The 144,179-nt window shown below is 39.5% G+C and overlaps 1 protein-coding gene and 3 long non-coding RNA genes across 6 annotated transcripts; 1 reads left to right on the top strand and 3 right to left on the bottom strand.

Annotated features, from left to right (window-relative positions):
• Positions 1–55,605: 55,605 nt before the first annotated feature.
• Positions 55,606–124,208, top strand: SESN3 (sestrin 3). 3 transcript variants are annotated; one of them, XM_036899904.2, is made up of 11 exons: positions 55,869–56,278; positions 96,552–96,617; positions 99,135–99,332; positions 100,764–100,946; positions 105,280–105,516; positions 106,047–106,221; positions 111,298–111,416; positions 112,221–112,411; positions 114,458–114,602; positions 116,395–116,507; positions 116,871–124,208. In XM_036899904.2, the coding sequence occupies exons 1-10, from the start codon at positions 56,129–56,131 to the stop codon at positions 116,479–116,481; spliced, it is 1,551 nt and encodes a 516-aa protein (XP_036755799.1). In that variant the 5' UTR covers positions 55,869–56,128; the 3' UTR covers positions 116,482–116,507; positions 116,871–124,208. The 3 variants fall into 3 exon arrangements, with proteins under 3 accessions (XP_036755806.1, XP_057346885.1, XP_036755799.1); XM_036899911.2 differs by lacking the exon at positions 55,869–56,278 and adding an exon at positions 55,606–55,851 and having other exon boundaries at positions 116,395–124,208; XM_057490902.1 differs by having other exon boundaries at positions 55,867–56,278; positions 111,349–111,416; positions 116,395–124,208.
• LOC118919744 (uncharacterized) lies at positions 56,390–90,928 on the bottom strand. The gene is made up of 3 exons (XR_005027643.2): positions 90,796–90,928; positions 80,666–80,748; positions 56,390–56,522 (listed from the first exon to the last, which is right to left on the bottom strand). It is a non-coding gene; the product is annotated as an uncharacterized LOC118919744 (long non-coding RNA).
• Positions 123,871–129,007, bottom strand: LOC118919754 (uncharacterized). Its single transcript, XR_005027647.2, has 2 exons — positions 125,924–129,007; positions 123,871–124,585 (listed from the first exon to the last, which is right to left on the bottom strand). It is a non-coding gene; the product is annotated as an uncharacterized LOC118919754 (long non-coding RNA).
• Positions 129,008–137,462: 8,455 nt separating this feature from the next.
• On the bottom strand, positions 137,463–141,889 carry LOC118919729 (uncharacterized). The gene is made up of 3 exons (XR_005027623.2): positions 141,788–141,889; positions 139,848–140,403; positions 137,463–139,240 (listed from the first exon to the last, which is right to left on the bottom strand). It is a non-coding gene; the product is annotated as an uncharacterized LOC118919729 (long non-coding RNA).
• Positions 141,890–144,179: the final 2,290 nt, after the last annotated feature.

Genomic DNA, 144,179 nt, shown 5'->3' with positions numbered 1-144,179 from the left:
CAGTTGATGGCCTTTTTCTAATCATACACAGTCAATGACAATCATTACAAATCATAAGAGCAAAATCTGTAATTTAATACAAACCAGCAAGTGTTCAATCTGTGTTGGGTATTTGAGATAAAAAATTTAAATGATGAATAAGACTGGAATGGGATGAGAGAGAATGTAGAGAACTGTCATACAACATGGTAATTGATATGCTAGAGGGATGGACTGAGTGTTCAGGGAATGACGGAGATGGAGCAGTTAATTCTGTCTCAGACCTTAGAGGAAAACTTGACAGAGAAATTGATCCCTGAAGCAGTTCTTCAAGATGGCAGGATTTTGCAAGTAGAAGTGAGGTAAGCATTCCAAGTATGGAGAAGAGATGAAGGCGTGGAGCACTCTCATGTTCCAGCTGATTAAGGCAGTTTAGTGAAGATGGGTGCACCATAATTTTAACACTGAAGAACTTAATTCACCTCTAACAAAAGTAGTTGTAGCTTTAGCATTCATTGATTGAGAAAGCACTTCACAGCAAAATCTACTACCCATTTAGTAAAGCTCTTGAAAGAATGTATGTTCTATCAATCACTAGAGCATTGGCATGTAGTAAAAAAAAAAAATAGCAGCACATGAAAACTCACATATACCTTCCCTCCCTCTAAATGTCCCATGGAAACTAAGATGGAGAATTGTTGTCTAAGGAAAATATGTGATCTTCCTAGAAAATCCTCCTGGTGGTGAGAATATCAAAGCTGGAGAGGAAAGACCAGGTAGGGCTTTAACCCCACACAGATAAGCAATAATGAGTCAGGGGGGAGGCATGGGCAGGGAAGGAATGGGACCACAGAGAAGGAATGGCCGCTCTGCCCACAAGTGAAATACTATCTTCCCAAATCCTCTATCACCAAAGTAAAGCCATCCTCCTTTGCAAAAGTGTAGGGGTCCCCAAGCAGACTTCTGGAGGAAATCCTACTTACAAAGGGCCCACAGGCAGCTCTTTAATCAAGTGGTCTCTACAGCTACCAAAAAGAAAACATATCCAATGGCCTAACCCTCACTCACAGATAACTTGTGAATTATCAACATACACTGGAAGAAAACCCCTCAACAACAGAGAAAACAGATAATCCAGAGAACATAAAAGAGGTTTGAAGTTTTTTTTAAAGTACAGTCATTAAAGATTCAAGATTTTGCATCAGTTAAATAAGAACAGGGTGTTATATGAAAAAGAGCAATCAGCTAAAATCAGAAAACTGTTCTTAGAAATTAAAAATGACAAGATATTCAATAAGTGGGCTGAACAACTTAACTAAATACAGAGGCAATCAAATTAGATACTCAGAAAATAAAGTCAAGGACAGCTCCTAAAATTTACATCAATAAAGTAAAAAAATGTGCAAACTATGAGAGGAAAAAATAGGAGACAAAGAGAAAGGAGAGTGTGAATAGGCAGTAATGTGGTGTTCACTTCCTGATCTGTCAGAGCAAAGAGTCAGTCTCTCCAGCTGATAATAACAAGAAATAGAGGCTTACATATATGATTTAAGGTGTATGGTTACCAGCTAAAACTAAAACTAAAAACACAGCCTGTTAACAGTGATTGCCTCTAGGACATGAAACTGCTTTGAAGAAACTGTTTCTGAGATGGAAGAGTTCTTTTGTGGACAGTTTTCTTTGAAACAGTATTACGATAAAGGGATACATTTTTTTCTAAGAGCTTTTGTAAAGTTATCCTTAGAAATTGTAACCCATTGCCAGGATTGAGATACCATCCCCATTTCTCCAAATCTATTCTCTGCCAAAGTGGGGGTCCTTTGTAACAACAAGAAGCGCCAGAAAGAAGAGCATCTTCCATGTATTCACCCATTCAATCACCGAGCAATCACGAATCAAATGCCTCCATGTGTCAGGGTCTGTTCTGGGGCTCCAGATGAAGCAGTTAATAAACAGCAAATAGTCCGTGCCCTCGCAGAGCTTACCTTCTTCACTAAGCATGGTAATGGCAGGGTTATTTCTTGACAACTAGTAGACTCAATGTCATTTTAGCGGAGGAATGTATTTCTCAGGTGAGAATAGACCATATTAGCTTCAAAAGGAAAAAAAACTAAACATTTCACAATGATGAGGTGTTTACTGTTAGGTAAATTCAGGGGTAACCCACTGGTCCCCTACTCCATCCCGAGAAGAGACTTTTCCAAGGGAGTGTGGGAAGGGTCACCAGATGTGAAGCATTTAAAGGGCAGCTTCAGATAGAGGACAAGATCAAGGAGGTGAGCGCAGACAATGAGGGGGCTACCAGGAGGGACTAGAAAGTGAGGTGCTTTTGTACAGCACATGGGAACGAGTTACCGAAAGAGCCCCAGCTCCCAGTCATCAGGCTGTATGGTATTTGGGGATGTTTAAACACACCCTTGAGTCAACGAAATGCTTGCCCTTCCCTCAGAATTCACTTAGGCTTGGTTCTGGGGAAGACGGGCACAGGTGTCCTCAGGAGCAAGTGTGCTCAGGCGAACAGAAGGGGAGCCCAGCACCCCACACAGGAGAGCATGGGATGGCAGCACAGTTCTCTGCTCTGCCCCTAGGTAGGCCCCCTGGACTGGTCCCCACCCCCAAACCTGACCACAGAGAAGGGCACCTCCGACATGAGCTAATATCTATGCTGCTACCAATAGAGTGGAAAGGGAGTAGAGGGGATGATCATAAGAGAAACTACATTGGATCCAGACAAAATTAAGAAAATCCATTTCCTCTGAAGATCCAGGGAAAAGCGTGAGTTAAGTTTTGTGAACCTACAGCATATGTTTAAGTCACATTACTTATTCGGGCTACAGATTTCTTGGTGTACATATGGTTTTTCTGATCTTTTGAAATAATTCCATAGGACCCCCTGAGTACATAATTTGGAAACATCAGAGCTAGTATGAAGGGTGTTGCTTGAAGGAAGCAAGAAATGAGGCCAGAGAGGCAGATTTTGAAAATTGCCTCTTGTGCCATACCAAAAATTCAGAGGACAGCCAAGAAATATACAAAAGTATGAAATGTACAAAGAAGAAAGGAGTTAAAGAAGAGAAGGTTTTTAAGAAGGGAGCGATATAATCAGATCTGGGTTTTGGAAAGATAATTCTGGCAGTATCTGAATAGTGAATTTGAAGAGAAAGAGATCTGCACACAGGCAGTAGTTAGGAAACTACTGTATTATTCAGACAAGAGACGCCCTTGAGTAGGGCAGTGACAGTGGGAAGAAGTTCCCTCTTGTGCACTACTTCACATCTCTCCGACCTCCCCTTTACTCCAGTCACTGCTGTGGACACCATTTCTGCAGAGACTTCAACTACCTCTGGGCAGGGGCAAACCGAGAGTGCATTCCCCCAGCCACAGGCACATACTCCATGCTTGCCAACGCCTTCTCTGACGGTGTGGGCTGGGAGGTGCCAAGAACCCACTCTGCAATCTTACATGCACAACGCAGAAGTATGAAGCGGGTAATGTTCATGGCACCCTGCTTGAATGACAGCAGACAGGAATCTCTTGAGTAGACAGTTCTGAGATACATTTCCTGAGTCTCCTCAAAAAGTCCTGCAGGATTGAGGATCTGCTGCAGTGGCCAGTTCAGCAGCACGATCTTGACTCAGCTCCAGTTCCTGCCCCCTTTGCCCCCCATCCTTCCCACCGCTCCCTGGGTCACCCCCAGATGATCCACTGTACTGTACACGGGCCTTAGTTCAGGTCCTTGGAGGAGCCCAGGCTAAGGCAAGTAGACACAGAACCTGTAACTCACACGAAGCCTGCCTCAAGGAGAGGAGAAGATTCTAAGGCGGCGAGAGCTCCCGCTGAGGGGGGGGTGGAATCGGCACGGGTTGGGGCCATCCGACGTGACTGGGTCCCTCCCCAACACATGCACATACGGTTCTCCTTTCATTTTTGCGTGGCTGGAATCTGCTCCTGGTTTGTGTGTAGCTGCTCTCCGTCCCTTCAGACCAATGTCTTCTTCCATTTCCATGTGGTTCCTGCCTCTCGCCTCCTCCACACTCTATTCTCTTTCCTCCTCTCACATCTTTCTATTTCACTCATATAACACAATCCTTTTGTATATTCTGAGGTAAGATTATGAGCCAAATTTACATAGAGAACAAATAAGCACATTTTTATTAAAGATAGGAAGGCAAGAGCAAAGGTTATCCGTCACTTTCAGGGTGATTTGCCAGCACCTTCTGGTTATTTGGGGGTTTCCTACCTACATTCTTGTGGAATGTGACGCTGACTTGCTTTGCCCTGCACCCCCTGGGTGTGGAGGAGGTCTCCGTACAGGTGAGGAGGCAGTGTGGCCCCTCCTTCCTCAGAGACCTTGTGCAGCATTGTCCTGAGCGCAGAAGGGGGCTGCAGCAGTGTGTGATTCTGTCAGCGAGTCACGTGGCAGGAAGGCTGTATTTCATGTTTTAAAGCCACAGTGACAAAAAAAGGAACATGGAAACATGACCATTCAACAAATATTCAATGAACCATGCTTCCTCTCTCTGCCTGATGAGACATGTTGGGAAAATACCAGGCATTTTTGGTTATGCAGAGAAGCCGCTGCTTTGTAATTCATACCCCAGAATGTGGAGTAAGACACATGGAAATGGAGGCCAGTGTCCTCCGTGCAGTCTCCATGCCCGTGCAAATGGCCAGAAAGCTCCACCTCCATCCATCCTGGCCCCTGCCGCCACTCACCACTTTCTCTTGTCCAGGTTACAGATAATCCAGTTCCTTTCCTATCATCTACAGGGTACACACCAAAAGAAATTGCCATGTGAAGAACCGTACTTCAAAAAAAAATGTCCTATGTAACAAGCTCTCATTTTTCATTTCCTTCCATGTCAGACAGCACCTCTGAGATCTGCCCCTTTTCACTGATGTCAACAGTAACTGACCTCTGGTCCAGCTGTCCTGAATCCCTACTGTCAGTTTGTCTTTGGCCAGAAATATCCATAGAAGCAGAGAGGGAATGAGCATTTATCTCTTTTTAAAAATTTGTGTTCTGTGTTCAAGGTCAGTTTCCCAAAAATCCACCTTGGGGAGTGAGGGTTGGGGCTTTGGGGCAACCTGCCAATGGAGCTGGGCAGAAAGCAGCTGGATGAGATGCCATTTTTTCACATGCGAACAGTGGTAAAGAGATCTGTTTATGCCCTGTCACGACTGGCCAGCCAAATACCATCACGCCTGCATCACAGGCGGGCCTGGGGTCTGCCACTGCCAGTCCCTCTGGCATTCAGAGGAGATGCTGGCTCAGGAGGGCCAGCAGAATTTAATTTCCAAATGCATCTGAAATCCTTTAAGCCCTTTGTTGGAGCCATTGCAAAATCATCGTGGCTATAAGCTCTTTTTCCCTGCAGTGGTTGCCTCACAGTCAGCAAGGCAAGCACAAGCGACTCTTTCTCCAGAGAAACGTTGGCATCCGTGGTCCAAAGGTTAAGCATGCTGGGGCCTGGCTGACTGAATTGCATTTCATTTGCGAGCCTGAGTGCAGGCTGAGCTCAGCGCCCGCTGGGGAATGGGAAACAATTGCTGGCTGCTCTTTCTCCAGGGAAGCGAGCAGCATACGGTGTCCTGCCTGTGACACAAACGGTTAATTTCTACCAGCTTTTCTGTGCTTTCAGCAACTCTGGGATTAGAAGGGACAGGTTCTTTACAATTCCCTCCACATCTCTCAAAGTTACTTTCCAAGTCTCTGCTTTTGTTCTGCTGATTCTCTTTCAGTGGCTTTGTTTGGTTGGGGAGGTAAACACTCGGTTTGGGATTGAGGGGGAGTAGCTGCTTTGATTATTTCCTCTCCTACCCAGGCTCTCTGTAACAGTTATGTCAAATTTGGAGATAATCTGAAATGTTTCTACCTTACGTGCGTAAGCATACACTACACTGCACACACATACACGCACATTCACCTGCTCCCGTGTAATGTTTATTGATGATTGTGGAACTGTATGTAAACTTTTTTTTTTTATCTGCTATTTCCCCTCAGTGATCAGACCCAACCAGAGATACTCATTCCATATGGAATAAGGACCAGCTAGAGCAAAGACAAAATATTTGATTGATGTGGTGGTGGGCAGAATGGGAGAGAGAGACTAATAATAACAACAGCCATAATAATAGCTTCTACTTAGGGAGAATTATCTATGCTTAGGGTGCTTCACCTGTATTGTTTTATTTAATTCTCTCCAAACCTTATTGACAGAGGGCTTATTACAATTTCCATTTTACAAACAAGAAAACTGAAGTCTAACTTGTTCAAGACAAGATCCCAGATCCAAGCCAGGTTTTTCTGACCCAAAAGCTATGCCTAATCACGATGCTATAATGCCTACAAAAAGCACCTCATTTTCTCAGAATTCTGTTTTATAGAAGATAATTGTATCATTGCTTTTTCATGGTAACATGAAAAAGTCTTGAGAACAACAGTGATTACTATAATAGGTATAATCATTGCTATGTTTATGTATCAGACACAATGCTTGGAGATTTATATACAGTATCACTCCTAATGTTCACACAAACTTGAATATATGTAAATGACAATACATATTGTTCCCACTTTACCAATGAGAGAACAGAAGGTAAGATTTTTTAAGTAAGTAGCTTGCTCCAGGTCACACAACTAGTAAACAGCAAATTGAAATTCAAACCCAGATTAGTTGATTACAAAGTCCTAAAACTTCCCAGGAATTGTTCCACTTTGTTGCTTGTTTTCTTGGGAAACAAACTAACAAGAGCATGTTGTATGACGATTTTCCAATTTATTGGTGTATGAGTGACAATACCTCATTTTTAATATATGTACAGATTCATGCATGCCATACACTGGACAAGTAAATTTGGAAAGCTAAATGATTTAGAAAATAAGAAATAAATTAACTGTACGTCTATGATACATCACTTCAATTTATTGAACTACTGTAATATGTGTTGGGCTCTAAGAATACAGACATTCAAAGAAACTCACAGTATCACAGAAAAAAAGAGACTCTTAGACAAATAGTTTCAAGAAAACAAAGTGAGTACTGTGAGGATTACAGATACCCTGCCAGATGAGGGGCATTTGGTGTAACTGAGGCTCTGGGAGGCCCACTATCATACACTCATTGTTTTCAGATGCTCAAGTCTGCACAATGAACACACCTTTAGAGGGTAACAATGTTATTAGCAGTTCATGAAACTGAGGAACAAAACAACCATAGCAACAAAAAAAATAAGTGAACTGGAACTTCCCACTCAGAAAGTTTCCAAGGTTCCCTCCTGCCTCCTGAAGAATGGAGCTCCCCAGCCAGGCCAGCGCATTACAAGTCCCAGGCCTCTCTGCCCCTCTGAGACCCCGTTCCACGCGCACACTGGCACAGAGCTTGCCGAGCAGGCAGCAGTGCTCTCATGCCTTCCTTCCCGTTGCTGGGACTTGACTGGGGTGAGCGAGTTGCCTAAAGAAAGCCGGTAACAGTCTCTCCCTCCAAACTTTGTACCATGAGACCTAGAGATGATTGTCTTTGCTCAAAACTGGATTTGAGAGACAAGCATCTATACAGCACTGGGCCATGAGCAAAATAAGTAAATAGAAGAAACCAGCAAGGCAAAGAGCAGAGTAAAGAAGACAATAATAGGAAGAGTCAAGACCTCACAGGCCCTGGGAGATGCAAAGAGAGCCCTTGAAACTTCCTAATTTCCTACAAGGTTCACTGGGCCCCGTTGTACCTCCCTTCTTGAATTCTGTACAATTTCCCTATTTTATTTTAATAAATCTTTTTATGTGTTTTAGCTGGAATGGCTTTGGTTTCTTCCTACCAAAAATCCTGGACAAGAACACCTTCAAATCTTTCTCTAATGAGTCGTAAACTTTTTTTTTTTTGATTCACTATTTCCCCTCAGCAATCAGACCCAGCCAGAGATACTCATTATCCGACAGATGCATTTAGTCTTTTGATGATCTTGATTGATAAATTCTCTCCGCTTGGAACACCCATCATGTACATGTCCAAATGTCCACATCCCAGCCCGCCTTTGAGCCCCAGCTGGAAATTTCCTCCATTTGGCTTCTTGGAGCCTTCCTGGTTACAAGACACTTCTCCCTCCTTCACAGGGCCTTGTTTGCAGGTTTCCTGAAACTGAAGCTTCGCGCCTTCCAGGAGAGCTTTAGCATATACAGCTTATTTCTCCCAGCACACTGTAAACTTCTGGGCAGATTCTGTGGTCTCATTCTCGCAAACTTCATCAGTGCTTAGCACACAGGACACATTCAAATGCTGTTTATAGAATTAGTGAAAAATGAACAAATTTAAATGACCAGAAAGCATAATTAACTGAAAAGTACCAACACTCCAATTCTGGAAGAAAAAAGAGACAAATAGAGAACTTACAGCATATCAAACAGATAGTCAAAATACAAACTACAGTATGTCAGAGATTAGAACAAATTCAATCAAATTTTGAATCTGATCTCTAAGGTTTCTTCCACTGCAAAAAAGAAAAAAAAATCTATGCCTATGTGATTCTATACTACATATATATGTTCAATACTCCATAGGGAAACCAGATATTAGGAATCAAGCCCTAAGTACTGTACATTTTTGGTGACTAAAGGACAATCCAGTTAAGGAATATTGGAGCTGAAGAATTAAATTTTGCTTGACCAAAAAAAAAAGAGGACAATTCTATTATTCATCTAGCATAGCACTTACCACTCTATAACATTCTATGTAATTATCTCTCATAACTGTTTGCTTATTATCTCTCCTCAGATATGAGCTCCATAAGGGAATGATCTTTATTTCACTCACAGGTATTTCTCACAGGCCTGTAATAGTGCTTGGTATAGAGATGGCACACAATAAATAATTGCTAATTGCATGATGGAATGATGAATGAATTGGAAATATAAAAATAGATAATACGGCCCTCAATAAGCATCCAGTTATCTTTGGTGTAGAAGACATTTTCACAGTGCTGCCCAAATCCCCTTTACCAACCAATTCTCCTATTCCCCAGCTGTTCTAAATGGCTGCAGACAGCTGGAAGTTGCCTTCTTCTCCTGAGAATTGTGCTTAGTGGATGGGAACATCTCTCCCAGAAAGGCCTGGAAGATTGCACACTAATTCCAGAATTGCCTGTAGCCAATGACTGATAAAGGGGTCCAAGTAATATCCCCTCTTGCCTCAGTGTGGGAAAGTTCTGTGGTGTCAGTGACTGTCTAGAGTTCCTCACGGGATCAAACTAAAGCTAGCCTTTGTCTGAATACACATCTTAATCTGGTTCTTCCTCATCCTGCTTCTCTCACTCACTCCCTTACACATCTTACCTGAGAGCACTCACTAAATAAATCACTGCCATAAAAATCCTTGTCTCAGACTGTGTCTCAAAAACTGCAGAGCCTGAGGCAAGGATTATTTATTATCTATTATTTGCCATGGACTATTTTTGAGACTTTATAACCATTTTTAAATTTAACTTAATTTAACCTTACCTTCACAACAATTTTCAAGACAGTTGTTATCATTCATAAATAATTCAAATTGATAAAAGCTAAAAATTTTGGTTAGTACATTCTATGTGATTAATAGAGAATTTGAAGCCTGATCTACCTACTTCTAGAATCTCTGTGCCTCACATTATACTACATTAGTTCAGGAGTGCATTCATATGTTTCAGAATCATTTTTAATGACAAAAAGAGAGAAAATGAGATTTTGTGACTGATTCTCAGTTAACCAGAATATGCAAGTAATCATAACGGCCTGATTCCTAAAATTCAAGATAATCAAGTAGTGTTCCCTTTCCCAAACTGGCTCTCCGTTCACATTCTGATGAGAATCTGACTTAGAAGTGGACATATTAAGGAGTTTTCAGTACTTTCACTACATCACACCTTTAAGTAAATTCTCATCACCATGGGAAAGCAGATACCTGTTGACCTATTCTGTTGATTGTTGTAAGCCACACAACACATCTTCATCAGAACAAAGCATTTCAGATTCCTTACCCATGACTTTCATATTGTTATCTTGCGCAGATCCACAGCTTTCACCATTACTGAGAAAGATGAGTCCCTGATAGAAACCTGTTCTAACTTGTTTGTTTCTGCTGGTCAAGAATGTGGCAAAAATATGCATACATGAGGAGTGATCATCTTTCCAGGACAGATTTACAACCTCATAGATAGATTAAAATGGAATTTTAATATGTAGAATTAAAATCTTTGAAGTATCTACAATTAAGAGAAATGGACAGTTTGGACATTTCTTTTCCACTAGAGATACTTGGGCTGCTTTATTTCTGGAGCCATTTCTTTTGGAAGTGTATTATATTTTTATAAAGGAAATTTTGAACTTATAAACACTTTTAAAAATTGTTTGCTGATATGAAAAAGAAGGGACAAATAATAGATGTATTACAGGCTGAAAGTGGGTAAGAATGATAGAAGATAAACATAATACTCATACAAAGGGGAATTCTATTGAAATTATGGCTCATAGATGATTGCAGTCCTTACAATGAAATTAATAAAAAGGAGTATAAATTAGATATGTAATTCTGTATTCTTTCTATCACTGTTACTTTTTGTTTCTCTCAAGGCAATGCTCTAGATTTTCAGAACCTATCTAGATTTGATTTGCACTTGGCAACAATAGACTTTATGTCAAAAAATACAATACAAAAAGGTGATTTCAAATTGGTCTTTAGCAAAAAGGGGAATTGCAATATGATCCCCAGTATATAAAAAACAAAATTTGTAACTACATCTTACTAATGGGTATGGCTTTTTTTCTTTATTTATACAACTCCATTCTCTAAAGCTGAGTCTCTCAAAACACAGATCCTCAAACACATATTTTCATTATAACAATTCATTATAATAATGAATACTTGGGTATCAACATCTCAAATAATAATTACAATGTGAAACTCAAAGATAGTGCCATGGAATGGAGAGGTCAGTGCTTTCAGTCTGGGGGACCTGAATTCTAGCCCAGCACAAACTACCTTCATGATAGTGACCACTTCTGTCTTGGCTTCAGTTTCTTCAGTTGCATATTGAGGATTAAACTAGATAATTCCTAGGTTTCTTCAGGCTCTATCTATGTGAATTCACATGTAAGAAACTAGTTGAAGTATATTGGAGAAAGATCTCAGAACTTCTATAATGTTTCCAGAATAAGTGAATTTTATTTCTCAGAGCATTTCATTGGGCTATGGTGATATGATAAAACCCACAGAAACATATGCTGAGTAGAGACCTGTTCACGTGAGATACATTGGTATTATGTTGAAAGCATGTTGGGGGCAGATGTGTGAACAAGGAAAATATGGTGGACATAGCGAAAAGAAATTATACAAGAGCAAAGATCTGGTTAGTGACTCGGGAGAACTGCTGAAGACTAAAAAGTTTAGACAAAAAATATCAATAGAGGTGAGTCCAAATTTAGGTCCAAACAGATCAGCCAAAGCAAGCAGGGTAGACAAGTGCCACAGGATGAGGCAGACAGAGCCCAGGGCATGCAATCAGAGAATGGATACGAATGGCACTGAAAACGAAAAACAGCAAGGAGAGATCAGATTTTCGGACTTATTTATTTAGAGTTTATTTCTTTTCTGTGATGTTTCTATTTATGCCTAGCTGTGCCTTAGGTGCTCATTGTAGTCAGAATAATGTTAGGGGTAATACTGATGAAGTAAGATACTGCTTCAAGTAAGGTACTGATAAAGATTTTGAAGGACTGCTTTTCAACAGAAAACATCAGAAGACGCAGATGATTTAGAGATACTGGAGCCAGGAGAGGAGATGAGATAAGAAAGGGGAAAGCAATATGTCTTTCTTAGACACCTATTTTGTTCTGGTGCTGTGTGGAGAGGAAACAAGCCACGTCCTACTTCCCTTTCATTCTCATACTGAGCTGAACCAGTAGAGCCGGCACCAGGGAACATGATCTGGCTAATGAAGTCAGGGCCACAGTCCCCACCCTTGCAGAGGAGTCTGCACAATAGCTGACATAACCTTTCCCTCTTTCACAGAAACCCCTCTTGGGCTGCCCATAAGACTAGAGTATAAGGTCACTCTACTTCTTCACACAATGACTTCTTACCCTTCTCCAGCCAGCTCTGGGTGAAAATGCTGTGACCCTGTCCTCTTTCAAAAAGAAACAGGTGAGAGAGTGGTTGTTATAGAAACACGTGGCAACGTCGAAGTTGCTGTGGACACAATGGAAGTCCCTTTGCAAAGGAGACTTCTTCTGTACCAACTGACTAGTTGGAGAGGGATACACTGATTTAGATTTTAAACAAATCTTCTAGTTGACATATGGAGAATGTGCTTCAGGCAGGCAAGAATGGAAGCAGAGAAACTAGTTAGGATGCTTTTTAGGAATCCAGGTGAGAGATGGTAGTGACTTAGAATTCTGAAGTTCCTCTGGAATATGAACTTTCCATGCATTTTCTTCACCTCCCACGCACATGGGGGAATAACACTTTCTGGTCCTCTTTGCAATGGGGCGGCACCATCTGACTACCTCTGGCCAATGGATTTGGGGCAGAAATGGTGTGTCTCACTCCAGGCAGAAGTACTTGGTTGCTGGGTGAGACCTTCCTATGCTCTCATCCTCTGCAGCTGTTGCTGGTAACATTCCAAATTGTTGATCCTGTTCAAGGAGGGGCCTGGAGTGAGGAAAAAGGGGAGCAGGTCTCCCTCTGATGTGCATGTACCCAAGTGAGAAGTAGACATTTGTTGTTTAAACCACAGAGATGGGGGGTTATTTGTTACAACAGCATAACTTAGCATATTCTAACTAATGTAGATACTAATACCAGAAATGGTGAAAAGTTACCAGATTTGGGATACAGTTCAGAGATTTGGCTAACAGGGCTTTCTGAGGGATTAGAGATAAATGAGAAAAGAAAGAAAAATCAGGGATAACCAAAGCACTATAATAAGTCCATATCTGAAATTTCTAATCAGTTATAGCTTTTGTTCCCACCAAGGTCAACAAAGCCTCACCATCCTTGTTAACATGAGGCTGACGCAGCGCAGTCAAGCAAGCAGGAGAGGGGAACAGTGTGATTTGCCACCCCTCGGACTGTACTGCCTCTGGCATCTTCTGGTTCTACGTCTTTGACACTGAAGGGCTTAGAGACAGATGGTTGGAGTTGTTTATCATTGGGTTAGGATGAAGCAAACACAACCAAATTCACTTTAATCTCCCCAAAAGGTAAAACTGAGGACATTTCTATACTAGTGACAGAGAAAGTCATGAAATAACCAAAACATTAGAAAAGAATCTATCTCAGTGAGTATTTATGATAGCCAGAAGTCAGAAAGAGAGAGCTAACTCTTCTTGGCTAATAGCTGTGGGTAGGTTTAGGTATTCAAAATACCCTGAAACTAGTATTTGATTGGAGTAAATTTAAAAGGGAATTTCAAAAGGCTTTTGTTGAAAAATCTTGCTTTCACACAGAACTGTAGCTCTGACACTAATTGTGTGGCTTTGAAAGAGTTACTCCAATGTTGCTGAGTTTTAACTTAATAATTTATAAATCAGGAGCAATCATGAGGGTTGTTCTGAGAATTAAATTAAGTAATGTGCATAAAATTCTTTGTAAGCTTCACAGTGCTAGTCTAAAATGCAAAATTATTAATATTTTTAAAAAGCGGACTACAAGTGTTTCTCTTTCCCTTATTTTTGAGCCCACGTATAATCCAGATGAAGCCATAGAGGAAACATGAGTTTAAATCAGTATAAATTCAAGCCATGACACAATGGCATTTTCAATATATCACTGGCCCTCTGATCCCACATACAAACTCATGTGGGAGAAATTAAATCACTATTCACTGTGCACATTATTAGAACTAATGAAATCAGCAGAGCACGCTCTCATTAATTCAAGTATTTGTTAAGCAGTCTATGGTCATAATTACATAGACTCATCCTAGCTGCGTTCTCCCCACCCGAACAAACCCTACTTCAAGAGACTGAGAGAAAAAAATGCAACTGAACCTAGCTCCCAACTCATTCCAACAGCAATTTCTCAATTCCCTAGATATTAACAATGGGATTAAAGTATGGCAGCTGAACACGTAGGATATAAAGGTACTGAGAGAAGAGGGGCCCCACAGAAGGAATCTAAGTGATCTTTTAATTTAACACAAATACACAATAGAAATTTAATCATAAGGTTAGCAGACACGCTGTATCTCTTACATAGGGCTCTCATGAAAAATAGAGTAAACCAGCTAACCATTTCAAACAATAAGGCTTCTCTCTTACTTACCAACTTTACATTTCCCTGTATGGCCCCGGAAGATGACTGGTTAGCCAGAGACGGGTAAGATTCCTCAAGGGAGGAACAACCTAAGCAGGCACAGTCACAGGGGGGCCATCAGGTGAGAAATTGGGAATCAACAGAGGTGAGGCTTAGGACCTCACCCCCCCTGTTCTGAGAGAAATCTTCTGCATACGTGGATGTTTTATTGCCCTTGTCTAGCTTGGATTAACACATAGTCTACAGGCACACACCTGATCATCTACATTTGCTCTCTTACAACACTAAACTATGTTTTCTACCTTTATCTTGTATCTATCTACCACTTCAGCATTTTATTTAAAATAATAATAATAAAGAGAGAAATGTGGTATTCACATACAAATCAAGTATAAAAATCAAATGAGTATTCATATTTGAACTGACTGTTTATAGTTCATAATGCATGAGCAAAACTGAAAGTTTCTGTGATGACTGCCCTTGTACTGTTCACCATGTAACTTATTCACTATGTAAGAATTTGTTCTCCATCTAAGAACTTGTTTGTTATGCCTCAGAAGATTGGAGACTGACGAAAATTAGGCTTGGGGTGGATTAATGATTGTGCATTGAGCATTGACTCCCCTATACAGAATTTTATTGTTGTTAACAACCATTTGATCAATAAATATGAGAGATGCCCTCACAAACAAACAAAAAAAGTACACACTTCCAATTGTAAAATAAATAAGTAACCGGGATGTAATGTATAGCATAAGGAATATAGTCAAAATATTGTAACAACTTGGTATGGTGATAGCTGGTATGTAGAATTATCATGTATATAAATGTTGAATCACTATGTTGTACACCTGAAACTAATGTAATGTAATACTGTGTGTCAACTACCCTTCAATAAAAAATAATTATCTACAAAAAAAAAAGAAAAATAGAGTAAACTTGTCTTGGTAGTGACTTAGGAATGTGATTACAACCAATAATGAGTCTGATATAATTTTTCTAAGTTTTTTTAATTAGGTTCTGAACAAATTCAACTACATCTTGACTTCCTTTTGTCATAATCAATAACTTAGATAAGACGTGTAACGTCTATTCTCTAAGTCATTAGCTTTTGTTAACAGCTGAGTCCTCATTTTTTTATACCAAATTTCCTTGTTGCATCTATCTCCCAGCCTACACAGCACAAAGCAATTTAAAAAGCAGAATATTTTTATATTAAATCTGGGAAAGCTAACCAGTAGGGCATACAGGACTCTGGATCTGCCTAGAGTAGACTGTTTCATTCAAAATTACCTGAGAGCCTCTTTGTGAAATGAATTAACATGATTGCTTCCAGTTCTCCACTGTGACAAGAGTTTTAAGAAATAGTTATTGAGTACTTATAATGTGCCAGACACTTGTGCTAAGTATTAAGATTGCAAAAATTATTTAAATTTCCCTGCCCTTAAGGTACTTAGACTCTAATGAGAAAGACAGACATGCAAACCGTACTGACACCATGTGATAAATGTTCAGAGAAATGCGTATGTGACCCAGAACCTTCGGCACACCTAGGCTTCCTCCAAGAGATGGCGACTCTTGAGACGCATGAGACTTAGCCATGTTAATAAGGCAGGGAAGGGCACTTCAGTCACAGGGAACAGCCCGATCAAAAGAAAACTAGGAAGTATAGACTCAGAGGCAATGATGAACTGGGCTCAGGATGTGTTGTGGGAGAATAAAGTAAACCTAGCAGGCATCTTGATATAAAAAAACAAACATCAGAGGAGAATTACAGGCTGGGCATATAGATTTGGGAGTCATCAACTGACAGCAAGGAAAGGAAAGTAGGCAGACATGTGGAGGGAAAAGGTCAGAAGGTGGATTGGGACCCTGAGGAATACCTGGGGGAAGGAAGAAGAAGAAGAATTCTAGAAGGGGCAGCAGAGAAATGATCAGAACAGCAGAAGAAGAATCAGGGAAAAAATCCAGAATGTTGAAAGTTTCAAACAGATGGTCAACAATGACAAATAAATACACAAAAATATGCAACTACATCAGCCTAAAATAATATGCATCCCCTTAGCAATATGAAGAGCCTTTGCAATCTCTTGAAAAACTAAGTGGTGTTGGGGTTTGTAAGTAAGGAAAATGAAGTAGAGTTTAGACTGTGTTTCTTGACTAAGAAGAGGAGCATGTTAAAGGAAATCTAGGTCAAGAGGGGAGGGCTGTAAACTAGAGAAATTAGAGGGCATTATAAGATAAAGGGAAAGACCCACTAGAAAGTAAGAGATTGAACATGAAGAGATATAAGATAGAGGGAGGAGTGGGAATGATGTGAAAGGGTGGGGAGACGACCCTTGAGTAGGATGTGCCCTAATAACCATGCCCACCAAGGGAAATGCGTCTCGCTCAAGACCCAGTTCACAGACGTGATTGTAGACGTAAAAGAAAGTTTAGGAGACAATAGTTCCCTCACTACATATTGTGCACCCTGAAGGTTTCTTTTCTACTCTATTTTATTTCATTACAGAATGCTGGCCACACCCCACTAAATTGATTTCATGCCCTACTCACCAATCTGGGCCTAAAGTTTTAAAGAATACTGGAATGAAAGGCTCTTCGACCTCTAAAACTTCAATCTTTAAGCCTCTAAATCTTCCAAAATTGGGAAAAAATTAAGTTGGGCAGAAATTAAGACAAATACAGGGTGATATGGAGGAAGCTGAGGCATTTCAGGCTTCCCGGCTTCACATTTCTCCAAGCAGGAGAGGGGAGAGGTCGTGTGTTGAGTCCAGGAGAATGGAGTCAGGGTAGACGGCATAGTGAGAATGCTGAAGATTCGGAACGTATCAGGGAAAAATGATGAGGGTCCAGCAAAGGGAAGGACAAAGCTGTCCAGCAGCGCTGGAGCTCATTCAGGGCAGAAAACAGGTGTTCACTGTAGCACCAAAGTCAATGGTTCTGCACATGGGCCTCTTGTTGCCACCGGACTTGTCAGTTTTATGCATTACTCACTCAGCAGAGAATCTAGTGAATTTTCATAAATTCTCTGTGAGTAGTTACTGAAAGGATGTTGAATCAAAGACACTCTAGATGAGCTGGTTCACTATCTGAGTTGAAAATGTCACACTGACCACTTCAGTTCCTTTCTTGTGTGCAGAAAAGACACAGGGCCCTCTCCTTAGATTCTCCTCCCTACCACCAAGACTTGCCTTGGAAGCTTTTGTGATCAGAGAACCATTCACCTGTCAGGTTGACAGCACTAAGCATGGCCCTTGGCACCCTGTAGGTGCAAGTTGTTTATTAGTGGGCATCTGGTTTGCAATATATTGTGGAATTATGCCGTATAACCCACCTTTGTGTCTATACTGTTTCTTCTAACAGAACAATACTATGTGATGAAACTATGTGACTGTTGGAAACAATCTGGCTCCATTCATTCATTCAACAAATATTTATTGAGTACTGACTGTATGCCAGGCACTATTCTAGGCATGGGGATAGAGTACGAACAAGGGTGAACTGTCTCTGTACCCAGGGACATTCTCCTTTGAAGAGGAAGAGAGATGATTTTGTGCTGTTTTTGGGTGGGGTGGGGGTGGGCAAGGCAGCACATGCATAGGAAGCAAGAAGAGCATGTGCAGGCTGAAGGCTGGGTATGACACGAAGCTGGCATATTCCAGGAACTGAGGTAAAGCCAACGTGGCTACAGCCCATGGTGAGAGGCAGGGCCCAGACTGTGGGCCTGGTAGGCCTCTTAAAGTTATTCATCTCTCTCCTAAGAGCAAAGGTAGGCCATTTTAGACAGGGAATGATGAATAGATTGCCACTCCTGGACGTACCTCCGTGTCTGCATACTTACCCAATTGTTTATCCTAGTGAGGCAGCTCTCAGCTGGCAGATTAGTCGAAGATCTGTTTCCATTTTGCTGTGTTTTGTTCTTTCCCCAAAGGCAAGTATTGCTGAGCAGGGTCTGTGATTTGAGCCACTTCCTTCCCATCCTCACATTTCACTTTTAATTGTCTGGGGCCACTTCTGCATCTATCCACTCCAGCTTTCAGGCCCAATGATGACAGGAGTCTTTGGGGGAAATGTATGTGACTAAGAGCCTGGGGTTTGCACAGCAGCTACCACTGAGCACTCAGAAAGCATTGTTAGAGAACAAGCTTCAATTTCAACACCACAGTGTAAAGCAGCACGTGGACAGTTCTCTCTGTCCAAGCGGAGGGTTTCCTTGACTCTACTCCGCAATGCTGACTTCATGGCTAAGGGGAAATCTCGAACTGCTAATTCCATTTTGCCTTCTCTCAGTTCTTCTAGATTTCCTATTGCCTGGGAGCCTCAGAATCCACATGAGCAGCTCCCTTTCCTTCCCTCAGCTCCACAGGTGTCTGCAGATCTGGGCTGGTATGCAGAGCTGACTGGGAAGCGCACCAGGCCGGGTGTGGCAAAGGAAACATAAGCTTCTGTGTCAAACACAGGACTTCTGTCTGGTAACTGCAAATCCCCAGGCTTAAAGATTAATTAGAACGATAACAGAGCCCTGCTCAAGTTGGGTGCCCAGGATCCAAGCACTACAGTGCCTCAGGGAGGCCTGGCAGCCCTGCCCCTGCAGCCACAGGTTGGAACTGAAGCACTACGTGGATTTTATTTAAAATAGCTGCAGCCAGTCTGAAGCCACCACCTCCACCTTACTGTGGGGGAAGGAAGCTATTGTCACCTTAGGAGAAAAAGCAGGAGCTGTTAGTTTTGTCATTATCTCCACTCCATTTGCTGACCTTTGACCTCTGCCCCTTATCCATTCTGAGACTCTCCCTCCGCTCCACTGAATTCCAGGGTGTTTTGCATTTCCCTCTCAGTTCTTTGTACCTATCAAATACAGTTGTCCTTAACTAAAAAAAATTTTTCTGTGATTGCATCAAAATGCAATTAAGTCAACAACCAGGCCTGGCTTTGAGTCCAAGCTCTGTTTTTTACTGCATCAGCAATCTAACCTCACACAGCCTTATTTTCTCAATTATATAATAACAGGGATAGAAGTCACCTCTAGGGTGATTGTGAAGATTAAATTAAGTGAAATAAGGCAGTGTCTGGCACATACTATGTATTCAATACAGGTTAACTGTTGCTATTATCCTCCACTAATCCAGGCAGGAGGGAATCATCTGGGGTTGGTCGCCTATAAAAATGGTGGACATTTGAAGAAGAGGCACAGAGCTGTGCCCACCACAGCTCAGTTCTGTGCATTCTTTGGTGGTGCAGAATCTAGGCAGCTTCTAACAGCTGAATTAAGAGGTATGAATTGGGCTGAATGCCACCTGCCAGATACAGCTGTGTTGTGCAAATGTTCTTCAGGACTGTGTGCTTTCCCAAACAAAAGGATTCATGTAATGGAAACACCGATATTCTTTTTTAGACTCAAAATGCAAAGACAAGCTAGTCCCTGGCCAGTAAACCCAAGGTTCCAAAGTCCTGATTTCCTAGAATTTGGTGAAATCCTCCCAGACATCACTGGTGGGTGGGTTTGGAAACAGCCCTCTAATCAACGCCGTGCTGCATTCCTTGTCTGTAGCTGATTCCGCAGCCGAGTCCGCTCCTTCCTGTGGCTGAGCAGTCTTCTCCCTGGGCCTTCTGGGTGCTCATTTCTCAGCCCTCCATCGCAGTGACTCACAGCTTGTTTACTGAAGCTTGGGAGGGCTTCGAGGCTCTGTGCAAACTGTTCTGGAAACATAGTCTCTGTCCTTAAGTTCCCTTCAAGTCTTCTGTTTGTCAGTAAAATTGTACTTCTCCTTGTCCCCACACATACCTGGTTCTTTCCTGCCTCCAGACCTTTGCTTGTGATGTTTCACTTCCAGGATGCCATCTCAATTCCCTGTTCTCCCTCCCTATCCCCACCATCTCTTCTTGTCAGTATTCCTCTTATAGATTTAAGTTCAATTCAAATTGTACACCTCCCTGCAGCTTTTCACTTGTCCTCTCATGTCCTTCTACCTCCTCTGAATTCTCAGCTTACAGTCCTTATTTTATTCAAAGAATTACCTGGAGTATCATTTTCTATGTATATAGTTCTTTCCTTTAATTTGGTGTAATATACTAAGGACAGAAATCAATGCTATTTTTCTTGGTGTCTCTCACAACATTTACAGAACTTAGCAGTAGACACTAAAGTTGACTGACTGGTTGAGTGAATTCAATCACTCAAGAAATACTTATTTATTTCCCACTGTGGGTCAGGCACCGTCCTAGGTACAGGGGATACAGAAGTGGTTAGATAGACAAAGTCTCCATCCTGGAAGAACTCATAGTCTATATGAATAAAGTCCACAATTGTTTAAAAGGAAAGACAGGACATACTTTCTGAATCTGATGCTATCACAAGACAAGAAAGTGTTGCAAATATTTCACCTCCTTGTTATTCCTATACTGACTTTCCCATCAACTAATATTTAAGTGAAATTACTACCATTTATGATTTACTATTTTCTGGGAACTCTGCTAAGTGCTTAATAGAAAACATTTCATTTTATCCTCACAACAATGGTAAGAAATAGGAACTATTCTTCTGTCTGAAGAAATCATGGCTCACAAAGGATAAAAAACTTACTCAAGCACAAGATCATAAATGGGTGAGAAAGCTAAGGCCTGATCCCCACTCAACGTGTCTCCAAAATCATGCTGTCAACTACGGTGCTACAACCACCATGCACTCTGGGCAATCTCAACACCAGCAGAGGAAGCATGTGACCCACAGTTTGCATTTGTTGGTCTTCTACTAGGCCACACTTTCCCAGGGTCCAGATTTCATAGCCAAAACTTTGCACACCCCTTTTGATATACCTGATCCACATTTTCTCATAAAAGTCAACAACTGCAGTCACTACATTTAGAAAACAGGACTCCAGCAGTTCCATTCTCCAAAGCTCGTGTGTGTTAGGAGAGCACCCTGGTTAACTTGGGGCTCACCACGTTACATGCAGGGACAGCTTAACCTCTTAGCAGGATTGCCACACCCCCACTTCTAAAACTGCAAACTACTCACAATGCCTCCATTCTCCACACACTGAGATAATGATTAACTTGTAAATTACCTTCTAAAAATTCTCACGATTTCAACATCGATGCCCCTCCTGCAGTTTGATATGACTTTGCCCAATATCGTCACTGTGATAACTGGCTCCAAACAGAATCAGCTGACCTTAGAGACAGATTCACACAGTTCTCAAAACAAAGCAGTGCCGAACCAACCCCGTGAGAAAGACTGTCTTTCAACTCTGTATCTTCACTGACTACTCTGTGCCTGGAATACACACTTCATTCCACAAATGTGTGTTGATTAAACGAATAAATAAGTGACTTACTTTTTAAAATCACTCTGAAAATAATTGAAGATGAGGCATATAGTGTGGCCAAAAGAACATTGGCCTTGCAGGTTTGAAAAAATTTAAAAAGAATTTGATTCCTGACTCTGCTACTTAAGACCTGTGTTGTATGTGGCATCTTGCAAGTTGAATTGCTTTACTGTGAAATGAGAATGATGTTATTTTGCTTGACTGTTGTGAAAAGAAAAATGTTTTTTTTTAAGCATGGTTGAATACCCAACATCGTGTTGGTACATGGTAGATTCTCACTAATGTTTCTTTCCTCTGAAAAAGAAATTTTACTCAGTTGAGTTGTACTTTCTTGTAAAATATCAATCAGAAGAGTTAGATTAGGTCTAGGATCCACTCTTGTTATCCTTGAGAATTCTTGTTATTTGGAAGCAGGGTTTATCTATCATTTTAAACAGTCATTGATAGGCTAGTGACAAGTAGTGAACTACTCTGCTGCCAGGAAGCTGGCTGTGCTACATTATCTCACACTGGCAGGTGATTGTGGTGCTTGAAACATCTGCAGGATTCACAGGAAGTCCGTTTAGCCCTTTAGCTCTGAAAACTTCATAATGGAGGGAGCTTTGAGTAACCAGAAGTTCCAATTGTCCCACTTAGGTGAAGGCTACTCTTATCTCCCAGAGGCTTTTCAGTCCGGTGATCTGACCTGCTATCTTAAGATATCCTGGTGTCTGAATAAAAGGGAATAAGTGAGCAAAATCTCAAGAAAACACTTGAAACATAAGAATGCAATGTCAACTCATTTAACTTTCTCACCAATTTCCATGGGCTTTTCCATCAAGAGTAGCTTCAAAAGCTATAGGTAAAGAAGCTCCAGGTGCAATTGTCTGGTACATGGCTGACTCTCAATAAATGTTACTTCTGCTCACACTCCTGTGAGGGATCCTTATATCACAGCCACAGTATTTGGGCAAAATCTAAAAGCCGATCAAAGAGAGAAAGAAGAGTACAATGCAGTGGCTTTAGCAGCTAGGAAGCTATGTGGCCTTGAGCGAAGTTTTTCAACTTGTGTATTTGAGACAACAATTTGCAAGTTAATTATCTTAATTATCTTTTTCTATTCTCTTATCAGTTTTGTGGGGTAGATATTGTTATCCTCAAGGTTACAGATCAGGGCAATGATTATCACAAAGGTTAGAGAGTGCCCCAACATCACAGAGCGTGAATGTTAAAGCATGATTGAACCCTGAGTTCTCTTTGACTGTAGATTATAGTTCTCTCCATTACCTCCAGATCTTCAGCTCTGAGGTTGCATCAAGATATTTTCCCAGCTCTAAATATGTATGCAATTTCTTATTTCATTTATTCAAAGAATTTGAGGTTCTACTTTGCTAAGTGCAGTTGAATGACATGAGGAAGAATCAAATGTGAAATTTCAGATCTATGTTGACACACGCACAATATTCATTACACAAGCTAGAGGTAGGAACAGTCACCAAGGAGTCCCAGAGAAAGAGCTCAAGGACTTCGGAAGAGAGAAGAATCAGTTTTTCAGAGCCAACCTAGAGAAACTTCCTGGGGGAGTTAAGACCATGTTCTAGACCTCAAATGTCCACTCAGTGTTCAAAGCCAGAGACCCTCCTATTTCCCAGGGACTAACTCTCTAGAGTTTTTTCTGCTTCTCCATTGAAGTTGAGAGAACCCCTCTGTGAATTGAAAGCTTGATATTATTTTGGATAATTCAAAGGCAAGAGAACTCCAAGTGCCCATAATAAAGTCAAACTGCTTGGCTTTAAAAGGTCATGACATTTAAGGTTCAGTTTATCCAAATTCTCTCAATTCATCATCTTTGTGGTTTCTTCTATAAATCATGTACCCATCGACATCCAAATAATTCAGAAGCCTTCCTGTCAAGCTTTTCCTCTTGGTTTGTGGAGGGAGGGGAGAGGGTTTGGATTTCAGACCTTTGCCACTGAACAAAACTCTGCTTGTATAAAAATCATAGGGAAATAGCGAACACAGGTACCATTCACCAGGTGCAGGTGTGGTTCTAAGTGCTTTGCAAATATTATTCCCTTTAATACATGCAATCATCCTATGGGATATAGACTATTAATATTTCTGTTTTACAGATGAAGAAACAAAGGCCAAGAGGTTAAATAATTCACCAAAATTCACCCTACTAGTAAGTGTCAGAGCCCAAGTGTGAGCCAAGAGAGCCTGGGTCTAGACAATATGCTCATGACCACTCTTCTCCATGGCCTCCATCTATGCTTGCCCAAATTGATTTACCTGATTTAAAAGCAACACAAGGAATAAATAAATAAATAAATAAATAAAGCGACACAAGGACAAAAACAAGCATGACTGTAATATTTGGAGTTAGCCAAAAATGTTGTTAATTTTGTTTTACTGCAAACTTTTGGTTCAATACACAGTCATAGTTTAGTAATCTAAATTTTATAGGCTTACATTTGAAAAGTTATTGTTAAAATACATGTATTGCTATTTTCCTAACTATAAATGTAAATCAGGGTCATCATACAAAACTTTTAAATACAGAATAGATAAAGAAGAAGATAAGTCACTCATGAGACAATCACTGTTTACATTTTGGAGTATTCTTGTCAGTTCTCTTCTCCATGTATAGCCATGCCTTCGCCTTCCAGGTATGCATATTGAGGACTACCATAATCACAGGTTAGTGTCTTGATCTCTGTCTATATTGTACCTTGTTACTCAAACTTCTTCTAACATATATTCGAAGGGCAGAAAAATATTCTGCCAAAAGGATATTCTATAATTTCTTTAATCAAAGCCTCTATTTTAGGCATTCAGGTTGTTTTCATTGCCCTTCCTAAGAATAAAGCTTCACTAAACATCTTTGTACATGTTCATAACATTATTACTTTCCCAGGCTTTGTTAGGATATATCTGATTTCATTCATTCATTCATTCATTCATTTCACAAATATTTACCAAATATCTATGACGTGCCAGATGCAGTTGAGGGACAGAGGATATCATGGTGTTACTGAGTCCAAAGGGAGGAATATGGTTTAGAATTTTGAACTGCTTCACTTGAAAGGTTGTTCCAGGAATTTATCCCACATGAGCTGTAAGAGATTTACATTTCACTAAATCCTTTATGGATTAAGAATCACTTTTGCCTGTTTGAAAGGTGAAAAGATATATTATTTCATTGTTGCCTTTGTATTTCTTTGATTTCTAATGAGATTATACCTCTTTTGTATATTAATTATTCATAAATGTTTAATTTTTAAATTCTGTTCAGACCTCACCTAATTGAAGAAATTTTTCATTTTATATTTCTTTGTAGCTGGAGAAAAAGAAAAAATACGCCTGAAAGCCCTCATGGTGCCTCCTAGTTCTCACAAAAGTCAGGACCAGGCTTTCAGGACATCCAGCTCTCAAGTATCCAGGTTATTGGAGATCATCGAGATGGGCCACCGGACGAACTGAGGGCTTGGAGCACCTGGGCAAGGACATAAGACAAACCCGGCAGAAGGTGTAAAAGCTGTTGGCCTCCTGGCTCAAGGAAGCTGCACATATGCTGTATCAACATTTGGAGTTCTTCTTTTAACAAAATAATTTTTTAATCCCATGTTTGTTGCTGGGGCTAATTGTTGGTCAATGTAACTTAAAGTAAGTTAATGTAGTAATATTATTACTTAATGTAACATGTGCATCTCACCGAATCCTATATGCATGAAGTACTTTATAAAGTATATTTCAAAGTACTGTAAAAAAAATTTTTGCATCCTATTCTCAGAAATGACATCCCTTCATTTGTGCCATTTTAGCTAGGTTAGCTTGCTTAGCTAGCTAGTTAGCTAGTTAGTTATCTAGGTCCAGTTCTCACTCAAATGATTGCACAAGGGTATGAATATCAGAAGGTTGTTGAGGACCATCTCAGAGGCTTCCAATCACATTCTCTGTCCCTTTTTTTTTCATAGAACTTATCATTAGCTAAAATTATTTGCCTGTGTTTTTATTGTCTATCTCCCTTTCCCAGAATGTAATGAGGGCAGGACTTTATCTGTCTCATTTGCCACATTAACCTCAGAACCTCAACTGTAACTGGCATACAGTAAGTTTTAAATAAATACTGTTCAGTTATTTATTTTTTTATTAATTTGATAGACTACAATGGATTGGAAAAGCAATATGTTTAGTCATCAAGAGCAAAATCTGTTAGGTCCAACAGGCCTTACTTAAATTCCTGTCTTTGCCGTTCACTAGCTGTGTGACATTGGGCACACCATCTCAGTGTCTATGTGTGGAAAATGGGGGTAATCATATCTACCTTGTGGAGTTATTAGAACTCACTTTAATAATATACATAAATATATCATATATTTACTTTATATCATCTATCAATATCTATCTACAGAGAGAGGTAGAGAGAGCTTGACAAGTAGCAAATATCCCATACCTGGTCATTATGACTATAATTTTTAAAATTCAAAAGATGATTCTCCTTACCTGGGTAAGACTAAACCTGGCAGCTGATGCATGGGACCTCTTTGCTTTAAAACCAGCCTAGCGAGGAGTATATGTGTCACTTCCTGCCCACCCTCATCTGTCCCTCCCCATCCTGGGACCTTGCTTGGCCAAACTTAGCCAAGAAGGAGAAAAATGAGCATGTCAAAGGAGAGATTCTCACCACTACCCAGTCCTGGCCCACTGCCCCCAGGCCCAGCTGCTGCCCCTCACGGTGAGTCTGTGCTGACCCTTCTGCACTCTTTTGCCCTGTCTCCTTGTAAAGGAGGGTAGGCCTTGCCCTGCAAAGTTTCCCAGTGCCATCTGGGATTTGAGAGCCAGCTGTACCTGACCCTAAATAAGGGCTGACTCAACAGGAAGACAACCATCAGCACACATTCTGACCAATCAAACTCAACTACTATGGCCACTCCCTGATGAAACCAGAAAAGCTGATCAAATTGGCTGAGAGTTCCACTTACCACAGTTATTTCAAGAGTTTCCACTAAATAAATAAAAAATACACACAAACACTTGCCCATCATTTATTTGTCCATCTACTCCAGAAGCATTTATTTAGGATTGGTGTGCAAAACGTCATGTACAGAACTAGAAGAACCATAGATAGGAGAATTGATACACAAGTAGCCCTCCTTATCCAGGGTGATATATTCCCAGATGCTCAGTGGATGCCTGAAACTGCAGAGAATACCAAATCCCATATATGGTATGTTTTTTCCTATACATACATACCTACAGTATAATTTCTAAATTAGGCATGGTAAGAGGTTAACAGCAATACCTAATACTAAAATGGAATAATTATAACAATATACTGTAGTAAAAGTTCTGTCAATGTGACCTTTCTCTCAAAATATCTTACTGTACTGTACCCACCCTTCTTTTAGTGATGATGTGAGATGATAAAATGTCTAAATAAGAAGCAGTGAGATGAATGATGGAGGAGCTGTGGTGTAGCACTGAGCTGGTACTGCTCTTCTGATAACAGGCCAAATGAGGACCACCTACTTCTGAACTGTGGCTGATCCCTGGTAACTGAAACTATGGCAAGTGACACCAGCCTAAGGGTGGACTACTGTGACAGAATTGCAACAGAGTGTGGTAGCAGCAGTGGGGAACCTAGTTCAGGTGATCCTTTGGCAAAAAAAAAACACTTTGAAATGGGTCTTGAAGATTGAAAGAATCCTTGCTTCAGTTCTTTACTTATCACGCTCTTAGTTTATACTAAGGAAGGTGCTCAGTGGAGGAGAAAAAACAGTGAATAAGACATGGTTCCTGCCTTCAAATTGCTGCTAGCCTTGTAGGAAATAATAAGGGTATGGGGAAGTCTCTGGAGAGTAGATGGGTGCCAGATTTTAGAAAAGGGAAGTTCAGGGCTTGCCCAGGAGAGAGTATTTTAGTGTAACTAGAGTATATGAAGTGTGGGGTGAGGGAGACTTTGTGGAGGTTGATGGGAGACAAGCCTGAAGGGAGAGGTTTGGTCCAGACGTGAAAAATCTCATGCCAAACCAAGGAGTTTCATCAGCATTCTGTATGCAACATTAGTCCGCTGAAGGGATAGGTAGGGGAATGATGTTATCAGATCTAGGTCTACAAAGATCCCTCAGGCATTTTTGTTACATATAGGTTGGAGGGGAGACCAGTTTTGTAATTTTCTAGACAAGAAATAACTGGGCCCTGAACTTTCTGAGCAAGTGCAGATGGAGAGATGGGGAAGGATTTAAGAACTAGATCAGAGGAAGAAAAGGTGTACAATATTAGGAGATGACTGCATATTTTCAAAGGATTTTAGTCTCTTTTTTATTCCACCCGTATTTTGCTGATAAGAAAACTTTCTTTCAAAGAGGTCAAATAACCTGTGCACGATCATCACACAGCTGCCAGATTTACCTACTCTGGAGGGACATCAGTAATTTTGGTTATTGCCAGACCTATTAGCTTCTTAGGGCTACTATAACAAAGTACCACAAATTAAGTGGCTTAAATTAACAGAAACTCACTGTCTCACAGTTGTGGAGGCTAAAATCGGAAATCACGATGTCAGTAAGGCCAGGCTCCCTCTGAAACCTCCCGGGAAACCCTTCCTTTCCTCCTTCCAGATTCGGGTGGTCGGCTACCAGTCTTTGGTGCTCCTTGGCTTGTGAATGTATCACTCCAATCCTCACATGACTTTCTCCCTCTTTGTGACTGTCCTCACACTGTCATCTTCTTCTAAGGGAACCAGTGATATTTTATAAGCAACCTGTAGTACTCCAGTATGACCTCATCTTACCCTAACTAATTACATCTGCAATGAACCTATTCCCAAATAAGTTCTCATTCTGAGGTACTGTAGGTAGGACTTCAACAATATCTTTTTTGGGGGGGGTTGGCACGGGGAGGGGGGCCCTCAGTTCAATCCATAATATCATATCAAGTGTTCTGATACAAAATGGCACTCTCTTAGAATAAATTGGCTTCCCCTTGCCTAAATACAGATAAAGATCTTTTACAAGGAGGCAAAAAGAGGCAGGTTTTGACTCTTAGTTAAATGTGCAGCCGCAATTTCACCCACTTCTGCACCTGAATTTTGATCAGTAGAGTAGAGGTAGTGCACGGAGATCCCAGCTCTGTTTCATTGTGTCCCTATGATGTGTCAGATAACATGTTCTAAGTGCTCTGTTCACTCAAGGCTTACTGCACCACAGAGAAGGGACTGAGAAGCTCCTCACAGAGAGAGAAACTGAGAGCTTGCAGACAAGTTCAGGGATGTGTGAGACACCATTCCGCAGCAGGACAGCAGGATGGAGACACACCTTTCAGTAGAAAGGCCCAGTGGACAGAATATGATGTTACTACTCTGTAGTCTCGGCTGCTGACTAATGAGGAACCAAAGTCTAAAATAGCCGATTCAGTCTCGCCCAGGACGCATTCCCCACCACCCGACTTCCTCCTGTCCTCTCCTCTGGGTATCACAGCTGCTCTGACCTCTACTCTGCCCCGGGACTTTCACGTCCCCACAGACATCCGTCTGTCCCAGTTTTTAGAAAGCTGTTTTAAAACTCCTCTGCACACCAGGAGCACGCCCCCTTGGGGCATGCGCATGTGCGGAAGGGGGATGGTGTTCACAGGATGGGTTCAGTTACTGCACAGTCGCGTCTTTCTTGTGCAGAGGGCCAGGGCTTTATTGAAGCATTAGAAAGCCTACTGCATTCCTCTCAATGATCCCAGAAAAGTGAAACTTAGATCACACTAAAGCCACCTTCATTTGGAGTTTGGGGTCATTCAAACAGCACATGAACTGAAATTTAATTTTGCCCTAGCAATAAGGATTTGCTGAGCAAATTAATGCGAGAGTGTAGACAAGGCTCTCAAGTGTGCCTAAGAGCTTGGAAAAGACCACCCGCTTTCAAGGCTTGGAAGCATTTCTCTTACATGCTAATCACAAACCCTTCAGTGTTTGTGAAAGCAGGTCCCTCTGGGATTCCTATTTGCCAACAGTTGTTTATCTCCAGTTTAAAGGAAGTGGAGGGTCTATGAATTATTGAGTAACTGCAACGTGTTTAGCCTGTGCTTGGTGAGAGATGATCTTATCTTCACAGCCGTCCTTGGAGCTAAGCACTGTCCTGGTTTGCACCTGTGAAATGGACGTTTGGCCCAAGGCACAGAGCTCAGTAAGTAGTGGGGCCGGGATTCAACCCCACTGTAGCCTGAACAGAACCTGTGTGCCCTCCCCCAGCATATTATCAGCCTTTGAATGTAGTAAGTCTGCTTTTCTCTAACGCATATTCCCTAAATCAGTCTTCTCAGCGTTTCAGAATCGCCTGTCTCCAGTTAGACCAAACTAGCTGGCTTCGGTAAACCGTGTCTTCATTTTGGTAGTGGGGAAAAAGAAGCACTGGTCCGAGAAGCGAGCTGTGGGAGGAGAGAGAGGTGGCAGCAGGTCTGAGCCAGTAGCTCTCGGTATGTGATGCTTCCTGAGACCTACCAACGACACGGAAAGAAGACAAGACGGAAAAATCACTCCCTCTTTGTTATATATATATTTTTTTCTTTTAGAAAGATATGTTTTCTCCACTCACAGGACAGACTGCCTCTGCCCTGGTACAGACATTGTCCTCTGGGGTGTAGGCTGAGTAGGTGAGGACTTTCCCTGGGAAGTATAGTAGACTGGGATGCTGGATAGGTAGGTTTAATCTTTTTCCAGTACCGCTGTCACTGTCTACTAAGGTCAGAAAAGTCAACAAAAAGTCAGGAGATAACTGCCTGTTCTCAGAAGTACTACAAAGCCCCACGTCCCTCTCCATGAGGTGGTATCTACAAGTCACATCATAACTTTCCCACTTAGACTTATTTTTAAAGCATACACAAAACACAGTTTAGGGGAACTAGAGTACTGGAGCTTTTGACCCAGAAATGAAACAGTTTTTGGCTTCCAGACTGCTTGTTATTAGAGAGAAGACTTGAAACATCAGAAGCAAGTTCAAACTCTGTAAGGTACAGTGTTGGACTTCCTATGTGGCTCATGTGCCCAGAGCTGCCCAGCAGGACATGCATGAAGCAAAACGGGTTTCAAACAATTAAAAGGACAACATATAAATCCAGCCTTTAAAATATTAATGCTGAATTTATTGCAAGAAAATGCTTGCAGAAAAGCATAGAAATGACTCTTGCTACCCATAGACCGACTGTTTGGACACAAATAATTGTAACTGCCTGCACACTTAACAGCACCCTTTCAGCTAAGGAGCCATTCAGTCTCTCAGCTTCAAGTGCAGAGGAAGTGCAAATAGCTGCTGCACTTCAGAGTTGAGCTTGCTTTGCTAGGAGACCGTTGAGCAAAATCCCAGTGTGCTCTGATTCATTCTGCCTGCTGATTGGTTGTTCTCCTGGCCACTGACGTCATCCTGTTGCTGGGGGAAAACTTCTGCAGCACCGCCCCTGATGCTGGCTTCAGGTTCTTGTGAAGGGACTTGTACTCAGTGGCAGAATCAGATTATGGCGAAGGTGGACTGCAGAGCTTTTTTGTATATTTTCAATCATTTTACACCACTTTATTTATTGTGTACCGCCCCCCACCTACCCCAGAATCTAGCAAATGCTTTTGTGTGACACTCTCCCCTCCAAGCCACCCAGCCCCCAACACCTTCTAAAATGCCGTTTTCCTTTGAATGTAGGTGGAAAATGTGTTATGCATCTTCTAGACGAGGCTGGCTTTCTGATTAGTTTGTGTTTGCCTTTATCAACAGAATTGAAGGATTGCCTTACTTGCGACAGTGAATTGTGAAGTAGTACTTGGGACTTTCTGTTATAATTGCCTTGCTAGCTGTCATTTATTCTCCCAGTATTCTGTCAGGCATTGATAAACGGGGAAGTGATGGCAAAGGCCAACTCGGCTACTGGCCTTTACAGTTTGCAAAGTCTTTTTTTTTGTACCTTGTCTCATTTTTCCCTCACACAATCCTATGAACTACGTATAGCTCTTCTCCTGTTTTACAGACAAGGAAACAAGTCCCCAAATATTGAATTCTTTGGCAGTCACGGAGTTTATAAATGACAAGTCTGGGACTCAAACACAAGCTTTCTGACCCTCGTTTCTGAATTTCTCCCACTCGGACATGGTATTTTTCAGCCCTGGGAGGCTTAAATGGCTTTGCAAGGACAGCCCAGAGGCGCTAAACGGGCGCCAGAGCCCAGCAGCCTCACCCTCCACACAGAGCCTTTTCTCCTAATCTCTCGCCAACTCTCAAGACACCATTCTTGAGGTTTTCTTTAGAGATGTTCTCAGATACACTTATTTTAGAAATCTCTAGGCTTTCACAAGCTTTTACTTATTAAGTGCAGCTTGGAGGGGAAAAAAATAGAAGCCTAATAGTTCAGATGCACATTTGCATACATTACATAAGGCTTCTATAAGGGGTAAGACTCTCTAGTTTCAGGCTTATTTTAAGTTTTCATGGAATGACTTTGACAGAGCAGAAATAGCAGGCTTGGTACCCAGCTCAGTAACTTAGGTGTCAGAGCCATTTCTGCGCTGGAAGCCAGCCCCTCAGCATCTCCGAGGGGACCCTGGATTTCTCCTGTTGGTCTCCAGCTGAGACGATTAACTGCCCTGTGCTTGCCTGGCACAGCTCTCTCTTTAATCCTATTTACGGCTCCAAACCCTTCTTCTCTTCAGCTTTTATTACACATTTGAAATATTTCAGCTTCCCTAAGGTATTTTTATATAAGCAGAGCAAAAAACCACAAGTTACTCCATGGAGCCCACCACATCTGGTTTGCTCAGGTGAAAACAATACTCCCTTACCCACCCTTTTTTTTTTTTTTTCAGATGAAACAGAACCTTTCAACAAAGGCTTAAGAAACTAGAATGTTGGAGAAAGGGCTGAGAGAGTGAGGGACACAGATGACTCAGACATGGAAGTACAGGTTTTTATTTTCTGTCTGGGTCTTTGTGACTGCAGCCCCAAACACGTAGTACCATGACTTATATCTCATAGTCTTAGAGCTGATTTATGTACTTTGCATGCTTCCATCATTTTCCCAATCATTGCCCCTTTTTCCCCCTTTGGGGACATTGCGGGGCTGTGTGTCCCCTGATCCTCAGTCTCATGCATCCTGTGTATGACAGGTCACTCTCAATTTCAGCAAAATGCTCTCTCTGAAACTGGCTTCATTTCAGTTTCTCAGAGGTTCACATTTTCACTGCCTGTGAAAGTACACACACTGATTTTTCTCTTTCTGTGTGTTTTTAAGGGTAACAAATAATTTTTCATGTTGAAAAATAGAATCTTGGTCTCATGAGCTCTCCAGAGTGAACCTAAGCTGTTACCACATCTAATTATCCTCCTATCTGAACCACACCTTTGCTTTTCTGGATCCTTTACCTGGAATGTTCATAGAAGAAAAAGAGAGTTATCACTCATTATGTATTTTAGGGGGAAAAAAAAGTCTTTGGTCACATAGCTACTTGGGACAGTTAAAACTAAAATTAGATCCCAAACTCACTTAATCATTAAATAAATATTTTATTGATGGAGAAACACACTAGTACAGGCTAATAAATTTGTACAATATCCGACCAGTTCCAAAGGTTCGGAATGAAAGATTTCTCCTGGGATCATAGGAGTTAGGATCACCCTGTCTTCTCCCACCCACTAATCTCCCGTCCTCCACCTTTTGCTCTCCAACAGGAGATTCATTTTGCCCAGAAAGTGACAGAGCAAATCAGGTCCACCAGCACACATCCCACTCTGAGCTAGATGCTCCTGAGGGCACTTCTAGCATGGCGCTCCAGGTCTGTGGGCCCTTTGTAAAGCTTTGTCTGGGCTCTAAAATGAGGCCTCATTCAAACCTCAGCTCTGCAACACATCAGATGGAGGAGGGACAGAAATCAACATAAATGTGTGGATAATTTAACCTCCCTCATCTATTTCATTTTTGTTAAATTAAGGGTAATCAGTCATATACATATGTCTTATAGAGGAACATTAAATAAGATAATGACTGTGAAGTCTCTATCATAGAACTGGGATACTGGGATGTGTGATATAGAAAAGTCCCAATAAATGTTACCAAGTATTTTTGCCAAACTGACAGAAATTCAGATGCAATTAGGGGAAAAAAATCAAGGTAATGAGGAATTCATGATAGCAAATTTCAAAAATGAGCATATGTGGTACCAATAGTTCAGTTAAAGAAAAAAAAACAAGTGACAGGAAAACAATTCCATTCACAATTGCATCAAAAAGAATAAAATATCTAAGAATAAACCTAACCAAGGAAGTGAAGACCTATATCCTGAAAACTACAAGACACTCTTAAGAGAAATTAAGGAGGACACTAACAAATGGAAACTCATCCCATGCTCTGGGCTAGGAAGAATCAATATCGTCAAAATGGCTATCCTATCCAAAGCAATATACAGATTTGAAGCAATCCCTATCAAATTACCAATAGCATTCTTTAACGAACTGGAACAAATATTTCAAAAATTCACATGGAAACACCAAAGACCCCGAATAGCCAAAGCAATCCTGAGAAGGAAGAATAAAGTGGGGGTGGATCTTGCTCCCCAAATTCAAACTCTACTACAAAGCCACAGTAATCAAGACAGTTTGGCACTGGCACAAAAACAGAGCCACAGACCAGTGGAACAGAATAGAGACTCCAGACATTAACCCAAACATATATGGTCAGCTGATATATGATAAAGGAGCCATGGACATACAGTGGGGAAATGACAGTCTCTTCAGCAGATGGTGCTGGCAAAACTGGACAGCTAGATGTAAGAGAATGAAACTGGATCACTGTCTAACCCCATACACAAAACTAAATTCGAAATGGATCAAAGACCTGAATGTAAGCCATGAAACCATAAAACTCTTGGAAAAAAACATAGGCAAAAATCTCTTGGACATAAACATGAGCAACTTCTTCATGAACATATCTCCCCGGGCAAGGGAAACAAAAGCAAAAATGAACAAGTGGGACTATATCAAGCTGAAAAGCTTCTGTACAGCAAAGGACACCATCAATAGAACAAAAACATACCCTACAGTATGGGAGAATATATTCATAAATGACAGATCCGATAAAGGCTTGACACCCAAAATATATAAAGAGCTCACACACCTCAACAAACAAAAAGCAAATAATCCAATTAAAAATTGGGCAGAGGAGCTGAACAGACAGTTCTCCAAAGAAGAAATTCAGATGGCCAACAGACACATGAAAAGATGCTCCACATCACTAGTTATCAGAGAAATGCAAATTAAAACCACAATGAGATACCACCTCACACCAGTAAGGATGGCTACCATCCAAAAGACAAACAACAACAAATGTTGGCGAGGTTGTGGAGAAAGGGGAACCCTCCTACACTGCTGGTGGGAATGCAAATTAGTTCAACCATTATTGAAAGCAGTATGGAGGTTCCTCAAAAAGCTCAATGTGGAAATACCATTTGACCCAGGAATTCCACTCCTAGGAATTTACCCTAAGAATGCAGCAGCCCAGTTTGAAAAAGACAGATGCACCCCTATGTTTATCACAGCACTATTTACAATAGCCAAGAAATGGAAGCAACCTAAGTGACCATCAGTAGATGAATGGATAAAGAAGATGTGGTACATACACACAATGGAATATTATTCAGCCATAAGAAGAAAACAAATCCTACCATTTGCAACAACATGGATGGAGCTAGAGGGTATTATGCTCAGTGAAATAAGCCAGGCAGAGAAAGACAAATACCTAAGGATTTCACTCATCTGTGGAGTATAAGAACAAAGAAAAACTGAGGGAACAAAACAGCAGCAGAATCACAGAACCCAAGAATGGACTAACAGGTACCAAAGGGAAAGGGACTGGGGAGGATGGGAGGGTAGGGAGGGATAAGGGTGGGGAAAAAGAAATGGGGTATTATGATTAGCATCTATAATGTGGGGGGGGCATGGGGAGGGCTGTGCAACACAGAGAAGACAGGTGGTGATTATACAACATCTTGCTATGCTGATGGACAGTGACTGTAATGGGGTTTGTGAGGGGTACTTGGTGAAGGGGGGACCCTAGTAAACATAATATTCTTCATGTAATTGTAGAGTAAGGATAACAAAATAAAATAAAATAAAAAAATAAAACAAGTAAGACATGCAGTGATAGTATGAAGAACTACAAATATGTCTAGATAGTTAACATCACAGAGAAGAATTTCATTATTTTTACTATTGAGCTCTGCCACATTAAACTGTGGCTTTTATTACATTTGGTATACCTGTTTAGTAGAGTTCTGCTGGCAAAATTCAGCCCTTCTGACATATCCTGCTGGTCAAATTGGGGGTCCGTATGTACAGAAGGAGTCACATACCTCTATTCTCCTGATTTCACTGCATCAATTTCCAATCTCTAGGGTAAACTAAAGAGACTAAAAAACTTTGGCAAAATATCAGGAAATGTTCCCGAGAGCAAAGCACACGGTGCTGTGGATCTGACTCAGGAATGAATGTCTGCCCTCACTATTAATTCGTGCAGAGCTGAACTGGCCACAGGCCTAGGAATCCTCTGAAGGGCCAGCCTTTATATTTCAATCCTTAAAGCATATCAAATCGCCTGGCCATTTTGTACAACTTCTTCCAACCCATAGCACATTGTGCAAGTTGGTCAGTGAATGACTGAGCACTGAGTGTCCACCATACGCAGTACGGTGTGCTGGGCGTCGGGTCTATGGTGATGAGCTCCACAGCAGCCCCACATTGATGGTCGGAAATGTGACAGAATGAAACACAAGGTCATAAGCGCTGTGACCTGAGTGTTCACAGGTGCTGTGGGGTCCCCTCAATCAGACACTTAGGTATCTTCAGCTACAAGATAGGAAGATGCCTCCCAGGAAAAATTGCCATATGGTACCCAGCATACGCTCATTAATCAATCAATAATCACCCAGAAGGGAATCTCTACAACTGCCATGCAGGGGGCTTAAGAGCTGTCTGAGTCCTGTCACCAATTTTTAAAGTAAGATTCTAAATTAACAAACAGAAGACATATTCTTCAGGTCTACATGTGGCATGAATTGAGAGAGAGCGCTAGTATACACTGACTAGTGAAGCAAGATTTGAAAAGATCTAGCAGTCTGGAAGGATGACCTGAAACCAAGAAAAATATAAAAATTTGTATTAAAAAATCAAATGTATAAAAACACGAAGAGGGAAAGGTGGCTGAGAAGCAGTAAATGTGAGAAGACACAGGGAATGATTGACTGGAAGTTCTTGGTTTGACTGTGAGCCTCTGTAACACATCAGGTGTCACCATTGAACTGTCACATTCTTAATGACAGATCACATCTTACAGGTTCTAATATCCCTCCTCTGCCTAGCATAGGGTCTGATACAGAGTATGAGCCCAGCAGAACTTTTCTGAACAGAGTCAAAAGTGAAAAAGCCTAAAGCAAGGGGCTTCACTGATGAGTGGGCTGTGGTCAAAACACACCAGGGAGGATGTTAGCTCTCCTCTTGAAGACAGCCTCCTGATACTGCTCTGGGCTTTCTCCTCCTATTTTCTTCTTAAGATAAAATCAAAATACTCTGCATGCACTGAAAGGCTGACCTGAGGCTCCTCCTGACCTCCGGTCCTACATGACATGACTGTTCTGGCTCGCACACTGCTCCAGTTCTTTCAGTTCCTCCAAGGTCTCCGTGTCCCTTCCAGCCAGAACAAGAGCTGGTCTCTGCATGGAAGGCTCTTCCTCACCCCGTCACATACACACATTTTCCACCTGCTTTTCATGGTTCCCTGCAGCCTGTTGCTTTAACTTACTCCGGGAAGCCCCCCCCTCGAAGCCCTCTCAGGCCCCTCTGTTGCATGCTCCCCCAGTTTCTAAAGTGTCCCTTTCTGGCACTTGTCACATTCATCATTCAATGTTAACCGTGAATTATCTTGGTTACCTTTCAAATCTGCCTCCCCTAGAGTATGAACTCCATGAGTACAGGGCCTCTGCTGTCCTGTGTCTTCACTGTAATGCAAGTACCCAAGCCAGTGCTTCTCTAACTATACTGTGTTTCTGAACGATCTGGGGATCTTGTTAACCTGTGGATTCCAAGTCAGCGGATCTGGGGGCAGGGGAAGCTGGGATCCTGTATTTCTTCTGAGCGATGCTGATGCTACTGGTCCACGGAGAGTTACCAAGCCCTGCAATACAGCCTGCCCGTGTGTCCTCACCACTTGTAAACGCCCCCTGCTCACCATCCTCATTGCTCTTGCCTTCGTGGAATCCCTTCGTGTCTCTTACCCGGATGGTCTGGCCTTCAGCTGGCCTCCCTGCCTCAGTTTCCTAGAGCTGCAGCCCCTGGGCCACACACTTTCAAAGTGTCTTTCTGCAATGAAACTTAATCATGTTGTTCTTCTTTAAAAACTTTAGGGACTCCCTGTCACCTTGTAGGAAAAAACCCAAGCTTCTCAGTATGGCACTCAAGGCTCCACCCCGCCTACATCTTCTGTACCCACACCTCACATCCCACTCTCCCACCCTACCCAAGCCTTTGCAGTTTCCTGAACTCACAAGGCTGTTTCATTCTTCCCTACCTTTGTTCAGGCCCATGACTCTCCCTGGAGCGCCCTCTCCCAGCCCCAACTGCCTGCCAGCAGGATGACCCTCCCTAAGTGGGAAGCATTTCCAGGATTCCCCTCCCCAAGGAGAACCTGCGGCTCCTTCGCCTGAGTTTCCCTGCAGCTCCCCGTGCTGTGCTGGCTCACGTACAGGGCAGCCTCCTCCTTCAGGACAGTTAGTCCTCTGGGCACAAAACCATGCCTCATTCATGCCTGGCACATGGTTGGCAGGTAAGGAATGTATTACACTAATGAAGGGATGTTATCATGCTTGGCTCCAGATGCCGTATTTTAAGGCAGATGCTTTGAGTCCCTCTGAGGAAGGAACACCAGCATTGGTCTAGAATCCCTATGATATGAGAAACATTTCAAGAAAATTGTCTAAAAATAAACCCTGAAGTAAAAAAAAATGTACCTGCACACAGTAGGTGTTCAATAAATACACAAATGAGTCATAACTGCTCACTTCATATGAAGCTATCAGGCAGAAGAGAGATTACATCCATTGTGAGTTACCCATAGCTCCAAAGGCTCAAACATTGTCTAGGAAAGCTGAAAATGAACAAAAATACAATCCAATAATTCTATTTCTATGTACAAAGCTGTTCAGTATTGTTTGAATCAACAGAGATTTGGTAGTAATCCTATTGTGCATCATCAGGGGAATGAATAAAATAAAAAAAAACTACACCAGATCTAGTTTGTTTGACTGATCTGGCTGATGGGGTGAAGGCAGAGATATCAGTCCAATAAAATAATGAATTTCCTAATAAGACCAAGACACAGGAAGCTTCACACCCTCTAGGAGCCACCTAAATGATCTCTTTCTTTTACAAATACAAATACTAAGTTACAGAACATAATCTCTGGACCAGTTAGAGTTATTTTTGTAACAAATGACAGAAACAAAATTAGGCTGTGGGTCATTTACTGCTTCTAAGGGTGTCCTCCCACCCCCACGTTCCTCTCTGCTGACTGGAGTGTAAAGACCCCAAGAACGCCACCCCACTTCTCACCACAGAAAGCAGGGGATGTCCTCCTGCTGCAGCGCCCCCCAGGCGGGGCCAGAAGAGGTGGGGCCGAGCAAGGCCCTGCCGGGAGGGGGCGCTCTGGCCAAACAGAGCGTCCTGTGCAGATACGGGCCCACTGTTCCTGAGGGAGGAGAGGACAGGCCTGAGACTGAAGGAGAGGGCAGCTTCCCGGGCTCAGCTGGCTGAGAGTGACCCGGAAAAGGTAAGCGCTGGGCGACAAGACCTGCAGTTTGCCACCACCACAGCCGGTACCCTTGTTCCAATTTTAACACTTACAACCACATTCAGTGTTACGTTTGCACATAATATAAATTCAGTGAACAATGACTGGTTATTAAAACCTCCCGAGCAATTCAACCCGCATTTTACCAACCTGGTAAAAATTCCTGTAAGATACACCAGAAGACTGATCTGCACTGACTTTATTCGTTACTTCAAAAAAATTGCATTGTATTGAAGAGACAATGATGAGGAAAACCGTCCTCAAGAAGCCTGTAATCTCAGGGAGGAGGCGTCCAAGTACAAAAACAATCACAGAGCAGATGAGGAAACACCGTAAGAAAATGACCTATTTCCATATTATTGTACCAGGATGTAAAAAGAGAAAGTAGAAGTTTACTCAATTTCATCAGTGGCTTTGTCAATAAAGAGTAAAAAAAAGACCAAGTAATGAGACTGGCTGGCATTGTCTTGATCCCCACACCCCTCAATCCCTCTGTCTCCCGTACTTTTGACTTTGGGCCTCAGTTTTACTTTTCTCAGGACGATGTTTTGAACTTCTACATTGATCCCACAAACTGTGTAACCTCTCAGGTGTCGCCTTTGCTGGGGACATTCCTTTGTCCACCTGCAGCGATGTGGCCCACTATTCGTCCTTCAGAGTCTGCAGTAAGTGAGAAGGTTCAGGTGATACCCTTTTCGCAGGCAGAGAATAACGATGCTTTATTTTACTTGCCTTTCTAGCCTTGATTATGTATTTCAGGTTATTTAGGTCCTGGATGATGACAGTGATAACTTAGTTACAAAGCGTACCAGAATTCTGATCTACATGGAGTTAAAGAACATCCAGGAAATGGCTCAGGATTATTTTGTTGCCCCTTTTGCAGGAAGCACAGGTGTGCTGTACTCGGGTGATCTCAGAGGCAACGGTTTCCGTTGTAATTGCTGGCCCACACTGTGGGCCCAGCTGGGCTGACATTTTAATTTCTGTCTCTTTTGAGGCTTCCATTATCCTGGGAACCAAGGTATACACATGTCTGGAATCATAATTTGAGGAAGGTTAGTAAAATTTTGAAACTGTGCCATTCAACGCTTAGGATGGATTCCTTAGAGTCTCTCCAAATGTATGGGTTGCCCCTTTGTGCCATGTGGCCAGACTTGAATCTAGAGTAGAACATTAAAAAAAGTGATGCTTACTGCCACCTGGTTGTACAATGAAAACAATAACAACAACCTGGGGTGAATGGTCTGGAGAGGGTTGCTTCTGAGCTCAGCGGGCTGTTCCATATAGGAATGTTGCTTGGGTCTGTAAAGCTTAAAGATGCTAAGGAAGCAGTTACTATATAAATATAAATGATGATTTAAAGGGAAAACGATGGCTAAGAAAAGGCTCTGGCTTTTGGCAAATGTTCTGTCTGCTGAAAATGAAGGTAGTTCTACACAATGAATAGTGGGCCACGTCACTGCAGATGGACAAAGGAATGTCCCCAGCAAAGGCGACACCTGAGAGGTTACACAGTTTGTGGGGTCAAGGTAGAAGTTCAAAACATCATCCTGAGAAAAGTAAAACTGAGGCCCAAAGTAAAAAATACAGCCTGTGTCAGTACCCCAGCTCCACCACTTACCAGCTTTAAGACTCTGAGAAAGTTAACTTACTTCTCAGAAAAGCAGCAGTATTGCGAATTTAGGGCTAAATGAGGTAATACATATGAAATGTTTAGCATGACGCCTGACACCAGAAAGTGCTCTGTCGAGCCTTATAAGGAGACAATCTAAAATGTTATGTGACCCAGTGGCTTACAAGTTTCTGAGGTTTCAGACTACCTTGGGAATTTGATGAAAAATTTTAATACACCATTATAAGGAATTCAAAGATACAAAGCTATATAGCCATGGACTTTTGTTCTGGGCCTAGACAGACCCATTCCCAAAAGAGAGATAAAGTCCTCAATTTTATTTATTTTTTCACAATTTCGATAATTTATAATCATAGTCTCATAACTTTTTAGACTTGGACAGGAGTTTTATCTAGTCTAAATCCTCTTTTTTCCTTTAGTTATAATACTATTAAGGTTCTAAGAAACACCTGGTATTTCAGAGAAACAGAAAATTATCAATTCTGCATTCCTCTAATTTAAAAAATAAATTTTCTCCTTATCAACTACCCTTTGCATTTGAGATATCCCTTAAAATGTATTACATTTCTACTCTGTTCCTAACCCTGTTCTCTGAGATACATTTAGCGCCCCCAGAAGCTCATGTTCACTCAAAGCCCTGTAATGGATACAATGATTATTTTTATTGTGCATTTTAATTAGCATATCAAAATCCACTCTGCCTTACCTGTTTGATATTGTGCTAATTAATGGAGAAGAGCCTTGTTCAAATGCAATGCTAGAAAAATAACTTCATCAGCTAGGAATTCGATACTAACAGACTTTTTGAGCACCCACAATGGGACAGGCTCCATTCTATGCTCCTAGGACAGATTCATGAATGAACGAGCCCAAAGATGGAGCTTACAGTCTAACAATGAGAGTGATCTTTTGTTTTGGAATAATATGTCCAGGGTTGAGATTCTATTTATGGACAGGGCCAGATGTAATCTGCAAGTGTTCAGCCAGGTGAATGCCACCGATGCCTCCGCTACCATTGCTCAAAGACACTTGCCTTCATTTGCTTAAACAACAGCTGACTCAGCAAGGGCAGCATTAAACACAGAATCGGGGAAGTGTGTCTACGCAAAACCCCGCCCATCACTTTCCCCTGCCAGGAGCAAGAACTACATCAAGGAGCAAAGAGGCCATGTTTAGGAGATGAAAAGTCATCTCCAGGCTTTTCACTGAAAAAAGTATTTTTAAGCACTTCTCCTTTGCTTCCAGGATACTTTGGGTAACTTTTGAGATGAATGTGAACAGGAGAGCAAAGATATCGAGGGTCCGCAGTTTGCTGTCTTGGAAGGTAGCAGGGAGGACGGCTGACAGTGTGGAAAAGAAGCAGATTAATAAAAGGAATGGGAGACTGGAACATGAGCAATTGGAAGTAGGTCAGATAAGTGACGGGTCTAAAGGCCAAAGACATTTAAAGGCTTTAAAATCATGTAATCATTTGAATCTGCTTCTGGAGCCCCAGAAACAGTGGTGACACAGTCAGCATGGCTTACATGTGGTTGGGATCTACAGGCCCTCAGGAATTCACCTAATCTAACTCCGGAATTGGGATAGAATGATGTTGCTGGAAGCCTGAAGACAGGAGGCAAAGAGAACAGAGCTGACACGGCTCCAACTGGGCAGGAGCTGGCAGGCTGGGGCGGGAGCCTCGGTTCACCCCAGCGTGTTGACCTATCCAGGCAGCAGACCGCTGGTCCTCATTGTGAAGCTCCATGGGGCAGCACCAGAGCCGAAGAAACTAAGGCACTGTCACATCCAAGTGTCTGCCTGCCCTTCTTCGCTTTTTTTACACTAGAAAAACCTTACCCTTTACAGGTATCCTCCACATCTAGACCCTTAACATTTGTTTAGCTAAATATATTCCTAGTTCTTTGAGAACGGGGAGAAACTCTCCCAAATCAGACTTTGCTTCAGTCCCTTTGTACCTGAGATATCACTATGCAGTGGACTGAGGACTACAGTGAATAAGCAAAAATTACATTCGTGACACCTGAGGAAGGTGAAGTCAACCTAAATGAGTTGCGCCATTTGCTCAAGAGAACAAAATCATTTACTTGTGACCTGGTAATGCAGTGACCTTTTTCATGTGCATTCATAGTTTGCAAGCCACAATATTTTTGGCAGATGAATTGCTCATCTTTACTCCCAGTGAATGCTCTGATAGACAACAGTATAAATATCCTGTGGCCTGGGTCCTTGGTTTTGTACACAACCAGGAAACAATTAAGGCATTTTCCCTGATGACCAAGGGAGACTCACAAATAGGCTTCTATAAACAGAAGGCGATTGTAAAAGGCAAAGAGCATGCAACCTGTTACTTTGGTTCATGATTTACGTATCCTGCCCATTACACCACCCAGAGGATGCTCTCAGCCCACACCTGTATTAAAAGAGAGAGAGAGAGAGAGAGAGAGAGAGAGAGAGACCTATTTATGATATGGCTAAGCTCTTGCTTGAATCATGCAGAATACATCAGGTATATTATCTTTCAGGATTTGCTCATGTCACAAAAGGTAGTTGCCCCCTACAGAGTAAAACTGGGAATCATCAGCCACTGACTTGTTGGCAAAGCTCTTGAAATATTCCAAGACACACTATCTCAGAATCCCAGCCCTTAAATGGAATGTTTCCTTTTCATTAACTGGAAAACTGCAGTTCTTCAGTTAAAAGCTTAAAGAAGATTATAAACACACATGTGTGTGCGTGCACATGCACACTCATCTATATACATACACAGGCCCAAGTTCCAGAGAAAACCATCTTTCTTCATTTTGAGAGAGGTTAGAATGAGAGACACATTGCTGTCATTTAATATTTCCAGGCAGTTAGATTCTTCATTATTTGGCAGTGTCTCTGACATGGAGTCCTCTATCTTGGAATGTGATTGGATAGACTAATAGAAGACAAAAATGTTCTTTGCAAGCACAAGTGCAAAAAAGATGCTTAATGATAAACCTTGCATGTTGTCAAGTAGTGGACGCCCTTTAAATAAAAACAAACAGTGATAAATGGTATCTGGGAACCCAAGACATTAAAATTCAGGCAAATTTCCATTGTTATTGAAAAATATGTTCTTGTTTATGAAATCTTTAGAAAATACTAATATCTAACATTCATTGAGTGCTTGTAGGAAGGACACTGTCCTAAGCACTTTACAAATTTTTTTTCATTTAATCCTCAAAAAAAGATCCTACAAAGTAAGTACTAAAAGATGAAATCTGAAGAGTTTTTGAACATTAACTAGATTATACAGTACCAAGATAGAAAAAAAAGGTTCCAATCTCACCCTTACAGGCCTCTTAGAAGATACATTTCAGGTCACAGGTGAAGTTACACTTGTTTAATATGTAAATATTTCCATTTGCTTCCATTCCTCAGCATTTTAGTTCCCCATAGACATGTGAATCTCTAGATATTCCCATTTCCTCAGATAAATAGAAAATGCCAAGTGGCAGGTCGTGTATATACAAAAATAACAGTTATCCCAACAGCAAGTCTAACACAACCACAGCCTTTCTCATATTGCCCAAGGAGAAGCACCATTTTCTTTTCTTCTCCATCCACACAGTTTTCAAAGGTGTGGCAAAGTACAGAGATGATCCTTGTTGGTAAGGGGAAGTACTCCCTTTATTTTCTGAGGGCTTAGCAAATCCGCAAAACTACTTTACCTACCAGACAGAGAAGGGGTGCAAGCATTGCTGAGATCAGAATGAGTCCAGAAAAAATGTGAGATAGGGAGAAAGAAAGAAAGAGTGAGAGACCGACTTAGAAAAGAAAAGAAGGGGCCATAGCTCCTGCAGAGACAGGGCACAGGCAGCAGGAATGCAAAGCAGAGAGAATGGGAAGTCCAGCTCTATCGTGGCTGCCTGAGACGAGCGCCTCTACGTCCAGTGATTGGTTCTACAGAAACAAACCAGTTATTTAGGCACATTCCACATTTGACAAGTTGTGTCAGATTAAAACATTTGTATGTATCTATATTTCCAAAATAAAATGACCTCTGAGTACATGCCTGGTGCCCTATAAGCTGACCCAAAAGGCCATCACAGTGATCTTTAGCCTGCAAAGTCACACAAAGTTGCCTTTATTCACTCTTTTCCTAGGCTATTTAGTTCTTAGACATCTGGAGGGAAATTTAACTTTGATTTCTGTTTGTTTGTACCTTTCAAAAAATCTTTTTTGTTCAAAAACCCTAGGAAAGTCATTAAACTGGGCTGGCAGGCATGAAGTCTGAATGAAGGATAAAGAGCAGAAAGAGAGAAAGCCTTTTGTGTCCCTAAGCTTTCTTCCCAGACAGTTGCTAGCACAGACATTAGATCACTTTTACATTAAATCAGGAAAGGAGAAGCAGTTTGGGTAGCAGATTACTGATCTTCATTTTCTAACTAACAGCACAAAAAGTTTCTAAGTTTGAGGTTTTTGCAGAGTAGACTTTCTTAATGACACAGAAGCTGAAAGAATTTTTTGCATGTAAGAACTAAAACAGGATTTTCTGGCCCAATGAGTTCTAGTTCTTTCTTTTGGTATGTCTGACTTTCACATCCATTTACTAATGAGAAAAGTAATACTTCATATTTGTAAGTACTTGACATAGAAATGAAGGAAGATTGTTTCACTCAGTCCCTCTTGGTTGAGGCATGCTCAGATTACTCCACAAAACTCGCAGTGGGAGGAGATTAGGTCAGAGAAAAGAATTGTTTGAAGAACACACAGCAGGGCCTGGAACTGTACCAGGATTGAGGATGGCGCAAACCACCCATGTGTTTGCTTTCTTCCTGCACATGGCTCCCACCTCCCCTCCCAAGCAGCTTTCTCAACCTCTACTCTCTATCTGTTCGACACCTTCACAGTCTTGGCTTGCATGTGGCTCATGGCATCCTCTCACACTCTGATTTTGCTGCCAACTGGCTGACTCTTTTAGATTCCCTTTGCCAAATTTCCAAGAAAGGCATCGGATTTGCCCAGATTTTCATTTTAAGCTCATCCATACCTATGGCTGGCCAGGTTACAGAATGGCTGTGTTCAAGTCAAGTGTCTACCCTTTAGTCCACTCATCTGAGACAAGAGGCAAGTGTATAGCAAAGAGCATGACTATCTAGAATGGAGCCACAAGCAGAAAAATTTCTTTGGAGGAGGATGGGGATGGGACAAGTTGAGATAAATATCTCTGGTTTGCTGGCACACTATGTGGAAACTAGTTCGTTCATCTTCTTCCTTAGAGGAGCTAATCTTGCTGTCCACAATAGACCAGGACCATCCTCGGTGGATGTTTGGGAGATCTAAGTTAGTAGACCTCACAGCTGGGTAACCTAATGCAGAGAAGTATTACAATAATGACTGTTTGAAGCCAAGGCAGGATTATACAACCCTATAGACACTGCCATCAAGCAAATCTGGATTCAAATCACAGCTCTGTCTTATAACTGTGACTTTGACCAGACTTTTAGTCCCTATAAATCACTGTAAAATGGAGATAGTAATAACCACTTCATAGGGGTTTTCTAAATACTAGGTAATACAATGTATGTAGGTTACTGCAAAATGACTGACACATAGTAAGCAATAAATGGTAGTAGTTGCTTCTGTTACTAAATCAGTTATGATTATAATATTATGATGGGTGTTATGGGTATTAGAGAATATGGATTAGAGATATGAGGGTTGTCCTCAAATACTTTAGTCTTAAGGAAGACAATACATACATATTAGAAATGGTGCATATATGTAACTTGCCCATACACAAAGAAAACTCAGCAGAATGATGGACTAAGTGAGAAGTATTATGGGTGAAATAATGATATTAAGTGATATTTTTAATAAGGAAAAAGAGGTTAAAATTCTGGTGAATTTTTAATAGAGATAGTGCCTCTTAGAAAAGAAACGATTGCTTCTGGCATAAAAGTTTGTCTGTTATAATATAAAAAGCCAAGATTCCCAGTAGTTTCACAAATGGAACATTAGCTGTATTAAAAGGGGGAATTGAAACCTTGAGAGTTACAAATGAAAAGGACCTCCTGGAGGGATGTGTGGAAGTCACTGTCAGAAACCAGGGTACAACCCACCACTTGGATTTACAGTTCACTTCCTTGGGGAGGCCTAGCCCGGATGAGATGCCCCTGCTGTTCCCTTCCTGTGTTTTCCCTACAATAATGATCACTACATGTTGGCATCGCTTGTTTAAAGTCCATCTTGTGTGGTAGGTTGTAAGTGCTGTAGGATTCCGGCTCTCAGGTCATCATTTTATCTTTGTGATGAGTCAAGTGCCTGGCACATGGTAGGTAGTCCACAAACATAGTGAGTGAATGAATGCATGAATGCAAGAATGAATCAAGTAATGAACATGGAATTAAGAGGTGATTTCATCATCCACTGTTCTGTATTGTTCTCTAATATTAATAAGGGTTAATCCTATCTTCCTGTTGATGTTGTGAATTACATTAAGATGCAGCAAGAATTCTGCATCATATGTCCATCACTGCCCCTAAGAGGCATCAGGTTACAGGCATAGTCAAAAGATCTTTCTGAGCCCTTTGCTAACAATTCTTTTTACCTTCTACTCTCATTTTCTATTTATTTTTTATATCAATGCAAAGATCATACTTCAATCTCACTGTTAAATTCTAAGCCTGTATTTTGTTGATGTTCATCACCAGGACTTACTACTTGATGAAGCACCAATAAATAATGAGTGAATAAAGGAAGATCTGGACAGCTTATATTCCAAAGCATTCCCTTCCAAACTTATGGCCTCCCAGAATCTCGCAAATTGTTGTTGTGATTCCAAGCTTGCAGTTCATGTAGGAATGCATCATCTCCAGCCAACAATTCATCTTTAAAATTGCCATCTTTGTTGTTACCATTCACATAAATGTTGAGTCAGTTCTTGCTAACAAGGCAAATTTTATCTTTGTGAGAGAATATTTTTAGATTTTAAGACAATTTGGGAACATTTATTAGAAAAATAATATGTTCACTTGCTTTCTAGTTTACAAACTCTAATATACCCAGTCATTTCATCCAATAAATTTTTTTGAGCACCGCTTAGGTTCCAATTACTTGAAATACTCTGTTGAGTAAGACTCACCCAGAAGATGCTCAAAGTCTGTATGTAACACAGTCACATTTGGAGGGTCTAAAAGTTGAAGTGTGGACTACCAAGAGCCCTGCCAGTCTCACCTCAGTCTTATGTGTTGATTCCCTGCAAATCCCTCACAATAAAATACCACTGCCTCTAAGACTTCTGAGTCTGCAAATTAGAACTCCCCTGCACTCCCATTAACTAGATCCTACTCCCAAACTCCCTTATTCTCATGTGGATTTTTCTATTTTATTCCTTTTTAACTATTATTTTGTTCCTTTTCAATTCCATTATATCCTTTTTAACACCTAGGCAGCCAGTATATTTCACAGTGATTTTTCTATAAAATACATAAAATATTTCTCTTCTCAGTTTCCTCATCTCTGAGACAAGAATACTAAGAATTTGGGGCAGTGAATTTGGAACCTCAAGGAGACAAACAGGCTAACAGGAGAAACAGTCCCTTAGGGAATAAAGGAAAACTGACAGAATATGGGATTTGGGTGAATAGAGTCGCTTTTACTTTCTCCCCACCAACTTGAAGAAATTCTCCTCCTTCTATATTCTGCGCACACTAGATTCTTGTGGGAATACTAAGACAAAACAAATTCACAGAATTTCAGAGTTTGAAATTTTAGAGTTTTGCAGTTCTCTGCTCAGATGTGGATTAACCATAAATTTAATGAAGTTCAAACTTGAGGGTCCGTCACTAGCTTTGGACTCTTCCAAGGCCCTGGGAGAGGTCTGAGCAATGTGCTCATGTGGTCACAGTTTTAATTGCACAAGTAAGCTATTTTAACCATTGTTGGCAAAGACCATAGTGTCTTTGCATCCAATTTATCTCCTTCAAACTCTTTCTCCTGCTGGTGGAATTGGAGAAGCAATGGTATTTTTGCTGGTATCTGCTAAATGGAAATAGCTTTAGCTTAGATTTAGTGGGTTACATATATGTGGATCACAGTTATTTCAGTGTGTGGTTGATATTTTGAGTTGTCTCAATGTAAGAAAGCATTCTAAGAATATTCCACTGCCCACTGGGTCAATTCACTGGCATCGCGTCACAAAGATGTAAGGTTAGAGGCTGTTTCATGATGCATATGCATCCTAGGGCACTCTACCCTAGAATGAATGCTAAGGGAAAGATAGAATTGTCTTTCTATTCTCTCTCCATAGAAGATTGCAAACATCACTGTAATATGAAAAGGATATCAGAATATACAGGACAAAAAAATGAAGGGGAACAAAGTAATGTAGGGTTGTGTCAGACAGTTAATTTTAAAAATATTTATTTATTTGGACTTTTTGATGTTTGTAGTATTTTTCAGCTCTTAAAAATTTATTTGGGTTGTTGATTTTAAATAAGCGCTCATTTTCATAGCTAACTTGGCAGCCATAATTTTATACTCTTAAAGGACATTATATAAGCTCTGGCCCTGACCCTATGCAATCAGCCCTCTACATTTAACAGAAGAGGAAACTGAGGCCTGATATCACGTAGTTCACAGCAGCACTAAACTAAACCCTAGATCTCCTGACTTTCTGTCCACCATTATTTCTCCTATCACACAATATCTTAGTTTTGAGAAGCACCTCAAAAATCAAAGATTTCCACTGGGAAAAAAAAAGCAAATTAAAAGGTATCCTGACATATATATACTTACAGCGAACACTTATATAGCATTTCATATATGCTAGTTTTAATGAGTTTTACATATAACTCATCTAATCCTCAGAACAATTCTCTAATATCAATATTCTCACCTTTCAGATGACAAAAATTGCTACATAGAAAGGTTAAGTGATGATCGAAGGTCATAGAGCATGCAGAGCATAACATCCTTTGTGGTGCTGGCAGCCAACATTTTTTGAGGGCTTACTATGTTTCAGGTGCTTTGTTGACTATAGTGGAATATCCCATTTGATTTTTACAATCATCATGCAACATAAGTAGCATTATTACTCCATTTTACAGATTAAGAATCAAGGTAACTTAATTAAGTACCTCGCCCAAGGTCATGATCTAGTAAGGGGCAGTCAGTACGCACACAATGTCCTGTCTGACTCCAAAGTCAGGCTTTTATTATCTCCACATGATAATGCCCATCAAAGAAAACACCAATGTCCTTCCACTTCTTCTGTGGTCCCTTTTTTCTAAAACTACAACTAGAATGGGTATGTAGGCAGAATCAGAATAAGGAGAAGGGTTGGTAGCACAAAGAGCATGATGGTCCCTTTAGAGACAACCGTCCTCCCCGCCGTGTCCACACACACACAGGTGTCGGGGTACCCAGCCAAACATCACGGCAGTCCTTGCATCTAACTCCTGTACTCAACTTTTTCTATAGTCTAGGGATGATATTTATTAGTAACTCAGATTCTATAAAAAACTTGAGAGACAACCATCAGTTCAGTAATTTAGATACTAGGGAAAGTTTATAAAGGTGGGAAATCACTCCCAATGTCAAGAAGATAATTTAAAGTAACTGGCAAAATGTAACCCCCAGGCAGTGACCAAGACCCTGACAGTACGTGTCCAAACCCAAATAGTGGGCACTGGGCTCTGGCAGATGGTGCCACATGGCAGTGTGAGCCCAGTGCAGCCAGATCTGACAGTTTTTCAAGAGAAAAACTGGATATCTAGATTTTTGGTGTAAAATCTCCTAAATCATAAATATCTTAAAATAATTCCATTTTTTAAAGTATTGTGTGGGCTAACATTGTGCAGACCAAACAACAGACCTCCACATCTATAGGCCTCTCATTTGTCATCTGCTTTTTATAGGGTTAAGTGCAGGAAACTGTGAAATGGAAGTTAAAAGAGAAGGCTGACAGAAATTTGGATCTTGGTGCAATATTTGTTCTTTGAAAAATGAGCTTTGGTAAGAGTTTTCTTGGTTGAGGTGGGTGACTGAGTGGGCGGCACGGGAACGGGCACAGAAGCCATGGCCGTTTGGAACACATCCTCTTCATTTCTCCTTTGGTGTAGAATTGGTCTTGGGCCCTAGGAAAAAAAATAGGAATCTAATTAACAGCTCAAAGGGAGCAATCAATTTACAATTGTGTGAAGTGCAAATTCCTTTGTGCACAAAACAAATTACAGTATTTGCAAATTTGTAAATAAGGCAGCCCTTTCTCTGCACTCCAAATGCTTTGGGTGCCCCCGGGGAGGAAGTAAAAGAAGTCCGAGGGGGCGAAATGTTAGAAAATGACCTACTGTCTCAAGAAATGGAATTTAAAAAATATCTTTAGTAATTGATTTTTTCAATTGAATCCTTACTTAGGAATTATAAAGGGGCCCAGTTCTTAGGTCAGTAGAATGAGAATATCTACAGAAGTAAACAATTTCAAGTCCAAAAATCACAGCATGTTATTAACAGGGTACCTTCTTTCAAAAGTGTTGAACAAAAAAATTCACCCACCAACCCTCCCTATACTCTTGGTTCCTGGTGAAAACTTTCATTTTATAAAAGAGATGGCAAGCCCAGCCATTAATGTTACATTCAATGTCAGAGAAGGAAATGGTGACAGATAAGGACATGAATCAAATCTCTCTGCTCTGCAGCAATAGGTTTGTTTGTTTTTTTAGCTATTCCATTCACAAGTATTTATTGGGGCCCTTCTAGAGGATCCTGTAGCTATTAACGGAGATTCAAAAGAGATGCCCCAGAAGAATGTGTCATATATTTAGGAAAGTAAGAGCGAAAACTCGTGATTTTCTCCAAGAGTTTTAAAGCACATCCCTGTGGGTTGGGCTAGGAATCAAGAATGCACAATGACTGTAAGTCCATCCTGGCCCTCGAGTGGTTCACAGTCTCATAAAAAAAATAGAACTTAAATCAATCATGTCACTACTGAGCCTGATGCTAAAGAAGGTGTAAGAGAGGCACCACGGACACTTTAACAAGTGCTTGACTCTACCAGAAGGTCTTTTAATAGGAGGTCAATCACCAGGCAGAAGGGCATGGAAGGCATTAGAGGTAAGGTAAGAGCAATACTGGTCAGCCTTATGTAGGGAATGGCAGATCAGTTTTGTGCTTTCATATGATTCTCTCTTCTGTGTTGTTATTCACTGTGAGGTGAGTGCAAATTGTTTGAACCTTTCCACAAAATATTTTAGCAAATTGCATCAAGAGCCTTAAAACATATTCATACCCTTTCAGTTTAATTCCACATCTAGGAATCAGAGACCCTGCCAGAAACGTATGTACGAGGAAGCTTATCACACCATTATTTGTAACTATGAAAAACTGGAAAAAACCTGCATGTTCAATAATGGAATAATGATTAAATAAGTTACGGTACACCCAAACCATGTGATTTTACAGTACTTGTAAAAACAAAAATCACACTTTAAAAGAATATTTCAAAACACGCAAAATTTATTTTTAAAATGATGTAAAACATTTAGTAAAATACCATCCTAATTCTGTAATAAAAAAAATAAAAAGTAGTTCTCAACATTAATTGTAATTTTTACAAACATCTTATTTTTCTAAAGTTCTTTCTTGTTATAGAAATACCAGACAACAAAGGGATGGAGTGTCTCCTTATTTAAAAGAAGTGGCTTCTGTTCCCTTCCCTCAAACAGTGTGATACTAGGATTTGCAAGTCACTTGTCAAGTCCCATTCTCTTTATGATCTCCAGGATGGCTAGGAAAGGAAGGGAAGCCAGGTGAGGAGTGGAAAAGAAGTAAAGGATCCAGGAGTTGAACATTACCATGAAAGGAGAGAACGATATGATGGGAGTGGGGGTTGTCAGGATGAGAGGGAAGGGTGGCTGCTGTGTGCTGAGAAAGAGCTACTGGATTGAGGATTTCAGGGGTGGAACATAAACATATGTAACAGCCTATTTAAGAAGCATCACAATGGTTAAATGCCAAATAAATGGCACCACAGAAAATTAACGTTAGAAAAGTTTGGTGGAGTTTGATGGAAAGAGCCATCATTTCGTCACATACATGAATTTAACCACTTATCAGTGAAGATATTCCTCGAAAACCTCCCTTTAGCAATCTTTGTTAGGGGTATAATCACGTACAGCTGGGCTATCTTGGCCATCCTTTTTAGGGGATTTAGCTATTGAAGAACTTAAAGTAAGTTTATTGTGAATGAATTTTAGCTGTTTAGTAAAAGGAAAAGTTGTAAGAAGAATGGAAAGAAAATAGGAAACACTTTGAAGTTAAAATACTATTTGAGAAAATTCAATCTCTGCACAAAAATTCACTTCATCCTTCAATTTCTTCTTCCCTTAAAATGTATTCACATAAAATCTGCTTTACAAGACAGAACCAGCCAGGAATATAGCCCAAGAAATTTACCACCAAATGAGGACACATATGTGTTTCAGTTCTTAGGAAAACTGTGCCTTGCTGACTTTCTCCCTGGATTTCTTGGTTCTTTGCATTGAAGAACATGTGGTAATTTCTCCCTTTTCTGAATTTTCTTGCTGTTACAGTATTTTTTCTAACTGAATGTTAAGCTCTTCACAACACCATTGCTATTCTAGACTATATATGTCTATACAGCATCCAACGACCTTTAGCTATCACTAGTTAAGTGGATCAACACATTTACCCAACCGCACAACTTAGACCTCTTGGGGGTTTTCCAGTCTATTTTAATCTATTTAAACCTGACACTGGCAGATTTCCATTTCCTTTGTTCCTTGTGTAGACTTGGTTTATGCGTGTTGGTCTCTAAAAGGGACAGCGAGGAGGCAGCTGTTGAAAAAGGGGGAGATTGGCAGTTCCAACCACACAGTTGGTCTAATAGCTTTGATATGCTAAACTTGCTAGCTCCTCCAAGTGTACCTTTCTGATTTTGCATCACAACACCACAATTAATCCCTTAGGAAATCATGGTTGTTTTTAAATTAAAAAGAAAAGGAAGAAAAGAAATGCAGACGAGTGAAACCTTCCTTTTAAATCATCTCCACAGATTCTGCGAATCGCAGGCCTTCACAAATCCTCGTACACAAGAGACCTTTAAAAAGGGAGAAGCCGAGAATACCGACCATGGTCTAAAGAGCGAAAACAGGTGATGTCATGACGCACAGTGCTGTGTGCTCACAGCCAGGGCCGGTGGAGAGCTGGGGCTCCAGCGAGCGCGGAGCTGCGTGCCAGCGGTTGAAGCAAGTTGTCTCCAAGGCCGGGAAGACGCCGGTGAGGACCGGGCACCAATCGGGTTCCATTTCGTCGCCTGCTTTTGTTCTCACTGGGGAGCAGGTTTCGGGGCATCTTGCGTCAGGAACCCGGATTCGACCCTGCACGAGCGCTACTGGCCTTTCCGGGAAGACCTGGTTCCCCCAGTCGCCTCTCCCCCCACACTCTGCCAGCCAGAGCTTTCCCCAATTATATCTGCTTTCTCTGTCTAGAGGGTGGACGCCAAAATCCCGACTCACCATTTTTAGCTTTGGAAAAGGCAGGTCCAGCCCAATAGTTTTAAATTTGCTCACTAAACCTTCTTTCCCAAGCAGGGCTCTGTGCTCTGCATATGTTTGACCAGCTGCCTCAGAAAGGACTTTCGGTGAGAGGACAAACCTGTCTCTCTGGCCCCTTTCGTGCTGGGCAAATAAAGGAACTTTCATTGCTGAGGATTGAGTGCGAGAGGGGACTTCAGATACAGGAAACCGCTAAACCAGAGGTTTTGTGTCTTTATTTCACCGTGACTCGATGAATGGTGTAAATATACTTCAAACATCTATCTCCTACCTCCGCGCAAGCAACTGGTCGTTTGCAAAACACGGCTTACGATAAATGATGCATAAAGTTCTTTGAGATCCCTGGATGCAAAGTGCTGGGTGACCGCAGTCTTCACAGCTAAGCGAAGGTTTTGGCTAGAAGAAAGCCTAACCACTGACCCCCACGGTGTAAACGTTTTAGCTCCCTCCTCCTCCCCTTCCCCACCCCACTTCAACCTTTCTCAAGATATAAGGGAATATTTAGCTCAGTTGTAGACCCTCTAGAGAGGATCTTGCTCCCAGCTATTTATCTCACACTCCGCCAATTCGGAAGGGACCTACGGAGGGGGCGTGGCTTGCCCGAGATAGGGGCTGGGCTTCCAGTCTAATTTGCATATGGCCACCCTCTCCTCCTACTGGCGGAGCAGCAAAAACTGTATTCCCTCCCAGCCCGCTGCTTAACAACGCGCCATAGCCCTTGAGTTCTGAGTCTCGGAGATAAACTTAACTTGCCCGGAGATTCGGGGCGGCCTCGGCTTCTGTGATTGGCCGGTGCAGCTCCTAGCCGGGCTCTAGTTGCTCATTGGCTGCGGGGAACCGCCAGGGGGCGTGGCCGGGGCTCGCTCGGCGGGAGGGGGCGGCACCGGGGCGCGGAGGCTGTGGAGGCGGCGGCGGCGGCGGCGGAGGCCGCAACGCGGGTGGCGGCTCTGGCGAGCCTGGCGGGGCGGGGGGTGTGAGGATGGGGGCGGGCGGAACGACGGGCCGGTAAGAAGAAGCTGCCGCCGTCTCCGCCGGCGCGTCGGCAGCCGCTGCGGCGGTCGCCTCGGGCAGCGCCGCGCTCGCGCATCTCGGCATCCCGCCCGGAGGAGGCTGAGGCTGAAGCGCGGCCGGCGGCGGGAGGACGGCCCGGCCCCGAGGCCGCAATGAACCGAGGCAGCAGCGGCCCGTCGGCCGCCGCCAACTACCTGCTTTGCACCAACTGCCGGAAAGTGCTGCGGAAGGTACGGGATGGGCTCGGGGTCCGCCTGGGAGCTGCGCTCCGCAGGCGAGCTCCGGACGCGCGGGCGCCTTCCCCGCCGAGGCCCGGCAGGGGGCGTGGGCCGCGGGCCCGCGTGGGAGGGGGCGCCGGTCCGGTCCTCCGCGGACTGCTGGTGGCGGCCGGCGTGGGAGCGGAGCCTCCGGGGCTGCCCCGCGCTGCGCTCCTCCGGCGGCCGGCCTGTGCCTGCAGTCCGGGCTGGAAAGGAACTGGCGAGGCGGCTCCAACTTCATGCCCACGCGATGCCGTCTTACCCTGCGGCTCTGCAGGGGTCGGGGTGGAGGGCCGACCCGGTCATAGCCTCTTGGCACTCCACGCCGGCTCCTGTTAGTCCGCAGGAATCAGCGCGCGGGCCGCCGACTGCTTTCCAGAGGCTGATGGAAGTTGCTCCGGTATTGTTCCGTTTGCTTGGCTTCATCGCTCCGCTGAGTGGGGTGGTGGGGGGAATGAAAAGATTTCTCTTAAGACCAATAAAAGCTTTATCAGACATTAACAGCCGCCACTCGGTAATATAATCGGTTTATTTTTGTCCAAACTCTGTCTTTCCAGTTCACTAAATGGAAACATTAGTTGAGGCGCTGCTGCTTGTCCAGTACAAATGAATTAAAATTGCTGAGCTGGGCAAATGCACCGGGCCTGAAAGACTGAAATGAATACGCACCGTTCTTAGTCAATTTCTCTAAATACCGTTCAGTTGGGATTGTTCTGTGTATATTAAAAATAGAAAGAAAATACGTAAATAACCAAGCTCATATTTGCGCTCTTTGTCCAAAAACTGTTTTTCTTCCTCTGTGGGTCAGGCCAAGTGCCAATCAAAGTTGTTTTTCAAGCCTCTTTTCCCTGCAGTAGGGCTGCCTTTTTTTCTCTCTCTCTCTCTCTTTCCTATTTGAGAGCCTGAAGAAAGCAAAGAGTTTGCAGATTTGAAATTGATCGAACAGTTAAATGTGCCTTAAATTGTGTTTATTGGATATATTTTTCTTGAAATAGTTTTTATTAAATGTGCATGTTGAGCATGTGCAGTTATTTTTTTCCATAAACTCTGAGATCAAATTACAGTTGATACTTGCTCAGCTCATTGTAGGACAGCTTATGAGAAATGTAATGGATCAGAAGAGCAGATCAGCTTAGTTGAAAGTTAACTCTTTACTTTCAGGGCCAGATGTCTGTGACTTGAACTCAGCTTTTTAAAAAATAATGATTACTGTTATTTCCTAACTTTAAAAGTGATTAAGTTATATATTTAACATGGAGAGTGTTGAGATGTTTGCTTAAGTCAAGCCTAATTAAGTAACAGCTAGGTTGTTTTTTTTTTTAACTGAATAAAGAAAAAAAGAAGTATATTGATTTTTTTTTTTAATGGCTCTGGCAATTCCGTAGGCCAGTGTTTGGAGGTGATACTAGGCTTCAAATTGTATTTTGTCTTTCTTTTGAGATAACCATGGTTATGGATCCATCATATTTTGCTAGCTTTCTTTATCTCTCTTAACTTTTAAGAAACTGTTTATATTCACCTAGAAAGAACATCCTCATTTCTAGTCATTATTGAAAGAAAGGTATATGGAAAATGGATATTCACCATTTTCATATTTTATAATTGCTATGCACACCTCTGCCAGTATTCCAGTTTTTAGTAACTCCAGGGTATTTAATATTGATTCATGCAGTAGCATGAAATAACTTTAGATGAAAATGGGATTGTTTGAGCCGGTTAAGACATGACTTGGCAACATTTGTAGCTTTTGAACAGTGCCATTCTTAAGTGCTCTTAAAAGATACCAAGTGTTTAGCAGTTTTAAATTCATTTTAAAAATAGCATGTTAGAGTGTTTTTCTAATAAAATTTTTTTCTCGTATTTTCTTTTTGTTAGAAAGTATGTAACTCTAAAATTCTTCTATAACTCCCAAAATGCGATTCTGTGAATTTATCTGTGTTTTCCATTTAATGAACTGTTCAGTAATCACCAAGTGAGTCAGAGCATTTTGAATTTTAGCTCAGTGTAGTTCATAAATGGAAGAATGAAACTCATGCACACCCACTGTGAATTACTCTTTGCTGTTATAATCTTCATTATTGATAGGGGAAGAGTCACCTTTATATGTAGCATAAAACCTTTTTCTCTAAGTGGCTTAATTTGTTGACTTTGAGGAGAACTTCATAAGGAACTGATTCTCCTTCAAATGAAATAATTTAGTTTAACCCAATATGTGAAAATTGAATTGTATATTGTATGAGAATCACATTTATTCCTAGAAGTGCCCTGACAATTTCGATTGTGTCTTCCAAAATAAAGAGACTTCTTAAACTATTGAATATACCTAATTTGGTAATCTTAAGTCAGTAAAAAAATGGAGAGGTAAACCGTATAGGGGAACAAATAAACAAACAAAACTGTCCTCAGATCTGTAACTCCTAGTAAGCCCAACTGCTCTGTTACCCTGAAATAATTAAGTAACATTTTTTAATAAAAGAGGAAATGCTTCTATTTACTTTGGAAAAGTTAATGACTTTTGAAGTGGAATACATTTTACTTGAAGAAATTCCAGTGAAAACTAGATGCATTTTAAAGTGGAGTGCCAAACTGCATTAAGAAAGGTAAGTAACTGCCCACTTACCCTCTTGATAAACAAGAGGTGGCACATTACAGTCCTTTGAGTATTGAGCACCTGGGAGCTAATGGAGTGAAGAAAACCTGTATTATTAACTTTTAATTTAAAAAATTCTTAGTATGTTTAGGGGGCTCTAGTGATATACTTTTGTGGGCTATTGCACTTTTCCACTTTGCTTATGTAGTCACTTATTGTGACATTTTGATGGATTCACAAGTGAAGACACTGAAAATAAAGTGGGAAATATTAGTTGAACCATCTGAACTTCATTTTTATAGTCAAAATTGTCAGTTAATAGAGAATTTATATGGTTCAATCAGTAGAATGGAATTGTTTTGACTTGAGTTACTTAGCTATATTCTGCCTTGGTTTATTAGATTTCTTATAGACATTTTTTATTTCAAAAAGCAGTTTTTTACTTAATTTGGTATTGAATGAATTAAGCAGAGATCAGTTTATGAGAGCAAACCATTATGCACTGATTTTCAAGCTGCTTTTCGTGGAACCTTAAGATGTTTCAGTGTTCAAAATGCTTGAGTTGGATTAAATTTTTAAGTAAATAGTAAATTATTTTAAATTATAGTTCAAAAATACCCAAAATGTTTTACCAAACTTTAACAAATTGTTTAAAAAGTTATTTTTTGTTACAATGTTTTTGTTCAGGCCTTGAATTAAAACTTGTTCTTCTAGCTTTGTACATATATTTGAACTTTTTTGTTAATATGGCATTGATGAGAAAATTATTATTGATTATGAAGGCCCTGACCTTTAAAAAAAGCCTTCTCTTTACATCTATGCATAGGTATTCAGGTTAGTTTTTTACTTGTAACCTTCTAAAACATAACTGCTAATGCAGTGATACTGGAAACCACCAGACTGTGCTCATAGTAAGGCCTTTGATGGGTCTTTTAATTTTGGGGCAAGTGAGTTAAATTCCTTGAAGCCAAGTTTTTTTTTCTGTAAAGTGCAGGTAATTTCTACTTACCTTATAGGTTGCTGCATAGCTCTTGAGGTAATGTGTGTTAAAGTACTTTGTAAACTATAAAATACAACCATGTATAAGAGAAAGACAAGCCTGCTTATTTTCTCTTTTCCCAGAGTACCTTCATTCTTTGTATGTTGTGGCAATATATTTCAATACATACTGAGTAATTTGTTTAGTCTTAATTTTTCTGTCCTTTCAAATTATTGCCTATAAATAAGCTTTCAGTTAGGACTATCAACACACTAATTTTTTTTTTTTTTTTTTTTTTTTATTGAAGGGTAGTTGACAACAGCATTGCATTACATTAGTTTCAGGTGTACAACACAGTGACTCAACATTTATATACATGATATTTCTAGGTACCAGGTATCACCATACGAAGTTGTTACAATATTTTGACTATATTCCTTATGCTATACATTACATCCCGGTTACTTATTTATTTTACAATTGGAAGTGTGTTTATATATATATATATATATATATATTGTGAGGGCATCTCTCATATTTATTGATCAAATAGTTGTTAACCACAACAAATCTCTGTATAGGGGGGTCAATACTCAATGCACAATCATTAATCCACCCCAAGCCCAATTTTCGTCAGTCTCCAATCTTCTGATGCATAACGAACAAATTCTTACATGGAGTACAAATTCTTACATAGAACACACTGATTTTTTATTTGCATATTTGTTTGTATCTACCCCATCCCCTCTTAAATAGTAACTCAGTGTGTTGCTTTGGGTTTTTCCAATAATTAAAACGAAATTTCTTTTTGGATACTTTAGCAGATAAAGGAAATTATTATTTGGTTTGGAAGATGAAGAGTTAAGGATGAGTGTACTTAATAGAAACTGGGGCAAATCTAGGATAAAATGAAGAATTTTTAGTTATTTTAACTTAGGAGGAGAATTATGGGAGTAGTAGTCTCTTACTCTTTTCTTCCTATTTATCCCTACCTTTTTTCCTTTTTTGAAGGGATTGGGGGTTATAAATCAAGTTTGTCTAGGCTTTCACATTTTTTAGAGTGCCGTCCCTTTCTACGTTGATTCAAGCAGAAAATTTAAGTGACGTGACTTCTGTCATACAACTAGTAAGAAGTCCGTTTAATTCTTAGTACTGCCTCTGTAATAAACAGAACTGTATTTTAATTGTCCCCTGCAGTATTGAAGCTGCCAGGGAATATAGTTTTATTTCCCTCCCACTCCCAGTTTTAGCATTTGTGGAATGCCTGTAGATACCTAAAACTCTCCATTTGACATATTCTTTCTGTCAGTGGCACTGAATATTGTCAGTTGTTTTCCTTGAATTTTCAGGATCACTTCACTCAGTTTTTGAGAAAATGTTTATCAAAATCCTGCGTTGGAGAAGAATAAAATAGAGTATAGGAAGTTAAGTTTACTGATAGGTTTTCAGATTCCACATTGCATTTTGAATACTTCACCTTTAAGAAGCTTTACTTGACAAGTTTTGATGTGGTATCAGAGAAGAATATTTACAAAATCTCTTTCATTTTCCAACTCTGTATCTATGTGAGGCCAGGTTTTCCTCACACACTTTCACCAAAATGTATCACAAATTGAATGCAGAAGCAGATGTGAAATTTAGCTGGCTTATATTAAACAGACACTAAGAGATTTGCAAAAACATAAATTTACTCTTCTCACTATTTTTAGTTTTGAAAAATAGTTGTTTTCATAAAACTAAGTGATGTTAACATGTAATGGATTTATTTTAAATAAAGTAATTTTTAAATTTTTATGTTTTAATTTTAATTTCTAATACAGTAACTTTTTATTTGCATTGAGCTATAATAAAATGCATAGGTGATAATGTACAGCTTGATTTTTACATGTAGGTACTCATGTAACCATCATCCAGATCAAGATACCAAAATTCTTACTGTATTTTCCCCATCACCTATTTCACCCCCATCTTCCCATCAACCTTCCCGTATGGCAACCACAGTCTGTTCTCTGTGTCTGTCTTTATCTCTTTTATTTGTTCATTTGTTTTATTTTTTAGGTTCCACATATAAGTGAAATCATATGGTAATACAGTCAATAATGTGGTCAGTTACAACACACACACACAAACCAGAGTTCCTGAAAGCACTGTATATAATACATATAAATGCAATTCTCAGGAGTGTCTTTGGGAAGATACAAGGCTAATACTACTAACAGAAAATGTGGAGAAGTCCAACCCAGTCATCTATGTTCTGTGTGGATTCACTTGCAGATGCTGCCTAGCACTTTTTCAGTGACAACCTAGAAGCTTCTCTGTTACCACAGGAAGACTTAGGCTAACTAGGGGATGCTCTTTTCTCTTATTTTTGTGAATATCCCTTCACTTGGTAAAAACCAGGGAGGGGAAAAAAAAAGAATATTCTCCTTAGTACTGTGCAACAAGTGAAGAATGGTAGATCCAAAGATTTTGTCCATTGTGCTTTAATTGGTAGGTTCTTGGCTGAAAAAGAAAGAAAGGCCTGAGTAGACTGCTTGGCCTTTTTTTCCTGAAAGCTGAGTAGTGTGGGAGAAGCAACAGAAGAAGGGACAAGAAAGAGGCAGAAGGAAGAAAAAAGTATCAATGTAGACCACCGATGATAAAGCAAAAGAAAAGCACCACTGTAGACTGGCAATAGGACAGCTGCGAATGTGGGAGTCCCTACCTAGTGCAGCCCTCAGAGGTACAGGGCATTTTCACCTCGTTGGGGTGGGGGTGGGGGGAGGCCGCACTGTGCACACAAGCTAGGGCAGACCACTGCCTGCACTTCGCTGTGGTCTTGGAGGCATGGGCATAAGGGTTCATCTACTCTGAGTGTATCTGATGAGACCTACAAATAACTACGAGTATATAAATTGCCCCTTGGCCATCACTGATGGGAGTGAGGACAGGGTTCTCCCTCTGTGTATATTGCTAGGTCAAGACATGTAGTCATGTGTCTGGTAACAGTTACCTTAAACCTGCAGGTGGATGCAGGGTAAACTCTTTAAAAATAAATATTCTACACCATCTAAATACATAGTAAGCATGTATAATTCCTTTTTGTCTTTCAAAATTTTCTTCAAAACTCTTGTGACATCTCCAAAAAGCCTTCCCTGAACTTCAAACTCTTCCTTTTCCCTCTATCCTCAGGACTGCCATGCCACCCATGTCTGCTGCATTTATTGCACATAGAACATTGAATTATAATTAACAATGTACATGCATCTTTTTCCCCTACTGAGTTGCCTCTTAATGGATCTGGTTAATGGAAACTTTATCTTTAGCTAAATAGTATTTTGATTTAAAGATATATTGCTTTTATAAATACTGGCAATATATTAATATTGGACATAGTATAATCTAATAAAATGAGAACTTTTTTACTTTCCAAACTATGTTTGATGTTTGTCTGACATGTCTGTTCTTTACAGCCATATTTTTCTTTTAGTATCATTAATCTACAATTACATGAGGAACATTATGTTTACTAGACTCCTCCCATCACCAAATCCCCCCCTACAAACCCCATTACAGTCACTGTTCATCAGCCTAGAAAGATGCTGTAGAATCACTACTTGTCTTCTCTGTGTTGCACAGCCCTCCCCGTGCCCCCACACACATTATACATGCTAACATTATGCCCCCTTTCTTTTTCCCCCAGCCTTATCCCTCCCTTCCCACCCATCCTCCCCAGTCCCCTTCCCTTTGGTATCTGTTAGTCCATTCTTGGTTTCTTTGAGTCTGCTGCTGTTTTGTTCCTTCATTTTTTTCTTTGTTCTTATACTCCACATATGAGTAAAATCATTTGGTACTTGTCTTTCTCTGCCTGGCTTATTTCACTGAGCATAATACCCTCTAGCTCCATCCATGTTGTTGCAAATGGTAGGATCTGTTTTTTTCTTAAAGCTGAGTAATATTCCATTGTGTATATGTACCACATCTTCTTTATCCATTCATCTACTGATGGTCACTTAGGTTGCTTCCATTTCTTGGCTATTGTAAATAGGGCTGCGATAAACATAGGAGTGCATCTGTCTTTTTCAAACTGGGCTGCTGTATTCTTAGGGTAAATTCCTAGAAGTGGGATTCCTGGGTCAAATGGTATTTCTATTATGAGCTTTTTGAGGAACCTCCATACTGCTTTCCACAATGGTTGAACTAGTTTACATTCCCACCAGCAGTGTAGGAGGGTTCCCCTTTCTCCACAACCTCGCCAACATTTGTAGTTGTTTGTCTTTTGGATGGTTTTACAGCCATATTTTGTTCTCTTTATAAGGAATGCTTTGAGAGGTTCTGTAGCAAAAGATTATTTTGTTGTCTTTGTGACCTTGGGAGTGTTTCAGTTAAATACCATACCACATTTTGGTGGGAGTTCTGATAGGGAGCAAGAATGTTAGTCCACCAAGAGGGTCAGGACACTGGCCTTAGCTGTTTGTCCTTCTCAAAAATGTAAAAGGGCTATTGCTTTGATATGTACATAAGTTCCACCTCCTGGCAACTGCTAGTGTTCGGTAATGGATGGCTATTTTAGAGTGGTTAAGGGCATACCTTTAAGATTCCAACATTTGCTGTAGGCCACCATTCATGTCACCATAGAATCCTGGCTAAGTCTTTTCCTCTTCCGGCTCCTGCCAGGTTGCCTCACTTTGGCAGTCTCCCCAAGCCAGCTCTGATCTCTTTAGCCGGCAGACACTCCTCTGGTAACTAACTGAACCAGAGAATTGTTCCTAGGCCTGAGCTACCCCTTAGCTAGTCTTTACTTTTCAGATCCACCTGGAAGTGAGTCATTTATTGGTCTGTGGGCCAGGATATTGACTACCCCTTGAGGGAAATACGGCTGTTATAGGATATTTAGTGGTGGGTTGAAATGTCTTGCATTTTTCTGCTCAAAGCTTCTAATAAGGAATGACAGGCATTTTCTTTCAGAAAGAATTTAATTGGACATATCATAAGTCAGTAAGTATCAGCAAGTATAAAAGTAGTTGATTTAGGGCCATATTATTTCTTACACCAGAGATTTCTTGAAATATAAAATACATATTTGAATAAGACTTATTTTCTCTACAATTAATAGCTACTTGTAGTGGTGGTATATGTTCTCATTTCTAGATACATGTTTTATTTTTACAGCTTGCTGTGTTGCAAAGTTGGCAGTAGTCAGTTGAAGAAATGAACTCTTCCCAGCTATAGAAAGATGCTGAATATTTAGAAAGGTCAGATTCACCTTAGGGGTAACTAAAGCTGGATTTTGCAGAAGATTATTGTAATTATTTGAGGCTGTAACTCTTAAGTTTTGAAATGCATCTTATAATATCAATAACAATAGTAGCTTCTGTTCAATATCACCTATGTGCCATCAACTTGCTATGTAAGCCCTATCTATGTGTCACATTTAATCATGACAATGAACCCATGAAGAATTATTACTCATACTTTATGATTGAAAAAACTAGGCATCAGAGAGTTTTAGTTACTTGCTTAAGGTCATCATATCATTAAATGGCAACTCAGGACTTGAGACCAAGTCCAACCCCAAAGCCTGGCTTACAAGTGCAAACACTGAATTTCCTTCCATGTTTTCTTTAAGCAAAGACTCTTATAAAATGTAAATTAATGAAACTTAATAGGACTCGGTTACTCAAGAGATGAATAGGAGTGATTTCAAATTTAGGTATTTTTCTATATTTTTACAATAGAAGTGCAAAATTTTCTTACCTTTATGAGATTTAATTAAGAAACAAAGTAAAGCTTTCATTGAACAGTTTTGAACTCTTTAGTTAGCTCTTGTATCTGTGTCAATCTGTTGTTAATTATGTGACCATTCTTTCCTAATTCCAGGATATATTTCTCCTATTTTCCCAGCCAGCTTAACCTATTCCTTTTACCAACCAGTCATTCATTAATTCATTAACGTTGGTTCATTCAATACTGCTGTAATATTTGTGGCAGGACACTGTCAAGAAACGTTTTGAGTTTAAGTATTGCATCTCCTGAATAGGACCTCTAAGAATGGTTCTTGCTTTTTTGGTAAATTTTTTACAATAGAAAATAATTATTTATGATGATAAGAAATAACATGAACTCATTTCCACCATTTTGGTTTTCTATGTAAAGGCAAAAATGATGGCAAAAGGAGGTGAAGAACCCCTCGAACTGCTATCCCTCACTGGCATCCCCTGCCTCCGTCCCCTACAGTACTGTGTCTACAGGAGAGTTCCACGTCCTACAAAGAATTTGGGCTTATGCTGGGGAGAAAGATTTGTGGGAAGGTAGGGCTTGCTATTTGGAAATTATTAACTCTTGAGAGTTTGCCATAGAAACACAATAAGATATCTAGTTAAGTTACAGAGTACTGTTCATATTACAGGTATATTCAGTAGACATTTACTGATTATCGTAGAAACCTAGCTATTTGGTATAACATTATTTCCAGGGGAAAATACATCCTGAAATCTAAATAACTGTTCCACTGTAGGTTATTTTTCCTACCTTATGTACTTAAGACTAAAAACAAGTAATTTTTTGACTAAAAATATTTTTTAATATGTTCACTCCAAAAATATATTTGGTTATTGTGTCTAGTAGGAAAACTGTGTTAATTCAGTTCCATCCAACTTTCAGGTAGTTGAAGTGAAGAAAGATAAAGTTTGGGTGATAATCAGGGCGCTGGGATGACCAAGGACCAGCGCCCAGCTGGCTCACCCTTGTTCGCTTTGTGCTGAGGCTCTGGCCCAGCACAGTGCATTTTAAGTTGGGTGGCATATTTTTTTTTACCTACACCTTGTTGTCTTTAAGGTAATATGAATGAAAAAATAATTTTAATTCCTCAGAAATTTTCCTTTTATATGAAATTAGGAATTTAACTTGTGTCTCTTAATTTTTTTTCTGTAAATTAATAAGGGAGAAGAAGCCCAGTAAATTTAATCCACTAAAAAAAAGAATTAAAACAAAATCATCTAACCTAAAGGTACCTTGTACCTTGGCACTAAACCCCAAGTAATGTTCAAATTCTTTGATTTTATCAAAACTTTTTTGTATAATGTAACTGAAATTTGTGAATGCTCAGCTGGGGTGGCAAAATACCTATTTGTGTTATAGTCTTATTTTTTAATAGAGTATGACCTATATAGTTAATGATCTTGTGAGGTACTGTTTTATATTGTATAGCTTTTAAAAAAAACTACAAGGTCTAGGTCCTAATACTCTTTAGGCAGATTCCGTTGTTAAACACCCAAGATTAGCATGAACTCTTAAATATTGTTTTGATTATGCAAGAGAACTCTTTAGTATTTGGTGCTTTTAAAAATGAGGGAAGAATACATGTAGATAAATAGGAATATAGACACAATTCTCTTTTTGGTCAAAATATATGCATTGCCATTTTATGTTTATCCTATATCTCTACATTATTACCCTTTCATGGCCTCCATGTTCTTATGCCAGCAAGAAGTGTAAATGCTGTTAACATTTACAAACTACTCATATCATTCCCTTATTTACTCATTCAACAAATGTTAAAGACACAGAGTGAGGATATCAGGGTTCTTGCCTAAGCAGTGCGTAAGAATTGGACCATACATCTGGATCTTATGAAGAGAGATCTTCAAGATATGCCCCTCACTTGATATAGGATTTGGCAGATTTTTTTCTCCAAAGACCTAGAGAATACATAATTTACAGGTAGTTGTCTCTATGACAACTGCTCAATTCTGCCTTTGTGCAAAGAATTTGGCATCACAGGCCTAGGTTAGGTGACCTTTCTTAATTTGCTTGCTCATTATTGAAATATAGGTAGTAATAGTAAATATTTTAAAACATTTTCTGTGTTATTCTAGCTGTACATTCATTGGTGTGAAAAATTAAAAGCCAACTATGTAATAAACACTACATTTATAAAAATATTTAACTGTAATAACCTGTCTATTTAGTACCTGGATAGATACCATATAATTTAGATGGATCAAGAGTAAAACTTTACAAAATCTGTACATACTAAATATACTTGAAAAACACATTTGTCAGGTCCTTTAGCACACACAATGCTTTATACCTCTTTCGAAGTAACACTTCGTCATACCTTGTTTGATTTTAGTAGAAGTGCCATTATGTATGACAGAGCCTTACATTTTAATTAAAGTTGCATTTTGAGAGTTTTCCAAAGCCTAATTTGTATGAATAGTTTGGATTGACATGTCATAGTGCAAAACTAGTCACTAAGAGTGAATGTATTTTGGGCTGATACGAGTCCCCAGTTAGAATCTCAGAGCTGTTATTTATACTGTCTTTGAGATCTCAAGTGAAATGAACATACCGTAGTTCCATAGATACCCTTTAGGGCTGCAGATAGACAGTGCAGCAAGCATAGTAGTTTTTCTATAGTAAATACTTTTAAAGTATCGAACTCATTGTCTTATTCCATTAAAGTCATAATTCCCTCCCTTCCTCAACCAACATTCACATTGGTGTTCAAGAAATGTGTCATATATTCAGTGAAATGAACACATGCCAGAGCTGACAAAGGTAGTACGTGAATACAGATCTGCATGAGTTGTGGGAGTTGGGAAATGTGTGTGTTGGGAATAGCGATTCAGTATAAACAAACCTTTTCTCTGATGACCATAAGGTGATGGCTGTCAGTAATTTAAAAATGGAAAACCATTTTTCTTGAAGACTTTTTATGGAGATGAACTTGAAAATTTTAAATAAAAAAAATTAAATTCTCACACTGAGCATTTAATCAGGGAATATAAAATGGCACCACTTGTTAGGATCACACATTTGTAAAAGCATCAGTATGTTATGTTTTCCTTGGTTGAGATCCAATGATACCAGGAAAATGGCTCAGCCCATGCAGAAGTACAAGATTCGCACCCGATTGAAAATTTGTATTGCAATGGAGATTGACAGCCATTCATTTTAATAATGTGTGCTTCAAACTAGATCAGGTAAGGAGTTCTTTGACCAACTCATTATGATTGTGTATTGTTATGACTATATATGGGGAAATTAAAGTACATAACCAAGCACTGATATGGATTGTCATTCTTATTTCATTCTCTTTTATCTTATGAAGTAGTCACTAATCTGATATACTTGGGGGTCTTTTTTAGTATAATGGATGTACAACATTAAATTAGTTTCAGGTGTACAACATAAAGACTCCACATTTGTATACATTGCAAAATGGTCACAACAGTAAGTCTAGTTACTATCACCATATAAAGTTACAAAATTTTTTTCTTGTGATGAGAACACCTAAGATAACTTCCTTTGCAACACAGTATTAAACTACAGTCACCAAAGTTACTTGTTACTTGTTACTGTTCTTTATGTATCTTGGGTATTAACCCTTTATTAGACATGTGGCTTATAAATATCTTATCCCATTCGGAGGGTTGCCTTTTGTTTTGTCAATGGCATCTCTGTGCAGAAGCCTTCCAGGCTGATGTCGTCCCACTTGCTTATTTTTGCTTTAGTTGCCATTGCCTTTGGACTCGGGTCCAAGAAAATATCACCAAGAGTGAGGTCAAATCGCTTACCATCTATGTTTTCTTCTAGAAGTTTTATTGTCTCTGGTCTTACATTCAAGTCTTTAATCCATTTTGAATCAATTTTTGTGTATTGTGTAAGGTAATAGTCCAGTTGTCCCAACACCATTTATTGAAGATACTGTTCTTTCCTGATTGTACATTCTTGCCTCCTTTGTCATAAATTGATTGACCATATATGCTTGGGTTTATTTCTGGACTTTCTATTCTGTTGCATTGATCTGTGTGTCTATTTTTATGTCAGTAATACACTATTTTGTTACTATAACTTTGTGAAATAGTTTGAAATCATGGCAAGTGATGCCTCCAGCTTTGTTCTTTCCCAAGGTTGGTTTGGCTACTTGGGATCTTTTGTGGGTCCATAAAAATTTTAGGATTGAGGCACTTGTTTTTTTTTCTTTTTTCATTAAGGTATTATTGATATACACTTTATGAAGGTTTCACATGAAAAACAATGTGGTTACCACATTCACCCATATTAACGAGTCCCCCCATACCCCATTGCACTCACTGTCTGTAAGTGTAGTAAGATGCCACACAGTCACTATTTGCCTTCTCTGTACTCCACTGTCTTCCCCCTGACCCCCCCCACATCATGTGAGATGCACTTGTTCTTAAAAAACAAGTTCCCATGATGTATAAGCAGCCATTAGGAAAACATCTTACTTTTAACTGATGTTAAATTTTTTAAACAAAAGCATATGACATCTATGTGTTTTTCTCTTTCTTTACAAATAATCTTTATTAAACTATTGCAGAGAACATGTCTGTCACAATGACAAATTGGAAGGATTGATAATAAGTACTTAATGATAACTCCATTTAACTTAGAAACTTATAGAAACAATTGGATTTTTTAAAATACTGAGTAAGAAAGAATCCTGCCACAAGTGTACTAATAGGTGGTGCGTCTATTATTTAGGGTATCACTGATATTGCAGCCTGTTGTGGCAGTGCACTTTTAGCAATTTTAGTTTTTAATAAACCACTGTATTACCATTCACAAAAGGTACTCTGATGTCATAAAAATGAAGTAATTTGTACTCTTGATCTCCTAACTTGTCCATCACTTTTTCTCTGGCAGGTTTGCATTTCATGACCATGGAAGAGTAGAGAGCACATTTCTGTTATAAAAGACCATTTCCTTTCATTCTATCTTTATAGTCATTTTAATCCATTTAGTGTTTATGGATAATTAACTATTTGACAGAGCTGTAGAGCACCTGAAAACTAAAATGTATTGTGCTTCCAGTTGTAGGTCAATCAATTCAAGGTAATTTCTAAAATGAAGATGTAAGTCAGTGGGAAGTTAAATAGGACTCACAGAAACTTGGTACATACTTGCTCTGGAACGTATGTAATGCATAGTTGGTTATTTCTAAGAAAAATTTACATTCAGACACTTCAGTTCTGCTTCACAGATTTATGGTAGATACTTGCTTTTGAAAGCCAGTTGAATTCACAGGGGACACACGCAATACACTGCTGCTCAGGGTTTTATCTCCCTGGATGTCATTGCATCTCACAGCACTTATCCAACCATAGGAGAACAAGCTTTAGGAAGTAACATCCTTTTCATATTGCTTGGATTGACTGTTCCCCCGACTGAAGCTATTGTTTTTAATTTAAATGGTTCATTTGTGAAAGATTGAAGTGATTTAGTAACAGGGAATAGCAATTCTGTAAACAAACAAGTCTGTGTGGTTTCTAGGACAGTAGTTCTTGAAGTGTGGTCCTAGAACCAGAGGTGTCACCGTCACCTAGGAGTTTATCAGAAATGCACATTTTTGCATCCCACCCCAGGTCAGCTGAACCAGAAATTCTGCAGGTGGGACCTGCGTCTGTTAACGAGGCCTCCAGGTGATCCTGATGCACTCCTAAGGACTGGGAACCGCTGGTCTAGAATTATTAACCAAATGCTTTTACAAATCAGAATTGTATGCATCCATTTTATTTTCAGTATGCATTTTCAGTTGTTTGAGAAATATGGTAAAAAGGAGGATTAAATTAATAAATTGTTTCAAATTAAATTAATACTATGTCTCTAACCTTTATATGTAATAATGGCAGTACCAGCTAAGAATCAGGAAAATTCCTCTGATTTATAGATCTGAGGTCTTCTGAGGTCTTCAGATACACTATGCTCTTACCCTAAGAAAAGTATAATGCCTTATTTTATTGTTGCTAGATTCTGAGCTTTGTCTTAGGGAAAAAATAGAGTTGGGTCTTGGACCTCATTTATGATTGAAATAAAGTGAGAATATCTTTTGGGATTGCTTGTTTACATAAAAATAAGTGTTTTAGTGTTGACATTGTTAGACTGATCGGTCTTAACCATCTTAGATTATTTTTATTTCAAGGAATGTTGATGTATTAAGTTTTCATGGAGAAGAAGATTTATCTTGGATATTTTTTCCCTTAAACAGAAGGAGAAATAATATTTACCCTAAAGACAGTTTTAGGATTGATATCATTGGGTTTTTAAAAAATTGTTTTGAGTCTGTTAGCTAAGAGTAAATATGCATGTAAATTATGGGCAGTCTTTTTCACCTGTAGACTGGTAGCTTACTCTTCAGTTACAAATGGGATGTCAGAAAGTCATACCAGGAAGCCTGAAAATCGAAATGCAACAAACCTAAGGAGTGTATATTGTACATGGGCTCTAGATAAATCAAAAGGACAAAAGATTGCTCTTTGCAAAGGAAAGACTATTTTCAGTTAGTCGCAGTTCTATCTAGGATGGCGAATATAAATAACTTTGTTTTTGCTTGCATCTAATTTTGAGGTAATTTTTCACACATTGTCTCTAGCTTAGTTCTAAATTTAACCTCTGGTGATCTTACTCAGGAAAAATAATGGACTGTTTAAATTGCATGCCTCATCCCCCTCCCAAATTCTCTTATGCGTTGGCTGCCCCAGAAGCATATGTAATTACTTAATTCTAAACCATGGAGAATTATGCTTTTCTGTTGACCACTTTTCTGTTCTCCTGTGAGGAAGGGACTAATATACTACCTTAAATAGAACTGTCTCCATGGCAATGGGCAGTCAGCTTTTGACTTTGAGACTCATAAAAAAAGGAAATTTAAAAAAGCATTTTCATGGTCTAAAACAGCAGTAGAGCAAAAGCAAGGTATGAGAATATTTCCTGTCGGTTACTGCATGACTGATAAAGCTAGCATAACATACTTTTCTTATTTAGCACTTTTTATCTGAGTATGTAAAAATGCTATACAGTAATTCCTTCCCTTAACTAATGAGTGATAATTACTATCTTCAGATTAATAGAAGACTTGAGAAGCTTGGATGTAAGTTTAGGATTGGAGTCCAGCCTGAGAAAAAAGGGTTGCCTAACTCTAGTTATAATTTTATTTTCACAAAGAATAAAAATATTGACTAAATCATGGGTCATTTTTTATCATATTTAAGCACAATTATCTCTGGAACACTGGAAGCAATGACAAGATTTTTAAAAAGCTTAACAATTTATGCCATTTTTTTTCTAACCGGCTCCTACATATTTGATTGTATGGATCACTTCTTCTGTCAAAAAGACTCCATGGGCAGCCCACCTCCCTAGATCCCTCTTGCCTCCATGCCTACATAAGAAGCAAAACCCTTTGGTTCTCACTGCTGGGCCATGGAGCCTTCAGGGGAAGTGAGAGTGCTGTGTATTAGGGCCCAAAGAGGAAGATCACGTTATCTCATGTAATCTTTCTGTTCTTTTCTGTATTTCCTCCTTGACTAAGCCTTATTTCAGTATAGGGTTAATTTCCAGTTGAATTGTCGCTCACCTTTAAAGTATTACCAGTAAAATGCTCAACACTCTGAAGTTACTGTTAATGAGGGAATTAGTTAAGCAAATTATGTGGTACACATTGTAGCACTGAGCATCTCTTAGGATGTGGTTCTATGCGTTGAAGTGAACTGATGTCCATAATAGGTTATTAAGTTGGAAAAACCTGCGTTGTTTTTTTTTAAGCACATGAGGCTTTTCATTTTCATTTTTAAGGTAAAGAGATAGTGTAGGATGGACACCAAAATAAATAGTATTTATTTCTGGGTGATGGGATTACTAGAAATTACTTTTATCATCTACTTCTCTTCATTCTCTTTTGTTTGTGTAAATGATAAATGTGTACTTCATAAAAACTTGAAGAGCTATTACTGTTTTGAAATAAGAGTAGAACAAATAATTTAAGTGAAGGATGGGGCAGAGAGCAAATCTAAGTGTGATGGCAAATTAGAGATGCATTGAGGTAAAAACAAAAGCTCATAGATTTGATAACCATGGTAGCTGTGGGTAGATTGCCAGAGAAGAATAGTGTGTGTGTAGGTGGCCATAGATACATTCAGTCTGGAAGTGAATGCAGGTATTGTAGCTGTCTGTATAGCATATTACTTTATTACCTCAGTCATTCCAGGGTTTTTCTGAAAACTCATGTTTATTAATATTTAATAAGAAAATTCGTTTTCCTCTTTAATTTTGAATTCAAGAGATGATTGCAGTTTTTTTGCTCTACTTTTATACTGTATGGTAAATAAGATTTATTGTGTAAATTTCAGGGATTTATCAAATGTGTAATTTGAACTTGTTTATTAATCTAAAGATGTTACCTGTTAGGACCTGAGGATAGGAAAAGGTGGTTATTTTAGGAGATACATTAATTTGCAGTTACTACATTAATAATCACATTTCAGAGTTTTTGAAGAATTAAAAGGTATACAGAATATGACTCAGGTATTAGAGAGCTTACTTTGTGGTTGGACAGGAAGATATTTTCTAAATAATTATGACGGGAGATAAAATGGAAAACATAACCTTTGGCTTTTTATAGATATTAATAGATTGTGCTTATCTTTAACAATTATGAAGGTATACATAAAATTTCAATCATCCAAATATGCTACTGTGTGGAAAAGGATAGTAAATAGTAAATACCTTCAAGGCAGAGTGATGTCGTCCTTGTGACTCTGTATTTTTAATAATTTTTTCAACCTAATTTTTAATTCTTGAAAATGATCATCTGCATCAGGTATGCAATGTCGCTTGCTTAGAACTATGATGACCACACCCTCAGCTGCTTCTCTTCCGTGTTCGCTTTGCCTCACCCTAGGTGGAAATTCTCAATATCCAGAAATAAAAGGAAAGCATATAGAAATTCAATGTTCTACCTCCATTTCTGTCTCATAAATAAAAATGAACTATGTCAGTGTTTCTATTACTTTATTGCCAAAGATTTCATCCAAGTGTCCTGATGATTTTATTTCATTTCCTTTTATAAGTCATAAACTCTTATGTAGCTAAATACATGTTGATGTCTTGACTGAAAGTTGCTGGAAAAAGTCATTATAAAGAGAGGTAATAGATTTGGTTTTCCTCTTCTAACAGCCTGTAAGAGCAGAATAAATGCTGAGATAACTGGGTTTTATTCTGTCCAGCATGGAGGGAGTGCTCTACTGCTCTTCATTTCTAGTTGCTAGTGCATCTGTGAGTAACTTGTATAAACACATAAAATACCTTCTGGCTGGTAGAAATTTTGTTGGTTTACTTGATATAACTTTGAAATTTGCAAACTTGATTCATCTTTATTGTTCATAAAAACATAATTTATATGCCAGGAAGTAATTGATGATTATTATCTGGTACCTGAGATACATACATATATATAAATTTTCACTCTATATTTTTACTCTGATGGTAGCAGAACATCTCATTTTCTTGATAAAATTCTATCTTCTTCTGTGGACTTGGTTTTCAAATAGAGCAAATGCAGTTATAAGTTGCCTAAATTAAGTCTGGTTTTATTTTTACTTTTGTTTAGTATGGCTAAATCTTTGATATAAGGAAGACATGCTTATTTATAGAGTATTACTTATAATGAAGTATGTGACATAATTAAAAGCAGATTTTCCATATTTGAGCTTTTCTCATTCCCTTTATCTTGCCTGTGAACTTTATCAAATCAACTTTTTGAAAAATAAGAGAATCTTGAGTCTAGTATATTATTATAATACATTTCTTAAGTGTCTGTCTTAGTGAGAGCTATGCCTAAGTGTATAGTGTTAGAGTGCAGCATGCCATCAGTTCTGCTATAACACTTACACACATTTGTTCCAGTTGATGTGTCAGGGAATAATTTGAGCATAAAGAAAGGTGAAATTTGCCTCTGTTTAAACACAGTTTCATCTGTGAGAAACACTAGGTGAATTCAGAAAACTGCACCCCTCTGATCTGAGCGGCCTAGGAGTACCCTAAACATGCACACACCTCAGACACCTGCCCTACACTGCTTCATCACTTACAAGCTGCAGCCCTTCCAGCACCCACTTCCACCAGCCACCTCCAGGTCTTTCTCAAGGTAACGTGTCATATTTAATGTAATGTTTATGTATTTTTTAACAGTTTGACATGTGCAGAACTGGTACCATTTTTTGTTAGGTTACTTTTTTTTTTTAATGTAAGACTGATGGAGTTTTTTTCCATGTTGTCCTTAACCTCATTTTTCTCATAAGCCCTCTGGGTTTCAGTGCATGATTTTGTGTGGTGCAGTGACTTTCTTGGAAGCACATATTTTGTGTTATATAGCAGAATGACTGTAATTGAAAAAGTTACCTCTTTTTTTTTCTTCCAAATTTCCCTAAGAATTTTAGTTAATTCATTGTAATAGGGTGATTAATTTAATAAATTTAAATATAAATGTGATCAATCAACTACAGGAATTCAATGGTTTTTTAAAAATGATTAGATCATTATGGATCACAGATATCTTTGAAGAGTGTCACTTGGTAAGGGCACTAGAGGGGACTGTTAAAAACTTGTCACCTAAATTCATAATTAAAAGCATAATATGTTATTGTGAAGTTATTAAAATTTGTGTTTTGGGGTAAATTATGGGAAAAAGGAAATTACAAAATTGTATAGAATTATGATCTCTAGTAAATTTGCTTTTATGTGTATACATATATGCTTACAAAAAGTATATTGGAAGGATAAAAACTACCATGTTAAGAGTGGTTATTTTCATAAACTGAAATTGTAAAGAATTTTTCTTATTTTGTACTTTACTTTCTACCTTGAATAAATACTACTTTTGTAATCAGAAAAAAAACTACGCAGAGTTAAGGAAAAGACACAAGAGGGTATGTGGGGGAATATAATGCTAACAATAATTTAATTCTTTTCTTAATGAAGGCCGTAGGAAAAAATAATCCAGAATGGAGGGAAATTAACAAATCTTGCCAGAAATTCTCTCTAAAATTTGAATACAGGTCTACTTTTTATTTTGTGCCCACTGCATTCTTGACACAGTACTAGGTTTTCTCTTCATATCTTATCTCATTTACTCCTCATAACAAGTCTTACGAAGTTGAGATGTCATCCGTTTATAAAGGAATAATTTGAAGCTTAAATATTTACCTGATGCTTGGAAGCTACACTGTTACCATTATAATGTATTACCTTTCTCTGACTCTGTGGAAGTGTGTATTTTTGAAGCACTTGCATTTATTTTTTATTTCTGATAAGAAAAACAGTATCATCTTGTATTCTAAATCAGAAAAAAGAAACACATATTTTCTGGGGAAAACAGGTTGTCACCTTTTGTGAAGGACCCCGTTGCCTTACGGCATTCTAGAATATTGCCGTTCAAGACTTAGGGGCGTGTATTTTGTGTTTTGCCACTATAGGAATAAATGTTACTTCAATGCTTATCAGTAAAGTTAATCTGGGGTCTTTTCCATATAGCATTCTAATTTGATACTTTCATGTTTTCCTCTAAGAAACCAATCAGTAGTATTAATAAAAGAATAATAATAGCAATAATTTAAAAATTATTGGCCATCAGAAATGCAGAAATCTGGTACATTAAAAACGTTTAAAAATATTTGCCAATTAAATTCTGCTGATTAAATGATCACATATGTCTATTCAAACTGTTATTAAAAATAATTTTATTTGAATTATGGGTAAGAGTGACTTTGGTAAGTTCTCTTAATCTTAACAGAATCATGATTTGATTAGTCTTTAAATCCTCTAAAAACAATCACTGGAATAATTTTATTGATTTGGAAATGTACATTGTCATGTGAACTTAATCCTTAAGTCTTGGTACCACTCATGTAATTGTGCAGAAAAAATAGAGTTGTTCCCACTGTAATACTCACAGAAAAGATAGTTTGGGGTGCAACTAGTGAAACGAAGATTCTTTGCTGTAGAAGGTGAAATTAGGTCTGGAAGGGCTAGCCATGAAAACTCCCGGGGAGGATCTGCAGCTTCAGCCACGGTGTCATTGGGGCTTCTTTCTGGAACCAACTGCCGTCCTTGGAGGGAGCGAAAGCAGCCCGCGTGGAGGGAAAGCCAGGCCCTCCGGACGGCAGCCCGCGCCCGCCGCCAGCCACCCGTGCGGGGCGCCTTCGGCCCAGCAGCTGGCCCACAGCTCTGATGAAGTTGGGTACGTGTTTGGCGTACCGGTGATCATGTGACTCTTCTTTTAGAAGAGAAGAGTGTGTTTTTTAGAGATTGCATCCTAATGAAGAAACAGCTGTATTTGAAGACCTGTTAATGTTATATGAACTCCCTAAAAATAAGTTATGGAAAATTAAAACTCACTTATATAGGTACAGGCCTAGTAATCCTTAATGCTGAAGTTAAAATTATACAATATATCGTTTACTAGAAATACCTGAGAACAAGTCCACACGTTATTTTGTGAGGACTTTGAAAAATCATTTTATAATAATAGATGTAAAAGATTTTAATCTTTTAAGACCACTCTCATCATTTACATAAAATATCTTATCAGAATCCCTTGATTTATTTTGGGGCTGAGGACTATAGATAGAAGAAAATTAAGCAACATGGATCCTTACAAGAAATTGATTTAAATTTCTTTATTTTTATTTTTTTGAAGTGTGGTATGTTTTCTTAATTGGATCATTTATACAAAGTATGGAGTGTAGAACATTGAAAAAATCTTAGATATATTTAAAATTAGTCAATCTTTTATAAGAATTATGTAAATTACATAATATAATATGGACTATTTTCTTATCTTAGTTTTATAACATTTACCAAAAACTCAAAATCTTAAGTTTACCAACTTATTAACAGACTAAGTAAAATGGTTATTTTAAAAGCATTTATTTTAAACTAGTAAAAAGAATGAGAAGGCAATCTTCCAGCATTTTGGCTACTTTTCTTCTGAAATCTTTCTATCAGCATTTAGAATCTCTCACAACACAGAACCAGAGAATACTAATACAAAAAGGCCCTTAGAGATCATCTCTTTCATTTTTCAAGTAAGAAAACTGATGCCCCAGAAACTGCTCAAAGTCTTTCAGTATTTGAGAAGGGAAAAGAATTTTGGGTACCCTTTTCATTATGTTGGTTTACCTGTAGCATTCAATTACATATCATTCCATTTATTATTTTTTGAGGTATCAAAATAACTTTTTGATTATTCACCTACTCGTTTAAGTTCCCTTAGGTAGCTTTTATATTTTGTGTAGTCTTAAAAGAGCTCTTACATAAGCTGTTTACCAGTGAAAAATTCTGGTAGTGCACACTGATTGGTTGTTTGATTTGAGTGTGTGTTTTTAACTCAGAATGCCTAGTGCAATGCTCTCATTCCCATTAAATGTCCCTTCCATGCTTAAAAATTATTAATACTTAGATCACATGAATGATTTATTTATTTTGGATTAACTAGAAAACTGGATTTAGTATACTCATGTTGAAGCTTTAAGTAGAGTCTATCCTTAGTTAAAATATCAGTTAAAATACAATGATAAAGAACAGTAAGGTGCATGAATAGCATCTGATCTTAGTTTGCAAGCAAGTTAATCTGGAAAATGGGAGGAGGTATCAGGAAAATGACAAATTAAGGAAAGTCTTTTTGATTATTAGATAATTACTTTCACAGATTTTAATTGTAACATAATTACAACTCTTTCTTTCCATCAGCGTCTACAATCTCAGAATTTGTTGCCAAAACAGAAATTCAAAACCTGTGTGTGTGTGTGTGTGTTTGTGTGTGCACGCGCACACGCATTTTAGGACGAGCATGAGTCCAGGATGCCAATAAACAATTTTTAAAGTGGTTATTGTACAAAAATAGTTACTTAATGTCACTAAATAGGCTCAGATACACAGAAATATTATGTGGCCAATCAACATTGAGAACCTGATTTGGATTAATTATTAAGATGGAACACTTATTTTATAATCAAAATAGTGAAAGAAAAGATAAAGACATGTAAAGGTAGGACCAGGTGTCATACAAGTGAGAACCCAGAAGGGACAACTCGCTGTGGGTTTGAATGAGGGTTTGAATCCTCAGCATAGAGCATGTAGGATGAGCTGAGTTGGGCCTTATGAGATGAGTCAGCAACATTATAGCAGATAGGAAGAAGGGCTGTGGGATTCCACGTGGAGGTTCAAGGACAAAGGAACAAAGGTGCAGAAATGTGCAAAGGAGTGTCCGGGAGTTAGCAGATCAGTGTAGTTCACCAGTCAGTAACACATGGAAAACAAGCATTGGAAAGCTACAGAAGGATCAGAATGTTGAAAACCTACTTTACCTTCTTGTTTCCACTGTCCTTCCCCAACCCCCACCCCTCACCCCACTGCCACCATAGCTGGGGATAAAATGATGTAAAATGGAGTAGTGATGGTGGAAATGGAATACACATTAGGGGCACTTGGTGAACAGGTGATAAGATAACCTAGCATGAAATGGTTATTAAATGTTAGACTGTTAGGCATGATTGGAAAATTGGGTGTTTAATTGAGATAAAAATAATGAAAAATTGACTCCTACCGGCAATTTCATCTCCCTGAAACCCATTCCTTCTGTATATCTGCCTAATAAATAGATATCCCTGGATTATTAGAATAATCTAAATCCAGGCTGCCTCATTGTCTTGATTCCCTTTATATCAGTTGGTATCCCCATTATTTATCCATCTAGGTCATCCAAATTCAGAATTCTTTGAGGCATTCTAGACTTCTCTCACTACTTTACCGTTGTACCCAATCACTCAACTCTGTCTCCTAAATAGCTCTTAACATAATTCCTTTTCGTTGTACCCAATTACTCAACTCTTGTCTCCTAAATAGCTCTTAACATAATTCCTTTTCTAAACCCATACTGCTTAGTTAACGCAAATCTTCTCTTTCCTAGAAATTAGAATGGCCACCTAACATGTTCTATTTCCTCCAGCCTCCCCTACTTCAGTCCATTTTCTAAATGATACAGAAATTTCCTTAAAGGACAAGTCTAATCCTTTTTAATATTACCCGTTGTTTATATGAAGCTCTTCACTATGTATTTATGATACAATTCTTGCCTGTGTCTCTAAGCTTACTCCCTGAGAGAGGTTCAGGGGGTCATACAGAAGAACATATAAGTACCCAAAGTGTCGTGCCTTTGCATTTTCTATTCCTTTTGCCTGGGATATTGTACCCACAAAGATCCATCTATTTTTTTCCAGGTAGCCTGACACATGTCTATTCCTTCCTAAAGAATTATCCCATCTGGAAGGCTTTTTTGATTCATTCCCTTGCAGGGAAAGTTAGGCATTCCTATTTTGGTTATCTCCATAATAGCTCCTAACATGTATTGTAATTGTACATACATACTTATTTACCTGATGTTTCCTTGCAGTCAGCACTTAATGCCTTATTATCTTTGTACTTGCAGTACTTAGCCCTAGACCTTCCAGATAATGACCTTAAAAAAGGGAAACAATCTGTTGAATGAATTAATAGTTCTTTTTAAAAGCCGCCACTTAATTTTAATCTTAGTAAGGTTTAAATAAACATAACACATTTTCTTCTTTAACTTATTAATCACCAAACCTGTATCTTAATAATTGCCATTTACTACATGTCCGGTGTTTTGCCTTTAGCTGGTTGGGTCAGTTGCCCTGTAGAATTCCTGGATATGCTTCCTCATGGTGTCATTTAACTTGTTCCTCTCTCTATTTCCTCTATTTCCCATCAATTTGAAGTTTGGGCTAAAGACTTAATTAAATTCAGGTTCAAATTGTTTTTGGTACATAGGCCTTTTCCTCATCTTTTTTTGACGGCTGTATTGATAGGTTAGATTTCTAAAAGTAGGATTGCTGGGTCAAAGCATATATGCATACATACTTTTTCTAGACTTTGTCAAATTCCTGCCTTTGAGGGTTGTTTGATTTTGCATTCCCACAATTTTGCCTGTTTCCCTATAGTCTTGACAATAAATATGTTGCCTAACTTGGATTTTTGCCAATCTGATGTATGAAATATATTTCCTATGAGTAATTTCTTCTGGTACTTGCTCATTCTTTGTCCATTTTTTTATTTGGTTAGTGGCTTTTTCCTCTTGATTTTGAAGAACTCTTTATGTAGTTGGGGTATTAGCCATTGTCTGTGTTAAATTACAAGTATTTGTCATCTGATTTATCTCAGGGTGTTTTGTTCCATGCAAAGGGTTTTTTTTTAAGTTGTGTTTAAATGTGTTTGTGTATAGTTTTTATTGTTTGTGTATTTTTAGTCAATTAGGAAAGTTCCACTGGTTTGTGACTCTATACATGTGCCAACACAACTTTTAGTTACAGACATAATGTGTCCTACTCTACGGTATAGCCTGTACCCCTCCTACATTGCTCTTTTACAGGGTTTTCTTGGTCATTCATGTTTGCTTAATTGATTGAAAGCTTACTTTACAAGTAAGCAAATGAACACTTCCATAGAAGTTATATGAACATGGAGTAATGAGAAAAATAAGAAATAATTGTTTTTAGGGTTTCTTAATACTTTGTCTTAATATGAAGGTTAAATGTAGCAATCTTTTTGCAGATGCTGAAACCATTTATAAGCATACAAAATTAAAAGGAAGAGAGACGAGAGTGTATTGGAAATATTTATTCCCCTCAGTGGTTCCCAAAGTGTGGTCTGTGGACCTCTAGCCCCTTAGCATACATCACAGCAGTGGCATCCCTCTGCCATAGTAATCATGTTTTCCTCAGCATCATATTCATAGTAAAACAATGTCAGTTTTATTCAAGAATATCCTTGATAAAAGTAAAAATTATATACTTTATTAAATCTCAGCCTTATCTTTTGATTGAATATAGTCTCTGTTTCAAAATGGAGAATATGTACAAAGCTCTTCCACAGAACAAAGTGTGTGACCATCTCAGGGAAGGCCGCCTGTGACTGAGTTGAGCCAGACTAGTCACTTTTTATTGAACCCCATGTTTACATGAAAGAATGACTGATAATTGTGGTCATTCAGGCTCGGGTGTTTGGCAGATGTTTTCACAATAATGAACAAAGTGAGCCTGTTACTTTAAGAAAAATGATTGACAGGATTTATTGCCAATGATAAAATTTGAGCTTTCGGGAGAAAAGAATTTTGAAAAATTGGTATTCTCTATACTGTGAGCCTGACACTTCTAAATACTTACAGATTTTTCTGATGTTATCGGTGGTGGTATTAGCAAACTTTAATTTTATACTAAGTGTGTTAACATTTGGAAGACCTGCAAGTCTCAGTGAGCCAACATCTTCAAAATGACCCAGTGGATAACACTACAAAATGGTGTGTAGGTAAATAATCCATTCAAAATGCAAGAGAAGCAAGTGGATTTTATTTTAACAGAGTAAAAAGTTTATTGATATTACTTCAGATTCCACATCGCAACAAACTTAAAAGCTACTACTTGTCAAGTTTTAGAGTAATAGCAAAGAATGCCCAAATTATCTGAAAAGGTGACTAAAATACACCTTGCCTCTCTCTTTTCCAACTACATATCTTTGTGAGACTGGATTTTCTTTATGTTATACAATCACAACATATAACAGCAGATTGAATGCTGAAGTAGATATGACTGTTCTTTTTAATTAAGCCAGATATTTGCACAAATGTAAAACGATACTACTTTTCTTGTTAATTTTTGTTTTGGAAATTATAGATTCCCCAAAATTGATTTGTGTCAACATGTAATGGGTTTATTATTTCTATTTTTATTTTTTTATTTTAATAAATAATTACTTTAAATTTTTCTTTGGTTTAATTTCTAATGCGGTAATTGACAGATATTACCCACATAAAAGCTGTTGGGGTCAGTAATTTTTAACAATATAAAGAGATCCTGATATCAATAAGTTTGTGAATCATATTTAAATAAGCATAACAATATATGGTTTTCATTTTGATTACAACAGGTTTTACATTTCCCTGTATACATTAAAGCACAATTTTGTAGTCTTCTGCGTAAAGAGTTAGAGCTTGACAAAAAATATGCCAGAGATGAGGTTAATGAGAATTTGCTATACAGATCAGATTATTTATTCTAGGCAAAAATTAAAAAACAACCAACCTTTTTCAAAACTAAAAACAAAAACTTCTGCTTTTCTTTTAAGTATCATTAAAACTGAAGTTTAATATAATTCAGTGTAAAATCATACTTTAATTTTGCTTGGTTGTGTTTTCAGGAAACTGGGCGAAAGATACTTTCTCAATTTAAATAAAAGCATGAGTTCTTGTTATTTTTGACTACTCAGTGTGTCAAGAAATACTGGTTTTTAGATGACTAAAATGCCATCTAGAGATTTGGTAAATCTCCAGAAATCAACTGTATCTAATGTTTTTCCCTGATTCCTTAAAGCTGAGCAAACGGCCTGTGCTTTGTCAATTATTGTGTGTTGAAAGATCTAGAAACTATCCTGTCAATCTGTGTTCCATTAGAATAACCTAAAGGCCTTTGATTTAGTTACAACCTAGATATTGATGCTGAGTATAGAGGTTTGATTTAAAATTCTATATATCAAGGGAACTACATTCACAGCATATTTTTTTGTTTCTCTTAAAGTCTGGTAGCTATCAACAATAAAATGAGTAATATCAGAATTTTATGTAGCTATAATTTTCTCTAAGGGGGGTCTTACTTCCTAAAACTCCAAATCCTAATTTCTTTTGATCTAATTGGGGGATAATTTTTATAGATAAAGCTTTCTAAAATTCACTGAGTTTTTTTATTGTTGCACAAAACCGAACGTTTATATAGAAGTTAAGCCCTTCTTAATACTTGAGACCTGGAAAGAGATCTTATGATTAGTGGTAGGAAAGTATATTATGTATATGTTAATGGGGGAACATTGAGTTAGGTAGTTAACTATGGACTCTGTATTATCTCATACAAGTCTCAAAGACATAGTTCTCTCTTCATTTTCTTGGGCTTTAGCCCAAATAATAGCATATTCAACAATACTGTGTGTTTTGTAGTACTGCATCTCTAAAGAAAGGACTCAACATTTTAAAAGAGCTTATATAGGAGCCTTTGTTGTTCAAGATTAGTGTCACAGCATGCAGTATGTTTTCCTAATTTTTTGGAAAATAGTACCAATTATGGGAAATTGCAGATATTACTTGTTTTAACAACATAAGAAAATAAGCAAATGGGGAAAAGTGAATATTTGTCCCATAGGGAACCCAGAGAGCACACAGAAGGTAGTGAATTGCTGTTCCAGAACTGTGTTCATTTTGTTAGTTTAATTTATTGGTGTCTCTCAATAAGAGAACAGAGAACTGCATCAAGTCCATAGGATGCTCTCGCCTTGTGGAATGAAAAGGGAAGGAAGAGCCTATACCAGACTCCTGTCTCCTTAATTCAGTTCAACAAGTATATATGAGTATCTGTAATTTTCATGTTGCTATACTCTAATGCTACAGATGTTTTGTAAATTGATCTTTCTCCTTAAGGAGCTTATTTATGGTCTGAAAGGAATGATAAGATAATGATAATCTGTTAATAGCTATAAGAGAAACAAAATGCAGTTGTGAATGTTAAGAAGAAAAGGTTTACATTCGCAGAAGAGCCTGAGAGGTGGTAGGAGTGCAAGGACACCCAAGGAGTGGTATGTGAGTTGGCTCTTAAAGGAAAAATGGGTAGAATTTCAATAGCGTTAAAAAGGGAAGGCAGAGCCTCAGGACATGCTGGTTCAAATATATCTCAGTTCCATAGAACACAGAAGAAAAACTACCATGTTAGAACTACTGATTTTTAATTTACAGTTGATCTAACTTGATTGATTTATGCTCCTCTGTGTCATTACAAAGAAAGTGCAAAACAGGTGTATTCTTTGCTACTTGCCTCCAAATGGCACTGGACATGAATGGGATTTTAGGTTTACTTCCAGTTTAAATGATTAGCTAGTAGTATAAATGGTGTAAAGACTATGCTAGTCCCGTATTTTATTCTTAATATTTCTGCCTTTGCAGGTATGTGTCACTCTGTGTTTGTACAGGGCATACTTTAGTCCTTTTGCTTTCCACAGTCAACGTGTAAATATAATAACTTGCCTACACTTTGAATAAGTACACTATGTGTTCTAATAAGTAAAATTTAAGGGGTTTTGTACTTTCCAAGGAAAAGTTCATTTAGAAATTCATCTATACTATAGTGCAAATTTAACTCATTTAGCTACTCTTGGCTATATGGATATAAATTTTTAATTCTTCTAGTGCTGGGATGGGGTCCATTCATTTTTGCATATGTATCTGCATCTACTATACCAACGCCTACTACTGCTTTCTGCTGGTAATAGTAGCACTCATGGCTGCCTTTTCCGTAGGATGGTGTGTCTATCCATAGGCTCACGGTTGGTAAGACAAAATTTACCAAATGGCACACCCAGCTTTTTTGTTTTTTTAGTATTAGTTGCTTGATCATAATATCTCATTATTTCTTGGAACTCATTTTGAAAAGTGGAATAGAAAAAAAACCCTCTTATTCAAGTGACTATCATGTAAAACTTTCAAAAATGGACCAGAAGTTTACCTCACACCACATACATACTAAAGCTGAAATACTCGAGGATGAACAAGGCGCTGTCCCAGCCCACCTGGTGCTGACAGCCAGAAGGGAAAGAATCACTAAAATACAGTTGATGAATGCAATGCTTTTAGTGGAAATGTTTTCAGATTTCAAGTTAGTTGTTAATCAGTATGTTGTTTAAGAAGGCTGAAATTCACCATGTTAGTAACAAGATCTTTGCAATGTTTAAGTGACTACTAGAGCTGGAGCTGTTACAGAAAAGGCTGGCTGGTCTTGGTTTGAATGTCTCAGTAAAGACTCCTCAAGTCTCAGGCCCTTAGAATGAGACAGGAAGGCCAACTTGTGAAGGGGTTTGCGTGTTCTCTGGAGTGCCACTGAATTTCTGCCACACCCTGTAGCTCCTGGCTGGGCTCTGATGCCCAGTGGTGCCTTGTGCCACTCTAGCTGCAAGTAACAGGAGAGCTGGTGGCATTCAAAAGACTCTAGCCCTTAGTGCCGTCGCCATTTTCTGCTTCCAGAGTTTTTCTTACTAAATTACCTTAGATCTCAGTGAGCTGTAATATCGTGAAAGTCAGTATGTATTTTAATCAAGTTTAGAAGAAGTCACAATTTTGTTAAATAGTCTTTTAGGCTATTTTGGGATAATGGAAAGATAGTGTATATTCCAGGTAATGACAGACTTGAGTTTACTGTAAAATTAACCAATCTTTCACAGTTAACCTAATTTAAAACCTGTTCATGTTTTCTCACTTAGGGATAGAGAGTTTTTATCTCTGTGTTCCTTTCCTTTTTCGCTTTCCCTCTGGAATATGTATTACCACTAATTTCTATAAACCCAGTCATTATTCCAGAAATTTTGTGCCAAAGAATAAAAAGATGGCATCACATTATTTCATAGCACAGAGTCACATATCCATTCCTGCCCTTTTTGCAGTGGTTTTGCCAAAACATCTTTGAAGAATAGAGTCAACAACTGAAATTTACTATTTGTATTGATAATTGCAGTTGGCTTTCTTATACACATTTTAAATTTTTATTAGACGCATATGTTTAATATTTAAGATTTTCTCATTGTAACATGTTAAAGAAAGTTGAAATATGAAACTATCTTATAAGGATGTCTTAAAAATTGTGGTATTAGTATGTTCAGTGGAATCAAATCTCTACTTTGCCGAAGTCTTTTCTATGTTAGACAAATTTTTAAAATTCTTCTTTAAGTGTTTCTATGTAAAACACATATATTGCTCTCAATATTATTTCTCTCCCATGGAGATAAGTTCATAAACGGTTTTTACATTTTAATACAATACAATATGTATATTTTTGCTTTTCCCTTTTTAAATGAAACTAAAGAAGAGATAAATGAAAATTAAATTTAATAATTTATTTAAAAAGTATTTGGTACTTAATGCAGCTCTTAATTTTCTTTGGCAATTAGGCGCAAGTAATTAGTTGATTACCTGTAAAGACTCATAATTTTAAGAATTCCTAATTTCCAAGTATTTTAATTTTCTATTGGGATTAATTTATATAAAAGTATCTAGTAAATTGCTTAGCTGTTAAGTGTCAAAATAAGCAATTTCCTAACTATAATTAATCCTCCTCCTTTCAGTGTTTTGTTTCCCAGAAGAAAATTACTTAATAGGCATGATCACATCTGACTAATTTCAAGCTAACTTCTTTCAACTATAATAACATAACTGAAAAAAGAATCTTCCCTTATGGGAGCATTCTTGAGATCACAACCCTTTAAAATATCTCTTAAAATACATATAACTGACCCTGAATAGCCAAAGCAATCCTGAGAAGGAAGAATAAAGCAGGGGGGATCTCACTTCCCAACTTCAAGCTCTACTACAAAGCCACAGTAATTAAGACAATTTGGTACTGGCACAAGAACAGACCCACAGACCAGTGGAATAGAATAGACAGTCCAGATATTAACCCAAACATATGGTCAATTAATATGCGATAAAGGAGCCATGGATATACAATAGGGAAATGACAGCCTCTTCAACAGCTGGTGTTGGCAAAACTGGAAAGCTACATGTAAGAGAATGAAACTGGATCATTGTCTAACCCCATACACAAAGATAAATTCAAAATGGATCAAAGACCTGAATGTAAATCATGAAACCATAAAACTCTTAGGAAAAAACATAGGCAAAAATCTCTTGGACATAAACATGAGCAACTTCTTCATGAACACATCTCCCTGGGCAAGGGAAACAAAAGCAAAAATGAACAAGTGGGACTATATCAAGCTGAAAAGCTTCTGTACAGCAAAGGACACCATCAGTAGAATAAAAAGGCATCCAACAGTATGGGAAAATATATTCAAAAATGACATATCCAATAAAGGGTTGACATCCAAAATATGTAAAGAGCTCACACACCTCAACAAACAAAAAGCAAATAATCCAATTAAAAAATGGGCAGAGGAGCTGAACAGTTCTCCAAAGACGAAATTCAGATGGCCAACAGACACATGAAAAGATGCTCCACATCACTAATCATCAGAGAAATGCAAATTAAACCACAATAAGATATCACCTCACACCAGTTAGGATGGCCACCATCCAAAAGACAAACAGCAACAAATGTTAGCGAGGATGTGGAGAAAGGGGAACCCTCCTACACTGCTGGTGGGAATGTAAATTAGTTCAGCCATTGTGGAAAGCAGTATGGAGGTTTTTCAAAAACCCAAAATGGAAATACTATTTGACCCAGGAATTCCACTCCTAGGAATTTACTCTAAGAATGCAGCAGCCCAGTTTGAAAAAGACATATGCACCCCTATGTTTATTGCAGCACTATTTACAATAGCCAAGAAATGGAAGCAACCTAAGTGTCCATCAGTAGATGAATGGATAAAGAAGATGTAGTACATATATACACAATGGAATATTATTCAGCCATAAGAAGAAAACAAATCCTACCATTTGCAACAACATGGATGGATCTAGAGGGTATTAAACTCAGTGAAATAAGCCAGGCAGAGAAAGACAAGTACCAAATGATTTCACTCATCTGTGGAGTGTAAGAACAAAGAAAAAACTGAAGGAGCAAAACAGCAGCAGACTCACAGAGCCCAAGAATGGACTAACAGTTACCAAAGGGAAAGGGACTGGAAAGGATGAGTGGGAAGGTAGGGATAAGGGGGGTTGGGGGGAAAGAAGGGGGCATTACGATTAGCATGTATGATGTTGGGGGGAGCACAGGGAGGGCTGTACAACACAGAAGACAAGTAGTGATTCTACAGCATCTTACTATGCTGATGGGAAGTGACTGTAATGGGGTATGTGGGGGGACTTGGTGATGGGGGGAGTCTAGTAAACAATGTTCCTCATGTAATTGTAGATTAATGATACCAAAAAAAATACATATGACTGACATATAGAAAGTATCAGTTCCTAGTTGATAACTAGCTTTTTTCTTGATTGAAATTATAGAATTTCACAGAAAAAATTTAAGCAAGTCCTGTGACTTATCTAAGATACTAGAAAACAAATCACAATTAAATTTACTCTTTTTCAAAATTCCTTAAAATTTTCATTCTCCTTTTTATTTTTTAACACTGAAGTCATCATCTTAGAGAATTTCTTTTTAGTTAGTGGTTTGAACATTATCATTAAGTCTCTGAAGAATAGTATCTTCCAACTTTTTTGCCATTGTAATTTGTTGGTTTTACTGGTTTCCCAGTTTTAATCAATTTTTATTTCTATGAAGTTATCTTAATACATATTTATTATGCTATGTTCATTCCTGAATTTTTAACTATTTTGTATCTTTGCATCATCCCAGTAGCTGAACTCAAGACTAATCAGTGCTAAACAAAGCTGCATCGTAGAACCGCTGGAGATGATTAGAGAAATCCTAAATTTGGCACCCACTAGCCACAAGTAGCTCTTACACACTTGAAATGTGACTAGTGGAATTGGGGCACTGCAGTTTTAACTTTATTTTATGTTAATCAACTTAAATGTAGATAGCCATACGTGACTAGTGGCCTCCATAGTGGACAGCACCACTGAGAAGTCCTCAGGGCTTGTTTTTTTTTTTTTGGTTTTAAATTTTCACAGAAACAAAACAAAGCTTATGAGTTAAAGCCATTGTATAAGATTCACTAGTATGGTCAAACGCACTTGTTCCCCAGAATAAGATGTTAGCTTTAGGCCTAAAGAGAGGAAAATATGGCAATATTATTCCTCAGACTTTGCACAGCTGCAGGCTATTTCCACTTACAGAACAACCATTGAATTCTTCTATTGGAGGAGCATCTGTTAAAGTACAGCTTTTCTTGTTTGGGGTGTTTTGTTTTGCATTAGGCAGAATTGGCAGAGGCAAAAACAAGTCTTTATTTTGTATTGTCTTTGCAGTTTTTACATTTTTCTATGCATTATCTTCTCCAAGCCTCCCAACGAGAGGGAAAGCTAAGACCTAGAACCGACATTATTCTCAGTTCTAAGGAGAAAATATTTCTCAACTCTTTAAGGTTGACATAAAGATTTAGCTGGGAAAAGGCAGTTACAGGATTTGGCAACTGAATGCAGACTCCTAGGATGAAGAGCCAAAGGTAACTAAATCGGAGCCAGGGTTACCGGTGTATATGTGATTGTATAACTTACAGAGGAAAGTGAAGCGGAACAGCTGGTTTAAGGTAGAAGAATAATTTTAAACATGTTGAGTTTAAGGTGCTGATAATACAAACAGATGGCATGGGCAGTTCAAAATGCTCCAAAACTGAACTGAAGGGCAGAGAAGACCTCGCTCCTAGCTGGATAGAAAAGACTCAGGAGTCCGTGACAGGGCTTGCTCATTTTCATCTCACATGCCTGTTTTTCTCCTGAATCCACTTTCCCCTCTCCCCAGCCCCCATATACTGACTGCCACACAATTCAGTAGAAGTTTGTTTATGTAAAGAAGATCTAAGCCACGGAGGAGAAGCTCACCTGAGAGAATGGAAATTGATGAAAGAAATGCAGGGAAGATGTCAGGAAAGTGTGAAAGTGGTCAAAGTGAGTGGGAATGTTTCCCTGTGGTGCAAGCTGAGCAAGAGGAGAGTTGCGCAGGAAGGGTCAGATCTGCGTTGTGCGAGAGGCCGGAAGGCTGGTGATGCAGGGGAGCATCTCAGCTAGGATCTTGTAAAAAGCAGAAAGTAATGGTTGTCAAGGGCCGGGGGGCGAGAGAAATGGGGAGCTGCTGTTCAGTGGGTATCAAGTTTCAGTTCTGCAAGACCGTAGAGGCCTAGATACCTGTTTCACAATATTGTGCTTACAGTTACCAAAACTGTACTGTACACTTAGTTTGCTAAGAGGATAGTCTCATTTATGTGTTTTTTTCCCTTAATTTTTAAAGATGGGGGGAGCTCTTGATATTTTTTTGGAGACTAATGTGAACAGAAATTGAGACAAGGATTCTTGGAACTGGCTGATTGGTTTTGTTTTTTTTTTCCTTTTCTTGAATTGCCCCTATCTGGGTTCATTCTTAATTTGGTTGAAAACATTTCTGCAATTACATTAAAATGTTTGGTTATGGATTGAGTAGGTGTAACTATCAAACCAATGACAGGTGGTCATTTAGCATTTCAAAAAGGCATTAAAATGCCAGAAGATGTGATTTTAAAAAAAAAATCAAATGAAGGGCCCAGAGCAAGCACTTAATGTGGTAGAACCTTCTGCAGTGGCAGATGGCAATGTCTGTGCTGCCCTGTGCAGTAGCCATAGCCACATGTAGCTGTTGCCTACTTGAAATGTGACTGGTGTGATTGAGGAACTGTATTTTTAACTTTATTTTGTATTAATTAGTTTACATTTATTCATATGTGGCTAGTGGCTTCCATAGAAGGCAACACAGGTCTAGAGACTTGAGAAAAGTTAATCAGCATATGAATGAAGTAGGAACTCCATCCAGGCATTTGGATTTGAAATAAAACCTGAGGAAAGGTATTACGATGCATTACCAGAGACCAGAACTCCCACGAGTGGCTTTAAAGTGGTGTCATCCTGTTTCAATCAGTGAAGTGAGTTCACAGCAGAATCCGTGAGTCGCCTTGATCGTTTTTAATTTCTGTGCTTCGCCTTCATGTGAATACACAAAGCAGCCCAGTGGGACAAGAGTCCAGTGCTGAGCAGCAGAGAGGCTGCTCACACAGAGGCGGGGCCTGGGCCAATGGTTTTAGCAGTGCTGCCATTTTAAAAATGCAACTGAGGTAGGGTACGCGATGGTAAAACTTAAAAATGATGTTAGTTTTCCCTTCTCTTCAGGGTATGAACAGCTCCCTTAGGCCACGTCATCTCTCTCCTGGGCCATTGCAGTAACTTCCCAGTTGGGTTTTTGTTTTGTCTTGTTTTGCTTTTTTTTTTGTCTCAGGCCCAGGGGCTACATCACACCCAGAACTGTATTATTAAAAAAACAATTTTAGAGCTCTGATCCACATCTCTGCTCAAGAAATTTTACCTCACATATGTATTTAATAAAAAGTTTCAAACACATTTTTGGATGCTGTTTTTCACTTTGAAATTAATGGGTTATGTGGACATTTTCTCAGCTGATGAGAAGAAAATTGTTAAAACATTTTTGTTAGCTTATTGGCAGAATGTAACAAGGACTTTAAAGATATTTATCACCTGAACTCTAGTAATTCACATCTGGGAATCCTCCCAAAGAAACTATCTAAATACCACAAACTATGTCCCCAAATCTCGTGTTCAAAGGTATATACCTCATAGCATTATTTAAAATAGTGAAAACTATACATAACTTTTATGTTCAACAATAGGGAAATGGCCATTGCTGAAATGATGTCCTCCTCCATCACTGTGTACACATCTGCTGGGATATATTACATGCTATAGTCAGTCGTATGCATTTCTGCCATTCTAATGCATACTTGTGACCCTGCTTTGCCTATACATTGTAAATGCCCAATGAATGTTTGCTGAATAAATAAACAAATGAATATTGTCACAAATGAAATTGAGTTTTAGTTGCTTATCAATTGGTTAAAACTAAGAGGTATTATATTCTTTTAAGTTCAGTATCATGCAGTTCCATTTGTAATAAAAATGTTATTTTAGATTTAAACATCTCCTTTTCCAGAAAATATTTTTGTAAACAAAATAACAATTTCCAACACTGAAAGGTAAATTCAGTTGATAAATGTATCAAATAGTGATTTTTATAAACAAATAATATTAGTAATAAATCATCCTGTGGCCCCAGTCTTTTTTGTACACTTGTAGCTTATTTTTGTCTCCCAATATTTTCTCTGAATTTTATGTCTTTTTTATAATACAAATAAAACCTGTACATACCTCAAACCTATGATTTGTCCACACATTCAGTTTCTTTAACTACTTTGTTCATTTGAAATGATCAGTCATCAAGGAAATTGCATACTAGTGCATTAGGATGTGACGTAGAGTATTTGAAATTTTGTTTTCTGAACAGAGGTTAGCAAAAGGAAGAAATCTGTTATTTTCCTTTACATTATTTTTCTGGGTAAATCCAGATTATTGTTGATGTAGACAAGAAATAATTACAATGATGTAGACAAGAATTTCAGTATTAGAAATTCTAAATTCCTCCTTTTTACATGGAGTCCTCTAGTGTACTTGACCAGCAGATTGAGATATATATTTGTCATCACTTTATAAATAAAACCTAGATGGCTCATTCTTCCTGAAACTTTAGCAGTTTAAGATTGTCATTATTTAACATATTTAGTTGATAGAACCCTGAAAATTGAGTGTCAGGCTCATGAGCCAGGGATCGTATCTGTTTGCCCACCCTGTGTCCTCAGAGTCTATCACAGTACCTGATTAAGCTCTCAAAAAATCATCGAGTGCCTGACTGCCTACTTTTGCCCATTTGTTCTGTAACTGCTTCCTAATAAAGTAAGGGATTTAAGTATCTGTTTTGTGTTGGATAGGCTCTTTGATTGTAAGGAACAAAAAAGATTCAGGTTTTCTTATGGAGAGAGAAAAGGGCAAAGGAAAAAGGGAAAGAGGGGGAAAGAAAAGAGAGCCAATGGTTAGGCTTTACTTTCTCTAGTGAATCTAGAAGCTAGTGGTTTTCCCCTAGAAACAGGTGTCTTTTCCTGCCTACTCTGATGCTTCTCCATTGTGTTCTCTTTGCTTCTGCTTCTGAGTGCTGCTTTGTTTCTCTTCTCTTTGTCAGAGTACATTACTTCCATATAACTCTAGTACTCCAAAGTTACTTAGTACTGTAGAATCTTACTAGTCCAGCTAATTACCCTTAATTTAGGCAGAACTTTTTCATAAAGGCCCCCCACCCCACCCTGTGGGCTCCCAATTAGCTTCTACATTGATTGGTCCAGTTGGCTTTGGCCAGGAGACAAGGTCATGTGAAATAGGAATTGCCACCCTCAGATAAGGAACCACCTACAGTTATTTCCTCAGTTTAGAAGTTTCCTGAGATGCATCTGATATCATCTAAAGCTTAACACACTCTTTTCCAGTAGACATCTGTTTCCATGTTCTTAAATTTCCCACTCAGGCTTTATAATATTTTTATTAACCATAGCATAGTCCCTATTTTTAAATTGAATTATAATTGACACATACGAGTTTTGGGTGTATGACATAATTACTCAGTATTTGTGGACATTGCAAAATAATCACAATAAGTCTAGTTACCATCTGTTACCATTAAAAAATTTTTTTGTTGTAATGAGCTTTTAAGGTTTACTTTCTCTGCAACTTTCAAATTTGCAATACAATATTATTTACTGTAGTCACCCGACTGTATATTAGATCCACATGACTTATTTATTTTATAACTGGAAGTTTGTACCTCTTGACTCCCTTCATCCATTTTGTCCACTCCCCACTCCCTCCTCCCTAGCAAACACCAACGTGTTTTCTGTATCTGAGTTTGTTTTATTTTGTTTGTCATTCTGTTTTTAGATTCCACATGTAAGTGAAATCATATGGCATTTTTCTCTGATTTATTTCATCTAGCATAATACCCCATAGGTCTATCCATGTTGTTGCAAATGGCAAAATTTCTCTCTTTTTTATGGCTGAGTAGTGTTCTATTGTATATATTCCGTATCTTGGCTATTGTCAGTAATGCTGCAGTGAACAAAAGGGTGCATATATCTTGGAATTAGTGTTTCTGTTTTCTTTGGTTACCTCAGAAGTGGAATTACTGGATCATCCAGTAGTAGTTCTAGTTATAATATTTTGAGGAACCTCTGTATTGTTTTCCATGGTGGCAGGGCCAATTTACATTCACACCAACAACATGTGAATGATCCATTTTCTCCACATCCTTGCCAACACTTGTTCTGTCCTGTCCTTTTGATACCAGCCATTCCGATGTGTGAGAGAATACCTCATTGTGGGTTTGATTTGCATTTCCCTGGTTAGTAATGTTGGGCATCTTTTCATGTGCCTGTTGGTCATTTGTATGTCTTCCTTGAAAAAATATCTGTTCAGATCCTCTGCCCATTTTTTATCAGGTTTTTTCCTCAGTTAGTTGAGCTGTATGAGTTCTTTTAAACCCTTATCAGATACGTGATTTACAAATACTTTCTCCCATTCAGTAAGCTGCCTTTTTATTTTGTTTTGCACTTTCCTTTGCCATGCAAAAGCTTTTCAGTTTGATGTAATCCTGTTTGTTTATATTTGCTTTTGTTGCCCATTTCCTTTGGATTTTGATCCAAAAAATTATCACCAAGGGTGAGGTCAAATTGCTTACCGTCTATGTTTTCTTCTAGGAGTTTTATGGTTTCTGGTCTAACATTCAAGTCTTTAGTCTATTTTGAGTTAATTTTTGTGTATGCATTGATGTTTTATGTTATGGTTTTAGAGGGCTTCATTTTTAGAATTTAGAATATTGCTTTTATTATAGAAAATTAAGTAGTCATTTCTCCTATCTCTTCTCCTAGTGAGAAGGACTTCAAAGCCTGAGAGCCTCCCTCTGACTATTCCTGCTCCTCAACATGCCTGTGGAGAAGGAAGTTACTTCTGATTGGAATTTTTGTGGCTTAAAGATAATCACACTTAAAATGGAGACACCAAAATATTTTTCAATTAAATAAATTTAACAAAAAATTTAAAAACTTAAAAAAACTAACAGACATACCACTGGTAATCTGTAAGTTGTGAATACTTAATGGATAGTAAATTTAATAGTAAAGCATTGTTACGGTTCCCATTTCTTAAATTAACCTCTACTTCTCCAAGTTTTACATTTTTCTTACTTAAAACTTCAAACCTTTATGCTAGATATACTTACTCCTATTTTATTCAGGGGGGTAAAAAAACACAGGTCAGTCCATTGTTTGGGGAGTTACATGTAATCTTTGAATTTAACCTTTCCTTAGCTTTCAAATTGAGGTCTAAGAGTAACTGGCACACTGTTAGATATGACTTTATTATGGAGGATAATGGTTTTCAATCATGGCAAATATGGACTAAAAATCTGTGGTGCTATAGAATATGACTGAGGGAAATGACATTTGAGGAGTCTACTGTGCACGCATGTTAGGGGCTTACCCTGTTCCCTTATTCACACAATGGCCCTGTGGATTTTCTTTGGTCTGAGACCTAACAGTTTTTCTAATTTTATATAATTCTATTTATTCTGTTTGTTTTAGTTCCCTGACAGTAAATTTGCACCAATTTAACTCTTCTTAGATAGTCATCATTAATACATAAAACTTTTCTTTTAAAAACAGGATAAAAGAATCAGAGTATCTCAGCCCTTGACAAGAGGACCAAGTGCCTTTATTCCAGAGAAGGAAGTAAGTTTATCTGTCCTAAAATATATTAAGTGTTATGTAGATGTATACAAAAAGCCTTAGTTGTATCAGAATATCTCCATTTCTAATACAGAAGTAAACTTGTGGTTGCTTTTGTTTCTTATTTATATGTCAGAAAACTGGAAATATTTTATTTTCAACTTCACTTAAAAGTTTATGTATATAATAATCTACCTTCTTATTTTAGAGTTAGATAGTATAAAAATTTTACCATATTTCATTTCAAACATAACTTTTCTGAACAAAGCTGCTAACTAATAAAATTTAATATTAGCCTGAAGGTTTTATGTTTTAAAATGGCCATGGTTTCATGGTGGTTAAGGGTTACAGAAATGTTAAGATATTTTGAAATGAAAAAGTAAGTTTCCCAACTAGACCTAATAAACAAACTATGATATTATATCCCTAGTAGTTTCTCTTTTCATGTGGCTCTAAGTCTCTGGACAGCATGTCACAGAAGGCCCAATGCAATCTGCACCTTTGGTGAGGATGGGAGTCAAGACTGCGGATGCGGAAAAGAGAGGTTGTAAAATGACGCAAGGAGATGGTAATCCATAACAACGTACGGGACCTTCTAGATTCCTGGATGTCTCTCATATATACTTGGGCTAAGAAAAGTTTAAGAAGCACTAATTGAGTTTTTCTCTGTTTCAAGGAGTTACTAACTCAGGTTAAGTACAGTTTTGTAAACTAATTCGCTGTTGACTGCAAAAACATTATTTATCTTAAAAAGCACCAGAATCATTTCTATATTGTTCTGAAATTAATCAACAAATACTTATAGGACACCTGTTGTATTCCAGGCATTATTTTAAAAGAAGGGATGAGTAGAATTTTTAAATACATGCCAGGACATTGGCAGAGTCAGCAATTCCTTCAACTTCATTTCACCTTTTAGTGACCTTACCAATTAAATGAAACTGTTAAAGGAAAGTTTAACAAATGTTTTGGGAACTCAGTGACCACGCATTAGAGAGACTGTTGTACTTCTGCCTGCTTCCGTCTTAGGGCATACGGGCTGCTGCCCTTAGTGGACTGATTGCCACATATACATGAAGACTTCCTGAAACACAGTAATTTTCACAGTATGTGTTGGAAGATAATACGGCTTGCAGAAGCCACTGATTTGTCAGGATCTGTCAAATCATATGAATCTATTAATATATCTTAGGTATCAGTTAAACAGAAGAAATGTCTGCTGGGGAAAACAAAGCAAAAACAACAAATATTCTATGCCTCATTGTATGTGGTTTATCTGGATCCTGTTTAATATGTTTTTTAACTATTACCTTGGTCCTTGTAGTTGACGAAATGGGGGAAAATGAACAAATGCAAGTATATTTGACTTTATAATTAGCTGAAGTGAAATTGCCTCATTTTTTACACTATTGTAATTAACATTTTCTCACAGTTTACAGTTCCTTTGGGATTAGATTTTCCTCAAGTCAGTAGTACCTTTGCATAATTTGTACATATTTTTCAAAAGAGACTGTAAAGCCAGCCCTGAAGAGTGCTGTGTTAATGGCAGTGTGGATCTCTGGAAAGACCATTGGTCTAGATTTTAGGAAACCTGGATTCTAGACCAGGCTCTGCTGTTACCTTGAATTTAAACTTGAATCTGTTTACTTATCTAAAATAAGAAGTGCATTCTTCTTAAGTCCAGAACTCTAGCTCTAAAATATCAATAATAATGAACCAGTCCTAGAATATGCCCATATAATTCCCACAGAGCTGGATCCTTCTACAAGGTGCTAATAAGCTTTTAACACCTTCAGAGCCAATTCTTGGTGTGATGCCCAAGCTGTCATTGTGTGTCAAGCTACATATAAATAACCTGTTTTTGAGAAAGCTCTCTTGATTTCCTAGGATGGAGGATGTCCATTTTAATAAATTGCCTTGTTTTTAGTGATTAATATGATAGGCTCAAAATAGGAATGCCAGTACTTCAGTGTACTTAATTTTTCAATTAACACTTTTCCTATAAATTTTCCTATAAATATTTTCCTTTGTCCCTATAAAAAGTTCAGAAGCCCTTTTTTATGTTGAATAGCAAAAACAAGCAAAGGATCAAACTGAAAGTATTTATCTTAATATAGTGTGATTAAGTATCTCCATAGGTTGCTGAGATAAAATTGTAAGTATATGTAATCAAATGGCACTTCTTCAGCCTCACCGCAGACTGGTATGCCGACAGCCAAGCAAGTGGTCTCTGAAAGCTTTGCCTTGTGTGCTGGGCAAAGCAGATGGGAGCTTCTTCTCTCCGGTTTCATAGCTGTGTGTGTATAATGTTCGTTAATTTGACATTTGTTGTTTAATAAATTATAGTCCCAGAGCCAAAAATGAGTAGTGCTTTCCTTTTTGTTTCTGGTATGAGCAACTGCATAATTTCTGTGGCTGTTAATATCAAAAGAACAATCATTTGCTTCTGTAGTGGCATGATTTATGTAAACTACAGATCGGTTTACTTTTTAATACCGTTTTGTGTGTCTTGGTGTCCAGGTCATCCAAGCAGACACAGCGGATGAGCGCACCAACTTCCTGGTGGAGGAGTACTCGACGTCCGGCCGCCTGGACAACGTCACGCAGGTCATGGCTCTGCACGCCCAGTACCTGGAGTCCTTCCTGCGGAGCCAGTTCTACATGCTGCGCATGGACGGCCCCCTTCCCCTGCCGCACAGGCACTACATCGCAATAATGGTGCGCTTGGCCTGTGCCCTGCCCCCACCTGACATCGTCCTCGCTCCTCCCACCTAATGTTACGTGTATGCGCACAAAGCTAGCAGCACTTTGTAGGGATAAGAATTGAAGAAGCCTGTGGCCTTTTGGATACATTTTGAATGCTTTATACTACTTAATTACTTAACATTTCTCATTTAATTATCAGTTTAATCTCTTATGATTAAAGATGCTTGTAGGATCCAAAGCAATACCGCTAATATTGCACAAGTTTTGTTTTTGCTCTTGATATCTTGTTTTTATTATTAATACAAAACAGGTTGTAACATTTTGTTTAGTCATTTTATACAGGAAGAATATTACTGATTTGGCCGACTAAAAGAGAAATACCAGTTAGCACCCATAGAGATGCTGGATAAGAGGAAAGCTCTGAAATGAGTTACAGTATTTCTCAGTATAGTACTTGGCACAAACTAGTTAACTAGTTAATATTTTGTGGGGGAGAGACTTCTAAATTGGGACGATAGGCAGCAAGAATGAGAAAGGTAGGCTGAAACAGTGTTACAGTTGGACTATTACAGAGAAGGCGGAAGGAGAAGAGCAGGATGCAAGTCTGCCTGTTCGGAGAGTCAAGAGCAGCTGGGCTGGCAGAGCCCGCAGAGGTGGCCGTGAGCTGGCAGATTGGTTTTTACAAGTTTGATTTGATCATCTTGTCTATGCTGTGTCATCCCTTTAACTTTGAATGACAAAAGGGCAGCATTCTGTGTTTTACTGAATGGCGAACTTGACTAAGACTAATTTCAGCTTAAAGTTCTGGCAGACTTAGAATGCTTACAAACTAAGAGATAAACAAGATACAGAAAATAGAAAGAACAAAATAGTGCTATTTTGCTAAGAATCAGCTCAGAGTAAAGGAGCAGTGAAAAGTCTGCTTTGCATGGATTTACCAAATTGTCAGTATCAAGGCTGATTTTGAACGCATAGGAAGGAAGATGTCAGGAGCTTCAGTTCTACTCATTAGGGTGCTGTGCATGGATAAGATCTGAAATCAGTTATCTGAAAGGGGATAAGAGAGGTATCCAAGTTAGCATGCATTCTGAATTGGTAGGATACAAATTAATAACATTTTATTTATGGTTTAAATAGAATAAAGTTGATATCATTTACCATAATGAAATGGACATGTATTTTCTCATGTCTAGGTTGACCCAAATTCTAGATGAGGAAGTGACTGTCTTTGTGTAACAATTATTTGCTTATACAAGTATCAGCTTCCTGTATTGACTCAAAAATCTATGACAGCACTGTGATGAAAGTTCTAGAAGGAGGAGGGATCTGTAAGAAAAGAACTATTGGCCATAAAAATTATTAAAGTCCATCTAAATTGTTTAGAAAAAGAGTAGGACTCTACGATGATTATTTAATCAACTAACTCTTCCCTTTGTGTTTTAGGCTGCAGCTAGACACCAGTGTTCTTACTTAATAAACATGCATGTGGATGAATTTTTAAAGACAGGAGGTATTGCTGAGTGGTTGAATGGATTGGAATATGTACCACAAAGGCTGAAAAATCTTAATGAAATAAATAAGCTGCTAGCACACCGACCCTGGCTGATCACAAAAGAGCACATTCAGGTACTGAGTGTTTTTTTGAAATAAAAATGAAGTTTACTAATGATTATAAGAGTTACATAGTTTTTTTTTTTGCTCAAGAATTAATTTTGATTAATCTTTAAATAATTACAGGAACTTGGAAAATAAAAAATAACAATATGTGTAGAAGAGAAAAATTTAGAAAGTCAGTGGATTTAACGAAGGTACAAATGAATACTTTAAGTAATCAGTAGTTAACTATACAAGTGCTTCGGTGAGTGGCTATGAGAAAAGTTGGTTTCTATTTTCAAGCAGCGGGTACAACAAAGGAAGCCCTGGCGCAATCGGAGACCTGAGTTCTAGTCCTCCACTCTTACTCACAAGTTTACTACCTTTAGTAAATTAACTTCTGTGGACCTCAGTAGTTTCCCCTTCTATAAAACGAGGGACCTAGATTAAATGAGTTCTACACTCTTTTCTAGTTCTAAGTGGTGTGTGAATGCTTAAAGGCCTCTAGAAGCTGGAGCTTAGCAAAATAAAGTTGCGATTGACTAAAGCACTTGCATGTCGAAAGGAATGTCCATCAAAGGCCTGCAGGGTGAGGCTATTACAAATACCCTTAGCACTGTGTGTGCACTTGGTAACTACTCAATCAGAGAGAGCTGTCATCTCAGTTATCATCAGTAGAAGCCTTAAGTATTAAAAATCCCTGCTTCTAATGCATAGAAATGCCTGTTTTTAAAAAATCGTCTTATTAGACTACATGTTTATTATTTGCTCAGTTAAACCAAACTTAACATTTTTTTTCTCCCAAGCATATATGTTCATTTTATTTTTTCTCTTTAGAGATTGACAGTATAAAACTTGGAGGTCTCTGTTTTATAAAATACGTATATTCAAAATATGTTGATGAGCAGCATTTTAATCACGAAGCCAGCATGTCACTGCGAATCTGGTTAAAAGTCTCATAGTCACTCGGTGGGACCAACAGCAGCAATAGCTGGAGTCTTAATCATAAATATATTCGGCACACACATCTCGAACTGTCCAGCATTCATAGTTCCCGCTTTAAGCTCAGGGATGGGAACTCTCCACCTGCTGACACGCTCACAAACCGCAGTGGGGCCATCACGACACGTCTGTATTCGGAAGATTTCTGGCTTCCGCAGCTTCACTTTCAGCGACACTTGTACAAAGTCGCATCCATTCTTTTTTGAACAACATGCAGCATGTGCGCGACGGTGGCTTGTTCACAGACCCTGTAGAACCCCCATGATCCGTGTCTGTGTAGGAAGTGTTGAAAGTCCGAAAGCTGTGGCAGAGGCCACCACAACAGGTGGGCTGGGCCAGCTTGCTAAGTAGGTTCACTCCCCCTCCAGAAAGAGTGATCCTGGTGGCCGACTGGCCTGGCCATGAGACAGAGTGCACCCAGAGGTGCCCAGCCTAAACCAGACTCAACTGTTTTCAGTCTGTATGCTCTCAGACTTGGTGTAGCTACCTGGGAATGTGAGACACAATTCTGTGCTGAGGTTTATATTCTACTTTGATGATATGTCAGTTAGGTAAAGGAATTAATTTTAATTAATATAATTACTCTGTGCCAGATACTTTGGTGGGTCTAAAAAGAGACCCTGCCATTGGACATGCTTGGAGTCTAGGGGAGGAGAGGCAGAGATAATGGCCACAGCACAGTAGTTTATGAAGGCATAAAGAGAATGGGATCAGGAGGTTTTATGCAAGAAGTGACATTTGAGGTAGTTCTTGAAGAATAAGTGGGAATTTTTAAGTACAGAAGGGTATTTCTGCCAGACAATAATGTATGAAATATTATGGTGTCTTGGAAAAGTAGCTAACAGCTTCAGGTTAGGAATGGTTATGTAAGGTGGAGGATGGGAGACGGGAAAAATTGGGGTCATATTGTGTCTGACCCAGTGAATACTGTATTCAAGAATTTGTGTTTTATCCTCAGGAAACTAGTCTCCAGAGTTATGGTACCTCAGGGGTACATAAGACAGTCCTTCAAAATGCTAGAGTGTGTGTCTGTGTGTGTGTGTGTTCTTAACCTTTTAGGTTTCTGCATTTTACAATATTAGTATTACAGTACGTGTATATAACTAATCTATATAAAATGTATTTGGTAAGTACATATTAACTTATAAATAAATGTACATGCTATCAGGAGTTAGGCCTCCCAATTGTTACTGTCAGAAGTATATATGATCAAAAGAGCTTAGAGACCACAATGATAAAGAATCAAGATCCCTTAAAGGTTTTTGAGCTGAGTTGTAGTATAAGCATTTTTAGCGAATACAGAAGATAAATTACAAATGGTCTAGTGTAGAAGCAGAAATGCTAGACATAAAACAGTTGCAGTAATCCACCTGCAAAATGATTTTTTTAAAGCCATGGAGAAATAAAGAGGAGAGGTAAGACTGTATGTTAACCGTTCTGCTTGAGAATAATCAGGACTCGGTGACTGGTAGGATAGAGAAAGGGAGTAGGACAGGAGAGTATCTCTAAAGTGTCTTCCTTCCTGACTGGGCAGAAGGCTCTGCTTTGAGCAGGATGGCATACACAGGCCTGCCAACAGTCTATGACATTGATACAGTGATGTCCAGTTACGGAAGGAAATACAGGCCCATAGTTCAAGGTAAGGGGTAGATTCAAAGTAAGATCAGGTATTATTTATAGATAAGCAAAGGTCAAGTTGAAAGAATGAATGATCCTTCCAGGAGTTACTGTACCAGGGAGATCATGGGTAGAAGAGAGCAAGCCAGCATTTTGGAGGGGCTGTGGGAAAAGGGGGCCTGTGAGGAGGGAGGTGCATCTCAGGGTTGAAAGGATGCAAAGAACTCATGGAATTGCTGAGGTCGAGGGAGATTAATTTCAGGAAGGGAGGAAGTAAAGAAAATGTAAATCCTGCAGAGATCATAAAAGATAAGGACTAAAAAGAAATCGATTTGGCCTTTTGGAGGTCATATGTGACCTTACTGAAAGAGCTTCAGAATTTGTTTAAAAAAAGAGTCTAGATTATAATGAATTGAAAAAGTATTCACTGTCCTATCAGGTTTAATGATTATCCTGCAAAGACTGGTAAAGGCATTATAAATTTTACCAGTCCCTTGGGAAAGCTCTTTGGCAATACTATAAAAAATCATAAAAATATTAATATTCTTTGCCCTAAAAATCCTATTAAGAATTATTTCTAGAATATAAGCAAAGTTATAGCATGAATATACTAATAATAGCAAATAAGCAAAAATGTAGGATCAGCTGGCATATCTAACAGTAAGGAATAGGTGAAGTAGTTGTGTACATGCATTACTGTAGAATATATCCCATGCTTAAAATTAAAATAAAACATTGTAGCCTCAAGAAAAATGAACATGTCAAAATGTCAAGTTTGAAAATCAGAAAAAAGTAGATGCATACTCTGATTATAACATTATTCTTATAAAAATAAAAGGTGATGTTTAAAAAGATACTAGGGTGGTTGAAATATCCTTTTCTTTTCCCTGCACTTTTGATAATATGTTAAATTACATGTGTGCAAGCGCGCAGGCATGGTAGTTAAATAATGGACAGTAAAGCAAAAGCAAGTTTTGGTTTGGGGCTTTAGCTGTGAAGTGGGTGAGATGAGGGTTGGTTTGCTTGAGCAGCAGCCCACACATGCACAGAGAGAGAGGACACACTGATGGGAAAGAAACCCCAAGGGATCCACAGATGGATCAGGCTCTGGGAGAAATTGGGTACCCAGGTATCACTGCTTTGAATGGCATCTCGTGAGTCCGTCATTCAGGTGAAAGATCAAGTAAGATAGTAAGATAGCATATGAAAAAGTGCTTTGAAACTTCTAAAGTTCTTACTGAAATGTTAGGTAGTATTCTACAGTTTCTGGCATCTGCTATAGGCTCTTTCTCTGTCAGAGTAGATGCCTAAAAGATAACTACAAGTTGACTTACCGAATTCGATTCTTATGTGATTTTTAAGGTAGAGTCTCTGCTTAAAACCTTAAAATGAATGGTTTTGGTAGATGTTTTGCTAATTCCTTCTAACTCCAGTGTTCTCTGATTCTCTGAAATGTCTTATTAAAATAATATGTAGAAGTGCTTTGGAGGCAGAAGTTCCATTGTATATATATAAGGAATTCAGAAGAAGCCACAATATAACTCTACTGTTAGGTTTGATAGTTTTAATGTAACATTGTTTGACCAAAGCCCGTATCTTTAATATAAGATACATTTTTAAAAGGGAATTTTAAGTTTATTACTATAAAATTGTATTACATATGAAATTTGGTCAATTTTCCATGCTTTCTAAAATTGCTTTGTAGTATTCTGTGATTTTCATTTTCACTTTTACTTTCTCATTTCAGAAACTTGTCAAAACTGGAGAAAATAATTGGTCTCTGCCAGAACTGGTACACGCTGTGGTCCTACTGGCACATTATCATGCGCTGGCGAGCTTTGTTTTTGGTAGTGGCATCAATCCGGAGAGAGACCCAGAAATATCCAATGGATTCAGGCTAATATCAGTCAACAATTTCTGTGTGTGTGATCTCGCTAATGACAACAACATAGAGAACGCATCCCTCACAGGCACCAACTTTGGGGTCAGTTTCCTTAACTGCTTTTCTTTACTATTTTGCTTTTAAACTTCCTAATGTTAAAAACATCTAGAGAGAATTTATTCTCTGACTAAACAGTATATTATACACTTGAAATCTTTTTGCATAATTTTTACTACTATAAAAATTTAACCTGTACCAGAAGTTCTGAGTTATCTTAAAAGGGCTTTAAGCAAATAGATACTTCCTTTAACACAGATAGATATTACTGACAAATCTTCAGGGTGCATCATTTTTAAAAATAAACTATAATATATATCAGGTACTAGATCTAGATTAAATATATCTATACTTAGAAACTTTTCTGTATTTATAACTGAAGTAAAAACATCATATGTCTGAAAATGTTTGTATCTGTCATATGATTTTCTGTGGTGTTAGTGGAAAACCCAGTTAGGAACTTAATAATTGTGCCCATGCCACTGTACTTAGTAAGATGACACTGGGAGATGAAGACATTTGCTAGAACAATTTTTAATATTGATAACACCCAAACATCATCCTGTCTGCCTCAGATTGTAGATTCTCTGAGTGAGCTAGAGGCCTTAATGGAGAGAATGAAAAGGCTTCAGGAAGAAAGGGAAGAAGAAGAGACATCTCAGGAAGAAATGACCACTCGTTTTGAGAAGGAGAAGAAAGAAAGTCTTTTCGTGGTTTCTGGAGATACTTTTCATTCATTTCCTCATTCAGGTGCTTTTTTATTTCAGTCTTTGCCTTTAGTCGTCCTTAGAACCTTGACAGACCACCTCTAGTATTTTTCCATATGATTATGTAAAAATTATTCTACTGGCATGTTCCTTTTATGTAGTTCTCTTCCTCTGCCAGACCCTAGTGGTCCTGCCTCCCCTCCTGCGTTGGTGCATCTCTGAGTACATTTCAGACCCAGTTGAGAGGAACTTCCACCTGTGTGGTCCATATTCTATTCTGGATACAGTGTTATACAAAGCAGCCCAGTTGCCTATTAAGTTAGATAGGAATATTTTAAGTCATCCTACTTCTATAATTTTTGTAATGATAAGTGGAATACTGTTTCAACAGATGTAATTTTTTAAAAAGCTTTTGCTTTTTTTGTGCGTGGGGAATGTGTGGGAGGATTGTTCTCACACTGCTGCTTCTCCAGAAATAGTTCTAAAATTACATTGCATGTGCATTCGCATTTCTTTGAAGAAATCATTGGAATTTTATAAGTGTATTATTTGGGTCATTATATTAGGTTTGGAGAAATTCATTTTGTATTAAAAGCTAAGCTTCTTTTCTCTTAAAAATGCATTTTTTTTTCTAATACTCTGAGAGACAATTGAAATAGGAGGGACTTCAATTATGACTAAAAAAGGTAATAAGCATCACATGGGAAAGGTTATTAAAATAACACAGACTCAATAGAAAGCCTAAACCCTTCAAAGTCATCAATCTATATAATATTTATTCTTAAAATAGAGTTTCATTGGCTTAAAAGAGGGCTTGAAAATTACTAGTCTTAAGACTAGTCAGTCCCATAAATTCTGAGGGTAATCGATTTGGCTGTAACTGGTATAATGTTAAACAGCATGGAGCAATAGCTCTCAGAAGTTTTACCAGGAAGAATAAGAACCCTTATATCCTTCCCCTGATGATCTTTTTTTATGGAAGGTTTTATGTACCAAATTGAGTATGTTAAGTAACAGTTTCTCAGAGCTTCTAAATAGCAGGAAATCCCAAATAAAGAAACTTGATGTTCCAGTTATTGGTTTAATATTCTACAAAAATTTATTGAGTGCCCTATGTAGTCTCAGCACTGTGATAGGGATTAACGTTGTCAGGCTAAATAAGACACGATTCTTGCCCTTTGGGGGCTCTCGTTGGTAGTGGGAGAGAAAAAAATTATTACTTTGCATAGCAGAATGTGAAAGGTATATGAGCCTAGAAGAGGACCCTGAACCCAGTCTTGGCAGGGTGGATAGAAGAGGTCCTCGGGGAAGACTCCTGCAGCTGTTTGCTCTAAGCTAAGTCTTAGAGGCTTAAGTGCAAGAGAGTCAGGCAGTGGCTGGGAGACAGAGGAGTCGGTGGTAAACAGCATCCAAGCCTGAGCCAGGGCACAAAGACGCTGGATGCAAGAGCAAGTGGTTCTGTGTTGCTGTGGCATAAATCATGAGGTAGATAATGTGATGATGTGGCTAGTTAGATAGATAAGAGGCCTTATCATGATGACCTTTCTACCCTAAGGAACTTATATAAGCTGCCATATTTTGGACATTTGAGTTGAGATGTCTGTAAAACCTCCAGTCTGGAGATATCTACTTGTGTGCTTCTCAAACTTTAATGTGCATGTGAGTCACTGGCGAATCTTGCTGAGAAGCAGATTCAGATTCAGTCAGGCTGGGCTAGGACCTGACAGGCCACACACCTCATCGCCAAGTGCCATCAGTGCTGCTAGTCTGAGGAGCACACTTGGGGTAGCAAGGATGGAACAGACAGTCTGAAGGTCAGGAGAGGGTTTTAACCTCAAGATAAAGTTTTGAAAGTTATCAGCATATAATTGGAAGTTTAAAGAGTTGATTATAAAAATCATGTGGGGAAAAAAAATCGTGGGGAGAACAGATGAGACAAAAGAAAATCATGAGCCTAGGGTGAACCTTTTAGGTAAACCAATATTTAAAAATGTAAACTTTTATGAAGGTTAGTAATCTATTTGCTTTTAGACATTGATTTTTTAAGAGTTTCTCTTAAGATGATTAGAGCTTAAAGAATAAACATGTTTTATTTCTTCAAGTTTTCTTATTTTTAGTATTGAAAATATATTTTGGGTCCCAGTCTCTATTCTCCCTTCTTGGGCCCTTGAGCACGGACTGCTGCCTTCTAACTTGTGACCAGCAAGTCCTGGGCCCTAGCCGAAGGTATGTTCTAAACTTAACGGAAGAGGCTGTATCATCTGTAAATCATTCAGGGAAATAAATCATTTCATTATTTGTTTTTAACCTTTCTCAGTACTAATTTGCTGGTCACACAAAGATAACATAGAAAAATGAGCCAGTACAGTGGCTGATTGAGTCATTTTTTTATAGACCTACCATGTTTGAAAATGAAACTAGAAATTTATCTTTTCCTATAAAAATATGTCTTGGTTTGACCAACATGATAAGCATTCCAGATTCCATTTAGATGTTCTAAAAATAGTTTTTCAAGCCTTTCAAAGAAAATAAATGTTCAAAGGATTCTACCAGGGCAGTACTCTATAGCTTGGATAATAGTTAACTAGCTTTTATTATTTCTTGTTTTTCAAGTTAGAAAAGTGTTCCATTATTGTAACAGAGGTTTTCTGTATTATGTTAGTAGCTACCTCTTAGGGACAGAAATGCAAATAATATGCCAATTATTTCCTTTGAGACCAGACTTTGAAATATTTGTTTAGATAAAATTAAAATCACAGTTTTAGATTTATTGACCAGAACACTAATTTTGACATCTTTAAAAATTTTTTTGACTTCTTAAAAAATAAATTTAGGAAAAAATATTTGTGGTTTGATAAAAAGACCTTTGTACATTTCTTTCTGTGGACAAAATTGAGTAGAAATAGGTCTTGATTGACCCCTGATTTTAAAATGAGTGGATATTATTCATAGGACAAATTCCATCTTCTGTGGCTAATTACTCTTTATTGTTCATATAAAAATGCTTAAAAGTCATGTGAAAACTTAAAAATGTATATAAGCAAAACAAAAACTAACTTGAAATCAAAGGTACCATCTACATATTGGTCAACTCCAGTATCAATATTTGCCAAATGAAACCAGCTGGTTGTACATGTAGGAAGAAAGAGCGCTTGAAGAGAGAAACTGTTTACAGAGTTTAGTTATTGCTCACTGTTCCTGGTTTAATTTTACTTTGCAATGCACAAAACTCCTAGTTTTCATAGTAGTCTCAGCAGTTGCTACTACATTTTCAAATTTTGCTTCATTTCTTTTGATTATTAGGTGATGGACTGAATTAAGGAAAACATAACTTTGTTCATAAATGTTAAGAGATTATGCACTGAAAACACCATTTTTAAAGTGTCTCTATTTACTCAAATAGGGTGCTGGAGCACAAGGGACAATAGTGGCTGGGGGCCGGAGCTAGGGATGAGCCTGAGATTTCTCTTCAGAGAACTGAAAGTCACTTAAAAGCTTTGGATCAAATTAAGTAGTTTAATGTTTGCAAGTTTTCCACATCATGTTAAGCTAATCCACATTGTATTTCCTGCCGACCCTCACTCAGTACTGACAGTGGTATTAGTAGTTGAGAGTTAGTTTGCTTATTTCTTCAGTGGATATTTCTTTCCATGTTAATGAAACAAAGAAAAAAATAAATACCAAGAACATAGCATAGTGGTATATAGTAAGTTCTCAACAAATGCCAGTCTCTTCTCTATATGTAATAAAGAAGGTATTTTAATAAGGTGTTTCCAGAGTTGGGTAGCCTGGCCACTTGATCTTTCCTTCTGTTATCAAGCACCCCATTTAGTCCATGGTAGCAACCTAAGGAAAAGTTAAACCTTATTGCTAGGATTTTCATGGAATAGCAAGAGATGAATGTTAATTAAGGTACTACTAGTGTATCGGGTCTCTCAGATGAATTACTGTAACCACTTGTTTTTTAAGCTTCTTAAGACTGCTGTGTTAAATATTATCCTTTTTTATTATGCCATAAAATTGTTTTATTGACTATTTATTAAACATTAAGTTTAATATTAACTAAAATACTTCTTAATACTGTATTTTGCATAGGAGCTAATTTTTTCATTTTGAAAACTATATGTTCATTTTCTAGAGTAGAAGGGAGTAAATAAAGGTTACCCATCCCCTTTTAATGGTTGAAATCAGAAAAAATAATTATAAAGATAGACTAACCTGTAAAAAGAAAGTAAATTAGAAAATAGTTACCTTTAAATCAAATTATCATTCAGTAGGCATTTAAAGTTTCTCAGTGGTGGATTTCTAATATTACCAAGTATGCAGAAGTCAGCTGTCTTAATATTATTCTAATCTTCCTATCTTCTTGAATGCCTCTTTCATAATACTCTAATGCCAGTATCATAAGCACATTGTTACTTCATAAGTTGCATACCTTTTTATTTTCATGTGCACATAAAAATGTACAAATCTTAGGTATATAACTCAATGAATTTTCACAAACTGAACTTTCCTGTTTAACGCCCAGGTCAACCAAGAATAATATCCGCACCCAAAAGGCTGCTTTCTCCACATTGTGTTCCCTTGCCAGTCTTTCCCTGTATGCCTCTTTGTAAGCTAAAAATGAACTGTGTTGAACTAATTTTCACTATGAATATATCCAGATGGGATATAAAATTTTAACAAAATCTATCTTAATAAACTCAATTAAAGTGGCCTTTTACCTTCATCTCTTCTTTTCCCCACATCCCACTTCATCCCCCAGAGAGATTTAAAAAATGGCTATGCTTTACACTCAAATATCTGTGCTATTTTCCTTTACTAAATAAGTTACAGCTAGTGTATCAATCCTTTGCTACTACTGTTTAGATATTTCCAGTTAGACAGTTTTTTTGCCTAGGATAACTATAGTTAAATGTTAACATTGCTAGTATTTGGTAATGAAATTGTATTCAAAACTTAAGCAATAGGTACTTTATATGAATTTAAGCTATGTAGTCAATATTGTAACTTTGGAAATCCATGGAAAAGCTAAAAAGTGAAGTTGAAGGTGGAATTGTTTCATTGTTCTAGTTATGTACAATTTCCTTAATGCTAGATTATTCCTAACTGTCCTTAGATTTTGAGTATGACATGATTATAACCTCTGATGTCTCCCGATATATTGAAGACCCTGGTTTTGGGTATGAAGACTTTGCCAGACGAGGAGAAGAACATTTGCCAACATTCCGAGCTCAGGTATAAGATGCCTTTAATTCAGAGAAACTAGAGAATAAGTACTGTTGCTTTAACTGTGAAATGTTGAAATGTAAGTAAATTGATTTCTAAAGTTAGTAAGTCATTTTGATAGAGTGTGTAAATCTTTTTATTTAACCTAGTTTTTGGCCTAATTTGATGTCCCAGCAGATAATTATTTCCAATGTTTTCCCCACTAAAGACAAAAGGAAGCTGTCTGCTTTACTCAGATACTTGCATTAATACATGGTAGTTGTATAGTGTTCATGCCATTTTGTGGAGAGGAGCATGGAGGAAATCAACTGATATGGTCACATTTATAATATAAGGGTATTTTGTAATAAGATCACACATTAGTAGTTATAGTACTTATGTAACCCACCCTCCCCCCAGAAAAATAGCCACAATAGTGATGTGGCTCCTAAAGAGAGAGTAAGTTTGAGTCAAGACAGACTCCTTTGCACTTGTTTCAGATGATCTGCTAACTGCCCCTGTCACTGAGTAGGTTTGGTCACATAGGAGTACCCCAAGGTCTTCTGGGGTCCTTCAGATAAGAGCACAGTCTGCATAGTCCCCAGCCACAGGGGAGGCCAGAGTCCAACCCCAGCACCCCAGACCTTGGACTCCATTGAGGAAACCACATGGTGCTCTGATCTGCAGACTGATGTGAAACGTTCTTAGTAAACCTACAAACTTAGAATTAAATTTGAAGTATCTTCAGTTGCTTGCTTCTGTAGTTATATTTAATAAAAACAGAGTTTAAGTAGAGAATGCCATTCTGTACTTGGATGAATCCCGTTCTTTCAGGACTACACCTGGGAAAATCACGGGTTCTCCCTGGTGAACAGGCTTTATTCTGACATTGGACATCTTCTTGATGAAAAGTTTCGCATGGTCTACAATCTCACCTATAACACTATGGCCACCCATGAGGACGTGGACACAACCATGCTACGCAGAGCTTTATTTAACTATGTTCACTGTATGTTTGGAATCAGGTATGTTTGCTATGGAAGCGATCTTCTGCATTACCAAAGGAAAATCCTGACATGGATCTACTTCTGTCCTGGTTAGGGGTATACAGTTCTGGGGAGAAAATATTACATGCGGACTTCTGATTTTTAAAGATTAATTCCATTTTATAGAAAAGCGTTTTTCTAAAATTATTTTGAATTGTAACATGCACATATGAATACAGTGGTAAGGATTTACCAAGAAGAGGAAAAAATAAATCAGTAATCAGAGGGAATAAGGTAGAATCAGACCAAATTTGAGAATCCTTCCTGAAAAAATTGACAGCTAAAAAACAAATATTGAGTCCCTCTAGATCACTGTAATAAGTGCTGGTTGCTTTGTTGGTTTATTTATTATTTTTGAAGGAAATGGTAGTTATAAATAAAACTAAGCTCTCATGAAGCTTCCATCAGAACTTAAAAACAAAACTATCCATCTTTATAAATTAATGGCCTTTAAGTTTAGAAAATTAGCAATGAAAGGACAGTGAGTAAATAAGTACATGAAATTGAATGGTCTAATCAGCAAGGCAAGCTCTTTTTGAAGAATGTACCTTTCTAAGCTAGAGTGTAAAGGATTTCATGGAGATAGATTTTCAGAAAGGAAATTCTCAGTTACGAATCTATTCAATTTGACTCTATACTGTATTCTTTCTGAGAGAGTTTCAGAAAGCCTTAATGGAATGGAATTAGAATTGATTTGTTAAGTAAAGTATTTTCTATAATTTTAACTTAAAAAAGAAATTTACTGAACAATCAACTAATAATGAAACATTCTACATAAAAGATGCTATTAATGTGGTTAAGTTACAGCTATTAGACCATTTACCGTCTTAAATAAGTCATAGAATCCTCACATTTTAAAACATACATTGTACTCACCTAATTAAGAAAAATAAATACTAATAGAATTTAATTCAGTTGTGACAAATATTATATTCAAGATAGTAAATAACATGTCATGCTTATATTTATCAGGATGCTACTAAATAAAGCTTATATAAAATCCTTGAGATAACTTCTTTTTAACTAAGCATTATGTGTGGGATAAAAATTAACTGATAATGTGGAAGTGAATCCCACAAGCTCTCACTACTTTTACCCTCCTGTCTGCCTCTCTAGCCATTTCCTCTGCTGTCCCTTCTGTTAATATGGATGAACTGTCTGCTCCTGTGCACTTGGGCACAAAATCCCATCTCCCCTCATCTTCTGAAGGTCCCTATTCTAGCGATTCTACTTTCTTTCTCCTGTTTAATCAACTTTACTCTTTATTGGATTTTTCCCATCAGTATATAAACATGCTATTTCTTTCATCTTTCAAAAATAAGTCCTTTCTTCTTTTCCCTCTGATTGTTGCCTCATTTTTATGCCCCCATGCACAGCATATCTCTTTGAAAAAATGTTATATATTTACCGTCACTATTTTCTCATCGCCCATTCCCTCTGGAACCCACTATCCTGTCAGGCTTTTACTCCTATCTTGCCAAAAAAACTTGGCAGTGAGGTAGCCAGTGACCTCTCTGTGGCTACTCCAGCGTCAGCCCTCGGTTCTCACCTTCCCTGACGAGTCAGCGGCGTTGGACAGTTGGCTACTCCCTCTTGGAACGTTTGACTCCTGCCTTAGGGCTGGACCCTGGAGCCCCTTCTCCTGATACTCGCCCAGGTGTCAGTCTCTCAGAGAGGTCCTCCTGCTCAGCCTGTCACAACCACAGCTGCTCTCTTCCCGACTTCTCGTGCCCTCTGCTCTCCTTAGTGGTTACCACCGCTGACATAGTATAGGGTTGTCTTTTTAATTTTTTTTTCTCCAGTAGAATTTAAATTCCACGAGAGATTTTTGTCTTACTTTGTTCAATAGTGTATCACCAGTTCCTAGAGGAGTACCAGAAGGTACATGGCATATAACAGGCACTCAGTATTTGTTAGATGAGTTAATTAGTGAGCTTTTGGTATTTAATTACTAGATAATGAAAGTCTCAGTATAACTTTAGAAAATTTTATTTTGTCATTATAAAGCTGTCACCTTGCTCATAGGTATGATGACTATGATTATGGAGAAGTTAATCAATTACTTGAACGAAGCCTGAAGGTTTACATTAAGACAGTGACCTGCTATCCTGAGAGAACTACCAAGCGCATGTATGATAGTTACTGGCGTCAGTTCAAACACTCAGAAAAGGTATGTTTCAGGACCAGACATTTCACCATAGATAAATGTTCAATATAATTAGCAATGATTATGAAAAACTATACAGAAAAATATTAATAAATTAGTGCCATTATGAAAGTGGCATCAGCTAGCCATCTGTTTACTTTTATGTTACTAAATTTAGGTTTATTGAATATTAACTAAATTTTGGTTATGTTTTTTCCAATGTGGTATATAAAGTTTAGTATTGACCTTTGAAAGATTAGACCCGAATATTGATATTTTTGAAGTACATTTGTGAAGCCATCTGTCATTCTAATGATTAATAAAAATCAAGCCTACTGAGATGTTGTTAGGTATAATTGTATCTTGGCTCAGAAGGCATATCCATTTAGAGACTCATTAACTCTAGCCATTAGAGTTAACATATTAGAACAATAGTTTCTCATTCTAATTGGTAATTTAGTATTCTGACAATATAATGCAAGACCTTTGAGCCAAATATATTATTTATTATGTCAGAATACTTCTTTGGATGAAATATATAAGAATCATTATTTAGGACCTAAAAAGTGTTAAACATCTTTACCAACATTACAGTATAAGCATTGGCTTTAAATCCTAGGTATTGACCTGTTAGTCCAAGAATCTTCCATTTATAACACAGTGCCCAAGCCTCAGAGTAAGAAAATCTTTTTAGGGTCCTAATATTCACTAATTAGCTTGACCGAGAATGTGATGGCCTCAAAACCTAACAGATGTTTTGAAGTCTTAGAACTGATCACACATCAGATAAATACCCATTTTATCTCCACCATCTTTCCTCAATGGATCTTTATGCCCTACTTACATATTTACACTAGATTTTCTTCCTTTACTAGGTTTTATCTAGAAATATTCTCTTAACTCAAGAGATTATATCCAACAATAAACCCAACCTGTAGAAAGTTACCAGAATAATTTAAATATAATAGCAAAACATATTTCTTTATAATAAATTTTGAAAATATGTGGGTATTAATTTTAACCTATCAACTCAGAGCATCCCAAAAAAAGTTAGGTGCTTATTCACAGCATTATCTAAATGAGTCTAGGGAACCTTAGGCTATGCATATCTAATGAGTACCAGACACTAACCACCAATTGCTTTTAGCTTTAAATTTCCACCTTAGTATCTTTCAAGTAAACAGTAAGAAATATTTTTAAAGACCTTCCCAAGGAATAAGCATAGGCTATAAGAAATATAGAGATGATTTTTAGTCATATAAAATTTTACAACTGGAAGAAAATATAATTTATAGGAAAATTGTAATTTATAAAAATTTTTATTTTATAAACCCAAAAGACTGATTGGCTGTACAAAACCCATGTTCCAAAAATAATTACTGGAATTTTCAAGACTTTCAGGGTCGTTCATCAAATGCTCACAAGAGCCATTTTTGATAAATACTGTTAAGAGTGTTACATCACGTACATGGATCCATTGTTTTCATAGTCAGTAATAGAGTTAAAATTTTCTGTTAAGAGTTCCCACAAAGATTTCATTTTAGATTTACTTGTTATATAAGACTTAACTTTTTTTCTCTCATGAAAGAATCATGAACTAGTGTTGTGTTAATATTCCCCTTCCATTTATCATCCTTTTCTGGCACAACACATGAGGTTTCTTTCTTTTATCATGTACATGCATAAATATGCCCAGGCATTTATGTTTGTACGTGTGTCTATATATACATGAAAACCTTGTGAATGCCTGGTATCTGAAAAAAAGATTTTTCAGTTATGTTTATAATGGTCACTAAATTAAAATTTTCATTTTTAGGTTCACGTAAATTTACTTTTAATGGAAGCACGGATGCAAGCTGAACTTCTTTATGCTCTTCGTGCCATAACTCGGCATTTGACCTGAAGCATCACCCAGGGAAAATGTCATATGTGTGTAAAGACCTTTTCACATAAGATAATACATCAGAAGCTGTTTGTGATGTAGCATCAAAAATTATTCAATTCTCTAGTGTCAAAGTTTAGCCGTTTTTTTGGCGGCTGTAATGTGCAATGATGTGTTTTATTTTTCATGATGCTTAACATTACTAACAATTGAAAAAATAATTCCGAGGAGCACTACTTTGCATTGTTTATGGTTGGATTTTTGGATACTGGTCATAAATCATGAACCTGGTTTGTTAATGCTTAACCTGAGCATTTTTGGGTTTGTGTGTATGTCTATTTTTTTTTTCTTTCCTTTTTTTTTCCAAATAAGGAAAAGTGCTTACAATTACTCAACTAATTATCTTTCAGATATTGGAATTCAGCAAAGAATGATCTCTTCTGGCCATTCTAAAACTTTACTGTTCTGTCCTAAATCTGGTGGAGGAAAAGCATGCGCTGTTGAACTGAGCTGCTCACAGGACACATATCTGTGTCCCCAGGAGATTATTTGTCAGGCACTGTTCAGTTTTTTGTTCGTTTTTTTTTTTTTTACTGCTATTGGCGATAACGTGAAATGTGATACAGCCATTGTCCATAATTTAATGTGAAATTAGTCATGATGAATTCTATAGCATGCTACTGAAATGCCAAATTCAGCTATTTACTTTCTCTTCTGAAACAGAAGTTTCAGTTTTCCATATCAGATGTATATATTAAAAGTGGAATTATGCACAACCCTCTCATTGACAGTAATCCTTAGGCATCTGGATCAGTGCTCACACAGTGCTGCTTACACTTCACTTAGTTGGCACATATAAACCTGTACCGACACAAGACTGACCAAAAATTTTCTTTGCACATTTTTCTTTCCTCATAGTGTTTTCTCTATTGCAGTGTGTAAGCAGAGGAAGATTGACATACCTATGTTTTTTCCTGTTAGGCCTGTAGAACTTATTTTCCATGATTTTTCTTGTAATAGGTTAACGGTTTATTATTCAAAGGTGAAAGTTGTGTTTCTATGCATTAATGTGATTGAACAATGACAACAACAAGAAGTGCAATATGTTTTTAAAAAATGCTCATCTAAACTTTCCCCCTATTATGTCACTGCAGAAGTGTCCTTTTAAACAGAGCCATAAAGAAATTGTGAAAAAATTCAGATTTCTTTATTGCACAAGGCTTTTTGCCTTACTGGGGTTGAACAATGTTCCTTTCAGAATGCCAAAGCATCCCCTTCCCCAGAAAAATCTCTTTGGACAACTGGTTAAAAAAAAGATACCAAGTCTTAGGGGAGGAACAAGCATCCATTCAAAAAGTCACATTTTTGCATTGGCTTATGTTGCTTAATTAGACTATCTTCACAGAGCACAATATTGTGTGTTTATAGCTTTAATTTGTATTACATTAATGACCCAGTGAAGTGCCTAAAGAGATGCTTACAACTATCCAATAGGACACGGCTGCAACTACTTAAACACTTTTTGGTTAATTAAGGGTGACTTGAATTTCATGCAAACATGCTAAGTTTTTTTAATAGATCCATTTTTTTCATAGTCAGTAATATAGTTAAAATCTTCTGTTAAGAGTTCCCGCAAAGATTTCATTTTAGACTTACTTACTTGTTATATAGGACTTAACTTTTTTTTCTCATGAAAGAATCATGGACTAGTGTTGTGTTAATATTACCCTTCCATTTATCATCCTTTTCTGGTACAACACATGAGGTTGCTTTCTTTTAGATTTTTTCCCAGATGAAAAAAAGGGAGAGATGACTGTGAGCCTACTGACGTAAGGGAGCTCTGCATTGTTGGACTCTAAGATCTTGTTTGAAATCATCTGTGTGAGGAAAAAATGACTAATATTTTTTAAAGACAGGGTGGTTTTAGTTAGAGAGATTATTCAAAGAACTCATGCCAGATCTCTTCTGTTTTGTTTACTTGCATATGCCATATGTTGATTTTATTCACTATCACATTACATAGATAAGTAATAACTACACGGAAAGAATTTAGGAGAACAGGAAATACAGATGGCAACATAAATGTCCATTTGGCTTACCTAACTTTAGTACTTTAAGTTAAGGATGTCTTGTAATCTTGACATTTGGGTTTTTTGCTATAATCCTTTCAGTTAGTAGCCCTCTATTGTTTTTTGTGCAGGTGACCTGTATTACAGGATGATAAATGATCTTTATATGTTGAAAAGGAGGAGAAATTCTCACAGAACACCATATGAGCTTCAGACCAAAAAGGGAAACAAGGTTTAAGAACTAAAATGGCCACTTAGTTTTTCTTTTTAACTTTTTTCCCCCAGAAATGTAAGTAGCTGGAGATTGGGTTATGGAAATATTAGTGCCTTTAACTAGATCTCTTTCCTAGAAAAGTTTCTTTTTAGCTCAGCATTGGTCTGTCTCAATAATCAGGAAAATTAGTTGACTTGGAAGTATAAACAGAAACAAAACAGTATATTTATGAACCTCAGTGAACCAGCCTAGAAAACTTGACTTCTGAAAGTGCTTAAGCACCTGCTAAGATACAGCATGCACAGCGTTCCAGGCCATGAACACCATTTGACATTGAGTTTGCTGGGAACTACATCTAATGCAAGCTTGAAATTCTGATGCGGTTTTCCAGGGTGGTATTTTTTCAGAGTATTGAATTTACTATGTAGTAATTTATAGTGTAGCTTTTTATATTAAAATGGAATATTTTTAAAAGAGATAACTGGTTCAATTGGTGTAATGATATGATTATAAGATATGCTAACCTACACCTTGGGCTCACATTGTGCCAAACTTAAATGTGCAAGTGTATGTGAAAAAAGCACATGTGAATGTGAATTCTCTTAACTTCAGTGCTTATTATGTTGAAATTAGTCTAATAATCCACCGATGTCTACGCTTGATTGATGTCTATTTACTTTTGAACTTCAAGTTTTTCAGCTTGTAATTCTTGATTTCTCAGACCAACCCTAAGAAATATCTAAATGCTTTCCCATCTGAAAGTTTCCCATCTGTTATTTAACCTGATCCCTTGACTGTGGATATGACCAGGCAGCTGCCACACTGGATCCTTCCGATTAGGCCTCCTAAGATGGACTTGTGATAATTAGAGGAAAAGAGGCTTTTGAGATGAGACTACCCTTCTTTACCTTTTTGAACTAAATTAATTGTCTCAGTCTTGGGAAGAATCTTTGGTCCCATTTGGGGTGCTTTTTAAATAAAAATGGCTAATGTGGAATCTGGGGCATGGCTGTGGCCTTTAATTATGGCTTTAAGTCCAAATAAGGGCAGAGCAACACAGGGCTATTTTAGAATAGAAAACAATGTAAGATTTATGTCAAAATGATATTTGAACCAGAGTCCCTATTTTAATTGTGTTGTAAAGTCTCCTAAAGATCTTACAAGCTTTAAAAAACTAATTACCACTATTCCAGAGCAACTTTTTCCTTTTCCCCCCTTATACATTTTTTTAAATCCATAATCGTAGTTTTGTATGCCCGAGCAAAGTAAAATGACCAGCCAGCAAACAATTGAAGATCTGTACTTACAAAATAGTTCACCACATCAGTGAAGAATGCATGGATATATTATGGTAGGATTCATTTAACATCTACAGAGAGTTCATCAGGAAAAGAAATAAATTTCAGTGCATGTTATAAAAATAATTTGCACTGTGATAGTAAATCGAGGTTTTTGTTCTGTTTTTCATTGTAAACAATTGTAAGTCATTCCTCTGGAAAGCAGGACCTTAAATTCTTTTTATCTAACAGGACCTTTTCTTCCTTTATGCACATAGACAGTCTTGCATGGAGTAAAAAGTATGTAACAATAATTTAACATAAATAGTATGTGAAATTTTCTTAGTATAATCCAACAGCAAATTGAAAGACATGTGTCTCCTCTGTTCAGATCCAGTTTCAAGTTACCTAATTTGTAAAATCAGAACCTATTGTAAGTGGCCGTTATCAGAAACTATGTTTCCCTATTATAATCACACTAGAGACTGAGAATCAAATTAAGTAGTCTTTCCTCAAAGCAGTACTATAACATGAATGTATCCATCTCAGTCATCAGAACTTAAATGCCCCCTATATGTGGCACTTTTTTCCATGCTAATTTGGCTGAGGTAGCAGTGTCTGCTCAAGTGAGACCTAGAACAAAATTAGCTGGGGCAAAATGGATCATAGCAGTAGAGGTCTATGTCAAAGCAGAGCCCTGTGAGGAAGACAGATCTTTTCAAAGAACACATGGAACATGATTCTGAGAGTGGCTGTCCTCAGCCTCACTCACCTAGTACAGAGGAACATCTGTTGTGGGGCCTCCTGCCTGCATTCAGTCTACCCTTTCCTGCCTGCTTTCTCTCCCTCCAAGTGCCTCAGCCTCTTCATGCTCACTCCCCTCCCCTCGCCTTCCCTTCCCTTCCCTTAGCTCATCTTGGTCTGAATGCCTTTGCACAATCCAGACCAAACATCACCAGCCACCTCCTGATAGTCACCAGCGTGTGCTTTTCTGTGTTGCTTTTCCTCCACTCATTAAGAACATGACTTTGTCTTACCTCCCCCTAAGTCCCTCAACCACTCAGCTATATTTCGGCTAACCTTTGCCCTGGACACCCTCCCAGATACTGTGCGGCACCAAGTGTAATCCTGTCCATCCTGTACTATTCTGCCCTTTCCCAGCTGCCAAAATATCTTGCTCTCCTCTACCTCATCCCCAAAGAGCCTATAAATTTAGAGTATCCAACCTTTTCATGGATTCACTCTCTGTTCAGTAATACTACTTCCATATTTTAAATAAATCATAGAAGATTTTTGCCTTCTATCATAATAGAAGTGTTTATATTTATACACAATACAGAAATTGAACTATTTCTACCATGCAGAATTTAGCGTTTAGCAGGACTTTAAAGTGATTGAATTAATAACATTCTAACCTGGATCTATATTAGGTAATAAATAGTGTTAGTCCAAGTTAATTGAATGTGAATTTAAAATTCTCTAGCAATCCAGATTGATCTGTAACCCTTCAGTGGCACAGGAACTTTCTGGCATACAAATGGGTGGTGTTTCAGGCATTTTTCTTGTTGGTGGTGTTTGGGCTTTGAAACACATTTCCAATAGGACATGTGATAAGTGGTTTTTAGGTGGTCCCATTGGATCACAAAAGCCCATTTTATTCATAATATAGACAAAATACCACAAAATTGGGCATGTAATGTAAAGGCTTGATCAAGCTTTCGTGGGTTAGTCTAAGTTTCTAACCCTCATTCCTACCCTGTTCTCATGGGGAAAAAATGTACTATGGGGTGAATAGGGAATGTGTTGATATTGTAAGTCTCCATCCCCCTGGCTGCATTTCAGGCATATTGGGACTGTATTATTCAGGAACAGGGAGTGCACAGAGGAGGAAGGAACAGTTCTCCCTCTCCAGCCAGGGTGCACTCCGTGTGGTACACAGGTGAAGACTCCCAGTTTTCTAACATGGGGCATGTTTATAGATGCTTTTCTCACCTGATGATGAAACACCATGTTTGGAAGTATAGATTATTATGAGCTACTGTGGTATCTGGATGCTTTCCATTCCCCATTCATGAATAGCGCAAGCTGACAGCGGAGTCCGGGAAATGCCTTTAAGGGCCTAGGAGGGAACTGATGCCGCATTAAGAAATGAGACTTACTAATGAAGACTGAAGGGATGGTTTTTATTAAATCCTATGTCATGAACTCTTTGTTCTAGCTTTAAATTTTAATTATGCACCACCATGAAGTTCAGAATTGAAAAAGAAAAAAAATGTGGTGGGAGTGCATAGCTGATTCTTTTCAATGCTTGTGGGTATCTTTGGAATAATGAAATGCTTACTTTAAAAATAGCCTTTTGAACAAACACCCCATTTTACAACCCCCAGGACAACATCAAACCCCCAGGACAACATCAAACATTAGTAAGTCTAAGTATGATAAATATAATTTTTGGTATATACATTTTGCTAAAGCAGTCTATTTTCTTGCACCCCTCAATTTAACCTCTTAAAAATGAATGTATAATTTCTACAGAGAGAATATCAAAGGGAGAGAGAGAGTCTCTGGTCTTTAATTCTAAAATATTGTTTGTGAATCCTGATTAACTAGTGTATGTATTAAGACACCAAATGAAAAATTATTCATCTCTAAATCAGTCTACAAATTTTCAACTGATTCCCAGATTTGATAAGGAAGGATCAAAAGGTAGGATAAAGGCAATGTATCAGTTTGGTAGCCAAGATGTTTCTTTGTATAATGTTGAAAGATTTCACTGGTTCTGTAAACTATAAGGTAAGAATTAAATGGTACCTTGTTCATCAAGGGAGGTGATCCAAATTCTGTATCTAGTGCAAATATTTCCTTTATATTCATGTATCTTCTCTAGAAAGAAAACACGATTTTTTCCCTTCCTCTTTCTCTTCACATATACTCTTTACAGAAAACAAACCACAAGCCAGTTTGGCATCTTCTCCATGCTAGTAGAATGGGCACATCCACATGAACAGTCTGAGCAAGGTAGAAAGAACCCCGTCAGGTCAGCCTGGAACATGACCTTGCCTTTTGTATTAGCTCCTTCAAACCTGAGAATAACTTTCCTGGTCATGGAAGAACTGGATGTATCCTTTAGCTTATGAAATAGGATTTGAACTTGAAATCTTTTTTTTTAAATCCTGGTTTTGCAGGGCAGCTACATAATGAATGTATATATTAAGACTCTGTAGCTGAATTGCACATGAGATCAGATTGCCAACTTCTTGACTTTCAAATTTAGACATCATTTTATCCTTAAGTTGTGAGCAATATATGTAGCATGCTGTGAAACGTCTATTATAGTTCTTTAATTCATCAGTATTAATACAGAATTATCTTTTGCGTTCCTTGGTACTTTTTATTCAGTGTAATCAGAAGCTGTGATGTTTTGCCTTTGTAGTCCTGTGCTTTGTTACTGTAATTTTTCTTTACGAAGCACATGACTTTGGACTAATGTGAGGCAGATGATGTGATCTTTAAGACTGCTATATGTATCAGTCTCTTACTATATAAGGTTTCAATTAGAATAAGCTTTTATCAAATAGATCGTTGATGCAATTTAGGATTCACACAATTTCAGTGTCAAATGGCGGTCTTATATTTACAGTTTTCAATTCTGAAAATAGCAGACTTGATAAACAGCCACTTTAAACTTGTTCTGGCAAACCAGACCCTACTGTAGATGTAGTCTAAGGTAGTTAACCATGTAAGCCTTTCACCTGTTAGGCCCTCCACGTGAGTCAGCAGTTACGGAGATTATAGAACCCACGAAAGCTTTTGTATGTGTAACTAGGTTTTATTTTTCTTACGTTGCTCATTTTACAAATTGACTAAAGCTGACCTGAACGGAACAGTTTATGTGTAATATTCTAGTGCTTAAAGGACTTTTTTTTTTTTTTGGAGGGATGGGTAATATTATTTGAACAGATGCAGAAGGAACTGTTAGTGAGTCAAGACAAACACATTTGAAATAAAGGAACTGTATTAACATGTTAACAACAATTCATAACTGCACTTTTTATGACATTTTGAAAATCTATTTATAGGTACAGAACAATGGGTTTTGTTAAACTGTATCACATTTATACTTGCAGAAATTTATTTCATTGTTATTAGTAGGAATTTTATTGGTTCAATAAAATTGGCAAAACTGAATGTTGATTATTTGTTTTTGTGTATATATGTATATTGGAGTAGCAGTCTAGCCTACATTTGTTTCTGCTTGATTATTGGAATCTACATTCTGAAAGACATCAGAATTATGTCATTTTTTCACCGTATTCCTGATCGCAGTTTCCTTGTGATACTTTTTATAATCACTTGATATTGCATTAATGGACTATTGCAGTAGTGTAACTTGTGTGGAATGTACAGTTATTGTTACCCTTTAAAATATCAATTGTCATCTCAGGAAGAGGCAAATTAGTTTTACTATTATCTCTTGTTAATCAAAATAGTAATATAGAATGGGAAAGGGGCATTGAACACAGGATCAGAGCCTTCTTAATTCTCCCTCTTGCACTGGCCTGCTCCTGAAATAAACATAAATTAATCCATCTTAGCATCCAGGCAGAGTGCAGGGAAACTTCTAGTTAAGGTACCGTTCACCACCCCTTTGTATCTCTTATTTGCTCAGGAGCATTAGTGCACTCCTCTGGTACACCACTTCTCAATCAGTGTGGCCCCTCCTGCCCCTAGGGCTGCTCTGAGTGCTTGTGGCTGAATGCCAGTGGGAACTGCTTTTGCCCAAAGCATGCAAAGCCAGAAGTGCAGGGAACTAACAGCTAATCCCATGACCAGTGACTAACGAGAGGATGGCTGGATACTTCCTTCTTTCATTCTCCCAGGCCACAGTTTGGAGACTAGTGGGCCTGGTGGAATCAAAAACCAATCCAAATCCATCAGCTACCCCTCCTCCTGTATTTCCCTCCCCTTGTCCTCCACTTTCCCCCTAGGTTTCAAATAAGCCTTGGTCTCCAGCTTTGCTTCCAGAAGAGGCCAAGATAAGGCAGAACAGGGGAGGGGTTTAGAAAGCAGATCCTAGAAAAAATTCAAATCTCAAAGCCACCATTGCTAACTCTCTGGCCTTGAACAAGTTACCCAATCTTGTGGTGCCTCCATTACCTCATCTGTAAAACGCAGGTAACAGTAATAAGAAAGAAGACATAGCCCTTGTCTTTAAGAAGAGGAAGGTGGGTAGTAAGTAAGAGGGTAAACAGGTGACATCAGACAACATAGAAAAGAAGAAGGTAATAGCTTGTAACCTGGGATAGAATAGCCATCATTTATCAGGAACCTTCTAAACGTCAGGAACTTTTAAGTACATTATTTTATTATAATCACTGTGACTATTTAGAAGTCCCCATTTAGAAGTACTAAAAAAATAGGCTGAGCAAAATTATGCAACTTGAATAAGGTCAAACAAGTGGATGGTAAAACTGTTCTCAGATTTTTCTGATTGCTATTCTTTTTCCTCTCTGCCAAATACAGAGGAAAGTAGTGCACTTCCATGTGGTGTCATCAGTGAAGATCCAGGCATCTGTAGGGTTGCTAAGATTTGGACTTGCTGAGATTGAGGAACAGCACATATGGTAGAAAGGACAGGGAGCAGAAACCCGGCATGGAATATTTGGTGCTTATGTGTAGGACTTTGCGTAAGAAGGTGATTTTGGAAAGCAGTTTGGTCAGACTGTGCAGGGTCTTCAAGGCCTGAAATAGTTGTATTTATTCATTTGGAAAAGGAGCTGAAAGTTTCACCAGGTCTTTAGCATAGGAATGGATGTGTCCCACTTGGAAACTACAGCATCTTCTTGACAACCAGAGGCGGACTAGAATTTCAGGGCAACATAGAAACAGGATCTGCAACATACCTGTAACTCCTTCTTTGGGCAATTTTCTGAGTATCTTGAACAATTTCCTGAACACTTTTGCATATCTGCCTTGAGGATGTGCATCAGGCTGTCAGTGTGAGATACTGGAAGCAGACTTGCTGTATGAGGACTCACCCTGGTGTCAGTGCACACAGGTCCTTCTGGGGCCCAGCGCCCCATCGAGAGCTGTCAGAGCATTGTGCCTTCTAGCTGTGCATCACCTCAGCACTCAAAGTTCAGGTAATGCACATGGTAGGTCATTTGCTTAGATGGCACCAATTCCTGTCCTCTGTGCATCCACAGCCCTAGGAATGTGACTTTATGACTTCTCTCATCAAGAGGCAGCATTTATTTCTGCATCTCCTTGAATCTGGGTTGATCTTGTGACTTGAGTTTGGCCACAAGTGTGGCCCAACTTTATGGTACAAGCACCACCAAGGAACTTGTTAAAATATCCAGATTCATGGAACCACCATCCAGAGATTCTGATTTCCAAGTATGGGCAGAGACCAGGACGTCCATTTTTAAAAGCATCCTGGGTAACTGGGGGCCACATGGCCAGACTCTGAGGGAAAATGGGTTTTTTTGTAACCTGGGATAGAATGGCCATCATTTATCAAGAACCTTCTAAATGTCAGGAACTTCAAGTAGATTATTTTATTTTAGCAGTAAGAATGTTTGGAGTTTCTGAATGTAGTAACATTTTAGTACAGGTACAGACCCACGGGGAATACTTAAAGGCTGTGAAAACAAAAAAAGGAAAACACATCACGGAAGAACAGGCACAAAGTAATCATGAAACCATGAATGGAGATAGGGTGCAAGGGAAATCTTTTTCTCCTGACTTTTCAATGAAGGTTCCTGCTACACTGCTTTTCTTACCTCAGGCAGAGTTAGGCACAATAATTCTCAACCATGCTGCACCATGCTGTGGACTTCAAAAACATCACTACCTAGAATCATGCCTCCACCCTGAGACTGATGGGATTAGTCAGTGCATCCAGGAATTTGGTTTTGAAGTTTGGTGATTCGAATATCCAGTACATTTTGAGAACCAGCAGGCAAAGTTAAAAACACCTCCTACCAAATAGATATCTACCTAAATGAAGACTTGCAGCCCTGATTTACTAACTGAACTGCAGGCAGAATGGAGAACAGACAGTGCCTGGAAGGTGAGCATTGAAACATATACCCATTTCAACAGAAATGAAAATCACTTCGAGGTGCTTCTAACATCTTATCCTTTTGTGGAATCTCAGAAGTGCTGGGAAGGTGAGCATTGAAACATACACCCACCTCACATGACCCCAGGTAAGGAAGTAATGCCCACACTTGGCTTGTGAGCGCAAGGAACACTTTTGCATATTGAAGTCATTCTAGATTTCTCTATATATGCAGTGCATGTACTTAAAAGTGGTGTAGGGGCTACCTAGTATCTTTTGTAATTACACTTCTTACAACTTTTTGATAAGAATGCCTGTTTGGTATTTCAGATATTTTTTGAATGCCTAAATCCTGTGTGACATACAATATTCCCATGAAAATAAGAAAATAAATCTAAAAGCAAAATGGACTATTCTAGATTACAGTTTACACTGTGGTTCTTTAACCTCTAGAAGCATCAGAATCTACGAGGAAGCATTCTAAAAATAGATATTTCTGGAAACCACCAAGACTTATTGGATCAGAGTAGGAGGAAAGGGCTCATACAATTTCCTTTTTTAGAGGCTCCACCCTCAAATTTTTATGCACCCAGCACCACACCAGTGTCCTTTTGAGAACCATGTATCTTTTGGGAACAGGTCCCCTTAGACAACATTGTCCAGTTACACAGCCTAAAATCCACCTGGACTGTCTATACCATCTCTGGTCAACACATGACTGGACCAAAGAAGGGTTACATGTTATTAAAGCAGCAAATCCCATGGGATCCAGAAGAAGCTACATCAAAGGATTCCCCTTAATGCAAGTGGACTCCCCATGACAGACAGAACTCCCTCTGTTACAGACTGCCCCCGAAATGGAAGATGCTCAAATAGAACCTCTCAGTCAAAAGGTACAAATTCTCTTCCTGCTCTTGATACACATTCTGAACGACTTTCTGGAAAGGTGCCAATTTACATCCTGACTACATACATGAGATGCCCCCCACCCCCCACCCCACGGTGGTCACAAGCACCTCACAAACAGCATCTCCTTCATTTCATGATCTTAGCCAGGGTTGCCTCGGTGAGAGGAGGCACAAATATTCTGTGCCTGGGCCATGGGACTTCTGAGCAAGTGAGGGCTCTTGCCACTCGATTGAAGCAAGAAGCGTCTGTGGTTTCCAAGAGAAGTGTGGCTGGCCGATGTGGCCGGGGTGGCAGCGCTGAGGTCCGCAGCTACTCGGCAGCGGGCTGGAGGGTGCCTCTTACAGTACCATCTCTCCCAGAAGCAACCCCTCCAGGCTGCAGCCAGGGCTGATGCTGGTGGAGAGGGGCCCCAGATAGGGTGCAGGGGCTGCCTGAGAGGGAAGGAGGTCAGCAGGGGTGGGGGAGGTTGAGGGCTTCAGAAGACCCTGCTCTCTAACCTCAGGCATCAGGCAGAGTGGAGCCCAGTGAGCGCTTTGGCCCTCTCGGCTTGCTGGTGCTGTCATGGGCGCTCTAGCTGCTTAGAGCTGCTCCGAGAGCCGCATAACCCTTCTCGGCTCATAATGGTAGATTCTAACCGATTCCTTCCATTGAGCACTTGCTAGTAAAACAATTCTGTAGCTGGAATGCTGTCCAATCGATTCTGCCTCTGGCCCAAAAAGGATTTAGGAGATGGCAAAGTGCTCCCGTATTCCAAAGTGAAGTGATGGCCCATGTATTCAGCACTAGCAAAAGAGTTGATCTCACACCTGTCTGTGACCCTTACTTCCACCCCACTCCTGGCTAAGAGTTGAGGTAGAAGAGGGAGGAAGAGAAGATTTCTTTAGAAAGAACTGGGCCAAATCCCAGCTCCCTTCCTGGAGCCCATTTGAGAATTTATACGTCTTGGGGAGTTTAGGGAACCCTACAGACTGGTGTTCAACTGCAATCTAAAAGCACACAGCTCAACTGTGGCTTAGGGCACTGGTGACAACTGGTGTGGCACGGATGCCTGTTCTCTTTGCAAGTCAAAAGGAGACCTTGGATAGTAACCCGGCTGGAGCATCCTGAAGGGATACTGTCTAAGAGGGCGCCCGCCAGAGAGGGGCACCCCCAGCACAGAGGCCAGATGCTGGAGGATCACAAGAGGTCACCCACAGAGCGTATCTCCCGGATCAATCTGCTGAGCATCTGGGCTGTTGGCTTTTACTGTAAGAGCAACAGAAGCTGTAGCAGAGTTTTAAATTGTGTGTGGAGGAGGGAGGAATGTTAGTAACATGATCAAATTTGTATTTCAGGAACATTCTGGCTAGAGCATGAGAATGGAGGGGACCAGAATAGAAGCAGGAAGGCTCTTTAATAAGCCAGTCAGGTGAAAAGAGCAGGTTGCAAGGACTAGGGTGGGGAGCGCAGAAATGGGGCCAAGTAGACAGGTCAGGAGTAAACGTGATGGGAGTGGGGGTGGGTAAACAATGAGGAGGTACTAGGATGGCTCCCACGTTCCCAGCTGGCCCAGGCTGCTGCCGATGCAGCCATTCACCTAGCGAACACTGTGAAGGGGCCGAGGTCTAGGGGAGAGACCCTATGTTCTGCCGTGGACACTGGGAATTTGGTGTGCCTTTAAGACATACAAAGATGTCATGTGGTGAACTGAAGGTTTGTGCATGAGGGAGATGGCTTAGGAAACACATCGAGAGATGAAGGTAGGAGCCAGCCCTGAGGGATGCACCATTTAAGAAGAGGAGAAAGCACCAGAGCCAGGGAAGGAGGAAGAGAAGGACTGCCTGAGACGCAGACAGGCCACTGCACCATCGGTTCTCAAGGCTGACTGCAGGGAATAAAAGGACTTGGCCCCTACCTGCATGGAGTGTACAGTCAGGCAGAGAGGGCAGGGGCAGTAAGTGTGAAAACCACAAAACTGTGGAGCCACAAACGAGTAAATGTTATAAAGAGATAGGGAACATGGGTGATTGTGGGGCAGGGAAGGGCTGTCGGAGGAGGTGACAGTTCTGCAGAAGAGCACATCTGCACTGCGATGCAAACGAGGGGCACTGCCCCAGGATGAATACCCAAATCCTGGAGAGTTTGAAGACAGCGTGAACAGGAAAGTGCTTGCGGAGGAGGCTCTGGCGCCCTAGGTCAGCTCCCCGACCGGAGTCCACTTTTCCCTCCCCAGCTACTTCCCAGGAGACACAGGGGACCCACAGGAGCCCACTGCTGACGCGTCTTTGACCAATGAGTGTCTCCCGAAAGGGAAGAGGACGTGCAGAATTGATCTAGGACACGAATGCCAAGCTGGCTGTAAACAGGGAAAGAAGGTATCACAGGCTCTGGTTCAGTCAAGAGAGTTTTGGGCTCTTGTCCAAGGCCTAGTGACCCGCACAACATGGCCTGCGCTGATTGCTAAGGGAACCAAGCCCTTGTTCAAAGCAAAGCGACCCAGAGGGTATCAGATAACACTCAACCCAGTAAGCAGACTGCAAAGAAATGCTAACTGGGGTTGTCCTGGCAGTTTTGTGCTGAGGGCACCCGGGATCAGATAGCCTTGGGGTATAGCTTTAGAGGCCCTCTGCCCAAGCTGCCTGGAATACTCCCCCAGGCTAAAGGGTGCATTTATTCACCCAAGATCCCTATCAGACTGCCTTATCAGATTCCTTTAATTTATTTCTTATAAAGTAAATAGTATGATATTATTCATGTACAATCTCATTTAACTAGGCAAATGGGAAGCCCTGTGCTAAGGCAGCAGCCTTAATCATTGTGAAAAAGCACAACTAATGGTGAAAAGTTTAGGCTCTGCAGTCAGAGACGCAGGTTCAAAGTGCAGCTCTGCCACCTACTGGCTCTGCCCCTGCTGGTTCACTGACACTGGACAAATTACACAGCTTCCGCTTTCCTTCTTACCGAATGGGGTAACAGGATTTGGGAATGTTGCAAGAATTCAGTGAGATGATGCCTGTAAAGGACTTGATAATAATAGTAATAGTAATGGATTTCTGGTTAAAAAGACGGCAGAGTAGGAAGGCAATGAGGAAACCTCCTCCCACATACACACCAAGGAAGCAACTACAGCAAATATAACCAAACCTGAAAATGACCTTCATGTGGCAGGACAGACCATCTGCACCTGGTGAAGAGAAGCCCACATAGAGAAAAACGAGGTGGCAGAACTGATCAATCAAGACCCAAGCCCTTCCCACATCCCAGTCCAGAGTGGGAGGGCGAAGTGCTCAGGAACTCTGCACACCTGGCCCTGGAGATCTGCTCTGGGAAAATGAGTTTGCACTGGGCTTTGGTGATTAATGGGGCTGGCCACCGGGGAGAGCTGGAGCACTCTGGGAGGCTGAGATTCTAGTTGCTTGTGGAGAACAGGCACATTCCGTTGGTTCCGCTGAGACCCAACACAGAGGTGGCAGTGTGAAAGATTTAACAGCAGCACAAAGGGTGCTGGAGGGCCAGGGGTTGGATGCAGCTCTCTCCACAGGAGAAAAGGGATGTGACGATGCATCCCCAGGCCTGCCTCAGTTCAACTGGTCAGGTGCTTGTGGGACCCCCAAACACTCTATACCCATTGCTGGCGGCCAAGCCCTGAGGTGCTTCTCTGAGCAGCTGCCTGCCTGTCTGGCCCAACTGGCCCAGTAGCACTCAGACTTTGCTGCCTGGCAGGTGCAGAGAGATTTTCCCAGTCCTTTCTCAGCTCAACTGGGGAGGCACCTGTAGGAGCCACTCCAAACAGTCCTTCCTCCTTGCTGGCAGCCCAGCTCCTCACTGCACGCCTCTGCCCACCCTATCAGCCCAGCAGCACCACCATTGCCGTTGGGCAAGCAGAGGGCAGCCCCACCCACAGCTATTCCAGCAAAAGCATTGCTGCCTGGCTTACATGGGCCAGCTGAAGTGAGCTGCCAGCCGTGGTGGACTGAGATCAGTTACTGCTGGCAGATGGGCAGAAGGTGGCCCTGCCCATAACAATCCTAGCAGAGGCTCCTCTGCATGGCCCACAAATGGTCTTTGTTGACGGAGACCAACCACTGTCAGCAGACAGAAAGGCACACAGCCTACCAATAGCATCTGAGGTTCCACCACAAGGGAGAACCAGGCACAGGTGAGTAAAGAGTCTTGAGCGTCTTCATAAAGCCATTACTCTCTAGACGGGTAGGCATAGAGGATCTATCTAATACAAAGGAAGAAACACGGAAACCTAAACAAAATGAGGAGGCAGAGAAATGTTCCAAACAAAAGAATAAAATAAGACCAGAAAGAGGGCTAAATGAAATGGAGATCACCAATCCTCTTGATAAAGATTTCAAAATAACAGTCATAAATATGCTCGCTGATCTGCTGAAAAGTATCAACGATTTGAGGAAGGATTTCAACAAAGAGAAGATTTGAAAAAGAGTCACTCAGAGCTGAAGAATACAGCAACTGAAATGAAAATTACAATGGGGGGAATGTTGCCGCAAGTAGAGGAAACAATCCGTGATATGGAAATTAGAGAACAGGAACACAATGAAGCTGAGGAACAGAAAGAAAAAAATCTCTAGAAACAAGAGGATGCTAAGAGAGCTGTGTGACAGTTGCAAACAACAATATTTGCATAATAGGGGAACCAGAAAGAGAAAAGAGGCAAAGGGGTAGAAAGTTTCTTTGAAAAATTGCTTTAAACTTCCCAAATCTGGGTAAGGAAATAGACACCCAGGTCATAGAAGCACAGAGAAGACAACCCCTAACAAAAGGAACCCCAGGAAGACAACCCCAAGACATATGATAGTTAAAATGACAAAGATTAAGGATAGAGCACATTGAAAGCAGCTAAAGAGAGGAAAACATTACTTAAAAGGGCAACCCCATAAGATTATCAGCAGATTTCTCAGCAGCAACTTTATAGGCCACAAGGGAGTGGCATGAAATGTTTAATGTTTTGAAACAGAAGGACCTTCAACCAATAATCCTCTACCCAGCAAGGTTATCATTCAGGATTGAAGGAGTGATTAAAAGTTTCCCAAATAAATGAAGGCTGAAGGAATTTACCACCACTAAACCAGACTTGCAGGATATGTTAAAGGAAATTCTGTAGATGGAAATGTTTTTAAGCCTAAATATTTTTCATCAGTGAAAATGAACCCACAGTAAAGGTAGTAGAATTACTTACTAAGCAAATATGAAGTTAAAAATATAGTAAAATCAACTATACACAAAATCAGTCAAGTGGTACACAAAAAAATTGCATATTATGACATCTAATATGTGAAGTATGGGGAAGGAAGAAGAATAAAAAAGTATTTTTAGACTGTGTTCAAAATAGAGTGAACAAATAGAGACTTAGATATTTAGGAAACTATCTTTGAACCTTATGGTAACCACAAGCCTAATGCCTATAATAGACACACAAAAAATTTTTAGAAAGAACTCCATTCATAACACTCAAGAAAACCATCAAATAACAAGAGAAGAGTATAAGAGAGAAAGAAAGGAACAGAGAGGAACTAAAAACAACCAGAAAACAATTAATAAAATGGCAATAACTACATACCTATTGATAACTACCTTAAATATAAAAGGAATGAATGCACCAATCAAAAGACACAGGGTGGCAGAATGGACAAAGAAACAAGATCCATCTATATGCTGCCTGCAAGAGACTCATTTCAGACCCAAGGACATACACAGACTGAAAGTGAAGGGATGGAGAAAGATATATCATGCAAATAATAGAAAAAAGCAGGAGTAGCAATACATATATCAGACAAAACAGACTTCAGAACAAAGAAACACATTACATAATGATAAAGGGATCAGTCCAACAAGAGAATATAACAATTGTAAATAACATATGAACCCAACAAAGGAGCATCTAAATATGTAAAGCAAATACTAACAAAACTAAAGGAAGAAACAGACTGCAACTCAATCATATTAGGGGACTTTTACACCCCACTTACATCAATCGACAGGTCAACCAGACAGGAAATAAATCAGCAAACAGAGGCACTGAACAACACACTACATCAGATGACTTAACAGACATCTACAGAACATTCTACCCAAAAGCAGTAGGATACATTTTTCTCACGTGAACATAGAACATTGTCCAGAATAGATCATATATTAGTACATACAAAAAGCCTCAATAAATTAAAAAAGATTGCAAATGTATCAAGCATCTTTTCAGATCACAGTTGTATGAAACTGGAAATAAATTACATGAAGATAACTGAAAAACCCACAGACACATAGAGGCCAAACAACATGCTTCGTAACAATCCAAGGATCAATGAACAAATCAAAGAAGAAATAAAGCAATACATGCATGAAAACAAATTAAAACAAAAACACAATAGTTCAAAACATATGGGGTGCCCAAAAACAGTTTTGAAAGGGAAGAACATAGCAGTACAGACCTATGTCAAGAAACAAGAACAATGCCAAATAAACAGTTGAATCTCACAATTAAGTAACCAGAAAAAGAAGAACAAACAAAACCCACAGTTAGTAGAAGAAGGGACATAATCAAGATCAGAGCAGAAATAAATAAAATAGAGAAGAATAAAACAACAGGAAAAAATTAATGAAACCAAGAGCTGGTTCCTTGAGAAGATAAACAAAATAGACAAACCCCCAGCCAGACTTAACAAGAAAAAAAGAGGGGATACAAATAAACAAAATCAAATGAACAAAATCAAAATAAATAAAGAACCCATACAACTGAACACCAAAAAAACAAATAACCCAATTAAAAAATGAGCAGAAGACCTGAACAGACTTTTTTCCAAAGAAGAAAAAGCACAATGAGATATCGCCTCACATCAGTTAGAATGGCCACTATCCAAAAGACAAGAAATAAGTGTTGGTGAGGATGTGGAGAAAAGGGAACCCTCCTACACTGTTGGTGGGAATGTAAGCTGGCACAGCCACTATGGAAACCAATATGAAGGTTCCCCAAAAAACTTAAATAGAAATTCCACATAACTCAGTAGCTCCACCTCTAGGAACTTACTTGAAGAAAACAAAATCTCTGATTCAAAAAGATACATGCACCCCTATGTTTATCACCACATTGTTTATAATAGCCAAGATATGAAGGCAACCAAAATGCCTATCAATAGATGAATGGGTGAAGAAGTGGTACATATATGCAATGGAATATTATTCAGCCATAAAAAAGAAAGAAATCCTGCCATTTGTGACAACATGGATGGACCTAGAGAGTATTATGCTAAGTGAAATAAGCCAGGTGGAGAAACAAATACCATATGATCTCACTTACTTGTGGAATCTTGAAACAAAACAAAATAGCATTAGACTCAGAGACACTGAGAAGTGACTGGTAGTTACCATGGGGAAGGGTGAGGAGGATGAAGGGGCACAAACATCTCAATCATAACACAAGTTGGTCATGGGGATGGTAGGACAGAATGGAGAATATAGCCAGTGATTCTGTAATATCTTTCTATGTTGACAGATAGTGGCTGTACTGATTGGGGTGATAATTTAGTAATGTGGCTAACTAGTGAACCACTGTGTTGTGTATTTGAAATTAAATAAGACTGTATATCAACTACACTTCAATTTAAAAAATAGTAACAATGCTGGTATCAGTTGAGTACTTACAGTATCTCAGATACAAAGTGACTTACATGAATGAATGAATGACATGCTACATGGAATTTGCTTTCCCTGTCCAGCCTGATCCTACATTTCCACATTCCATTTTGTGTTTTTACTTCCTCCCCAAGCTAGATACTCGACCTTGACTACAGCCAAGCTGGTCCACCCCCCAGCAACTGGGTTGCCCTGCACCACCTTCACCTCCCAAATGCCTACTAGTCTGGGGATGCAAATCAAATGTCACCTGCTCTTTGAAGCCTCTCCTGCTGCAGAAGGCTGGCGGCCACACCCTCCTCTCTGCTCCTACACACTTCCTCCAAATCTCCTGAACAGAGTGATAGATACAAGTGCCAAGCACTGTGCTTAAGGCTCTTAACTGTTTTAACTTATAGAAACTTCACAGGAACCCTATGATTAGGTTTTATAATTATTCCCTTTTTAGGATGCACAACATAAGGCACAGAGAAGCCAAGTAACTTGCTCAATGCCACACAGCCCCTAAGCAGCAGAGCCAGTGCACAGACCAGACCTGCTTCCAGAGCCTGTGCCCCTAACCACTGCACTACAGGGAACCAACTCTCCAGGGATTGGAATTTATTCATTTCTGTGTCCTGGCTCCCCACACAGCACTTGGTACACGAGCACATGCAACTTGCCTCCCCGCGAGATGCTAAACCAGATGATTAAAGGGAAACCACGAATCCAGTAACGCTCTTCCATGGGTCCTGGACTCCTTTGCTTTCTGGCCCTGATTTCCAGATTAGGAAACTGTTCTGAGTCCTTCCTACCCAAGGGAAGTCTATATAGTCTCTTTGAAGTTGACGAATAATAAAGAGCTTCTTCTAATTCATTCAATTAAAAAAAAAAACAAAGCAGGCATTTTTTCCCCCATGGATAAATTTGGAGGCCAGTGATAAAAGAGAGACATATTATTTGGCATGACATCTTTTGCCACTGAAAGAAAAGGACTGTGTTCTTTAAGAAAGGAGTCCGTGGGGCTCCGAGGGGGATCCCTCCCGGGTGGGGCAGCTCCTGGGCAGCTGTGTAGGAAGAGGAGCTGCGTGAAGGCAGGCGGGCTCCAGAGCAGCCCGCGCATCTCCGAACTAGCTGGCGAGGCCAGGAATCAGGGGAGGGGAGGACATTTGGGAACCCTCTGGGGTCAGTGGGACCGAAAGGCCGCCTGCCACCTGGTGCTCGCCCTTCCTCCTTCCCAGCTTACGGTCTAACTCGGGTATTCCCGGGGTCCTCCCCTCATCCGAGGCGGATCGGGTCTGTGCCTCGGTCAGCCGTGCTCCTTCACCCTTTTCCGGCCCTTAGAAACCGGAGGTGGGCCTTTACCAAGATTAAATGGCGCTCCTTTCAAAGCTCCAAGTCTGGTTCAGTTACACGAGCGCAAGAGGAGGCCTTTGAAGGTGCTACGGCTCATTTTTCCAATAAAGCAAAACTACCCAGCAGGACTGAAACCAAAATGAACCGACATCTTTCACGTTCAGGACCTAATCAGCTCTATAAAAAATGGATTTTTAAGCCAAAGCTTTAACTTATGCTAAAGCCTCAGATTTGAAAAATGCTTGAAACTAGAATCGGGAGGGGGCATGGCCGGAGGAGGACGGACGCGGAAGTGCGGGGGCGGGGGCAGCCCTGCGTGACTCTGCTTCCAGCTGCGCTACGGAGTTCGTGAGCTCGTGCGCTTCGGGCAGTTTGCTAAGTACATACTGAACGGTCTTCATACCAAAGCTCTGCAGATTCGGACGTGTCGGATACAGGAGCAGCAACTCACTAAGGAGAGGAATCCCTAATCAACAACATATGTACATGGTTGGGGCACATGGGAGGGGCCTCTCAAAGTCCATTTGTCTTCCCTTTGGGCTGATGGATGGGAAATGCTGTGACTGCTAGAGTCGTCCCTGAGCAGAGGGGGGCACCTGACCAGGGGAAGGGTGGTCACTGTGGACCTGAGCGGCCGGAGCGTCTGGCACGGTGGGGGATGGCCAGTGGGGAGGGAGGGCTGCGATGAGGGAGAACCAGCCGGTGGAGGAGGCCGGGAGGGCCTGTGCCAGCGCGGGGCATGAAGGGCGGGAGCCCAGTCAGGGACCCCCGCAACGCCAGGCCAAGTGGTTTGCCTTAACCCTGGTTTCAGATGGGAAGCAGCCACGGATGCTTACATTTGTTCACTTTTTGCTTTAATGAGGATTTATTGTATATTTTTAAAATCTGAATTTGAAAGTCTAGGGTAGAGAAACACTTGCTCCTCAGTTTTCAGTTTAACTCCAGGCCTTACTTCTACTGATCACCCAATTCATACATCCATGTTACCTGCTCAGGCCCTGTAGGAGTTTGGTTTGTAGCTCAAACCCTATAGGTAACAGGGAAATGGGACATTTTCAGAATGATGGAAATGGTATTTCCAAACTGTCACTTGTATGTAGGGTTGCCATATAAAATGTAGAGGCCCAGTTGAATTTCAGATAAACAACAACAATATTTTAAGTATGTCCTATACAATAAAAATTACTTTATTACTTTTTATTAATTATTTTACTAGGAGTGTCGCATTATTTCTTGCTAAATCTCACAATCTGACCCATGTGGCATGTATCAAATTATTGGGAGGAAAGAGAGGATGAGATAAAATGCAGCGGCTGTGCAGTAGCCCCAGAGAGTGGGAGAATCTGCTCCTGGAATATGGCACATGGTTGGATTGGAGGTGAGAGGCATTCTGAAGAAAGAGCAGAACACACTGCCCGGTTGGAGATGTGGGGCAAAAGCAGAGAAGTAACCCAAGAAACAATCCACGCTGAGCTCCACTGGTACTCCTAGCCTCAGTTTCCCCATTACCGCATCATAGTGTGTCTCGAGGCATAAAGAGATCATGGAAATGCCTTACAAGTGCTGCATAAGCACAAGTTGTTGTCATAGAGGCCACGTCTCTCCATGCTGTCCCTGCCCAGTTATCTTGAACACAAGGGTAAAATATGACCTTGCTCCATCCCCTCATGTTCCCCTGCTGCTTGGACTTACACAATTCCCTGCTCTTCTGTATGGGCACTTGCATGTACTCAGTTTTCTGTGCTTGGCAAACTCGACCTTTCCTCTCAGTGAGTCACTGGTAAAAGTGTGTATTAAGGCAGAGCCCCACAAGCCAGACACTCCGACCCTCCAGGGGGCCATCTGTCTATGACCAAACATCTTCTGCGTCCCGTCGAATGTACCTGCACCCACACCAGGCTTCTGTGGGCTTGACCATCAGGCAGAAACTTGCTCTGCAGATGACATGGGCAATAGGCCCTCATTGCCCCTTTCTAAGTCTGACTTGGGACAGATTGTATGACCTTTCCATCCAGATATAAGGTTTAATTTTGTTTTTTGATGTCCTTTTATTTTAATTGCTTTCTCCTTTCTTCATGTCAGTTTTATGACTTAGCACTTACACTAAAGGTATCTAAACAATTTCTTTCTGAGTTATAAATAATGGAGGCATAAGATGCTCTCCCTTGCCTGGATTTCTTCAAGTCACCTTGCCCTTGCCTTCCGGCGGCTCGGCCTTCCAGACACACCCCCAGATAGGAGCTCCTGGAAGGACACTGCACCTCTCCTTGGCCATCTGCAAGAGCATTTGGGGGAGAGTTCAAGGGCCCTGCACAACAACAGGAAGAGAAGGCAATGGCAGCATGAGGTCCCTGGGCTTCCCGGTGGTCAGGAGGCTTCAGGAGACACAACCTCCTCATCTTTCCAGTGCTCAGGCTCCAATGTTTAATCAGCTCAGTGACTCTGCGCAAGTCCTTCTTTGAGCAAGCCCTTCTTTGGGCTTATTTCATCATCTCTAAAATAGTATTTGATATCCATTAAATTGCTTTGATAATGATTATGGCTTATTCATTTATTTATATAGTCATCAAGCAAACACGTGGAAAAAGCTACTAAGCTTTCCTGGTGGAAATCACAATCTTACAATGACATCAGTCAAATCCATAGGAAACTCGGTTTGTTCTGATAGCAGAGGTATGAACTAAGTGTCATGTGAACCAGGTGACTGTCTGGAGCAAGCAGGGAAGGTTTCACAGTAGAAGTGACATATGAGCTGGATTTAGAAAATCACATAGGAATCCACTAGAATTTGGAAGAACACACAGGAGTTGTTCACCAGATACTAAAGAGGGGAAAGGACATTCCACAGAGAGGGGACAAAGAGCGAAAATACTCTGACCTACCTTGCCCTAGAAAGTTCCTAAAGAGTGGCTGAATTTTCAGATCCTGCAGCAGACGGGAGGATAGAAGTATTAGGAGGGAGAATTTTGCCAATTTCCAAGCAAGGAGACAGCCACTCACTTGCCTACAGTGAAGCCCCAGCCTGGCAGGAGTCCAGGATGTGAATGAGGAGAGGGAGCTACAAGGTGGAAAAAGAGCATTCAAGTGAGGGTCAGGAGGTCTGCCCACCACCCAGGCTCTGCCCGCACTCACCATGTGACCTTAGCTGAGTTAACCACCCTCCTCATGCTTCTGCATCCTCATTTGCAAACAAGGATAATAATACCCACCGGAGTGTTGTTTCAAGATGCAACAACAATCGTTAACACAGTGCCTGACACAGAGACGCTCCACATGTTAGCCACGGGATTACTATTAGACGCGTGCCTTCGAGAAGTTCTTTTCCCTCAGCAAGCCTATTTTCCCATCTATAAAATGAGGGTAACGGTGTTCATCCTGCATGCATCAAGAATTGTGAAGAGACCATCAAGTAATATCAACTGCAAAGTTCATAGAAACCTGAGTTGTAAGAGTAGAGAATGAGATCATCAAACTTATTTTCAAAATAGACTGAGCACCTATTATTTGTGAGCCATTTTCACTTTCATAATCTCATTTAGCTTTTCCTAACAACCTTACAGGGTATCATATTTATATTCATTCTACACGTGATCAAAGAGCCAGGTGTTCTCTGAGCAGGCACTGTGCACAGACACGTGAACAAGAGGGGCCCACAGGCCTTACAGCGGAGCAGAGTGTACAGATCCTGTGCACGTCGGAGGCCCTGGCCGGTGCTTAGGCTCCCGTGTCTTATATGCTCTTTTGGTATCTCTCCAGCTTCACTGCTTCCAGCGCCGCCTGTTGGGAGTCCTGACAACCCCACGTTCTGTCTCCAGCCCAGCCCTTCTCTAGATGACTGCTGCCTAGTCAACCTCTCCACTAGTTTTTCTATAAACACCTCAAACTCACTATGTCCTAAAGTAAGCTCTTCTACACCTCTTCTCCAGTCTTCCAGTCTGTCAGTGGCAACTCTATCCTTCCAGCTGCTTAGTCTTCCTCAATTTCTCACACCCCAAAATCAGACAGGAATCTTTTTTATTATACTTTGAAAAACATGTCCAGAACCTGACTACTTCTCACCAGCTCTGCTCTACCAGTTGGCCCGGGAAAACACCCTCTCCAGTGGATCTCCATTGTGCCTCTGTCTTGCTCAATTACCTCCCACAGTCTATTCTCAACACAGCCAGGGTGATCCTTGTGAGAAGAAAATGTCCATCTGCTGCTCAAAACCCATAAATGGCTCCCCATTTCTTTCACATTAAGGCCAAAGTCCATAAAATGTCTGCAAAACCCCTGTATAAGTAGCCCCCTTCCAATAGACATGATTCAGTTATTGTATCTATTGCTTATTGCCTGATGACAAGCTCAGCAAGGAGTCATTTACTGGGACATAGTGGGCACTATGTAAACACTAGCTGAATGGATAAAACGACTATACCAGCATTTAATTGCATAGTAGTAAGCGCTATGAACAAGATCTACTGCACTGTGAGAAAATTCCTAGGGAGACGGCCAGAACTCCAGCGGGATCTTACAGCTCCAAACCCAGAGTTTGTTCGACTAAGACAGTGTGCAGCAGAGAGCCTGGCACAGAGTAGGTGCTTCCACATGCCCACTGAATTGGAATCTGATTTCAAAACACAGGGAAAGCTTTCCCTCACCCTCTTTCAGAGGTTGCCCAGCCGTCCATTTCTCTGACTCCTCTCTCCCTCTCCCCCAACATGTACCCACGCACATGCCCACATACACCCTGCCTTCCCTGGCCTGGTTTCCTTAGGTTGCAAACTTTGTGACTCCTTAAAATGCAAACAGTTTTCAGGAGGAAGATTGAAAGGACAGTCACCTGGACAGAGCACTTCATACTAGCTCTGCTAGAGGCAAGGTGTGCAGGAACCCCCTGCCCTGAGCCTTACCGCGAGGTGAGGGAGAGGCCAGCCTTACAGAATCTACTGGTGGACGTCCGAGAGGGGGAGAGAGGAGGAAGCCACGGGAAGGAAATGGACGTAAAAGGGGCAGTCCCTAAAACCCCCTCGCCAGCAGGGTAGACGGAGGCAGGACTAGGGGCGCTGGGGAACTTGGGATAAGTTTGCCCTCTGCCGGTGAACCACTGAAATCAGCTCACAGCGGGAGACGCTAGAGATGCGAGTGCGAAGAGCAGCCCGCCTAAAACGTAAGCCTAGCGTATCCTTAACATCTCAGACGGGGCCCATTACAGCGGAAGGGGGCAGGTCTGGGTCAGGACTCGCGGAAGGGGCTGGTCGCACCGGGATGGCAAACATTTTCCCGAGCCTGGTGCCGCTGCACGCCTCACCCCGCGGAGCCCCTGCTCTGGGTTCCCCGTCTTCCCAGTCCGCGCCCTCGGGCCTCCGCCGGGCTCGCCTCCGGGGAGGAGCGGCCCCCGCGGGCGGCCCCTGCTCACAGGTGGACCACAGGGCCCGAGTAAGCGGCCCAGGCGCCGGCGGCCGCGGGGCGCCTCCCTCCGGCGCCCACGCGCCCCGCCGCCGCCCGCGTGGGGCCGAGGGGCCGTCCGGGGGTGCCGGGCGAGGGATGGGGAGCGGCCACCCCGACTTCCGGCCCGCGGGCTCGCCTCCCCTTCCTGCGCGGGAGGAGGCGGGCCGCACGCAGCCGCCGAGGGGAGGGGCGGCGCTGAGGCCGCGCCTCCCGGGGCCGCGGGGACAAGGCAGCGCGGCTGCGGGGAGCATAGAGGGCCTCGGGCCCGGGGCCGCGCCCCGCTCAGGGCACCCTCGGAGGTTTCCGAGGCACAGCCCGCCGCGCTCGGCTCGGGGACGCTGCCTGCGGCGGAAACAGGCAGCCGCCCGATCCGTCGGAGGGAGGCAGCGCCGCCCGGGACGTCCCCTGCGCGACTCGGGGCCCGCGTGTGACCCCCGTCCGCAGCCTAGCCCGGGGTAGCGCCTATCCGCTGTCAGGTCACGCACATCGGGCAGAGCCCCACGATGGTGGGACAGGGTCTCAACCTGGCTGTTTTACACAAGTTGCGTGCGTACGTGCGTGCGTGTGTATGAATGAATAAATTTTTCCCCTTTCCACTACCCAGGGTTGAGGGTTAGTACCACTGTGGCACAGTCCTCTTTCCATCTAGGTCTCCAGACTGCGGTTGGCATTGCTTGACTCCGGTGTTTCCATATGCCCCAGCAAATGTCCTCCCCGCCTCTCCTCCACCTGCCCCCTCTTTCCCTGCCCCCCTGCCTGCTTGGCTGGCAGCACTCAGGGTCACAGTGTGACCGAGGAGGCCTGGCCTCCAATGTCCCCTGCCGCCTCGTGTGGTTCTGAGAAGACAGTGCCTTCCAATCGGGTGTGCCTCCAGAATGGTCTCCTGCCCCAGGGCCCTGGCCCACCAGCCCTCCCGCAGTGCTCCGCCAGCGTCTGCCCGCGCTGCCAAGACCTGGGAGGACCAGGGGCCTCCCCCCTTCTGCAGCCGGGCGGGGACTGCAGAAGCCCTGTGGATAGCGGTCACCTCCCGACTTGCAGCATCCGCAGGTGTCCGCGCCGGCCAGAGGCGAGGCCGACCCCGACCGAGGATGGCCGCCAAAGCCGCAGGGCGGTGGGCACTCGTTGTGGGGCCACCGAGGGGCCACAGGCCAGAAGCACAAACTGAATGCCGCCTTCCGCGAGTACCAGCGTGGAGGTGTTGGCTATTTGGCGGAAGGCAGAAAATGAGGTGCGTGCGCCACAGCTTCATGCTGTTCTCCCACCCCCTCCCTTTCCTGTGTTCGTCCTCTGCGCTGGCTGTGAATCGCTTCTTCTTGCCAAATGACTCAGTACAGATGGGAAGTTTAATTTATTTGAGGGAGGCCTCTATGCCATACGGGTACCAAAAGTCACAAAAAAAGTATTGAATTAAATAAAAAAAAAATAAAACACCCAGTGCTGGGTTACTGATCCATGCAAAATTTGTACCCCCTGATGGGCCCTGTGTGTTTGGACCCAGCAAATGCAAGCCCAGGGTGATATATGTGAGATTCACGGACCTTGAGGCAGGATGATGAAGTGAAAATGTGTAAGTCCTGGTTCTGACACTAGCTGTGTGATATTGAACCAGTTACTCAACCTCTCTGAGCTTCAAATATTTTCCACAAAAACCAGAATAATCCTTTATCTTGGCAAGGTCGTTGTGAATGAAGAGTAAATTAAGTAATGTACTTAAAATGTCCTAATATATAGGAAGTGCTCAGTAAGTATTCAATTCATCATTGAAAATTGTGTTGGAAATGAAG

This window comes from Manis pentadactyla, chromosome 13 (genome assembly GCF_030020395.1).
Source record: "Manis pentadactyla isolate mManPen7 chromosome 13, mManPen7.hap1, whole genome shotgun sequence".
Lineage (NCBI taxonomy): Eukaryota > Metazoa > Chordata > Mammalia > Pholidota > Manidae > Manis > Manis pentadactyla.
This window is presented reverse-complemented; position numbering and strand designations above follow the sequence as displayed.

What these genes read in the sequence shown, in the direction of transcription:
- SESN3 (XM_036899904.2), top strand. Translation starts at nt 56,129, where the DNA reads ATGCCGTCTTACCCTGCGGCTCTGCAGGGGTCGGGGTGGAGGGCCGAC. An exon ending in CCTTTATTCCAGAGAAGGAA is followed by an intron (nt 96,618 to 99,134) that starts GTAAGTTTATCT and finishes CTTGGTGTCCAG; the next exon opens with GTCATCCAAGCAGACACAGC. An exon ending in TCACAAAAGAGCACATTCAG is followed by an intron (nt 100,947 to 105,279) that starts GTACTGAGTGTT and finishes TTCTCATTTCAG; the next exon opens with AAACTTGTCAAAACTGGAGA.